Source organism: Bos grunniens, chromosome 13, assembly GCF_055505025.1.
Source record: "Bos grunniens cultivar Pamir isolate PY7600 chromosome 13, Bosgru_T2T1.0, whole genome shotgun sequence".
Lineage (NCBI taxonomy): Eukaryota > Metazoa > Chordata > Mammalia > Artiodactyla > Bovidae > Bos > Bos grunniens.
In genome coordinates this window covers 49,997,618-50,141,796 of record NC_141177.1, presented here as the reverse complement: position 1 = coordinate 50,141,796, position 144,179 = coordinate 49,997,618, and the positions used below count along the sequence as shown (strand labels likewise).

Genomic DNA, 144,179 nt, shown 5'->3' with positions numbered 1-144,179 from the left:
CACTATAGATGACCAAAAATAAACAAAAAACCCTACTATATTTCACAGACTCTAAGGAGAATCTGGACAGGATGGGGGTACAACTAGGTTCAGAAAGACCTGGAACCAGAACCTAAAATCCTGATGATTTCTCTCCAGATTATACCTCTGTACCTCCCACCCCCCACCACACCCCCCATTATCCATTTCATATCTCCTTTTGATGTGGACTAAATTCTTCTGCTTCTCAGTTTACCTGGTGGGAAACAATAAAGATTTCCATTTTCCCTGCTTTAGTCATGCAGAGTGAGACTGACCTGATTCTTTCTGGGTTTTCAATTCAAAACCCTAGAGAAGAAAGTCATTGACCTGGCCATGGTCAAAGTGCCCACCCATCAACCGATCAACTTTGGCCCTACATGTATGTGTATGTAACTCGAAGTTGTCCTGTAGTTCACTGATGCTCTGGTCATTCTGCTTCAACCTTTTTTCTCCGTTTGTTTCATTTTGGAAAGTTCCTATTACTATGCATTATACTCTATTTATTTGGCCACACTGGGTCTTAGTTGTGGCCAGTGGGACCTTTTTTTTTAGTTGCGGCATGCAGGCTCTTAGCTGTGGCACGTGGGATCTAGTTCCACCACCAGGGATTGACCCTGGGGCCCCTGCTTGGGAGCTTGGTGTCTTAGGCACTGGACCACCAGGGAAATCTCTGCATCACTACTCTTTTCTTTAGTTGTGTCTTATCTGCAGCTATTCACATCCAGTATGTTTTTCACTGTAGACATTATATTTTTTGTACCTATTATGTTTTTTAAATTTTATTCCATTTTGTTACTTCAAGTGCTTACTCTTTTGTTTAGATTCTTAAACATATGGAATATATAATCACATATAATTATTAACATAACAACTGTTGTAATGTCTTTGCCACTAATTTTATCTTTGTCTAATGTCCATGTCATTTCTGGGTCTGTTTCTATGGATTGCTTTTTCTCCTCATGATTCATGGTATTTTTCTGCTTGTTTGCATGCCTGGTCATTTTTCACTGGATGCCAGACATTGTGAATTTTACCTTCTTAGGTGCCAGATATTTTTCTATTCCTATGAAAGTTTTCTTGAGCTTTGTTCTGAGAAGCAGTTAAATTACTTGGAAAGAGTTCAATCCTTTCCATAGTTCTGCTAAGCTTTGCCAGGCGGGCTGAGAATGGCCTTCATTCTGGAGCACATCTTGCCACTCCTCTGAGGCAGTGCTCTTTTGCATGCTCCACCTGATGCCCTGGGAATGATAAGGTTCTTCATTCCAGGATGAGTCCCTCTGGTCCTACCTTTGAGTAGTTTCCCCACACTCAGGGGCTGACCAGTCCTCAACTGAAGGCCCTTGGGGACCCTCCGCTGGTCTCTGGAGCTATTTCCTTGGGTGGCACTCCCATCGCTGCCACTGGACTGCTCAAGGACACAATGTCACAGCCTCCCTGGACACCAGGTCCACCGGGGTTCCCACTGTCTGAGCTGCCGCTGCAAAACTCTCCAGGCAGTAGGCTGAGACAACCACAGTGCTCACCTCACTTGTCTCCACTCTCTCAGGGATTGTTGTCCTGGGGTGCAGTGTCTGAAAACACTCATTTCCTGTATTTTCCTGTCTTTCAAAATTGTTTCAGAAAGGAGAAAGGTAAATCCAGTTGTTGCTGTCACGCCATCTGGGCCGGAAGTAGAAGTCCAATCTTTTGAAACTAATTGCAGTTTTTTTTTTTAAACTTTAATCTCATGAGATTTCCCTGGCAGTGCAGTGCTTAAGACTCCTGGCTTCCATTGCAGGTGGCACAGGTTTGATCCTTGGTGGCGAGGGGCCTAAGATCCCACATGCTGTGCATTGGAGCCAAAAAAATCAATAAAATGTGTGCACAGATCAGAGCGTCTTCATCTTTGCATCTTGGAATTTAACACAGCAAGCGCTCAACATATGTTTAGTGAAAGGAACTGAAAACTGTGTATAATTACACCCAAACAGAGACCAATCTTCACTGTTTATTCCACAGCGTTTTTAAAGCTGTTACCTGCAAACGTGGGCTATAATTTAAACATTCCTATATTCTGGACTTGACTACATGTGTTTAAATCAAGTATGTCATTAGCAAAATTCTCAGCCATCAAAGGCGATTCTCAACAAAAGTGGTTTAGTTAGAAGTGTATTTCTGAAGCCCTCCTACTGATGAGGGTGGCAGACGGTTGGCATATGTCTTCTGTGCATTTGGTTTACTGCTTATGTTGAATATGAGATCTTCTAAGTGTGTCACAGATTTTTGAAAAAGGGCTTGTGTATTTACAGCTCATGTTGAGCAGAGTGCAACTGCAAATTCCAAGCAAACAACCTCATCATTTGCTTCCTCGTGTAGTGAAACCCTTCCCTGACCGAAAAGGAAGTCAGACCACAATTTCCAACAGTGCATTCAACCCTGTGGAGGTGAAATGGTTGCTCAGCAGTAATAGATGCTACCGTTTGATATTAGGCTTTTCAAGAGTCAGACCTCTGAGATTCTGTCATAGGTCCGTCCTGGACTGCACGTTTTCTCATATGATTAAGTCCATCCACAGCCCCTTCTCAAACCTCTGGGATACTTTGTGTAGTTTGAGCTTAAACCTACTTGAGGGCTCAGTGCTTTCTTTTCTAACCTAAATAAAAAATATCCCAAGAAATAAGTGACAACGAATTCCCTAAGTCCAGTGCTTAGAGCTCCATAATTCCACTGCAGGGGGCACGGGTTCTATCCCTGATCTAGGAACCAAGATTCTGCATGCCATGTGATGCGGCCAAAATATTAATTAATTAATTTAAAAAAACCTCTTCATATGCAGTAGTGTGGATGGACTTACAGATTGTCATATGAGTGAATAAGTCAGACAGAAAGAGGAATACCATATGATATGTCTTATATGTGGAATCTAAAAATAGGGTACAAATGAACTTATTTACAAAATGGAAAACAGACCCACAGACATGGAAAACAAACTTATGGTTACCAAAGGGGAAAGGTGGGGGAGATGGATAAATTAAGAATTCATGATTAGCATATACGCACTGTGTGTGCCCAGTCGCTCAGTCATGTCCGACTCTGCAGTCTCATGGACTGTAGCCCACAAGGCTCCTCTGTCCATGGGAGTTTCCAGGCAAGAGTACTGGAGTGGGGTGCCACTTCCTACTCCAGGGAATATTCCCAACCCGGGGATCAAACCCACATCTCTTGCATCTCCTGCGTTGGCAGGTGGATTGTTTATCACTAGTGCCACCTGGGAAGCCATATATATACACTACTATCTGTAAGATAGACAATCAACAGTAACCTACTGTATAACACAGGGAACTCTGCCCAATACTCTGTAATAACCTAAATGAGAAAATAATTTGAAAAAGAATAGATATATGTATATGTACAATTGAATCATTTTTCTGTATACCTGAAACTAATACAACATTGTAAATCAACTATATTCCAATTAAAAAAAAACTCTTAAAGACAAAATGCCCAACCCAAAGGAAACTCTCAAGTGCTAGAGTTTCAGGCGTAATGGGGATAAATATTTTGAGTACTTTTAAGTTGCTCATCTTACCCATACATAAGGCCAGCCCTGCCAGAGTATGGATGACAATCGCTCTATCACTAAATAGGAAGAGGGGTACTAGAAGAGACCATTTTAAAAAATTCCAGATGTACTGTTCCACTGCATCCTAAGAAACGGCTGCTTTTACTAACAGCAATGATATAAGTGAAACCTTATTCCCTAAAGGAAAAGATAAAAGAAAAATCAGTGGTTTGGAAACTTTAGTCTTTTCCAGCAACCTACTCAAGCCAACAATGACCAGTTCCATTGATTTTGTTTATTTTAATCTAATTAAAGTATCCAACAGCCACTTTCCTTCCCTCTTATTGTTTTGGGAAAATATCATGCTTTGAAGTAGTCTAATCTAGGCTGATAAAAACAATCAATGTTCAGATTTCTTTACGAAGATACACTAAATTCCATGATGACAGAAATGATGCTCACCTTTATTCTGTCCATTGATTGCTCTGTCTCATTTTGTGCCAATGGCATGTTGTTTTGATTCCTGTAGCTTTGTAGTATTGTCTGAAGTCTGGGAGGATTATGCTGTCTGCCTTGTTCTTTTTCTTCAGTACTGCTTTGTCACTGCTGGGTATTTTATGATTTCATATACATTTTAGGATTATTTGTTCTAGTTCTGTGAAAAATGTCATGGGTAATTTGATAGTGTTAGTTGCCCAGTTGTGTCTGACTCTTTGTGACCCCATGGACTGCAGCTCACCAGGCTCCTCTGTTCATGGAATTCTCCAGGCAAGAATACTGCAGTGAGTATCCATTCCCTTCTCCAGGGGATTTTCCTGACCCAAGGATCAAACCTGGTTCTCCTACATTGCAGGTATCTAAGCCACCAGGGAAGCAGATTAAATTTATAGATTTCTTTGGGTGGTATGGTCATCTTAGCAATATTAATTCTTCCAATCCAACAGCATGAGATATCTTTCCATTTCTTTGAATCCTCTTCAGTTGCCTTTATTAATGCTTTGTAGTTCTCAGCATATAAGTCTTTCACCCCTTGGTAAGGTTTATTCCTAAGTGTTTTATTTTTTTGATAGAATTTTAAAAGGGATTGTTGGTACTTCCAAGGTGGTTCAGTGGCTAAGACTCTGAACTCCTAATGCTGGTGACTTGGGTTTGATCCCTGGTCAGGGAACTAAATCCCACATGCCACAACTAAGAGTTTGCATACCACAACTAAAGATCTTGCATGCTGCAACTGAGACCTGGCACAGTCAAGTAAATACGTAAATATTTTAGAACATAAAAAGTAAAATGGATTGTGTACATTCCCTTTCTGGTATTCATTGTTAGTGTAAAGAAATGCAACCAATTTCCGTATATTTATCTTGTATCCTGCTAACTTGCTAAATTCTTTTATCAGTTTGAATAGTTTTTGTGTGGAGTCTTTAAGATTTTTTTACATATCAAGTTCACTAATCTTTTCTTCTGTATCTGCTGTTAATCCCATCTAGTGTCTTTTTTGTGTGTTTTCCATATTTAAAAGTCCAGTGTGGAAATGTGGATTACATCTTTTCTTTTTCTTTTGGCCATACTGCATAGCTTGTGGGATTTTACTTCCCAACCAAGGATCAAGTCTGTATCCCCTGCAATGGAAGTGTGGAGTCCTAACCGTTGGACTGCCAGGTAATTCCCAGATTACATCTCCAAGTATCCCTTTGTCATGCTTCTTTAACACATGCAGTATAACAACTGTTTTAATGTTCCCATCCACCAATTCTATCATAAGTTCCATATTGAGGTCTATTTCTATTGATTGATTTTTTTTCTCACTGTGGGTTGTGTTTTCCTGCTTCTTTTTGTTCTGTCATTTTGTGCAGACACTAGACTGTGAATTTTATATTGTTGGATGTAGGATTATTATTATATTCCTATAAGTATCTTTTGAGCTTTATCCTGATTTGCAGTTAAACAACTTGAAAACCATTTGATCTTTTCAAGGTTCACTTTTACATTTTGTGAGGTGGAGCCCAAGCAGCCTTCCTTCTAATCTGGCCCCTCTCCTGAGGACATATTCTTTTTAGTGTTTGACTTAATGTGTGGTAGTGAAGAGGTTTTTGTTCTGGCAGAGGTTTGGCCTGTAAGGAGTGTTCAGCCTCCTCCTCACAGGTGGTAGTACTTTCTCTAGCCTCGGGCTCTTTCCTCACAGGAATGTTCTGATCGCAGCTCAGCTGAGGACTTGAGGGAACCCTCTGAAGTTCTCCAAGGCTCTCTCTCAGAGGGTTCTCTGCTCTCCTGTGCTCTGCCCTGCAAGTTATAACCGCTTTCACTTCAGTTCTGTCATTTTCATGGTTCTTCAGCTCAGAGATTCCCTTGGGCACCATTTGCGTTTCTCCTTCCTGGAGCCGGAGAAGACTCTTGAGATTCCCTTGGACTGCAAGGAGATCCAACCAGTCAATCCTAAAGGAAATCAATCCTGAATATTCATCGGAAGGACCAATGCTAAAGCTGAAGTCCCAATACTTTGGCCACCCGACGTGAAGAGCTGACTCATTGGAAAAGACCCTGATGTTAGGAAAGACTGAGGGCAAGAGGAGAAGGGGGCGACAGAAGATGAGATGGTTGGATGGCATCACCGACTCAACGGACATGAGTTTGAGCAAACTTTGGGAGATAGTGAAGGACAGGAAAGCCTGGTGTGCTGCAGTTCATGGGGTCGCAAACAGCTGGACTTGACTGAGTGACTGAACAACTACAACTCCTTGAGCTACAGCCTGGAAAGTGTGGATGGTGAGCTGGGACCCCTCAGGGGTTTCCTTATCTGAGGGAACACTGTCTTCTTCTTTGGCTATGCCATGTGGCTTGTGGGATCTTAGTTTCCCAACCAGAGATTGAGACCAGGCCTTTAGCAGTGAAAGCACTGAGTCCTAACCACTGAAAAGTGAAAGTGAAAGTTGCTCAGTCGTGTCCAACTCTTTGCAACCCAATGGACCACAGGGTCCATGGAATTCTCTAGGCCAGAATATTGGAGTGGTTAGCCTTTCCCTTCTCTAGGGGATCTTCCCAACCCAGGGATCAAACCCAGGTCTCCTGCATTGCAGGTAGATTCTTTTACCAGCTGAGCCACAAGGGAAGCTCCCTAACCACTGAACTGCCAGGAAATTCCCAGGAACACTGTCTTAAGCTTTTTTTGGGGTCCATATCTGTGAGCCAGTGTTTTATATTTCCAATTTCTTAATTAAGGTAAGAGGGTAAATCCAATACCTACTACATCATGGCTGGAAGCATAACCCACCTGATGTTTTTGATCCCACTAAGTGACCTTATTCATGGTATTACATCTGGTAACAAGACTAACAGGCCCAAGGAATTGCTAGGTGGAACAGTGGTTAGGACTTGGTACTTTCACTGCTGAGGGCCTGGGTTCAATCCCTGGTTGGGGAGTAAGATCCCATAAGCCACATGACACAGTGAAACAAAACAAAGCAAAAAATAAGACTAACAGGCCTGTAACTGGAATGATACACTCCAGTGAATGATATACTTACTCAATAATGACATTTGTATCATAGGCTGACAAAGAAGTTCTCTTTAAAGTTTTTTTTAAAGACTAGTTGTTTGTTTGTTTTTTTGGCCTCATGGTATATGGCATCTTAGTTCCCTGACCAGGGATCGAACCCCACTGCCTACAGTGGAAGCTTGGAGTCTTAGCAATTAGACTGCCACTGAAGTCCCCCAATTTTTTATTTAAAAAAATTGAAGCCTATGGAAACTTGAAAAAATTAAACAATGGAAATCATAAGCCCTTCTGCTAGATTCACAAATTATTATTTTGCTACATATACTTCATTTCTCTATATATACTTTTCAACCAATTAAAAGTAAGTTTTACACCTAAATATTTATTCTGCATCTTCCAAGAAAAAGACATTCTCTTATATAACAAGAGCATTATCTTCTCTAAGAAATTTAACACTCTTACAATAATATTTGCTATTATATAGCCTGTATTCAAATTTCCTCTAGTTGTATTTTTCTCTTTCCAGAATCACAGTCCAATCAAGAATCACTCACTGTCTTTGGTGCTTATGTCTCATAAAGCTCTTTTTCTCTGCCATCTTTGTCTTTTATAATGTTGACAGTTTTGAGGTGTTCAGACCTGATATCTTGTTGAATTTAGATTTTTATAAACTGTAATAGTGTTAGTAAATTTTATGACAACTTGGGAAAAAGAAACGCCTCATTGTTTTGGAATCATATTCATCCTGTCACTTTGAATACTATTAAATTTTGACTATGAATGAATCTTATGTTAAGAACTAATATATCTGAAAATTGCTCAGTGACTCAACTGTGCTATTACAAAACTTAGAAGTAGAAGCAATCTAATACTGTATTTCTCCCTGGTGAAGGGAAAGGCAATTGAGAAACTTTAGCTGTTTTGTTTTGTCATTTTTCTGTCTTAAGATCATAGGGTTGCTTAAAAACATAGTGAAACTTCTTTGCAAGCACAGTTCTTATAATCAAAATAGAAAGTCAACACTTTCATGTTGACTCTTAAGCAGCTGAACTTGCATACCCCTTCCTCCTCCAAGTGAAATGGAATAGAAAAATACTTATTCTATTTTTTTTAAACTTTTTATTTTTATTGGAGTATGGGTTCAATCCCTGGCTCAGGACGATCACCTGGAGAAGGAAATGGCAACCTATTCCAGTATTCTTGCCTGGGAAATCCCAGGGACGGAGGAGCTTGGTGGGCTACAGTCCATGGGGTCACAAAGAGCTGGACACAACTTAGTGACTAAATAACAACAGTTGATTTACAATGTTGTGTTAGTTTCAGTTGTATAGCAAAGTGAGTCAGTTATACATATCCATGTATCTATTCTTTTTCCAAATTCTTTTCCCAATTAGGTTGTTACATAATACTGAGCAGAGTTTCCTGTGCTACATGGTAGGTGCTTGTTGGTTATCCATGTTAAATACAGCAGCGTGTACGTGTCCATCACTTGTCGTATTCAGATTCCCAGGAATATGCATGAGAGAAAGAAATGCATTTTTCTCCTGATGAAAACAACTTCATTTTACTTTCAGAAATTTCAAAACTACCATCTGGTAGTCAACCCTGTTTTTCCACCAGATGGCAATAATCCATAATGGCTGAGCACGATGAATGGAATGTACACAAGGGTGTGAGCATTAAAAGGGCTGTGAGTGCTCAACATGTAATGTAGGAAAAATGATAAGTCCCAGGAGAAGAGGATAAACAGTGGGTTGCTAAGCCTGACCCTCTGGGGGCCAACAACAACCGTCATAAAAGGGATCACGTCACTCATCTTTATTATTGTGGAATCACAGAAGGAAACGATCTGCACCGTTTCTTTTCTTTTCTTTTGTTTTTGTTTCTTGAATCATAGTAAAAAAACCCAGAAGATAAGGTGGAGACGGTGTTGATATGTAAGTATCAACCACGTTTTTTGGCCACATTCATGGCCAAAAAGATGTTGCATGGTTCCTAATAGGAGACACAAATTCAGGAAGGGTATTTTAAGAAAAAGGAGGAAGAAAGAAGTTGCAGAAACTGCTGACGAAATCTGAAGTTTGTGTCTCTGTCCTGCCGACACCAATTTGCTGGTCTTTCAAAATCTGTTTAGTTAGTGTATCTACTTGGTTTTGATTTTAGACGGCATCACAAATATCCAAGCCAACAGTGGACCATCTGGCCCACATGATGCCTGGTGCTCGATAGTCCAAACTCAAGGTGCAGGTCTTTCCACGACAGGCTCAGGGGACAGGACTTCCGCCTCCCGCTGAATAGCTGTCGTTTTCTCCTCCTCTGGGTTCTTTGTTTCCGAGTACTGGATAGTTCTCTGATAAAGGCCAGGCTGTTCTTTTTGAAGACTAAATAATACTGACTTTTATCATTGTTTTCAGCATTTTCCTTTTTGAAAAGTAACAATAGAGTCACAAAGAAGTTTTAAAAAGAAGTTCTGGCTTGTGAGTGAGATGACACTTCTAGAGTTCGCAGTGAACTGGAAAGAATGGAAACGAAGCTGTGTTTTAGGGCACATTCATATGAAATTTCCAAGGAGACTGTTAGGAATATTTCTTTTTGTTTTAGTTAATAGATCAAGTGGTCTATTTAATATAGGTGAGGATAGTATAGAAATCAAAAAGAAAAAATAATAGTTATGAGAGATGTGATCCAGGGAATTCAGTTTTTCCTTCAGACAAAATTGTTAAAGGAGATGGTCACGTTTAGTCGCTAAGTCATGTCCAACTCTTGCGATCCCATGTACTGCAGCCCTCCAGGCTCCTCTGTCCATGGGATTCTCCAGGCGAGAATACTGGAGTGGGTTGCCATTTCCTTCTCCAGAGGATCTTCCCGTTCCAGGAATTGAAGAACGGGGTCTCCTGCATTGAAAGCAAATTCTTTACCAACTGAGCTATGAGGGAAGCCCCTTTTAAAGGAGGCTATAATGAAAAATGTTAAGCTTTTATCTTTTTAATTTATTTTTTAGTCATGTTGTGTAGTATTCAGGGTCTTAGTTCCCTAACCAGGGGTCAAATCCATGCCCCCTGCATTGGGAACTTGGAGTCTTAACCACTGAATGTGCCAGGAAAGTCCAACCTTTTATCTTTTTCAAAAAATATTTTTATCACTATAAAAAATCCTAAATGATCAATATAAAACTATTGAAGAATGCAGAAAAATAAAAAAGAAGAGTTACCAATCTGAAGACAACTCCTATTAACATTTTAGCAATTTCTTTCATTGTTTTCTTTCTTCTAGAAATAAGTTTTTTTTTTTTAATCTTTACGCAAAACTGTTTGTTTTCATGGCTTTTCTGACCTAATTTCCACATTATATAATAACATATCTGTTTTCTTATGAGATTAGAATGACTTAATTTTAATTGTTTCACAACGTTTTGGTAAGGATGAGTCATACCTAACTAAGCCATTATTGGACAATTATTTAGTGTCTCCTTTTTGGTTTAACAAACAACCCTATGATGAACACATCAATGTGTACAAAATGGTTTCCATACTTAGACTTTCTTAGAATAGATTCCCAAGAGTGGAATTACTAGCTCACTGGTGGTCCAGTGGTTTAGAATCCACCTTGCAATGCAAGGAACAGTGGTTTGATCCCTGGTCTGGGAAGATCCCTCATGCCTCAGAACAACTAAGCCCCACAACTGCGCCATAACTACTGAGTCCACACGCTGCAAGTCCTGAAACCTGCATGCCTAGAGCCCATTCTCTGCAACAAGAGAAACCACTGCACTGAGAAGCCAGAGCTCTCCAATGAGGAGAAGCCACCACTTACAGCAACTGGGGGCTTCCCTGATAGCTCAGTTGGTAAAGAATCCGCCTGCAATGGGGGAGACTCTGGTTCAGTTCCTGGGTTGGGAAGATCCCCTGGAGAAGGGAAAGGCTATCCACTCCAGTATTCTGGCCTGGAAAATTCCATGGACAGTTCATGGGGTTGCAAAAAGTTGGATGTGGCTGAGCAACTTTCACTTCACTTTCACTTTCACAGAAACTAGAAAAAGCAGAGTGCAGCAAGACCCACCACAGGCAAATTTTTTTTTAATGAAAACATAAATAAATCTTTAACAAAACATGAAAAAAGCATGAAATATTTTAATGCTTTAGTTCTGATTTTTATCATTGCCAATTTTCTTTTTTGCAGAGCTGCTGGTTTCCCCTAGCAATGGGCAAGAAAGCAGCTTTCACACTGATGCCAATATTATCATAAACAACAAACAACAAACCACTTCCCTAAATGGTCTCTCATTAGTATTTTAATTTGCATGTCTTTGATTATGAGTGAGATGGAACCTTTTACCACTGTTTGCCAAAGACCTGAATTTCCTCTTTTGTGAATTGTTTACTTATGTCCTTTGTCTGTTCATCTCTTGGGGTCTTTGTTATCCCTACTTACAAAGAGAACTAACAAGCACTGTCCAGAGAAAGGCCTTCTGTCTGCAACGCTGTGAATTCCTCCTCTTTATGTCATTCCAGACTCAGCATCCGAACAGCAGAGTCAAGGGGAAACTGGGAAGAATAGGAAAGACAAGTGATACATTTCTCTCTGTTATAGAAGGGAAATGAAAGGTCATGCTACTGAGATAAAAGGCTCTGTTCTTTCACTAAACCCTGTTCTCATTTTAATACTGCTTTCTACACATTTTCAAATATCATATTATGTATATTATGTATCATGAGGCATATATCTCAGCATGAGCCACTGTGAAGCCATGGTGGCTTCACAAAGTGTCCATTCCAGGGAGATTTGTCAATGACTTAATTAGATGTTATTTAATTTGGAGTGGCATCCTTAATTTTGTAACCACTTCCTGAAAGGCAGGCACTTCCACGTATTTTTCTTCCCTGGATGCAATAAGAGCACGTACAAGACAAGATGGGGGTATAAATACAGACTCCCCTGCTTTGCAGTGATGGGTCAGGAGCTAAATAACCTATTTGTTCTTACCTTGAGCTGGTGACTATGGAGAAAGTGAAAGTCGCCCAGTCATGTCCGACTCTTTGTGACCCCATGGATTATACAATCCATGGAATTCTCCAGGCCAGAATACTGGAGTGGGCAGCCTTACCCTTCTCCAGGGGATCTTCCCAGCCCAGGGATCGAATCCAGGTATCCCGCATTGCAGGTGAGCCACAAGGGAAGCCCTTGTGACTATGGAGAACTAGCCTCAAAAAAGGGCAGACCAGTAACAGGAACTCAAATGCTAATAATGACTCTGCAACTGCTTAGTCGCTCAGTCGTGTCTGACTCTTTGTGACCCCATGGACTGCAGCCCACCAGGCTCCTCTGTCCATGGGGATTCTCCAGGCAAGAATACTGGAGTGGGTTGCCATGCCCTCCTCCAGGGGATCTTCCCAACCCAGGGATCGAACCCAGGTCTTCTGCATTGCAGGTGGATTCTTTACCGTCTGAGCCACCAGGGAAGTCCAATAATGACTCTGAACTCCCCAAATTTCTGCGTCTGGAAAATGGGGATAATAGTTCCTCATCTTATCCAAGGGGTATTTGAAAGATTACATTATACAAGAAAAATATTTTGTGGGTGAAAGGAAGAGCATTAAGTGTGATTACACTGCAGTGTTAGTTTTAAAAGTTAAGGGACTTCTCTGGTGGCACGGTGATAATGGGTCCACCCTGCAATGCAGGAGACGTGGGTTCGCTCCCTGGTCCCCGCATGGATAACATCCAGCATGACACAACGAAGCTTCTGTGTGCCGCAACTAAGACACGATGCAGTTCAATAAATAAATAAATAAGGTTTAAAAAATTAAGACCCCAGAACGACTTCCTTTGTCAAATATCTTGAGGTGATACAGAGAATCAAGGAACACTGGGGATGAATAGGATCTCATCCCAGCCAGCTCTCTCGATTCACTGGCGGAGGAACTGAAGCTGTGAGAGGAAGTACCCAAGATGATACTTGTTTAAGATGACACTGCTAATTAATGACAGAAATGGACTGTTAATCTAGGAGTCTGAATTCCCTCCAGAAGTCTTTCTACTGCCTTCCTCTCTCCCCACACGGTCCAGTGAGTTGAAAGTTACTAAGCACCATCAAGTTAAAGAACTCAATTTGATTTTCTTACAATCTTTTCTTTTTCAGCGGGGGCCGGTGGCATGCGGAACTTCCCTGACCAGGGATCGAACTGGTGCCCCTGCACTGAAAGCCCAGGCTCTTAACCTCTGAACAGCCAGTGAAGTCCATTTTCCTTATCATCTTTGACAGAAACTGTTTCCAGCCCCATTTGTATTCTATGAAAGCTAAAAAATGTTTGTATCTATTTATTTGGTTGTACTGGGTCCCAGTTATGGCATGTGGGATCTAGCTCCCTGACTAGGGATCGAGCCTGGGCCCCCTATATTGGGAGCACGGAGTCCCAGCCACTGGACCACCAGGAAAGTCTCTAAATTTTTGTTGCTAGTAAAAATAATTACTTCACATAGGCTAAACTATGGGTGTAAAAATGTTCGACAACAGCACGTGAATTTATGTAAATGTAAAACGCTATACGTCTAAATGTTTAAGAAACAAGGGTCAAAGGGCAGACTTCAATCAAACGGACTCTTTTGGGACTCTGGCGTGCAAGGCACTAGCTCACTTTCTCTATTAGCCTAAGCAGGACTGTAAACACCCAGAAGAATGAAGGTCACCAAAATGAAGCAGAACCAGTTTGGCAGTGGGTGTGCGATCTCACTTCACTAGATGGACTAGGACGAAAAGAAATAAATCTGCTAGCCACTCAGAAAGAGGGCCCTGAGATCTTTTTCTTTTTTAAAACAAATATTTATTCATTCGACTGTGCCGAGTCTTAGCTGGGGCACGCAGGATCTTCAGTCTTCATTGTGGCACGTGGGATCTTTAGCTGTGGCATGTGAGATCTAGTTCCCTGACCAGGGATTGAACCTGGGGACCCTGCATTGAGAGTGTTGCATCTCAGTCACTGGACTACCAGGGAAGTCCTGGCTCTGAAATCTTTATGGTTTAAGAAAATAGCTCTTTCTTTTCAGTTCATTGTTTAAGGAAAAGTGTGTGAACTCCAGCAATGATGTGGACTGCCTTAAGACAACTGAATGTCAGTACACGGGAGAATCTTCTTTATCAGAGACTGAGTGAACAAGCAACATGTTGGTTTATTTGCGTGAAGCTATGGGAAGTTGTATTAGTAGATACATTCAAATGGTCAAGAGTTCAAACACGTGAATTACAAGTGGGGCCAGAGAAGCCACGTGCTCAGATGGAGAGCTGAGATCATCTGTCAAACCAAGGGAGAGAGTTTTTTCTTTTTCCTCCCCATTTCTTTAACTATTAAAGAACTCTTAAATCTTATTTTTATTTTTTGTTGTAGTTGATTTACAATGTTGTATTAATTTCTGCTGTACAGCCAAGTGATTCAGTTATACATGTATAGATATATTCTTTTTTATATTCTTTTCCATTATGGTTTATCCCAGGAGGTTGGATATACAGTAGGACCTTGTTGTTTATCTGTTCTAAATGTAATAGTCTGGGGGCTTCCCTGGTGGGCTAGTGGTTAGGACTCCACGCTTTCACTGCAGAGGGAACAGGTTCAATCCCTGGTAGGGGAGCTAAGATCCCTCATGCTGCCTGCCCCTCAAAGGTAATAGTCTGCATCTGCTAACCCCAAACTCCCAGCGCATCCTTCCCTGCCCCTGCCCTGCCTCCTCCCTGGCAACTACTCGTCTGTTCTCTGCGTCTGTGCGTCTGTTTCTGTTTTGTAGACAGGTTCACTTGCGCCATGTTTTAGATTCCACATGTAAGTGACATTATATAATATTTGTCTTTCTGCCTTCCTTTACTTAGTATGATCACCTCTAGGTCTCTCCAACTACAAAAGAACTTTCATATTCTATCACATGCTTTCTCCGTCCTAGTTAGGATTTAATGTCTTCTTAGATGTACAAAATCCTCTCTTTCCTGGCTCTGTGCAGGCCCATGCACATGTGCAAAGAGTATGAGCGTGTCAATCAAACTGAAAAACAATGGCAAGAAAGTCCTATGTGGCAAGAACTTTTCTGGTGATTTTTCAAAGTAGCCACATTATCTGCCTCATTTTATTCCGTATGTTAAACGGAATCTTTTCAATTTTGCACACTGTGCAAAATCCTCAGTGTTGCAGAGCCATTAGATGGCTCACTCAGACCTCACAGACCTTTCAGAATTCTATACAAAGCACAGAGGCTTTACCACAACCCTGGATTTGAATTGGATAGCTCTGACCATTTTAGATTCTGCAGCTGTTATACCATGGAATGAAGATTAAAAAAAATACCTCATTTTAGCCATTAGTTTCAATCTTATCTTTTACTTTCAAACCAAACTGGTAAGGCAGCAAAAAGAACTGTTTTACTCTCCCAGTGACCTTGCACCCAAAAGGATGACAGTGAAGAATAAGTTGCAAATATGATAATATGTTGTGTTTTTTTTTTTTTTTCAAAAGGGGCAGAGGAAGGAATTTCCTGGCAGTCCAGTGGTTAGAACTCGGTGTTTTCACTGCTGAGGCCTGGGTTCAATCCATGGCTGGGAAACTAAGATCCTGCAAGCCAAGAGGTGTGGCCAGAAACAAACAAATAACCACAGAAAACATACCGGCAGCATGTTATTTAAAATACATACTAATATATATGTTTGCCTATGGATGGCATCACTGACTCGATGGACGTGAGTCTGAGTGAACTCCGGGAGTTGGTGATGGACAGGGAGGCCTGGTATGCTGTGATTCATGAAGTCGCAACGAGTTGGACACGACTGAGCAACTGAACTGAACTGAACTGAAAAGACAAAAAGGAAAGTAAAACCTGCCCACAGCACAAAGTAAAAGTTGGTCTCAAAATCAATGAAAATAGATTTTACAGGACTGTGTAATGAAGCCCCTGTGGCCAGTGTCACAGATCACAGAGTGGCTGCATTTTATGTCTCATATAAGGTACCCTGACAACGCTGAGTGGGAGCTTTGGTATTTTCCTGACTCACAAGGAAGGGAGCGTGCCATCGGCTGAATCATCCTCCTCGCTTCCTGGGGTGCCTGGTTGTTCCAAGACGCTAATGGAGGATTAAATTCTGGTTACCATGACAGCTACGTAAATGCTGTCATGATCTTATCAACAGATGTCGTACAGTGCTCCCTGGAATTTGAATTTTTTTCCCTGTCAAAAATTCAATTTCAACATAAATTCTTCAATAACTAGGCACAGTGGGTCTAAAGAATTGGTGATATCCTTCCTTTTCTTAACTAGCTGTATTAAGATACAACTCATCTTTTACTTAAAATGTATTCCTTCTAGTGAATGGTGTTTGTCTTATGATGTTGCTTATTGTGCTTTTAGAAATTAAAATGAATAGTATGAATAGAAATAAAAATGAAAAGTATAATCAATTCTCTTAGACTTACAGAAACTCAAATTTGAGAAAACAAATCTGAATACCTAGAGCATTAGCTGGCATCTAGTGGCAATGGGTTGGTTTTATCTGTAACGGCGCTAATGTAAACTGTTTTGTGTAAGGACCTGATGGTGGAGACTGTGTTTTTGGTAGATGTTCTGTCCCTTTCCTTTCTCCATTCCAATGGTTAGAGTCATCCCTGAGAGGCAGAGTAGCAGCCACAGAGGTTCCTGAAACTCTTAGTTCCTCAGTCGTGTCCGACTCTCTGCAACCCCATGGACTGTAGCCTACCAGGCTCCTCTGTTCAAAGAATTCTCCAGGCCTAGTGAAACCTGCATTTTTATTTTAAAAACTTTTCTTTGGGGAGGTTTACAGGTGCTTCCCAGGTGGCTCAGTGGTAAAGAACCCGCTTGCCAATGCAGGAGATGTGGGTTTGATCCCTGGGTTGGGAAGATGCTCTGGAGAAGGAAGTGGCAACCCACTCCAGTATTCTTGCCTGGGAAATCCCCTGGACAGAGGAGCCTGGCGGGCTACAGTCCATAGGTTGCAGAAAGCTGGACACAACTGAGCGACTAAACGACAACTTTTAGGATGATTGCCGCCAAGCTTCAAGGACTAGAAACACTTAAAAGTCTTCCAAACCAACATCATAAAAAAAGGTCAGTGACCTTCAGAGTTCTTGAAAAGCCTTTACTAAATGTGTTCAAAACAGCTCTGAGCACTAGTTGCTTTTTGTCTTTTCCCTGCTTTTTATATAGTATTTTCTCATTTCACTTGCCTTCAGATGTTGGTCATTATTATTTTTGCTGAAGTATTCCTTGGAATCCTTCTAATTTCAGTGGCACAAAAAAATTGCCAAGGGCCTGTTATATTTCTTTGTGTTTTGGTCTGCTTTACATGGCTTGAGGATCCCAGTTCCCCAACTAGGGCTTGAGCCCTGGAGTGAAAGCGCAGAATCCTAACTACCAGGCCACCAGGGAACTCCCAGGCCTGTTATATTTCTAATCTGTTCCTGGTTAGGAAGTCAGTTAACCAAATGTATCAGCCAGGGTCCCATCAGGAAAAGGTCCAGCTAAGTGAATTTAATGGAGGTGCTGGAACTATTCTCGGAAGTGGGGGTAGGGAAAAGGAACAGATAAAGGAGTGAGGTTTGCAGCCAGAAGCCATCCTCAGGCCTGGCCTCTGGGTACAGGAGGAAATACCAGGGTCCCAGAGCCTGGAGAGAGCGCAAACCATGCAGAAGGGCTTCCTCAGGGAAATGCATTTGGGGTGGTGAGCAGCTGTCTTTCCACCAGAACTTTCGAGGCACAGAATGGAGGGAAGTGGATACCCTGGCCTTTCTCTCTGTCCACCCTCTAACCTCTGTCAGCGCCTTCCAACCAAGAGCTGCAGGGCAAGGGAGACTGGCTGTGATGAAATCGCAAGGGGTTAGCCTCCAGAGCATGAAGCAGGGCAGAGAAGGCTGGAGAAGGCATCTGGGGATGGTGGTTGGGATGGAGAATAACCAGCCTGATGAATTCAGAATTTTGGATCCAGTAAAAGTTCTGTGCATGAACTCTGTTCCGCCTCAGCGCCAACAACATGCCTTGCCCTTTTTTCTTTTTTCGGTTCTCAGCTATTTGGATAGTCTATATTGCCAAGATATCTGATTTATAGTTGATCTGACTTAGAGTTTTGTAGTATCATCACATTTGGATTTATGCTGGGAATTGATATGGTTATACTTCAGTGTAGCAATAAAGAGGACAACATGCATTTTAATATTCTAATATTTTAAATATAATTTGGATTGTACAAAAACATGTTTCTTTTTTGAAATTTATTAAAATTTTTATTTTATGTTGGAGTATAGTTGATTTACAATGTTGTGTTATTTTCTGTTGTATAGCAAAATGACTTGGTTATTCATATAGCTAATATTTATTCTTTATCAGATTCTTCCCTCATAGATTATTAAAGAGTTTTGAGTAGAGTTCCCTATGTTATACAGTAGGTCCTTGTTGATTATCTATTTTATGCATAGCAGTGTGTATATGTTAATCCAACCTCCTAATTTACTCCTCCCCCAAAATGTGACTTCTGAAGTGTGGAACTGAGACAATTCTCCAGGACTGATTCCTCAATCAAATGTTAGTGATGATTATTAGGGTGAATTGAAAGTACAAAGGCTGCAGACAATGTAAATTTTACAGGCTCAACTAAAAGTGGCCTAGGCTCCTGCTGTCGTGGAGCTGGAGGACTCATGGAGCATATTTGGGAAAATGCAGTTGTGCTGGCCAGCCCCATCTGCACATGTGTTTCAAAAATCCCACGAAATAAAGTTTGTATTTGAGCTTAGAGCCACTCAGTTGTATTTGAAAATAAAAGAGAGGTTATTATTTCTTGGCTCTTAGAATCTGCATAGTGGGATTAACCGCCAAGTGCCTGCAGGCTGGATTCAGCACCCTGGAGTGACTGCCTTCTTCCCCATCTCACTTCCTCACCCCTAACACTGGTCCTTCCATCACCTTCAGTCTTCCTGCACTTTAATCCTTGCCTCAGGTCTTACTGGAGGAACCCAACCGAAGAAAGAGGTATACTTTCTTCTTCTACCTGTGTAAATCTGTACACTTTATAACAATTTTATAACAAATTACTCTTTTACTAAGAGTTGAAAAAAACTCTACAGAAGTTCAATTTTATCAATTACTGACTACCTGCCCAATGTTGGTCGTTTAGTCCCAAAGTCGTATCCGACTCTTGTGATTCCATGGACCGTAGCCTGCCAGGCTCCTCTGTCCATGGGATTTCCCAGGAAAGAATATTGGAGTGGGTTGCCATTTCCTTCTCCTGGGGATCTTCCCAATGTTAGGTGGCAGGAAAAGGGACTAGATGCTTTTATCTCATTTAATCCTCTGACCCAGCCTGATGTACTTTTAGTAACATGATTTGTTTGGATGGTTGGTAGCTCAGCTGGTAAAGAATCCACCTGCAATGCAGGAGACCCTGGTTTGATTCCTGGGCAGGGAAGATCCCCTGGAGAAGGGACAGGCTACCCATTCCAGTATTTTTGGGCTTCCCTGGTGGCTCAGCTGGTAAAGAATCTGCCTGCAATGTGGGAGACCTGGGTTTGATCCTTGGGTTGGGAAGATCCCCTGGAGAAGGGAACAGCTACCCACTCCAGTATTCTGGCCTGGAGAATTCTGGGACTGTATAGTCCATGGGGTTTCAAAGAGTCGGACACGACTGAGCAACTTTCACTTTCATCGATACCAAATTACATACGTTTACATAAAGTGTTATTTGCACATTTACTTATCACCAGTTACTTGCTAAGAAACACTGACACAATGTTGACCAAAAGTGGTGAAAGCAGATATCCTTGCCTTGTTTCTAGTTAGGGGAGTAGCTTTATTTTTAAATCAAGAAATAGTATTTCTACCTTAACTATGTTTCACGTGGAAACACTGCACTACTGTCTAGTTTTGGTAAACATTAAGGCAATGGCACCCCACTCCAGTACTGTTGCCCGGAAAATCCCATGGATGGAGGAGCCTGGTGGGCTGCAGTCCATGGGGTGGCTAAGAGTTGGACACGACTGAGCGAGTTCACTTTCACTTTTCACTTTCATGCATTGGAGAAGGAAATGACAACCCACTCCAGTGTTCTTGCCTGGAGAATCCCAGGGACAGGGGAGCCTGGTGGGCTGCAGTCCATGGGGTCGCAGAGTCGGACACAACTGAAGCGACTTAGTAGTAGTAGTAAACATTGTTCATGCAGTGTGAAAGGCTTAAATGATGAATTATGGATTATTGATTTTTAGGATCATTTCCTTACTGCCTTTTTTAAATGTTGGAGATAAATACAAAAGTGAAATGAATGCATATTTTATTTGGAGGCTATAGGCAGAAAATATTATCAATACAAACATATTTGATTGGCTGATAATAGTCTAAATTTTACTAATTTTCAGCATTGGTCAGTTTTCATTCCAATCCCAAAGAAAGTCAATGCCATAGAATGTTCATATTACTATACAATTGCACTCATTTCACATGATAGCAAGATTATGCTCAAAATCCTTCAAGCTAGGCTTCAGCAGTAAATGAACCGAGAACTTCCAGATGTACAAGCTGGATTTAGAAAAGGCCAGAGATCAAACTACCAACATACACTGGATCATAGAAGAAGCAAGGGAATTCCAAAAAACATCCACTTCTGTTTCATTGACTATGCCAAAGCCCTTTGACTGTGTGGATTACAACTATCTGTGGAATGTTCTTAAAGAGATAGAAATACCAGACCACATTATCTGCCTCCTGAGAAACTTGTATGCAGGACAAGAAGCAACAATTAGAACCGGACATAGAACAACGGACTAGTTCAAAATTGGGAAAGGAGTACGTCAAGGTTTATTTAATTTATATGACGAATACACCATACAAAATGCTGCACTGGATAACTCACAAGCTGGAATCAGGATTTCTGGGAGAAATAACCTCAGATATGCACATGATACCACTTTAATGGCAGAAAGTGAAGAGGAACTACAGAGCCTCTTGTTGAAGGTGAAAGACGAGAGTGAAAAAGCTGGCTTAAAAGTCAACATTCACAAAACGAAGATCATGGTGTCCAGTCTTACCACTTCATGGCAAATAGATGGAGAAAAAGTGGAAACAGTAACAGATTTCATTTTCTTGGGCTCCAAAATCAATGTGGACTGCGACTACAGCCATGAAATTAAAAGACACTTGCTCCTTGGAAGAAAAGCTATGACAAACCTAGACAGCATATTAAAAAGCAGAGACATCTCTTTGCTGACAAAGGTCCATATAGTCAAAGCTATGGTTTTTCAGGTAGTCGTGTACAGGTATGAAAGTTGGACCATAAAGAAGGCTGAGCACTGAAGAACTGGTGCTTTCGAACTGTGGTGCTGGAGAAGACTCATTCGAGTCCCTTGGACTGCAAGGAGATCAAACCAGTCAATCCTAAAGGAAATCAACCCTGAATATTCATTGGAAGGACTGGTGCTGAAGCTGAAGCTTCAATACTTCAGCCCTGATGCGAAGAGCTGACTCATTGGAAGATCCTGATTCTGGGAAAGATTGAAGGCAAAAGTAGAAGGGGACGACAGAAGATGAGATGGTTGGATGGCATCATGTCTCAGTGGACATGAGTTTGAGCAAACTCAGGAGATAATGAAGGACAAGGAAGTGTGGCATGCTACAGTTCATAGTGTCAGTTCAAAGAGTTGGACATGACTTAGCAACTGAACAACAACTAATTTTCTTGTTCTAGAAAGCCCTACATATAATTTTTTTTTCCCCCAAACTTGGCTGGACTGCACTACCTGTGGGATCTTAGTTCCTGGACCAGGGATTGAACTGGAGTCTCCTACACTGGAAGCTCAGAGTCTTAACTGCTGGACCGCTGAGGAAGTCCCATCTGCCTATATAATTTTGAAAAGAAGTTCCAGGTGGCAATTTTCCCTAAGTCGTAATTATTCATGCCTGCACTTGTTTTTAATGGGTGTAAAAAAACTGATCATGTAAATTTATATGGTGAAAATGGTGAGATTTTACAAGACAATATTAACAAAGTTTTTAAAATCCTTAAAGAGATGGTGTTATGTAAATTGGAATGCCATGCCTATAATTATAATTCCCTTTGATATTTCTGGAATTTAAGCCCACAAATAAATACACTCAAATACTGAAACATATTAGGTAATATAATTTCTAGAGCATCTGTGTAACCTGTGGAAACAGGAGGCAGTTGGCATTACAAAGCGGACCAGTGAACAGATACATACAGAAACACATGCCTTCAGTGTTTTTTCTCAACCATAATTAGGAGATGAACAAATGGTCCATAAAATTTTTATTTTAGTATCTAAAATAGAGGATCCAATTCATTAAAACTTAAGTCTCTACTTAAAGAAAAATAAAGCACTCTTGAAAATGTACCTACATGTGATATGATTTATACTAAGCCCTAAATATCGTAATTCTTGGATTGTTAAAGATAGTTGAACTTAATGAAAATAACTCTGAATTTTTAAACCTGATAATGTGTACTAATATACCTGATATTCTCATTCTAACCAGGCGAACTTTGATAAAATAGATGAAACCTGAATGTCTTAATAACAAAATAAAGATACTAGAAAATTTAAAATACTTTTTGTTTGAATAGGTAAATCCTTTTCATGGTTTGAATATCAAAGTTTAAATAGGAATACAGTGAAAAGTCCTTTCTATATCTTCTATCCACAGACTTCTCATAACTCAAGTTACTTTGTCCTACTTTAATATATGTACATGCTAGTACATTATTCTGTTCCATTTTTCTGCTTTTTTCATGGAACAAAAAAATCTTGGAAATCTTTTTTTTTTTTTGGAAATCTTAATTTAAAAAAAAAAGCATTTTTTTTTTTGGCTGTGTTGGGTCTTCATTCCTGTGTGGGCTTTTCTCTGGTTGCAGCAAGCAGGGGTTACTCTCTGGTTGTGGTGTGCAGGCTTCCCACTGCAGTGGCTTCTCTTGTTGCAGAGCATGGGCTCTAAGTCATGGGGGCTTCAGAAGTTGTGGTTCCCATGGTCTGGAGTACAGGCTCAATAGTTGTGGTGCACGGGCTCAGTTGCTTCACAGCATGTAGGATCTTCCCAGAACAGGGATTGAACCTGTGTCTCCTGCATCGGCAGGCAGATTCTTTACCATGCAGCCACCAAGGAAGCCCCAGAAATCTCAATATTAAAACACGAAGAACTTTTTGTTGTTGTTGTTGTTAACAGCTACATAGTGGTCAAATGTATGGTTATATCGTAATTTAGTGTCTTGCTTATGGATATATTTAAGCTGTTTCAAGGATAAGAAATACCTTGTCATTTCTCATGTGTGGAACTACATATGTGGGCTAGATCCCTAGAGGTGAAATTGGAGGTTCAGAGTATGCATACATTTGTAATTTTGATAGACACTGCCAAATTCTTCTTTCTATATATTTCAGCCAAAGCAGTGGGGCCAGATATAATTTTATGCCTTTTTCATTTCATTCAGAAATGCACAAAGTGGGTTACCTATTAAAGAATAAGGAAGAAAGGACAAATTTATTCAGCAATTTAGAGTACGTTTTCACTCAAAAATACATTCAACAGAAATTTACTGTACATCTACTGCATGCCAAGTGCTTTTAGGCTTTTGGAGCTATCTACCTAAACAAATCAGACTCAAATCTCTGCCTCTGTGGAGCTTACATTTTGGAACTCTATGCTATTTCTTAAGACACAAGTTAAATGTCAATATCCTGAAAATGATCTGTTGAGATCCTGGGCACAGGCACCAGACGTATGCTACCAGTGTTATTTAAAACCGACTAGAGGCAATGTTGCATATGATTTCATAGCTTTCCATCAGGTCCTTTTAAACAACACACTTGGGCGAGAGCTCTTTTTATCTGACTCCATCTGCTGTTGGTAGTGATCAGCATACTGTGGGCACTGTTGTAGCATCTGAGATTAGGTTGTGAAATAGGAAGTGGAGTTATGTGCAGATCAGCAAGTGTGTGCAAACTGTTTAGTTCTATCTGAAGCTGAAACCACGGGTGTCCAACTCAGGCTTGGGGAACACGGAAGATAAGGTTATCAGCACATGCCCATCAGGGCACAGTTTTCCTTTTGCTGTCTGTCCCTGTTTTGATTCTATAAAGAGATCCCAGGGGTTTTATGGAAAACAGTGTCAGAAGCATACACCAGCAGTACTCTTGTCTGCTGAACAAGGGCATGCAAAATATTACTTGTTAGGAAGTAAGGGAGACAGAAAGGACAAATGATGCCAAGCAAAGTGGGTGTATTGTCCAGTGGATGGTCAGAGAAAGTATGGCCTCAGGCTTGTGCATGTTTTCTTTTTCCTTTCTTGGCTGTGCTGCAGGCATGTGAGATCTTAGTTCCTGGATCAGGGATTGCTCAGAGTCTTAACCACTGGACCTCCAGGAAGTCCTTTTCTTCCTAAAAGAAGATCTTAAAACTTTAGCTCCCCCATTAGATTTAATTTTATAAGAAGTCAGTAAACTACAGTTGTTAAAAGTCTTGCCAATATCCCACTGGGTTCTTTGCAGTCACTACAGGATAACTGGGAGTTCAGCTTGTGACGGGGAAGTCAGACACAACAGCATCTTCAAGCATGATGTGAAGAATACAAAAGAGCCAGTTCCAGAGACTGGCTCTTGAATCATACCCTGACCTTTTTTCTTTTGCTTGTTTTATTAAAATTTCATCTCTGCACCATAATAGACACAACTGGTTAGTAACCAATGTTTTCTGCAGTCCGAATACATAGCAGTGATTTTTCTGTCCTTGAATCTTAGAAGGAGGCTTTGGACTCGCCAACATGCTCCTTTCACAGTTGAGGTCGAGAAGGGCGAAGTGACAATGGCATGAGCCAGGTCTCTCTCCCGATTCCCAGTTCAGCAGAACTCCCTCCACAGGCTCCCCAGGGAAACCTGTTATGCCTCCGACTTCCAGATTCCGTGCTGTCATCCTGCAAGCGCTGCAAGCTGGGGTGACTTTGGGCAATGACATCGTGGCCCTCACGGGGTTTGCACATGGCAGAAGCCTCCCTGGAGCCGCCCGCCCGCCCGCCCGCGGAGTGTGCGCGCTGTTTTCGCACTCTGCCGGATGGTCTCGGCGAAGGTCCGGGACCGGGTTGTGGACCAGGGTCTCCAGAGTTCCCTTCCGTCAGGTGAGGTCGCGAGGGGACTTCCTCCGATTTCTGGGCCCGGAAAGGCTGACCCTCGCCCGGCAGCGCTCCTAGCCGCACGAGAAAGGGGACAGACGGGCCCACGCCCCCTTCTCCCCTGGGCCCCACTCCTGCCACCCCAGGGCTCGGGCCGTTTTCCTTCTGCCCTTCCCTCGTTTTCCCCACCGGCATCTCCTCAACTTTTCCCACTTGGTGTTTAAAGGCGCCACCGCCCCCCTCCCTCGGCGAGCAGCTCGCGCGCCTGGTGCGATCCTCGGCCCCTCCCCCCGCCTCTCCCCTCCTCCTCCCGGATCCACGCCGCCCGCTCCCCTGGCGCCCGCCCGGCGGTCACGTGCGCCGCGCCCCGCCCCGTCACGTGGCCCCGCCCCGCCCCGCCCCCGCGCCGGCGCGCTCCGACGTGCCCTGGAACTCACCCGCCCCGGGAGAGCCGCCTGCGGGGACGCGCCGGCCGCGGCCGCCGCTGAGTGAGCGCCCTTCAGGTTCGTCTGGGCGCCCCGCCGCCGCCAAGCAGGGCCAGGAGGGAGCCGCCCCCCCGCGAAGCCGCCGGGCCCTCGGTGAGGTTGGTGAGGAGAGGGGAGCCCGGGCGGAGGGCAGGTCGGGGCGGCGCTGCACAAAGGCGCCCGGGGCCGGGGCTGCGGGGCCGGGGGAGGCGTGTGCTGGCGCGCGGCGACGCCGGGGTGCGCGAGGTGCGGCCGGCGGGGTCCGGGCGCCGGGCGGGCGCGGGGCGCCGGGCCGCTGCCTGCCGCTCGGCCGACGTGGGCGACGGGGTTTTAAATGGCTGGAAGTTGTGGCTCCTCTGCCCCCCGGGTTTCCTGACTTCCTGTGAGAGGGCAGTGCCCGCCGCCCCGCCCCGCCCCCAGGAAGGAGGGTGGCGGGCTGTGTGTGTGTGTGTGTGTGTAAAAGGCTGGTGGTGCCGCCCTCCTTTCTGGCCTCCCGCCGGCGGCGAGCCCGCTCCTCAACTGCTGCAGGGGGTGCAACCCCCGCCCGCCCAGCAGCCCCGGGAACCGATCTGGGGCTCCTCGAAGGCTATTGATCCCCCCAGACTGGGCATGGGGACTTCTGAAGCTTCTAGAGGTGCCCCGCCCCTGCTCAGTGGGCATCTGCTTCTTTCTAGCCCTTCTGCGAGGATTCTCCTCCACCGTTCTTAATTTCAGAGCACCCTCTGTGCTCTTCTCAGGTGTGTGTGAGTGTGTGTGTGTGTGGATTGTCTTCTAAGGATGACTGTCCTTGACGTGTGGCGTCTGAAGTTACCGCAGACCCTTTGACACGAAAAGGCCACAGGGTCATTCTCGAGGCGTGGTGATGTTTTCCTCCTGACGGCAGTCGCCGTTTTTCAGGCACTTGGGAAGGCGAGCATGTCCAAAGCATGGCTGTATGAAAGTTCTGATGTGTCTCCAAGTGAAGTATTTGTTCTCGGGACAGGTTGTTAACATTCGTGTTGCTTTTTGGTTAATTAGAACATGGGAGGTAATTAAAAGAAAAGATTTGTTTACGTTATTTTGAGCTGTGCTGGGTCTTCGTTTGCTGTGCGCAGGCTTTTTCTCTAGTTGCCGGAAGCACGGGCAACCGTTCGTTGTGGTGAGTGGTCTTCTCTTTGCTGTGGCTTCTCTTGTGTCCTCTGGGCTCTAGAGTGCGGGCTTTGGTAGTTGGGGCAGGTAGTTGTGTCTCAAGGGCTTAGTTGCTCCGCGGCCTGTAGGATCTTCTGGGACTAGGGATCGAACCCGTGTCACCTGTATTGCAAGGCGGATTCTTACCCACCAGACCTCCAGAGAAGCCCCGGTGGTGGATTTTTTGGAACATTGAGGTATGTGTTCCTAACAGGAGGTGAATACGGGGAGGAAGGAAGGAACTTTGAATGAAGAGTCCACTCGGGTTCTGATTAAGATTCTGCCGCTCAACTTGTGAAGGTGAGACCTTGGAAGACTCTGAATGTTACAGTGAAGGGTGGCTCAAAAACGTCCAGCTCCTGGCCGCGCCTCTTTCATACCCAGACGCTGGGAAATGGTGGCCTGGAGGTGGATCTATATCCAGTGTTCCTTACCTGATCCGCAGGAGGGTGCCTGACAGGACAGGATGTCTTTTGTGTTATCTTTTGGTCGGAGTAGATGGTCTGGCTGCTGGGGCCAGTATTTATCTCTTTCTCTCTGTTTTAGACAATGCCTTGGAAATGTTTCTGAGCAGAGTTTGGCTTGACTCAGCCTCTAAAGATTTGACCCTGAGTGGGGCAACTGGAAGAACCTGAGGAGCTGGGCATGTCGGTGTGACCCCTGGTTGTAGGATGCTCTGCTGCTCTGGAAAGGGACTCTCTGGGGAAAATGAGTTAAATGAAGTCTAATGTACCATATTGCACGTGCATGCCCCAGTATGGGGTGGTAAGTTTCTGTTCCTACTTTATGGAGGACAGAAGTTGGAGAAGATTGCTAACGCACTGATTCTTGTGATGTGATGTGATGCCATCTGTAGAGTGGTTGTCCATATATAGTCAATATTTTACGTATCTTTAGTTTTTTTTTTTTTTACATACTACACTAGTTGTGAGGCACAAGTGAAAATACGTAAATACTGCAGAAAAAACAGTGTATTATTTGTAGTCAACCATTTGGCAGTTCTTTCATTAATAAGAAAGTATCTGCAGAGTGCTTTTTTTACTAGGTTGACAGAAAATGTGTTTTACGAATGTAAAGTGCTTCAAGTGATGCAGTTGACAATTCTGAGAATAAAAGGGTAACAAACAGTTTAAGTTAATTAAGACAGTGACTACGATGCTGTGTAAAATTACTAAGTGGTAGCTTCCCTGATGGCTCAGCTGGTAAAGAATCTGCCTGCAATGTGGGAGACCTGGGTTTGATCCCTGGATTGGGAAGATCCCCTGGAGAAGGGAACGGCTACCCACTCCAGTATTCTGGCCTGGAGAATTCCACGGACTGTGTAGTCCAAAGGGTTGCAAAGAATCAGACGTGACTGAGCGACTTTCACACTCACACACTCATTTTTGCGTATATGAGAAAACTGGTGCTAGGAAAAAGCAGTTTAAGGTAAATCTGCCTAAAGTGGACATTACAGTTTTGTAGTAGTGAGAGAGAAGAGTGAAATTAAACTTTTATCTTATATGGAATAGTTTTAGTTGTACTTGCAAACATGCATTGTTTTGTTGAATGAATCAAAAGTGAAAAGGCACGATGGTACCACATAGCATCATTGTGCTTCAAAATCATGCTCTTTTGAGGAACCAATTGGGCCGCTATCTTTGTGGTTTCTTTAATTGTTAACTGTTCTAATTGTGCCACATCCTCATTTTTGGATGGCTTTGCAGTGATTCAGCCATTTTCCTGTTTTATTGACTTAATATTTTGCAGTTTCAGTGTGCAGTTGACCAGTTTTTTAATTGAACTGAACTACCAGATCATGATCTCTCTAAGCACCTCTTGCCTTGATAATCTAGTGCTTCTCAAATTTTAGTGTTTGTGGGAATCACCTGGACTTCTTAAGCCCCATGTAATACCAGTGCTGCCAGGACCTCACACTAGTGCTGTCACGTGGAAATGTGATGCCAGTCACCTTTGTAATTCTCAAGTGTTTAGTACTCACACAATAAGTAAGGAAGTTACAAAGAAGCCATGAGATAAATCTTATTATCATTTTGTCTGTGTGACAGCTTCAGACTCCCATGTGTGTTTTACACTTAGAGCACGCCTCAGTTTAGGTTAGCCACAAGTTACATGCTCAGTAGGCACATTCGCTTAGCAGTGGCTGCTGTGTTGAACAGTGGTGGTTCTGGAGTCTGCAGTCTAAATCACTGCTGTTCTAAGTGAGCTTTCAGATTGACTGCATCAGCAACCCTTGGGAACTTGTTAGAAATGCACATTTTTGGGCCCCACCTCAAACCTGCTCTCATTGGAATATCTGGGATTTCATTAATCTACAGCATATGACTATAGAATGTGTATGTGGTGTTTTGGATATGATCACATAACAGGAAAAATTCATTAGGGGAAAATTAAGGAATATGGTCATTATTGTCAGTATTGGTTCATGGAGTGTGATGAATATACTGTACTAATGTAAGATGTTTGCAGTCGGGGGAACAGTGTACAGGGTATATGGGAACTCTGTACTATCTTTGCAGTAAATCTGTGAAGCTAAAACTCATCTAAAAGAACGTGTTTTTAGTTGTTGTTGTTTCCACACCGTGTGGCATGTGGAATCTTAGTTCCCAGACCCGGTGTTGAACCCGTGCCCCCTGCAGTGGACGCTCAGAGTCTTAACCACTGGCCCATCAGGGAAGTCCCAAGAATGTTTTTTTTTTAAAGCAGCTCTCCAGGTGATGCCGTCTTTCACTAAAAGTGAGACGCAGTGATCTGGATCACTAATATGACCTGCCCTACTACAGCTTGGGTGGCAGGATGGAGGCTACTATTAGGTCTCCTAGGGTAATAATAGTATTTTAGTATTAAGAACTAAAACTTACAAAGCACTTAACATGTGCTAGGGATTATACCAAGTCCTTTGCGCATATTCACTTGTTTAACTTTCACAATATGTGATATATACTATTAATCAGCTCCCTTTCACAAATGGAAAAAACGCTGAGGCTCAGAGAGGTTGGGTGCCTTGTCTGAGGTTACATAGCTAGCTAGAGGCAGAAACAGGGACATTTGACAAGGTGCTCATTTTAAAAGCAATCAGTTCAGTTGTGAGTGTTCTCTTTGAGTAAGTGCTAATTAATGTGAGTGTTCTGTATCATGCATTCCAGTTTACAAAGTACTTTTTCTCTTTCCATTTTCCTAAGGATCTTTTGAGGTATGTATTGCTTCTTTAGTTTTATAGATAGTTCAGGTGCTGAGGGCCTGTGAGTTGCTAAATGGCAAGCCCTGATTTAAATTTCAGCCCTTCAACCCTGAGTCCTGTGCTCCTTCACCACTGGAGAATTCAAACTGTTAATACGTTTTGAAGTTAGAGCAGTGTCTTTAAAAGTTAAGCTGAAAATTGCCTGTATGTTGCTGTGTATTACTAGTTTGTTTTAAAAAATAGTTTTATTGAGTTAAAATATACATACACTAAAATAAAAGTCAACAATAAAACGGCGTGAGCAGCGACATTGCTTAGCATTGTTCTGAGCAAAACAAGCCAGACATTGATGGTTATATACTGTATATGGTTGGTGCTTTTCTGTCTCCGTTTGGTTTCCTTGAGGAAGCTGTGATTAATGCGATGCTTTTTTATCATGCTTTATAGTTTACTAAGTACTTTTTCATGTTTTCTCTACCCATTCTCACAGGGATCTTCTGAAGTTTGTGTCGTTTCCTGTTTTACAGAAGGTTGAACCACAGTTGGTTTAGGCATTCACCACTTGATAGGCCTCTGGGTCATTTCCAGTTTCTGGCTGTTATGAATAAAGCTGTTACGGATGTTCATGTAAGGCCTTTGCAAGGACTTATGCTTTCATTTTTCTTGGATACATACCTAGAAGAGGAATTTCTAGATCATATATTAAATGTATGTTTAACTAAGAAATTGCCAAAGTGCTTTCCATGGTAGCGGTACTACTCTGCATTACCACCAGCAGTGAATGAGAGTTCCCAGTTGCTGGTATCCTTGTCCTGCAAAATATCCTTAATGTGTATTTAAAGCCATTCTGGTAGGGGCGTAGTGATACCTGGTGTGGTTTTTTTTTCTTAATATTTATTTATTTTTGGCTGCTTCAGTGTTAGTTGTGGCAGGCATGGTCTTTGCTTGTGTTGCACAGGCGCCACAGCCCTGGGCTCAGTAGTTGCCATGCACCGGTCCTCTAGTTGAGGCTCTCAGGCTTAGTTGTCTGGTGGCACGTGGTATCTTAGTTTTCCCACCAGGGATTGAACCCGAGTCCCCTGCATTGGAAAGCAGATTCTTAACTACTTGACCTCCAGGGAAGTCCCTGATATCTGGTGGTTTTAATTTGCCTTATTAGAGTTTTGTTTAACAGCTTTATTGAGGTATAATTGCTGTAAAATAAACTGGACATATTTTAAGTGTGCATTTTGATGAGTTTTGACATAGGAGTAGGCCTGTAAAATCATCACCATTTTCAGGATAGCAGACATACCCATCTCTCACCTCCTAATTTCCTTAAGCCCAAAGGTAATTCATTGCTTTTGTTCCCTGGTAACTATTTCTGTGTGTTTCTGATCTGCTTTCTGTCACTGTTTATTACTTTGTATTTTCTAGAATGTTATGTAGGTGTAATCATAGAGTATGTGCTCTTTCTTGTCTGGATTTTTTTCACTCAACAAAATTATCTTGAGATTCATCCAGTTTGTTGTGTATATCAGCATTTTGTTCCTTTTTATTATTGATTGATATCCCATCGTGTGGATATTACACAGTTACTTTATGTGGTCACCTGTTGGTGGTCATTGGGTTGCTTCCATTTAGGTGCTGTTACAAATAAACCACTGTATACATTCGTGGACAGGTCTTTATATGGACTTGTGTTTTTATCTTCTTTGGTAAATACCAAGGAGTAGAATCCCTGGGTCGTATGGTTGGTGTATATTTCAAGGTTTTAAGAATCTGCCCAACTTTTCCCAAAGTAGTTGTACTGTTCTACATCCCCACCAGCAGTATGTCAGAATTCTGGTTGCTCCACATTCTCAGAAATACTGGTATGGTCAGCCTTTTAATTTTAGTCATTCCAGTAGGTGTGTGATGTTATTTGTGTTTTTAATTTGCATTTTCCTAAGGACTAAAGACTTCGGGCATCTTTTCATGGACTTCTTTACCATCTATAAATCCTCCTCCTTGGATATGAATACTTGTCCATTCCTATCTTTTGCCCCTTTTTTATTGGGTATTTGTCTTCTTGACTTCTACAGTTTTTGTGTATTCTATGTATGAGTTCTTTGTTGGAGATAAGTTTGTGTCTGAGATATTTGTGACTATGTTCATAAGGGATATTGGTCTGTAGTTTTTCTCTTTTATAACTTCTTTTTCTGGTTTTGGCATGAAGACACGCTGACTTCATAGAATGAGTTGGGATGTGTTCTCCGTCTGTTTCAATTTTCTGTAAGAAGTTTGTTTAGAGTTGGTATTGTTTTCCTTACACTTTGGTAAAATTCACCAGTGGAGCCATCTTGGCCAGGAGTTTTCTTTGTGGGAAGATTTTTATAGACAGATTCAGTTTATTTAATAAACATAGAATGATTTAGGTTATCTGTTTCTTAAGCAAGCTTTAGTAATTTGTCAAAGACATGTATCTGGTTCATCTAAATTGATGAATTTATTAGCATAAAGCTGTTTATAATGTTCTCTTATTTTCCTTTTAATGTCTTTAAGATCTATAATTATATCCCTTGTTTCATTCTTAATGCTGGCTATTTGTGTTTTTTCTCTTTAGTCCTTGGTCAATTTGGCTAGAGGATTGTCAGTATTACTGATCTTTTTTGAAGAACCAGCTTCTGGTTTTCATTGATTTCCTCTAACATTTTTCTGTTTTCTCGTTTACTGATTTCTGCTCTGATCTTTATCATGTCCTTTCTTCTGCTTGCTTTGGGTTTAATTTGCTCTTCTTTAGTTTCTTAGAGTGCAAGCTTACATCACTGATGTGAGACATTTTTCTTTTCTGATTGTTGGCATTTGGTATATAAATTTTCTCTGAGCACTGCTATGGCTGCATCCCACAAACTCTGAGATGTCACCTTTTCATTTTCACCCAATTCATATCTCTTATTTGATTTCTTGTTCGACCTGTGGTTTATTTAGAAGTATGTTGTTGTGGAGTTTTCAGAGTATATTATTTATGTTATTCCAGTCCTTACAGATTTATTAAGATTTGTTTCATGGACTAGAATATAGTCAACAGAACATGTGTGTTTATAAGAAACTACTGAACTAGCTGTACCATTTAGCATTCCCACTAGTACTGAATGTGTGTCCAGTTGTTGGTATCTTTGTCAGCCCTTGATATTGTCTTTGTTTTAAAAAAATAACTTTATTCTAATTGGTGGGTAGTATTACCTTGTTTTGATTTTAGTTTGCATAATTGGTTTTCTAAGGTTTTGTAAAACAATTTAAATTTGAATGAGAAGAGTCATGTTTTTTGTTTTTCCTTCCAGTAGAGGACAGGAACTTGGAAGGCAGCAGTCCCTAACCTTTTGGGCATGAGGAGTTGGTTTCATGGAAGACAGCTTTTCCACAGACCTGAGCAGGGTGGTGGGGGCGGTGGTGTTCAGGCAGCAGCCTGAGCGATGGGAGCGGCTGGGCTGCACACCGGCTCCCGTCTGCGGCCTGGGCATTGGCAGCAGCAGCAGTTCATCACTGTCTGTGCTACAGAAGTGCTACTTTTCAGTTTTCTAAAAGGGTGAATGTTTATTTGCCTTTCAGTCTTTACTTTTTAAGAGGATTGAAAGCTGTGTGAGGATTGAAGTGATTTTTATAGTTTTGGGGTAGACTTGTATAAACTGATTTAAATTATATTCTCCATTTTACATTCCCACCAGCAGGGCACATGAATTCCAGTTTCTCCACCTCCTCACCTCCTTATTTCTGTTGTTATTTTTACAGTAGCCACTCTCATGGATGTGGCATGGTGTCTCATTATGGCTTTGATTTGCATTTGATTTGCTTATTGGTCATGTGTGTATTTTCCTTGGAAAAATGTCTATTCAGGTCCTTTGCCTACCTGACTCTGTTTATTGCAATTTATTTTGAAGTAGATTGGCATAATTTAACCTTTATAATGAGTACTTTTTTCTTTTTTTTTTTAAAGTAAGTTATTGATGCCTGACTAGACCTTTGCAATGACCCTACCATAATAATCACTATATTTGTTTTTTTGTTTTGTGAGCTATATGTTTTTGTTTTTTAAACATGGAATTAAGTTGAATGTAAATAGTCATTTCAGAGATTAGGAGGGTAATGTGTATAGTTGCAGAGGAATATCTGAGTTGGTCAGGGTGGGGTGGCAGTTAATGCTTGGGTAACCAGTGGAGTCCTGAAGTGAATGGAGTTTTTCTTCTAAAGTGAATTATTAGAGGATTAGAGGTCTTATAAAACTTAGTAAACACCAAGTTTATGATTTTCTCTTTAATATGTAACAACGATTAGTGACGTGAACTGAGACCCTGGGCAATGAATGGGTGCTCCCCAGAGGGAAATCAAGGTGTTACAACAAGCACAGTGGGTGGGATGCCGCAGAGGCAAGATGAAAATTATGTGAACTGTAAAAATGATAATTTCTTTTTTTTTTTAAGCTAGTTAGTTAATTTGGCTACGTGGTGATTGTGGCTTGCAGGGATTGAGCCCCAGGCCATGGCAGTGAAATCCTGGGATTGTAACCACTAGGCCACTGGGGAACTCCCTTAGCTGATTATTTTAGAAAGTTCTTAGTGAAAAATTAAAATGTGGGACTCAGGTGTTCAGAATCTAGGAGGAAGAATCCATAGACTGGAGTGCATGTAGAAGGGAGTGAGAGCTGAAAAATGTGGAAGCCGAATGTTGATCATAGTTCAGTTCAGCCGCTCAGTCGTGTCTGACTCTGCGACCCCATGAATCGCAGCACGCCAGGCCTCCCTGTCCATCACCAACTCCCGGAGTTCACCCAAACTCATGTCCATTGAGTCGGTGATGCCATCCAACCATCTCATCCTCTGTCGTCCCCTTCTGCCACCCTCAATCTTTCCCAGCATCAGGGTCTTTTCAGAAGAGTCAGCTCTTCGCATGAGGTGGCCAAAGTATTGGAATTTCAGCTTCAACATCAGTCCGTCCAATGAACACCCAGGACTGATCTCCTTTAGGATGGACTGATTGGATCTCCTTGCAGTCCAAGGGACTCTCAAGAGTCTTCTCCAACACCACAGCTCAAAAGCATCAATTCTTCTGTGCTCAGCTTTCTTTATAGTTCAACTCTCACATCCATACATAACCACTGGAAAAACCATAGCCTTGACTAGACGGATCTTTGTTGGTAAAGTAATATCTCTGCTTTTTAATATGCTGTCTAGGCTGGTCATAGAGGAGTGATTTTAAAGGTTCATGGGAAGCTACTATTGTATAGTTAGCGTTTGGTGACATAGACTACGAAGGAAAAGGAAGTTTAACCTGTTGCCTCAAGCAAATATTCCTTTTGTTTTTTAGTCTTTTTAATAATTGAGTTTTTTTACCTTTAGACTATCCCTCGTGGTAGCCTATGTCATCCCATTAAAATTCTTCGTGTGTGAGTGAATCTGAAAGGATTAAAAGCCAGTTTAATGGTTTTTAATATGAAAGGGCTTGATCAGGACTGTTCAGTAGAGTACTGAATTTACAAATTTTTTGGGAATACAGTAGGCTCCTCATTTTCTGCTCTGTCATTTGGGTCAGTATTTATATTTCCATGTATAAGATGAGGTCACTTTAGAGTGGACCCAGAGCTATAACAACCACTGATAATGGAGAACTCGTAGTACCTCTTAAATGTAATTTGTGTTTTGATGAGAAAAGCATTGTATGAAAGTAAACAAGAGATGGAATGTAAGTTTATTTAAAGTGGGGCAGCATAATGTAAGATATGTTCATAGGAATGTCAAGTACGCATGATACCACTTTTAGTTTGAGTTACAGTTTAAGAAGACAGTTCTCTAATGATAGGAAGCATTGAAATCAAGCACATAAAAGCCAGGTTGGGAGAATGTGTCACTACAGGCTCCAAGCTCATCTTGTATATTTCCTGCCCCAGCCCTTGAATCAGTTATTTCTCCAAAAAGCCTTGGTCCTTTTATTTGAAGAATGGTATTAGAGACCTGTGTGTGAGTGCTGTGTGTGCTTGTTGCTGCTAAGGTGTCATTTCTTCTGACAGCAGGATTCATGTGTGGTGTACTAAGCATATAGCCATATATCTGTAATACTTGTTTGTGCAATCTGAATCTGTGGTAAACAAAGTGAGTTCACATTTCTGTTTCCAGGTCTAATCCGTTATCGCAGAATCATTCTAGCTTCCTCCCTTGCGTGTCTATAAATTCCAACATTGGGAAACTTGGTTCCCACCATCTACATTCTCTATACTTAATTTTTCAATTCCAGTGTGTGTATGCGCGTAGCAGTATCAGAATTTTTAGTTCATACTCCCACAGGAGATGTTTATGTGTTAGTTATATGCAGTTCCTTTGTGTTCTTATAAACTTGACTTATTTCCACAGTAAGTGACGTCAGCCTCTGCCGCCATTCCTGCTCTGTTCGGTGAGGTCATTCCATCCGTGTGTAATACTGCTTGACCATCGAGTCACATCTGCTTCCCTGCTGGGATCCCCTCAACCTCCTAAATGATTATTTAGAATTTGAAAACATTGGAGTACATGCTTGTGTTGTAAAGATGAATGGGTTTTGACAAGTGCATAACGTATTGTGTACACCATTACAGCATCATACAGAATAGTTTATTGACCTGAAGGAATCCGCAGTGCTTCACCTGTGGAACCCTCCCTCCCTGCCTCCCACCCCTAGCAATCACCGTCTCTGTGGTTTTGACTTTTCCAGACTGCCACACGATAGAATCATTCTATATGTTGCCTCTTCTGTCTATATATTTTTCTTTCACTTAACAAAATAAATCTGAGACTCACTTCTATCTTCATAGCTCAATAGCTCTTTTCTTTTTATTACTGAATAGTAATGAAAGGTCCATCTAGTCAAGGCTATGGTTTTTCCTGTGGTCATGTATGAATGTGAGAGCTGGACTGTGAAGAAAGCTGAGCGCAGAAGAATTGATGCTTTTGAACTGGGGTGTTGGAGAAGACTCTTGAGAGTCCCTTGGACTGCAAGGAGATCCAACCAGTCCATTCTGAAGGAGATCAGCCGTGTGTGTTCATTGGAAGGACTAATGTTGAAGCTGAAACTCCAATACTTTGGCCACCTCATGCAAAGAGCTGACTCTTCTGAAAAGACCCTGATGCTGGGAAAGATTGAGGGTGGCAGGAGAAGGGGACGACAGAGGATGAGATGGTTGGATGGCATCACCGACTCAATGGACATGAGTTTGGGTGAACTCCGGGAGTTGGTGATGGACAGGGAGGACTGGCGTGCTGTGGTTCATGGGGTCGCAAAGAGTCGGACACAACTGAGCGACTGAACTGACTGACTGAATAGTATTGTTTGGCTGTCTCACAGTCTATCCTTTCACCTTTTGAAAGACATTTTGATTGCTTCCAGTTTTGGGCAGCTGCTCTGAATATTTGCATGCAGGGCTTTTTGTAGAAATAAGATTTCGTATCATCAACCTTGTTGCTAGATTGTATGGTAAGACAACATTCACTTGTGTAGAAACTATTAAATGACTTCCAAACTGCCTCCACCATTTTGCATCCCCACTAGCAGTGAGTGAAAGTTCCCATTGCTCTACATCCTTATCAGCATTTGGTGGTGTCAGTCTTTGGGATTTTAGCCATTCTAATAGTGGTACAGTGATATCTCATTGTTTCAGTTTGTTCCGTTTTCATTCCAGTCCCAAAGAAAGGCAATGCCAAAGAATGCTCAATCTACAGCACAGTTGCACTCATTTCACACGCTAGTAAAGTCATGCTCAAAATTCTCTAAGCCAGGCTTCAGCAATACGTGAACTGTGAACTTCCAGATGTTCAAGCTGGTTTTAGAAAAGGCAGAGGAACCACAGATCAAATTGCCAACATCCCTGGATCATTGAAAAAGCAAGAGAGTTCCAGAAAAACATTTATTTCTGCTTTATTGACTATGCCAAAGCCTTTGACTGTGTGGATCACAATAAACTGTGGAAAATTCTAAAAGAGATGGGAATACCAGACCACCTGACCTGCCTCTTGAGAAACCTATATGCAGGTCAGGAAGCACCAGTTAGAACTGGACATGGAACAACAGACTGGTTCCAAATAGGAAAAGGAGCACGTCAAGGCTGTATATTGTCACCCTGCTTATTTAACTTATATGCAGAGTACATCATGAGAAACGCTGGACTGGAAGAAACACAAGCTGGAATCAAGATTGCTGGGAGAAATATCAATAACCTCAGATATGCAGATAACACCACCCTTATGGCAGAAAGTGAAGAGGAACTAAAAAGCCTCTTGCTGAAAGTGAAAGAGGAGAGTGAAAAAGTTGGCTTAAAGCTCAACATTCAGAAAACGAAGATCATGGCATCTGGTCCCATCACTTCATAGGAAATAGATGGGGAAACAGTGGGAACAGTGTCAGACTTTATTTTTGTGGGCTCCAAAATCACTGCAGATGGTGACTGCAGCCATGAAATTAAAAGACGCTTACTCCTTGGAAGGAAAGTTATGACCAACCTAGATAGCATATTCAAAAGCAGAGACATTACTTTGCCAACAAAGGTCTGTCTAGTCAAGGCTATGGTTTTTCCAGTGGTCATGTATTGATGTGAGAGTTGGACTGTGAAGAAAGCTGAGTGCCGAAGAATTGATGCTTTTGAACTGTGGTGTTGGAGAAGACTCTTGAGAGTCCCTTGGACTGCAAGGAGATCCAACCAGTCCATTCTGAAGGAGATCAGCCCTGGGATTTCTTTGGAAGGAATGATGCTAAAGCTGAAACTCCAGTACTTTGGCCACCTCATGCGAAGAGTTGACTCATTGGAAAAGACTGATGCTGGGAGGGATTGGGGGCAGGAGGAGAAGGGAATGACAGAGGATGAGATGGCTGGATGGCATCACTGACTGGATGGACGTGAGTCTGAGTGAACTCCGGGAGTTGGTGATGGACAGGGAGGCCTGGCGTGCTGCAATTCATGGGGTTGCAAAGAGTCGGACACGACTGAGCGACTGAACTGAACTGAATGACACAAAGTTGAGTATTTTTTCATGTGCTTATATTCTTTCATGATGTGTCTTTTCAGATTGTTTTCCATTAAAAAAGTTGGTTCTTTTGTTGAGTTTTAAGAGTTCTCTGTGTGTTCTGGATAAAAGCCCTTCATCAGACATCTATTTTACAGATATTTTCTCCTTGTCTCTGGTTCATGTTTTCATTTTCTGTATCTTTCACAAAGCAGGAATTTGTAATTTTAAGAAGGTCCTCTTTAATTTTCTCTTTCATGAATTATGCATTTGGAGGTGCATTTGAAAATTCATCATCAAACCCAAGGTCATATTACTTCCTTTTAAAATTGGAATATTTTTGAGACTTCCCTCCTCTTCCAGTGGTTAAGAATCTGCCTTGCAATGCAGGGGTCAGGGGCTCAATTCCTGGTTGGGGAACTGAGATCCCACTTACCACAGAGCAGCCAAACCTGAGCCCTGCAATTTAGAGAGTCCATGCCCAGCAATGGCAAGGTCCTGTATGATGCATCAAAGATCTGTGCTGCAACTACGACCCAAATCAGCCAAATAAATGAATATCTAAAAAATAAATTGGAATATTTTCGCACTCTCATAACAATCCAAGAAAAATTCTTAGGTCCCCCTCTTTTCTGACTAAAGGAGGACTTCCTGGCATAGATCTTTCTGAAATACTACATGCAAGTATCACTTTTATTAAAAGATGCTTGCTTTCTGAAATACTTCTTTTGTTGTTTCCTCTTTTTGTATTTAAATCTGGTTTTGAATTTCCTTTATCAGTTTATGCTTGACTGTGTTTTCTATTGCTTTCCAGTTAACTGATTATTTCCTGTATCCCTCCTATTTTTACTGTTTCTTTTTTTTTTAACTTTTTTTTTTTTTTTTTTTTACTGTTTCTTTATGACCAGAATAGTTTATGACAACGAATCAGTATATTTTGCTTGTCTTCTTTAGGCCTAAAGAAATACCTTATATCCTATACATTTTTATTCTTGGAAAACAGGGATTGCACATTCAGAAGAAACCTTAGTATCCCTATCATGGCCTATAGTTTCTTGTTAAGTGAATGATCTAGAGAACTATTCGGTGAAATACTTTCTTATTCTGGAACTTATGCTGGAGTTGTTTTAAACTTTTTTGTTGTGCTCATTAAGGTCTATTTGATTTCTTTAGTAGAGGCCTATTCAGGGAGTGTTAAACAAGTACTTGTAAAGCTGCTGGAGGACTTCATGTCAAGAATTGGTACTTAAATTGTGATATTTTTAAGTGGATTGATACATATGTGAGGCTGTATTAGGATTTTGTTGTTCATGGTATTAAAATTGTTAAATATTTAGTACATATATGTATCAAACTTAAATTTGGATATTTGGTCTTAAATTTGGTCATTAATTATGGATACATTTGTCACAGTCCTCTTGAGACTTTGTTTACTTGTTTACTTCCTGTTGTACCAGGTAATGATCTCATTCTGTGAGATGTAGTTGATTAAAGCAGATGTCCAGGGGGAGGAAGATAGCATTTGCTGAGCTGTGTAATTTGTGCTCGGAAAGAAATGAGAAAAATTGTAGACAGAAAGGAGGAGGCCATTAAGAGTTTAAAATAGCAAGGTAGAAATGTATCTGATTTGGTGGGGAGCGAAGTAAAAGCTCTAAACAGTTGTGTGTCTGTTCTTATTGAAATAGCAGAAGGTCCATGGGTAAGAAGTGCTTCATGCCGCAAAGAGAAGCAGTGGTTGTTACTGGACAGTAGACATGCAGAGCTCTATCCTAATGGTTGGGTTCTTAGTAGTTGTGTGTGTGTGTGTGATGAAAAAGGGGAGAGGAGTGTGGTGATGGATGTTGAACATATTTCAGTAAGTGGAGTGTTGTGTTTAAGAGGGTGATGGTGTTAAATGAGTAAGGATGCTAACCAAAATACTTGAGAGGTTAAGATAGCAGGATAAACAGTAGTATGTAATAGGGCTTCCCAGGTGGCTCAGTGGAAAGGAATCTGCCTCCGGTGCAGGAGATGGGAGTTCAGTCCCTGGGTCAGGAAGATCCCCTGGAGGAGGAAATGACAGCTCACTCCAGTATTCTTGCCTGGCACATCCCATGGACAGAGGAGCCTGGTGGCCTATAGTCGGTAGGTTGCAAAGAGTTGGACCCAACTTAGGGACTAAACAACAGCAACAAGTAACCTAAAGGGAAAGGAATTTGAAAAAGAATATGTGTGTGTGTGTGTGTAACTGAATCTCTGTGCTGTACACCTGAAACTTGCACTATATTGTAAATCAACTATGATTCAATACAAAATAAAAAAGAATCCATAGTTTGGGGAATAGAGGAAGAAGCAAACCAAAATTAAAACCATAAACATCTGTTTTAATACAGCTTACGTTTTTAAATAAAAATAGGAGCATGAGTTATCCATGTATTTGCAGATCAGTTGCCCTTAGATCTCAGTTTTTAGAGTGTGTGTGTGCTGTGTGGTGGCATACTGTTGTTCAGTGGCAAAGTTGTGTCTGACTCTTTGTGGCCTGCTAGGTCCCTCTGTCCATGGGATTTCCCAGGCAAGAATACTGGAGTGGGTTGCCATTTCCTATTCCAGGGGAAGTATTTTAGAGCCATCCCACAATTTTATTTGTACATATAGTTTTTAATAGGGCTTTTCTCTTCATATTTGTTATGTCCAACTTTTCTTAGACCTTGGATTGCAATATATAATTCCTGCGATATGACTTTCTAGAAGTTTATTATTTTAGTCGTCTCAGGGGCTTCCCACTTCACCCCTCACCCCTATTCCCTTGTAGCTCAGTTGGTAAAAAATCTGCCTGCGGTGCAGGAGACCCAGGTTCAATCCCTGGGTTGGGAAGATCCCCTGGAGGAGGAGATGACAACCCACTCCAGTATCCTTGCCTGGAAAATCTCAGGGACACAGGAGCCTGGTGAGCTGCAGTCCATGGGGTTGCAAAGAGTCCGGCATGACTGAGCAACTAACGCTTGCTTACTTACTGTCTCAGTTCCTGTTATTCGCCTCCTCTCCCTCGCGCCCCCCCGCCCCGTGCCCTCTGGCTCCTGTCACCTGCCTTGTGTCTACCTACCTGTTCTGTCTGCGGTCTTTGAACTGCTTCTCCATCTTCCTCCACCCTGCAGTTCTCATTTCCTTTACAGTAATGAAAGCTTGAGTCTGGGCGTCCCATGCTGAGTGTAGTGAAACTGCCTTATGTTCTCCCTGACTCCTCCTCCTCCTTCTCCTTATCTGTGTGCGGTCAGTGGGGCAGCTGTGGTGGCAGGGCCGCCTCTCACTGCCCCTTGCCCCTCCCCTTGCAGTTTACTCCTTATTCTTTTTGCTTCCTTTGCTCCTTTCCTGCGGATCAGTGTCTGACCAGCTCTGGTTCATCTGGGCGCCCCTAGCCTTCTGTGGATTCCCTTATTTGTTCATTATCTTCAAAGGTGTTTCTTAAATTGTTACTTCCTGGAAAGTAACAAATTGCCTGAGGGTAAGTATTTCAGTGTGGAATTTTGAAAAGCTGTAGTGAAAACCTTTTCTGTAGGTAAAAGGATTAACGCTCCTGGTGACTAATGTTCTGGTAATGCTTGAAAGTAAAGGCGGAATGATTGGAAGCTTAGAATTTCTATTTACCTGTCAGGAAGGACTGGGTGGATTTGGCAAGGTAGTTTCTGGCGGGGTAGATTCTGGATGTGGTGAAGTTTTGGGTGCCTGTTGGAACACCCCAGTGGATCTGGCGGTTGTGTCCTAGTTGTCTTTAATCTAGAAGACTCCCTCATTTCATGAAACTGTTTAAAGCATTCAGGTGCGTTTCTCATAGAATGTCTCACATCCCGGATTTATTCAATTTTTATAAAAGTTGTTTCTCATGTTAACAACTTTTAACATGAGAAACATGTTAAATTTTAAAAAGTCATTTCTGTCAGGATAACAAAGGTGGAAATGAAGTTGAAGCAAAGTGGAAATGAAGTAGGAGGGGCAGTGGTGAAGTATACTTTGTGTTTTTATGTGTTTGGAGGGTGTTGCTGGACACAGCCCTGATGTGCAGAATTGTTGGTGTTCCTTATAGCTGTTGTAAAAACAGTCATGCACTGCCAGTAACATCGCCTTCCTTAGTCTTCTTTCAGCAATCCTGGTTAAAATTAATGAAATTTATTTTTTTTTTATAGGTTTAAATGTAATGCTGGATGTTTAGTTCTTCTAAGGTACGTTTCTTATTTTTACTATTTTTTGAAACAGCATTACTCTATTAAATTCATTATCCAAGTAATTTGTTTCTACAAAGTAAATTTGAGTTGCAGAAATTGTGTGACTAGTTATCACCTGGGCTTTATCTGTTTTGGAGGATGTTGTCCTCAGGGTGTGGTGGTTATGGCACATACGGCGTCAATAATGCCGTGCCCAGTACTTGGGTGCTGAGGAAAATTGGTAGGCCGTTGTGGGACCTTGTGTAAACATTTCTGGTGTAGTCAAGAGTTACTCAGGTTTGCCTGAGAATTCTCGAGTATTGGGCTGAGTGTGTTTTCCTGGGGCTGCTGTATCAAACAAAGTGCTGCAAACTGTGGACTTAAACTACAGAAACTTGGGTCATTTCCTAGGGGTCCAGTGGTGAGGGCTCTGTGCTCCCACTGCAGGGTGTGTGGGTTCAATCCCTGGTCGAGGAACTGAGATCCTGCATGCTGTGTGGCGCGGTCAAAAACACCACCAAAAAAACCGGAAATGTGTCTACTTGTTTTGGAGCCGGAGGACTAAGTACTCCAGGGAGAACGCTTCCTCGCCTGTACCAGCCTCTGGCGCCTGCTGGCAGTCCTTGGTGTTCCTTAACTTGTAGCTGCTTCATCCCCAAGTTCTGCCTCTATCTACACGTGGTCATCTTCCTTTGTGTGTCTCCTCTGCTTATCTCCCCTCTTCCCTCCTTAGAAACACATTGGATTTTAGAAAAAATAGAGAAAGTGAAGTCACTCAGTTGTGTGCAACTCTTTGTGACCCCATGGACCATAGCCTACCAGGGTCCTCCGTCCATGGAATTTTCCAGGCAATAGTACTGGAGCGGGTTGCCATTTCTTTCTCCAGGGGATCTTCCCAACCCAGGGATTGAACCCGGGTCTCCTGCGTTGCAGGCAATCGCTTTACCATCTGAGCAACTGGGGAAGCCCATTGGATTTTGGGCCCACCCTAATCAGCACAACTCATCTGAGATTGACTGTATCTGCCAAGACCCTATGTCCAAGTATAGTCACATTCACAGGTCCTGTGTTAGGACTTAGACGTACCTTCTTGGGAAACCGCCTTCATCCCACAGTGGTTGGGGCCTGACTTGAATTGAGCAAAATCGAGCTCCTGTGATCATTTTGAAGCCTAAATGCTGTGTTTTACAAGGTACTAAAATATTTGAAATTGGTATAGAAATAAAAGTGAATCCTAGATTTCTTAAGCCAGGTTAGGTCTGTTTCTAGTAGATTTTGAGTGGTGTGTATATAATTTATTTTTGACATTTACAACTAAAAAGATTGGATATTTGTTGGAGTTTGTGGAATTCAGCTTAATGAGGATTGTGGTCCTCCTAGGGGAGTTGTAAGAGGAAACAAAAGTAAATTAGCAGTTTATTTTCTCTGTGTATTTTGCCTAAAAATAACTGGTGTTTTTTTCCCATTAGTACTAGGAAATTAAACTTACATATTTGGATCACTTTTTTTTTAAAAGCTCAGTCATACCCTTGATCATTTTAGAAAATAGAGAATTTTCGAGAATTCATTGAATGGCATTGAGGATCATTGAAATTGTAGCTTCAGCTTCAAAGAGGGTTTTAGGTGAGACACACAGTGAACCTGGCTTAATGCCTGGCCCTTGGTCAGTGCCTAACATGTATCATTGTTAGTGAGCCTTTCTGAGAGAGAGAAGGAGGTGTGAGCAGTCAGGAAGAGAAGGAGAGTTCCTCTCACCTCTTATTTTTGATAGTCGTATGTCTGACTGGTTAGCGTATTTGCCATTTCAGTCATTGGTTTGGCTTTGGTCATAAATGATTGAAAAATGTAGATTTCCTTTAGAATGAGAGCATTTTTACTTCAGGGTGGTAAATACAGTATTAGGCACAGGTTTAGTTTCTAGATTTGAGATTTGAAGGTATTGTTCTTTATCATGTGATGCTTGTGAATGAATATTAAAAATCCAGACCAGGTTAACTTTTTTCTGTATTCTCTTCCCCAGTTAAATAAAAACAGCTGCAGTGATCCACAAAGCCACAATGTGGCCAAGCGTCCTTTCTGAGAGGTGAATATTGCTGAGTGAAGATGGCTGACAGAGGCGGGAAGGCTCTTCCAGGGCCAGTGTACATCGAGGTGGAGTATGATTACGAGTACGAAGCGAAGGACAGGAAAATTGTGATAAAGCAAGGGGAGCGGTACCTCCTGGTGAAGAAGACCAATGACGACTGGTGGCAGGTCAAGCCAGACGAGAGTTCCAAAGCGTTCTACGTGCCGGCCCAGTACGTGAAAGAGGTGGGCCGCCGAGCCCTGATGCCACCAGTGAAGCCGGCCGCGGGGCTGCCGAACCACTCTGTGAAGACGGCGCAGAGTCTCCACCTCCAGAGGTCTTCGGAGAATGTGAACAGGTTGCCCGAGCTGTCAAGCTTTGGGAAGACATCCTCGTCTTCTGTTCAAGGAACAGGTCTTGTTCGTGATGCCAATCAGAATTTTGGGCCCACTTACATTCCAGGTCAGACCATCAACCTCAGCCTGGACCTGACCCACAATAATGGAAAACTCACCAGTGACTCACATTCTCCCAAAGTTCCTGGCCAGAATAGGACACGCTTATTTGGTCACTTTCCCGGTCCGGAGTTCTTGGAGGTAGAGAAACCTGGCTTCCCCCAGGAACAGTCTTGTGATTCAGCGGGAGAAGGCTCAGAACGGATCCAACAGGATTCGGAGTCTGGCGATGAGCTGAGCAGCAGCTCCACTGAGCAGATAAGGGTAAGACCGACTGACGGGTGGTGATGGAACACTTGTGCCACCTGCAGAACCATTTGATTATAGGTGTTATTATCTTTACAAATTTACTTTATCAAAGTATGGTGGTGTTAATTTCTGCTGTACAGCCGAGTAATTCATGTATACATATATATTTTTTTTCATATTTTTTCCATTTTGTTTACTACAGGATATTGAATATAGCTCCCAGTGCTATACAGTGCGACCTTGTTTTTTACAAATTCTTTATTATAGGTGTTATTTTAATTAAAATCTTTGTGAGACTTAAGAATTGTTTTGCTTTATGTTCAGAGTACATAGGCTTTTTTTTTAAACTTTATTTTCAGAGTACTTTATTTTTTTTTATTTCAAAGTATTTTTTTTTTACTATATTTTTAAATTTTACTTTATTTTCAGAGTACGTAGGTTTATCCAGAGAGAGAGAGAGAGAGAACATGTGAAATAACTTTTTGGCTGATGGAGGTTCACTTTAAGGTTTCCCTAAGTATTCCTGTTCCTCTGTAGGACTAGAACTGCCCCAAGTTTGGACACTTTTCTTTTACTAGAAAATTTTTGTTTTCTGACTGCACTTACTCTGACTGGTTTTTACTAAGTCTTCAAGTAATAATGAAAGTAAGGGAAAATGTCATAGGAATACTAACTCTTGTTGTTTGAAACTTGTTTATTAATTTGGAATATTTTAAAAATACAAAAATATATATGTATATAGAGAGAGAGAGAGCGAGCTTACACACTTTTATCTGTTCAAGCACTTTCGTGTCTTAAGTGTCTTGGAAAAAATTTTGTATCTATGGTTTGATTCCCCCCCCGTGCCCCGCCCTCTTGTGTGTTGTTTGAGATTAGTTTGTGCCAGTTTGTCAAGTAAAGTGAAGTAATTTTAAAAGCATGCATGAAATTGAAACCTGAATGTATTTAGAAAAGTTTAATATTAAGTGAATTTGATAAGTTTTGGGCCTAAAGCTCTGTTGTAAGATCTCATCAAATTAAGTCAGTGAGTAATTGTGAGGCTGCTCTTCAGTGTGGTCTGATTGTAATAAAACTAGTATGTTCTTTTTCTTTTATAGGCTTTAATTTTTCTCATGACGTTTTGAATGGAGATAGGAAAAAGGGAAGGTTCTCTAGAAAATCTTGTGATGCTTGAGGCCAAGGCAGTTGCATGAAGAGTGCTGCCAGCTTATCATCATTCGCCTTAGTCTTTTCTTCAGTCCTTTTGTGATACTTTGATGTAGAATATACAGCGTGTTCTGAAACTTTTCTGTACATGACTCCTTATTGTACCAGTTGCACTTGGGAAAGGCATGTGTTATCTTCTCCATCTGGCCATCACCACTGTTTCACACTTGAACTTAGGCTTTGTGTGTGGGCACACTAGAAGCCCTCTGTTCTTTTCATTGTGCTCATCTTAAATTCACTGTGTAGGTCATGCCTCCTGATCTCTCATGGACTGTTTGGAAATCCTGTTAGATTTTTCTAGCCAGACCCTGTCCTAACTCTTCATGGCAGTTGTTTCAAATCTTTTCCATTTTATTCAGTTCTCTGATTCACCTGCTTTTCCCTGTTCTCTTACCAGAGAGTCTTTCCTCCTATATCACAGCAGAAATGTAAGCCTTGGAATGGGAACTGCTTCTGTTTGGGAATGCGTGCCCAGCAGTTAATTGAACTGACTTTAGATTTGAATCTGGATCCATCTCTCTCTCTCTCTCTTTTTTTTTAAAAACTTTACAATATTGTATTGGTTTTGCCATACATCAGCATGAATCCGCCATGGGTGTACACGTGTTCCCCATCCTGAACCCCCGTCCCATCTCCTTCCCCATCCCATCCCTCTGGGTCATCCCAGTGCACCAGCCCCGAGCATCCTATATCATGCATCGAACCTGGACTGGCGATTTATTTCACATATGATATTATACATGTTTCAATGCTATTCTCCCAAATCATCCCACCCCCGCCCTCTCCCATAGAGTCTGTAGTCTATAAGACTGTTCTACACATCTGTGTCTCTTTTGCTGTCTTGCATACAGGGTTATCGTTAACCATCTTTCTAAATTCCGTGTATATGCGTTAGTATACTGTATTGGTGTTTTTCTTTCTGGCTTACTTCACTCTGCATATCTCTTACCAGCTGAGTGATGATTGGGGCAAATTGCTTAACTTCTATGTATCTGTTTGCTCCTCTTGATGTGGGGATCACAGGTGAGTTACTTTGTACCTCACATGCTTAGAACTGTGCCTGGCCTGTAAGTAAGTAGGTAGGTCTCTACTGCTGCTTGGTAACTTACTCTCAGATCTCCTGGCTTAAAACAGTAAACATTTATTCTCTCACAGTTTCTGTGGGTCAGTCATTTAGAAGCAGTGTATTTGGCGGTTTTAAAGGCGTAGGGTCTCTCATGAAGTTGCTGTCTCATGAAGGCTTGGCCAGGCAGGGGCAGCTGCCTCTAGGATGGTCACTCACGTGGGGCTGGTTGGGCCTCTCTGCAGATACTTGGATATTGCATCTAGCTTTTCCCTCAGAAGGAGGTGCGTTGTCTTCTTATGGTCTGAAGTTGGAAGTTGCACGCTGTCACATCTGACCACACACCCTGTTCTCTGTGGAGGAGACCCCGCAGGGTGTGAGGGTCAGATGCTGGACGCTGGGGCCGGCTGTCCCAGTGTGCACGCAGTACCACAGAGCTGTCCGCCCTGTTGTTGTCGTTGCTGTCACTGTATTGCCACCATGAAACCTACGAGTGCGTCTGTCCACAGTCATCTCTCCCGGTGCAGGCTGTGCAGGCGTGGCCTCTCCTGTCAGAGAGTGGCCTGTTCATATTTGTTCCTTCTTTTTCAGAAACCTCTTATCAAACATTGTGTAGGGGTATGCTCATGTGGCTTTAAAGTCATTATTTACCAAGTTTGTCCCTTCAGTATGTAAATTTGCTCATTTTTTTCTGTTTTAATAAAGCTTTTCAGTAGTACCTTCCCCTCTGAGCATCACCTTCCCCTCTTTACTGGCAGCTTCTGGGAAGAGTTGCGCGTGTTTACTTCTCTGCATCTGCTCATTTCCTGCTCCTTCCGTAATCTGTTCTCGTATGGCTTCAGCACCCCATGTAAACAGCTTCTGCTGAAAGCTACCCATGGTCTCATTGTTGACCAATTTACAGACAATTAGGATATTTTTATATGTAATCAATACCATGATTACAGTGAACAATATGAATAATCAAAAGGCAGTGTAAAGTAATTTTTCATTGAGGCATATCACGTAATCCATTGTGTGCATTGTACTAATCTTGATGGCTTTGTGCTTCTGCACAGCCGTGAGCCCCCTCTCAGTCAGCAGCCACACCCCTACCCTCCATTTTTCTGCTAGGAGATTTCCGTTTTTCTGACATACTACCATTGATCAGTCTCCTTTAATTAAACTTTGCATTCTGAGAAGATTGTAGCTTCTTAAGCAATTGTAGGAAGTCATTTGGAGGGCTCGCCTGTGCCCTCTGTACCTGCAGTGGTGACATCTTGGATAACACCACAGTTGAAGTGTCGACGTTGGTACAGTCAGATGCTGACCATTTCCATCAACAGGAGGACCCCTTATCACCACACCCGCTACCCCCCCACCCCCGAAGCTACTTAACCCCTCGTGGCCACTAATCGGTTCTTCATTTTTATAATACGGTCATTTCAGGAGTAGTATATAAATGGACTTAAAGCCTGTTTAACCCTTTGGGGTTGACTTTGATTCAGCATAATTCTTGAGAGATTGGTGCAGGTTGTTGCTGTATCAGTGTTCTTTTTGTTGATGACTAGTATTCCGTGGTATGGATGTACTGTGCTTCACCTGGCTATTGCCAACAAAGCTGCTACATGTAAACATTCCTGCACAGATTTTTCTGTGAATTTACCTTTTTATTTCTCTGCCGTAAATGCCCATGAGTATAATTGCTGTGTGCATGTTTGATTTTTCAAGAAACTGCCAAACTATTTTCCAGAGTGGCCATACATCTTAACGTTTATACCATTAATAGCGGTGCTTATGATCCAGGTTCTCTGCGTGCTCAGCAGCAGTTGGTGTTGTCACTTGTTTTTTCTCTTTTTTTGTCTCCACTGGGTTTTTGTTGTGGCACATGGACTTCTCTCTCGTTGTGGGTGGGCTTAGTTGCCCCATCAGGGACCAAACCTGTAACCCCTGAATTGGAAGGTGGATCCTTAACCACTGGTCCACCCAGGAAGCCCCTGTGTCACTTTGGCCATTCTGATAGGTATGTAGTAGTAGGTTGTGGTTTTAATTTGCATTTCCCTATCATTGAACCTCTTTCATGTGCTTATTTGCCATCAGTAGATCCTTTTCATTCAGTGTTTCTTCATGGTTTTGCTTTTTTTTTTTTTATTGTGATGGTGTGGCTTTGTGTGTGTTTTTTGGTATTTTGATATTTGTGTGGGACATGACTGAGCAACTGACACTCTCACTTTCACTTTGGTACTTATCGTGTTTTCAGTTTGGGAAATTTCTATTGACGTATCTTCACGCTCACTGATTCTTTTCCCATCCATGTCCAGTCTACTGATCATCACTTCACAGCCATTTTGTCTGTTACAGCGCTTTAGTTTGTAGCATTTCTTTTTTATTCTGTCTGAGATTTCCCACTCCTCTGCTTGAATTACTCATTTCTTGTAGTATTTTGTCTACTTTTTCTTTCACAGCCCTTAAGATATTAAAAGCAGTTATTTTGAATTGCCTGTCTGACAACCCCAGCATCTGCGCCGTGCCTGAGTTTGGCGCTGTAGTGTGGCTGGCGTTCTCAGTGCCTTGGCTGTGCTTGGAGTTTTTCCTGAGAGCCGCCTGTGTGTTGTTGGGCCTCTATTGTGCAGTGTTAGGTTGCTGCTGCTGCTGCTGCTAAGTTGCTTCATTCGTGTTCCACTCTGTATGACCCCATAGACAGGAGCCCACCAGGCTCCCCCGTCCCTGGGATTCTCCAGGCAAGAACACTGGAGTGGGTTGCCATTTCCTTCTCCAATGCAGGAAAGTGAAAAGTGAAAGTGAAGTCGCTCAGTCGTGTCCGACTCTTCGTGACCCCATGGACTGCAGCCTACCAGGCTCCTCCGTCCATGGGATTTTCCAGGCAAGAGTACTGGAGTGGCTTGCCATTGCCTTCTCCAGTGTTAGGTTAACCTCGCTAAAAATTGTTGTTGTTGTTGTTGAGTTGCTAAGTTGTGTTCGACTCTTGCGATTCTATGGGCTGTAGCCCGCCAGGCTCCTCTGCTCATGGGATTTCTCCAGGCAAGAATACTGGAGTGGGTTGCCATTTCCTTCTCCAGGGGGCCTTCCCAACTCAAGGATGGAACCCGTATCTCCTACATTGGGAGGCAGATTCTTCTTTAACACTGAGCCACCTGGGAAGCCCGGCTAGAAATTGGACTGTTTTTAATGTTTGATGTGGGTATCAGAGGCTTGAACTTCTTTAAGTCCACATGTTTTGGGCCTTCTCATTAGTGAGAGTTCCTCATTAGTGTCTGGTTCCCCAGTAAATCTCTGTGTTGCCTTTTCTGGCTGGGGGTGCTGAAATGCCTCATTGCTTGCCCCACATGGCCCCACTGATCTCCTGCTCAGGAAGGGCTCCTTGCTGCTCGGCACTGGCGGAAGCTCTGATTCCTCACTCAGCCTTCTCTGTTGGGCGTGTGTGTGTGGTGCGGTGGTGGTGAGGGGACGTCTGTGACCATCCGGCAGTGGTCGCCCTGGTTCCTTCCCCTGCCTTCTCTGACGCCACCTTGGTGGGGCTCTGGGGTGTCTGTCACCACTGGTGGTCTGTGGGTGGAATCGTTGGTTTGTTCTGTGGCATTTGGCCGGACTAGAGTGTTAATATCCAAAGCTTTCAGTCTTGCTGGTCTTCCCCTTTCCTGGATCTCTTGCTCCATCTGCAGCAGGGATTTGGTGGGGCTCTTTTGGTCAGTGCCTGTTGGTGTTTCTGGATTTGCTGACTTCCCTCTTCAAACTTGGATGGATGAAGCCACAAGTAAGCTCAGGGAGCTCATCAGCCTGTGGTTCCTTGGGTCCTGAGGTCATAGGAGGTTTATCTTCTCTCTGCCTTTGAGTCGTCTTCTGTTTGTTTTATATGTTTTTATTTATACCTAAGTGAGGGATAGGATAAAGTACCTTTCTTTCCCCCAGAACTGGAAGTGATTGGAAAGTTTTTAATGGTAGTTTTAAAGTGTTTTAAGTGTTCCGTATCTTGATCACCTAACAGTCTTGGTTAGAGGGTGGCCTCTCTGCCGCTCAGCAGTGGCAGGGGAGGGTCTCTCGTCATGAGCTTCCGCTGTGCCCTGTCCTTTTGCTTTGGTGTACTCATCACACTTCTGCTTGTTTTCTTTCTTCTCATGAGTCAGTCTATAGGAGTCTCCAAGGCCAAGCTCCCTACTGTGTCTGGTTCATTTCTGTATTTCCGGTGCCTAGGATAGTACCCGGTACCCTGAAGAGGGAAATGGCAGCCCACTCTAGTATAAGAATACTATGGACAGTATGGATGCCTGGGAAATCCTATGGACAGAGGAGCCTGGTGGGCTACAAAAGATTTGGACACAACTTGGTGACTAAACAACGGCAATGACGTGTAGTAGATGTGCCGGATATAATGAGGATCAGTGTTTAGCTATAGATACATGGAAGGGGAGACCTGGATTAATATCCCGTCAAAGATGCATGTTTCTGTTTGAAGTCATTTTCTGTTTAAAAGTCATCCAAAAGTGCTGTGTGACCTGTGACACAGCATAGGGTTTATGAAGAGTGTTATTAGAGAGATGAAGTTAGAGGCAAAAAGCTGTGATGCAATATAGATATTCCAAAATTTGAGTCAAAGAAAATCATAAAATTGAATTCACCTCCCTGCCCCACCCCCCATTAAAATAGACATATCATACGCAGTGTCTTCATCAGAACAACATTTTTTTTTTGTCGTGCCGTGTGGCATGTGAGATCTTAGTTCCCCAGCTAGGGATGGAAGCCGTGCCCCCTGCAGTGGAAATGCAGAGACCTAACCACTGGACTGCCAGGAAGGTCCCCAGAGCAACAAGTTTTTAGGTCATTTCAGAGTTTATACTAATGGTTGATCTGAGGATGAAACTGAAAAATCAGTGTTAGTTCAGTGCTCCAAGCCTTCGAACAGCTTAAAAAGAGTGCACTTTGCTCCTGATGTCCTATTTTTCTCTCATGATCTCATTAATATTCCTTTAATATATGTCTTACCAGCCTTGAGTGTCAAGTTTCCTGATTCCCTGTAGTTCGAAAATGAGGTCTAAAGCTGGAGAGTCGAGATGGCAGACTTTCATCTGTGAGGCTAACGGGATGCCAGAGGGAGAACGATGACTTTAGGAAGAAGGCCAGAATGCTGTCAAGCTTAGAATCATGTTATTTTAAAAATACAATATGAATATTTATGATGACTGTAAATCTAATAATGTTTAAATTATGTTTATAATAGCTTCTTATGTTGGCAGATATATTTATAGAAAGAATTTCTTCTTTGACAGTGCCAACTCAATGTATTTCTGCCCTTTGAAGTCTAATATTAAATTAATCTGGAAAATTTTATATATGGAGCTGTTCATCAACATTTCAAGATGTTATCATTGTGTACTGGGCTCATAAAATCACCCCTCTAATTTTTATAGATTTAAGCTTTGTTTCTAATTCAAAAATATTTAAGTATTTCCTTTTAGTCTTCATTCCCAAATTATGTGGACTATTTATATAGATGTTTATTGTATTAAAAAATACAAGACTTTAATTATACATGCGTATGCACAGCTGTGTATTTACCAAGTAAGAGTCACACTGTGTGTGCAGTTGCACTCTAGGGAGTATTTAAAAGATACCTATTATACAAACTATTTATTAAACAAAGAAGAATGCTGAGAGATGTAATTTTTCAGGCTAATTGGATTTTTTGGTTGATTCAGGATTAGGTATAAAAGGTTTCAGTGTTTGTTAGAGATTTTCCTAAATCTGTTTCCACAAAGATGGTGCTGAATCTAAAAACAGATATAAATTAGCTTTGTATAGCGCCAGCTAATAATGTCCCCTTTCATCCAAATCCTCGTTTGCCATTGGTAGATCTTTCTGTTAAGTCCTTCCCCTGCCATGCTGCTGGAACCAGGACTTAGCTGTCTTAAAATTTGCTGAAATGCTGCTTTGTCACCTGCTCAGACTCACCACAAACTTCCTGTTTAATTTATTGCTTTACAGCAGTTCGGAAATTAGAAATTTTAGGAGATTTGGGGGCTGATGACTTCTGCTAGATAATGGCTTGACTATGTTTTCGTGAATTTGTCTGAAAACCTAATCTTCAGTATTTACATCATAATTGTCTTTGGTCAAGTGTGAATGAAGTCCAGTGTCTTACTTAGAAAGCAGTTGGAATCGTCTCTTGAGTACTGTTGTTGTTATTATTTTAAAATATTTTCTTGATTGCACTTGAGGGCAAGTGGGCTCTTAGTTCCCTGACCAGGGACTGAACCCATGCCCCCTGCATTGGAAACTTGGAGTCCCAACTACTGGTTTGCTAGGAAAGTCCTCCCGCCTCTCTTGTTTTGGGTATTGTTTATTTTAGTTTTAAAATTTAGGGCAGTGAACTTAGAATAGATGTGGCTTTCGAGATTTGAAACCTGCTGCTGTGTAGTTGTATGTCCACGGGCAGGTTCTGAACTCAGTCTTCTGATCTCTGAAAATGGAGCTGAGAATTGGGCTTCAGCAGCTGCAGCTCGCAGGCTCTGGTTTAGACTCAGGAGTTGAGGCGCATGGGTTCAGTCGGTCCATGGCATGTGGGATCTTCCCAGACCAGGGCTTGTCCCCTGCATTGGCAGGTGGATTCTTAACCACTGGACCACCAGGAAAGTCCCCTCAGTAATTTTCTTATCCTGTTAACCTATCGTGGCAAGTAGTAATGTGGTTTGATTGACATTTCAGTTTCACTCCATTTCTTTGACTGTCCCTTGCTTTGAGCATATAAAGTACTAATGGGTGGTAAGAAGTAAAGGAAAAGGATTCTAATAATCTGCAAAAATGATCACCACCTCCACACAATGGAGAGTTGTTGGTATTAAAATGGAATCATAGTGCAGTAATATTTTAATTAGTGACATTCCTGAGAGTGACAGGATCAGCAGTGTTTTTTTGGGTGGTATTGTTATTTTGACTTTTTCCTCTGTAATCAACCTGATCACAACTGTAAATAAAGAGAGCCACGCTTAGGCAAAATTGTGAGGTTTTTCAGCTGCAGCATCCTTTTGGCTTTGTTTTCTTTATATTCTCCTTCTCTGAGTAGTGTTTGGGAAACACCATCTTCTGTTTCTGCTCTCTGGGATCATCATCTGTCAAACTTTTCTACTAAATCAAAACAGGAAAGAATAAAAGTTTTTTTGTTTGGTTTTATGTGTTTGACTACATACACGTTCATACAGTCCCAGGAGTCTTATTAGAATTTGATGGAAAGTGAACTCCTTTCTCAAGAAATGCACACACATTTACACCAAATTTTGCTCTAATTTCATGGTATCCAGAAACCCAGATTATTAAAGTGAAGATTTTGGACAAAGGAATTATGGAGTGAAAATTGATGAATCTTCTTTAAGGAAGTTTAGGCATGAATGTCTAATTATGTGGAAATTTGGGAGAGAAACTAGATCTGTTTGAAATTACAGATGGGTCAAACCTGAAGGCAAAATTAATTGAGATCTCTTAGGATGACTGCTCTTATTCTCCTTGGCATGCCTTCTATTCTCCAGGAGAAGAGCACCTGCTTCTAACTGTTGGGGGTCTTCACTCAGAAACTGCTGGTATTAGAAAGTAAATGCTTTATTATCTGTCATTAGCTTCCTTCTGGAACAGAGCCTCTTAATTTAGCATTGATCTGCTTACCAGGCCCCTTTCTCTTGTTTGGTTGCGCCCTTTCTGAGCATCTAGTGAAAACCATAGGCCATCTTTCCAATAAAACACCTGCATGTATATTCATGCATGCCCCTGAGCTTAGAGTCCACATAGAACTTCTTACATTCTCCTCCTCTTCACGTCTTTCCTGACCTTTTTTTTTTTTACCTTTTCCTTTTCTAAGACAAGTCGGTCTCTTCTTTCGGTTCAGTTGAGTTCAGTCTCTCGGTCGTGTCCAACTCTTTGCAGCCCCATGGACTGCAGCACGCCAGGCTTCCCTGGTCTCTTCTTTACCTTTCTTCTAACCTTTACCTGTCCTTCTGCCTCATGATTCCTAGATGCATTTTACCTTTTTTCTGCTTTAATTCTTGTCTTTTAGTCAGAGCTTAAGGGTAGAAACCCAGCTGTGTCCTGTTTAAGCAAAAGTGAATTTATTGACTCACATAACCAAATTGCAGGATGGATTTATGTATGTAGGTGTTAAGGGTGATTGGAACTGGGGCCTTTTCACTGTGAGGATTGCTTTTTTTAAAAATATTTTTGGCTGTGCTGGGTCTTTGTCACTATGTACAGGCTTTCTCTAATTGTGGTGAGTAGGGGTCTTCATTGCTGTGCATGGGCTTCTCATTGTGGTGGCTTCTCGTTGCGGAGCATGGACTCTAGGCGCACGGACTCAGTTTTGGCGCATGGGCTTAGTCGCTCCATGTCACGTGGGGTCTGCCTGGACTAGGGATCGAACCTGTGTCAGGGAAGGCCTATCAGGATTCCTTTTATCCTTTTTCTCTCTCATCTCTGATTCTCTCTCCACGATGCCGTCATTCTTCCAAACAGACGTCTTCCCCATGGCTGTAGACAAGTTGCTGCTGGGCACTGGGGTCACATTCTTAGTTTTTCTATCAGAGCATCTGTTTTTCCTCCCGTAATTCTAGTTCAGAAAATCTTGGAGAAGGAATTGACTTGGCTTGCGATATTCTTATGCTTATGACCTGGGCATGGTTGGACCCTACCCAAACTGCATAGATGAAATCTGAGGAAAAGCACTTCCCCTAAAGAAGTGGCAGACATGCTGTTCCCAGAATAAGGGAGAGTGCTGGGCAAGCAGACAATAGCAGGTGACCACATCCTCTTCTGAGGTTCAGTCTTGGGTCTTCCTACTTCATGCCCATTCTGTGCCAGCTCAGTCACCAAGTGCTGTGAAGGCCAGGGGAAGAGCTGGCCACGACGCCGTTACCAGGCTGATTCTAGTCTGGCACAGGACGAGCAACGTGATATTCCCTGTGTACATGTCCTACCCTTCAGATTGTCGTCCTTAAAGCCAAAGATTGTATCCTGCCTATTTCTGCCAGCAAATTTCTGACAAGATATAAGACAGTCAGTAATCTGTGTGGTGAAGGCAATATTGAGTTTTTTTTTTTAATTAAAAGAAATTTAAAAATGTTTTGGCCATGCTGCGTGGCATGTGAGATCTTAATTCCCTGACCAGAAATCCAACCCATGCCTGCTGCAGTGGAAGCGCAGAGTCTTAACCACTGGACTGCCAGGAAAGTCCCAGGGCAATACTGATTTTTTTTTTTAATAGCAACTTAGGGGAATTCCCTGGTGATCCAGTGGTTAAGACTCCTTGCTTTCATTCCTGAGGGGATGGGCTCAATCCCTGGTCTGGAAACTAAGACCGTCAAACTGTGCCATGCAGCCCTTCCCCCCAAAAAAGGTGGGGGGAGCAACTTAAAATGCTTAATGTGATATATCTGTAATTGATAATAGATGAACTTGTGATGGTTAAATTTTGTGTCAGTTTGGTTAGACCATGGTGCCGAGATATTTGGTCAAACATTATTTGACCAAATGGATATTTCTGTGAAGGTATCTTTTGGGATGAGATTAACATGTAAATTGGGAGACTCTGAGTAAAGCGGATTGTCCTCCATTTTGTGGGTGGGCCCCCTCCAGTCAGTTGAAGGTTTTAATAGCACAGAGAACAGAACCTCCCCTTGGTAAGAAGGAATTCTACCAGCAGACTACCTTTGAGCTCAACTGCTGTTCTTGCCTTGGTCTCCCGGCCTGCCTTGCAGGTTTTGGACTGGCCGAACCTTCACAATTTCATGAGCCAGTTCCTGAAAGTAAATCTCTGTGTCTGCCTACCTACCTCCATCCATCCATCCATCCATCTTACATCTTGTATCTCTTTTTGTGGAGAGCTCTAATACACAGGTTACAGCCATGGACTGCTCCAGGCATTTATCATCGCAGTCAGATCCAGAACAAAGGCCTGAAGTTCACGTGTGAAACCCTTTGCAGGGACGTCCCCCCTTAGCTTAATTGTCTTGGACTCATCTACGGATCAATTGCGCTGGTAGGTGGGTTGAGCACTCTTCTACATCAGCCCCTTCACAAAGAAGGTGTGAGGTGTGCAGGTGGTGTAATTGGCATTTCCATCAGAATCTCATCATTTGGTGGAGAGCAGATAATCGAAGAAAGGATGGGGCTGGTGCCTAGGTCCTGGAGGCTTACTCGGTAGTCAGAAGCAATAAATGTTCATATGGTACAATTATTTGCTGTACATTGGAATATATCTATCTTTTGGAATGTGGAATGATTGCATTCTTTATGTTTTAGAATTCCTGGATACTGTGTAAGATCGATTGGATATAAATTTCTTCACATCTGTAGACTGATTCTGATAGTCTTTAATGCATGAATTTTCCAACCTATGATTTTAAAAAGTCTTAGACATTGTTTAAAGATTAAAATCACAGTATCAGTTGACTTGAGATTTTAGAAATTTCTCTGTCTCTTTAGATATATGTATGTATACATACACAGACATAATTTTAGTATGATAGTAGCGAAGCAGTAGAAAAAGATGGTTGAAAAGTTGATATAATTTTAATAGTCATTAAAAAAATGTGTATATTAAAAATGTTCTATGTTTTCACCCTGTTTTCTTTCTCGGAAAGAATTTGTTAACTAGGTGACATAGCAACAAAAACAACAGATGTGGAAACATTTTTGCTTTTTTGTTGAGAAAAATCTCATCTGTATGCATAGAATATCTTTAGCAATTGCTTCAGTAAATGCCAGACAGATGGTGTAAACTCAGAATGACTCCTCAAACAATTTTATCACAACAATTATTTTGAAGCATATTATAACAACACTCGAGCTCAGATTTCTGGGAAATCATGAATGTAACTAGGTACACAAAGAGGGAAAGGACTAGACTTCTAAACCAGAGAAATTTGTGTCTATGAGATGCTTAATTTCTAAAGCCCTCTTTTCATAACCTGTGGTTGAATACTATCTGTTTTTCTGTCTCATAGAGTGGAATTCAGTAACTTAAAAGTGGTTGAAGGTAGGTAAGTGACAGGTTGGCCTTAAAAGAGAAGTAGAAAAATAAAGAGCTAGAGGGAGTTCATGGATATTAATATTATAGTGAAAGAGAATGGTGGAAGGAACCCAGTCATTGTTAGTTGGGCATCTTTGCTGTGTCATGTGCTGGAATAGATGGTTACATGTGTGCTTGCTTCACAGCTCTCTTTTTACATTGAAGAAACAATTGCATATTTTCAGTTTATGAAGTCATGGGAGTATTTATACCCTTAAAATACTTTAAAATAATTATATCAAAATCCTGACTTTGAGCTGTGTGAGTCTAACCAGTTTTTTCATGGAACACCAATTGTATTTGAAAGAATGGCGGACAAACTGCTTCTTCACAGCAGGCGTTTGTTAGACATTCTCTCTCAAAAATGAACAAAGTAAGGCTGTCTCTTAGGGAAAAAAAAAGATTTGTGTTGCAAATGATAAAAATCAAGATTTCAAGTGAAAATTAGAATCTTGAAAACTTGCATCTGCTACCACGAACTTATAGTTTTTCAGTTTTAAGACTTTCCTGATGAAAGTGATGATGTTAAGGATTTTGTGTTCGGTTTTTGTTTTTGATATCATGTAATGAAATGTTTCAACATTCGGAAAATAAGATAAGCCTAACTCAGTAGATTAAAAATTTTCAAGTGATCAATGCATGATGGATACAGGAATCTTTCAAGGACAAGGTAGACCAGTGGATTTTAATTTGACAAAGTACTAATAGTTAATTGGTGTGATTTTATTTAGTTATTAAAAAATTTTTTTAAATGTCTTTTTTTGGCTGTGCTGGGTCTTCACTGCTGCACGGGCATTCTCTAGTTGTGGCAAGTTGGGGCTACTCTCTTGTTCGTAGTATCGAACTTCTCATTGTGGTGATGTCTCTTGTTGAGGAGCACAGACGTGGGCTTCAGTAGTTGTGTGTTCAGGCTTAGTTGCTCCGTGGCATATTGGCTTTTCCTGGACCAGGGATCAAACTCATGTTCCTGGCATTTGGCGAGTGTATTCTTGACCATTGGACCACCAGAGAAGTCCAAATTGATGTGATTGTAGATTCCACATTTCAATGAACCTTTAAGAAACTACTACTCATTGAGTTTTGGAGGAATGTCAAAGAATGTCCACAATTACCTGAAAAGCCTATTAAAATATTTGTCCTTTTATTATCTGCATAAGACCATTTTTTGTTTATGTACTTCAGCTGGAGCAACACATTGCAAAGATTTAATGTGGAAGCACTTTTGAGAATCCAGATAATGAAGAGATTTGTAAATGTAAAATGGTGCTGTTTCCCTCACTAACATTTTTTGGGAGACCATCATTATTTTTCTAAATACATATTCATACTAGCATGTGACAGGTTTATTATTTTGAAATAAATTTAACAATTAATTTAAAAATTTCCTTTTAGTTTTAACTTAAAATACTATACATCAGTAGATATAACCTCCGTGAGCAAAAGCTCTTCTGTATCCCAGGTAATTTTTAAGAGTGTAAAGGGGCTCTCAGACCAAAACTGTTTTTGAGAATGCTATTTTGGTGAAAGGGTGTGCACGTAGCTCAGAAAGCAGTATTTGAGGGAGGCCTTGTAGGATTCTTCTCCTTAGAATCAAATGCCTTTATGTACGGTTCAGGGTATATGTTAGTGGTTCAGGGCTTGATGGTAAGATTTTTTTTGTAAAATGTTTAACAATTAGGCTAGAGACATGTTGGCTAAACTGTATCTCAGACAGATGAATTATATGTTAAAATCTGTTATCAGTAAGTTTGGTAAGCCAGATAGTCAGTGATCTTCTAATCATACATAGAATTAAATTTAACTTTTTGTTGTAAATGTATATGGAGTATTGAGTATTGGAGTCGTGTGCCATTGCCTTCTCTGATTATGAACTATAGTAATATTAAAATGTTGAAAATTTTCTTGCCTTAGAAATGGTTTATACTTACATAAAATATTACTTACAGTGTAAATAAAGAAAGTTCCGTCTCCCCAAGGAGGGCACAGTATGAAAATTCTCAGTTTCAAGATTGGAAAACCTTTAGTATGCAAAAATGAAGTGAGAAGAAGTGAAAGACTTGTGTCTCTATACAGATGGAAAAGAGGAAGGGATGATTTCCCGTAGTCAGACTGTGGAAAGTTTTTTTCTGTGTGTGCTGAAGTTAGAAACTGGAAAGGTTGCCAAACGGATAGTGGGAGGATGAGTCTGCCTGTGTGTCAGTTAGGCTTGGTATGCTGAGCGGGGATGCCTGCCTCAGTGGCAGGACTGTTTTCCCGGACTTTCCTATAAGATGAACTCAACATTGCTCTTCTTTTATCTGTTTAGCTTGTTGAACTAACATTTGAAGCAAGTTTGGATGAGGAGATAATTAACGTGAGTCTTAGGGAGTAAATAAATACGTATTTCTCAATGCACTGAAACCTCAATCAGTTTTTCTGGGGAACAGAAATTTTTGCCTAATTGAATAGCCAGCATCCATGTTTGATTCATCACCGATTAAAGGCTTTCTACATGCTGGAATAGATGCCATGTCTAGTCTGGCTTCTGCTTTTAAGGAGCTCATATTTTAGCATATTTCAGCTCACTCTCCAACAGAAGTAAAAGCATATGAAAGATTACCAGGGCTTTCTTTAAAGAATCAGACTTTTGTAGGCATCATCATTATTACGATTCGTTGCCTTTATAGCAGTATATTTATTAGTTTGTAGTGTCTCCAGGACATACGCAGTGTTACTTTTGAAGAAAAAAATAATCATACTATCATGTGTCATTTGTCTTAATTCTGCTAAAGTGGAAATGTTGAAAAATTCCAGTTAACAGTTTTGATTAGATAGGCTCTGATTACTATAATTTTTTTTAAATGTAAATGTTTACTTTTCTATATGTCTGATTAAAAAAAATTCATCTAAACCAAAAAACTTGTTTCTCCTATTCTGTGATCTGTTTATTTCTGTGTTCACTATTCTGATATTCACTTAAAATCCTACAGATGTGGACTTATTTTGATGACTCTACCTTTTGAATTTTACTTTTTGGCCTCTTAATGAGAGCCCACAGTGTATGTCTGACCTTATTTATCTTCCTGTCTACTAACTTTTCCACAGATGAAGACCACAGTCGTGTTAGTTAGAATCTCAAGGACCCAAGTGCATCATCTAGCAGAAGGTCCTGAGAGGAGGATGCTCGGCCTCCCTGTCTCTTTGAGCAACTAGTTGAGTGTGAGGCTGTCCCATCCCTGGCTTGGGAGAGCAGACAGGTGTGTAGCACTGTAGACAGAAGAGTATGTGAAGCTCATTTTTTTATATAAAACTTATTTATTTTTGACCACAACTTGAGTGGGTCTTCATTGCTGTGTGGGCTTTCCTCAAGTTGTGGTGAGCAGGGGCGACTTTCTAGTTGCAGTGTGTGGATTTCTCATTGCAGTGACTTCTCTTGCTGCAGAGCATGGGCTCCAGGCAAGCGGGCTTCAGTGTCGTGGCCCCCAGGCTCTAGAGCACAGGCTTAATAGTTGTGGTGCACGGGCCTAGTTGCTTCGAGGCATGTGGGAATCTTCCCAGATTAGGGATCAAACCTACGTTTCCTACATTGGCAGGTGAATTCTTCACACCCAGCCAGGGAAGCCCGTGAAGCTCGTATTTGAAAGAAATGGGTAGGTGTGTCTTGGCAGTTATTTTATAGTTTCCAAGTGATTGTGATTTTTTTGTTGTTGTTGCTTCAAAATACTGAAGAACCTTGAAAATGAATCTTGAGAATTCTTTTTTTGCTTAAAACTATCTAGTGCCCCATATTTGTAAATGCTCAGGTGTTGAATTATGTAATCTTTCCTAGTGGAACATACTTTCGGACTGTTAATTATCCTGCTTTTATGTTGCATCACAAAACTTACCAACATTTGGAAGTTGGATTTTTCATAGTGTTATGGTGCAGCACCCATGATGACACATTTGTCCTGACGAGTATAAGTGAGAATATGTTGATGCTTCTGAGAACGAGTGGGAGGTAGTAAATCTGAACTAAGTTGATTGGCTGCCATGCTCACAGAGAGGAAACACAGTATTTAATTAGTTAAAATATTTATTGATTACTTTTGCTGTGTTCAGTTCAGTTCAGTCGCTCAGTCGTGTCTGACTCTTTGTGATTCCATGAACTGCAGCCGCCAGGCCTCCCTGTCCATCACCAACTCCCGGAGCCTACCGAACTCATGCCCATTGAGTCGGTGATGCCATCCAACCATCTCATCCTGTATCGTCCCCTTTCCTCCTGCTCTCAATCTTTACTGTGTTAGGTTATGATTTACAAAAAGTATAAAACAGTATTCTCAAATATTTTACTAAAAGATAGGCAAAATGAAATTAAAGTGAAATAACTTAGCACTTAATATTTCTTAGTGTTTTTCTGTTTGTAACTTTAGGGAGAGAGAATGTGCCCGTTATTAAATTTCAAAATATTTTACACTGTAGTAACAAAAGTATTCATTAAGCACAGCTCTAAGAAATTGGTTGGGACAGTATAGGTAGTGAGTAATAGCCTGGACTTTGAAATCAAACAGACCTAGTTTTAAATCGTAGTTCAGCAACTTCCTCATGAGGAGCAATTATGAAACTCCTGGGTGCTGAGAACAGTAATGAGATGAGTAAGTCAAGTGCCTCAGACAGAGTATATCCTTAGTAAATATTCATGTCTGTGTATTTTTGTTGTTGTTATTGCGAAAGGAAAATTTTATTGAGAAAGACAGTTCAAAACTCTGGATTTCTATTTGATAATCTTCAAAAAGGATTTTCTAACTTCTAAGGAGGCATGCCTGTTTTTTTAAAAAACACATGGTTGGCACATTGGTTTAGAATCTCTTTGAATGTGCTTTGTGTATTTTGTATACTGTATTGGGCCTCTTACATGTATCTGTGGGCCCAGGACATCTATTCCTGTGACGGTAATGTGATTGTCTTAGGCACATTTTTATTTTATTTTTTTTCTCAAGGACAGGAACTCCTTTCTGTCCTGTCAGTCAGGATGTATTGAACATTTCTTGAATGAATAAGCAAATGAAGGACAGCATGAAAGACCAGTTAAATCAAAAGACATTCATTCCCTGGTGGCTCAGATGGTAAAGAATCTGCCTGCAGTGCAGGAGACCTGGGTTGGATCCCTGGGTAGCGAAGATCCCCTGGAGACGGGAATGGCTACCCACCCCATTGTTCTTGCCTGGAGAACTCCATGGACAGAGGAGCCTGGCAGGCTACAGTCCATAGAGTGGCAGAGTCAGACACGACTGAGCGACTAACACTAAGTCAATGGAGGAGAGCCTGAAAGACTAGTTAAATCAAAAGACATGAAAAACTATGACTTCTCAATTCTGTTTCATAATTAACATGTGTGTTGTCAAACAGAGATCTTATTCACGGGCCAAAGTCTTATTCTTGTTTTTCCAATTTTAGCCTGTAATATACTTCCAAAGGCTAGTTTTTGTGTGCTTGCAGTACACAAGTTTTTTATAGCTTGTAACTGTTAACCTTTTCTGAAAATTCATTATTATATTTATAACTTTAATAAAATTTTTACCCATTAATGAAGGAGAGAGGCAGTATAGGATAAGACAGGCAAAGAGCCAGGTTGCCTGCGCTCAGTGTTCAGGTTGATCACATTTTGGTTGTCTAAACCTGGACAAGTACTTGAATTTTTCTGGAAGTATTTCCCCCTCTGTAAAATGGGACTTACCATAATACCTCTGTCACGGGGTTTTTATGAAGATTAGTTGAATTTATATAAGTTCTTAGAGTACTGGCTGGTCCACAAACTATGTAAGTCCTTTCTTAGGTGTACTCCTAGTACTAGATAGAACTATATATTTTTGACTTTTTAATTAAAAAATAGAAAAATAACAAAAGCCTAGTTTTATTATGCAAGATATAAAATTTATTTAGCAAGTGAATGAATGAATACAAATCATAGAAATACAATTATCTGATCAAAATATTAAAGGTGGAACTTAAATACTGAGGTAATTTGATGTAGATACTTACATGTATATGTCTACATTTGATTATTTTCTATTAAGTGATGTAAGGCTATGTTTTCTAGATAAGTATTTTTCTGAGACCATAACAAGGCAGAATATTGAAAACAGAATCTGCAGTGTCTTCCCTGTAGTTCAGAGAAGTTTGGACACATCAAATTAAGCAGTAATTTTTTTCTTTTCCAATTGTATCAAGATATATTTGACATACAGTACTGTGTAAGTTTGATGAAATATAGCATGATGAAATGATTACATACATAATGAAATGAGTGATCACAATACATTTAGTGAATATCCATCATCTTATGTAGATACAAGGTTAAAGAAAAAAAAATGAGTTTGATGAGAACTTTTAGGATTTACTCTTAACTTTCATATATAACATACAGCAGCATTAATTATATTGATTAATCATGTTGTACATTACATTCCTACTGCTTATTTATCTTATAACTAGGTTTGTACCTTTTGACCACCTTATCCAGTTCATCTTCCCCGCCAACATTCCCCTTCTGCCTTTGGTAACCACAAACCTGATCTCTTTTCCCATGAGTCTGTGTTTTGAAGTATGATTGACCTACAATACTATGTTAGTTCCTTGTGCACAACATAGAGACACTTTACAGGATGATCACCACTAAACAATAGTTTTTTGATACCCACTGAGAACAATTGACTTTTAATAGAACTATTAGATTTTTTTTGTACATATTTGTTAAATATTTTAATCATTTTTTTAATTTGGAAAGGAAAACACTGATGGAAAAGAATAAAATAGGAATCATGACTTTAGATTTACTGGAATAATATAGTCATACGTGCATTCCTTAAATATTTGTTGAGCACCAGCTGTGTATCTTGTATTGTACAAGGTTGTGGGTATTTGATGGTGAGCACACAGCATATCTTTTCATAGAACTCTACTTTTGAATGAATACTGGAAACCTGTGTAGAATGGTAGATCATCTCTATTGCTTCCCTCTTCCTTCCCTGACCTCCAGGCATTGCTGAAGGAGAGACCTGCGGGAAACCTTGCAGCAGCGTGTGGGAGCCATTGCTGTGGCATGTGGGAGCCATGGAGGAGACTGTAGCATGACTCTGGTAGTGTAGGTGGCTGCGATTTTAGTTGAGGAAATTATGTGATACAAAAACTGCCAGCCTCCTGTCAGTCTGTTAGTCTCTGTTGACTTTTGTTTAAGCTGGAGCCAAATGTAAGCATGTTAGGTGATTTGTGGGGATGCTAGTAGGATAAGGCAACGAACTGAGTGATACAAGATAGGAGGTCAAAGGAAAAGTTTGTAGGGAAGGATACGTTAGATAAGTTAGACAATAAGTAAGAAAGCTAGAAATTCTGCACTTAATTTTTGTGACTGTTTGACTTAGGCTAGGTTCTAATAAAGTTAAATGTTTTAAATAAGATTTTCCTTTCTTTAAAGGAAACCACTGAAGTTCTTTGTGATAACTGTATTTTCGTAGTTAAGCAAGGGAAATTTTCTTGTCTTTGAAATAGTTGTTAAAATTACCATATAAATTAAAAAAATGAGTTGACGCTCACTGTTAACAGGAAGGTGACACTTACATAGCTGAAGATTGCATTTTCTCTTCATCCTTTCTGAGGTCTTTATGGAAGGAGAATGTCAACCTTGAAGGAATATAAATTTTGTAGTTATTTGAAGTAATTACTTGGGAATAATGCAGTATAGTGCATATTCATCGAAGTTTTGTGTACTTGGTTTTAATAAAATCTAGCTTACAGTGGGGGAGGGTGTTGACACAGGAGTTGGCAGCTTTCTCTGAAAAGCCAGATAGCAAATACTTTGGGTTTTGTGAGCTGTATGGCCTTAGTCACAAGCATTCAACTCTACTGTTGTGAAATAAAGCAGCCAGAGACATTGGGGACAAAGGAGCATGGCTGTGCTTCAGTCAAGCTTCATTTACAAAAACAAGCAGCAGACTGGGTTTGTTCCATAGTTTGCCTGTCCCCGTACCATAAGGAGATACGGAAAAGCTGCAGTATTTTTTTTTCGTTTTTCGTATTTCATTTTAAAAGGTGTAAAATACAATAAAATATTCAAATACAAAACTACAGAAACATTGTTACACAGATAACATTTGAGACTTCTGAAACAGAATTGTTATTTAATTGCTCAAAAAGTTCATCAGCTGGCATAAGACAGTTGAGATTTTTATGTATTGAAGGAAACAGGATTTTCATTTTGAAATTATGGAAGTGCAGGATGTTTAAAAATTAAACATTTTAAGCAAAAGTTCACAGCATGCACCTGTTATAGTTACAGCTTCATTGGGAACATCAACTGATTATACTTGAATCAATTTTTTGGAGGTTTTTTCTTTTTAATTATTTTCTCCATTTTCCAGTTTTTTAAAAAAGGGAGGTAGATTTCTTGTGCAGCTTATTAATGTGTTACTTTTCTGGCCAGCAAAGTGTGGTTTTAAAATTTTATCATTTACGGGACTTCTCTGACAGTCCAGTGGTTAAGACGCTGTGCGTCCACTGTAGGGAGCATGGGTTCCATTCCTGGTTGGGGAATAAGGTCTTGCATGTGTGTGGTGTGGCCATAAATAAATAAATATATATATATTTATCAGTTATCTGCTAAATATCTCCCTTGAGTATGTCGATTTTCTTTTATCTTGTTTCTATGTCATGTGGATGTTATTGCTAAATATTCAAGTAATGTAACATATGTAGAGATAAAAACTTTTTATAGAAAAACCATCTCTTTCATGTTTCAGTTAAAGTAATTTTTCTCATTGATGGTTTTGGTACTGTAATTTAAATGAGACTATGGAGAAAAATGATGTTTTTTCATCAGTTACAGTAACTTTTAATGTGTATGTACTCAGTCACTCAGTCATGTCCTGACTCTTTGAGACCCCATTGACTGTAGCCCATGAGACTTCTCTGTCCGTGGAATTTTCCAGGCAAGAATACTGGAATGGGTTGGCATTCCTTCTCTAGTGGATTTTCCTGACCCAGGAATCAATCCCGAGTCTGTTGCAGCTCCTGCATTGGCAGGAGATAACACCGCCTGGGAAGCCCGCAATAACTTAACAGCGGGCTGTTAACTCTTGATACAGTCAAGTGGGGGGAATGTGGGCTTTTTATCTTTTCAGCTACGGCTTTAAAGATTTAAGTAGGAATTAATAAATCTCAGTGTTCCCCTAAAAACAAAATGTACTGTAATAAGAAAAGTGGTATCAGTTCAGTTCAGTTGCTCAGTCGTGTCCGACTCTGTGACCCCATGAACTGCAGCACGCCTGGCCTCCCTGTCCATCACCAACTCCTGGAGTCCACCCAAACCCATGTCCATTGAGTCTATGATGCCATCCAACCATCTCATCCTCTGTCATCCCCTTCTCCTCCTGCTCTCAATCTTGCCCAGCATCAGGGTCTTTTCAAATGAGTCAGCTCTTGGCATCAGGTAGCCAAAGTAATTGGAGTTTCAGCTTCAGCATCAGTCCTTCCAATGAACACCCAGGACTGATCTCCTTTAGGATGGACTGGTTAGATCTCCTTGCAGTCCAAGGGACTCTCAAGAGTCTTCTCCAACACCACAGTTCAAAAGCATCAATTCTTCGGCGCTCAGCTTTCTTTATAGTCCAACTCTCACATCCATACATGACCACTGGAAAAACCATAGCCTTGACTAGATGGACCTTTGTTGACAAAGTAATGTTTTTGCTTTTTAATATGCTGTCTAGATTGGTCATAACTTTCCTTCAAGGATAAGCATCTTTTAATTTCATGGCTGCAGTCACCATCTGCAGTGATCTTTGAGCCCCCCAAAATAAAGTCAGCCACTGTTTCCACTGTTTCCCCATCTATTTGCCATGAAGTGCTGGGACTGGATGCCATGATCTTAGTTTTCTGAATGTTGAGCTTTAAATCAACTTTTTTACTCTCCTCTTTCACTTTCATCAAGAGGCTCTTTAGTTCTTCTTCACTTTCTGCCATACTCTTAATATAGTTACTTGCTCTGATAACATACGTGCCATAGATTTTATGTTAGTCCATTCACCAAAATAGAATATGGAGCCTGAGAAGACTGTTCCTTCCTATGACTAGCTTTTTATTCTATTAAAAGGAACCAGACATTTTGATGCCACTTTCAATATATCTCATTCTGAAGAGCCAGCAGTGCCCCAAAATGACAGACTAGGCAAGAAGTTGGTAAATTGTAGCTGAATGTAGGTCTCTGCTGCAGATCTTCTTGTTTGTCTGCTTTTATATGGAGAGACTTCCGAATCCTGAATGGAAACCTTTTTATTTGTCCTGTGAATGTTCAGATACCTAATATAAAGGAACAGACATATAGGGAGCCGCTATATCTCACATGAGCCTTCGAACAGAGCAATAATGTCTTTAGATGACGATTGGGGTTAATTTGACTTAAGGGAAATATGTCTTGTATTTAGGAGTCTTCTCTGAAAATTCTGAACTGAGAGCCAGTTTTGATGAAGAGAGGTCAGCAGGGCCCTAAAAGGATACGAAAGATCTTGGAAAACAAGCTGCAGCTTTGAGTAGCATTAACTCTCTGTAGACCTGGAGTACATTTGTTAGGTAGATATTGTTTTCTGCACTTTGAAATATAAGTAGAATGGCTTATTATGTTTTTCTCCCAGGGAATGCAACTGTATGAGGTGGTCGAGAGGAGCAAAAAGAAATTGTTTTTAAACTTAGCTGCTGACTGATTTTCCCTTTCTTTTGAATTAATGTTCTTTAGCTTGTGTGTAAGATGTTGGGAAGCAGAAAACACATGAAGTATCAGTCTTATTTTTTCATAAATGCCCTCTGAGGGTAGCAGTGAGTCTAAAGGAGTTTCAAGAGAAAAGGACTCTGAGTATAAATCTCTACCAGTCAGGGTTCTCCCAAGAGACAAAACCCATAGGGTATATATAGATACATATCAGAGCAGATGTTTTATAGCAATCGGCTCATGCTGTTCTAGAGACTGAGAAGTCCCACAGTCTCATCTGCTGTCTGCAAACTGGAGATCCCGGGAAGCCAGTCTGTGATTCAGTCTGAGTCAGATACGCTGAGACCTGGGTGGAGGGTGGAGGGGGTGGTCCAAGGCCCAAGAACCAGGAGAGCCAAAGTCCTTGGAGCAGGAGATGTGGGCATCTCAGCTCAAGCTGGGAGTAAATTTGCTCTCCCTCTGCCTTTCTGTTCAGCTGAGATCCTGAACTATTGGGTGGTGCTTGACCCCACTGGTGAGGACAGTCTTCTTGACGCAGTCTGCTGATGCAACCCTAATCTCTTCTGAAGATGCCCTTACACACACACACACAAAAGTAATGTTTTACTGTCTATCTGAGCATCTCCTTAGCCCAGTCAAATGAACATATATAGTCAGTCATCACAGGATTTGAAAGCAGGGGCTACAACAGATACTTGTGTGTCTATATTCATAGCATTATTCATGACAGCCAAAAGGTGGAAGCACCCTAAGTTCCATCAACAGATGCATGCATAAGCAAAATGTTGGATGTGCATACATAGAATGGGATGTTATTCAGCCTTAAAAAGAAGTAAATATTGACATATACTAGAGCATGGGTAGAACTTGAGGATGTTATGAAATAGGCCAGTTACAGAAGGACAAGTATTGTATAATTCCACTTATCTGAAGCACCTAGAGTAGTCAGCTTCATAGAAACAGAAAGTGGAATGTTGGTTGCCTGGGGCTGGGGTAGTGGGGGCTGGAGGGTATTGTGTAATGGGTATAGAGTTTCAGTTTTGGAAGATGAAGAGTTCTAGAGATGAATGGTGGTGATGGTTCCTAAGAAAGAAGGACTCAGAATGATTACCTAATGTCTAGACAGGCCTCAACTTGTGAAACTAGGATGAATGGCTCAAAGAAGTGCTAGACTTTTGACCACTGTCATTACAGAACAGTCCCATTCCACCTGCCCTGCTTTATCCATTAGCTACTTGCAGAACTTGATAAAGGGAGCTGTATTCACATTGTGACTTCCTGTGAGGATCGTAATTCCAAGTTCAGTGACTACACTTTTGGTCTAGAATGAACCCAGAATACTTACAATCATGATGAAGCACTTCATTCCTTGCCTGCTCTAGATTTTCTGGGTAACCTTGAAGTTTTGATGGTTGACCTTCATGGATATCATAAATGTTCCTACCTTTGTAGCTTAGGCTACAGAACTTCTTAAATGTCATTCCAGAATGGTTTTGTGGGTTTAAAACTAATGGCCCTTTTTTCCCCCACAGATTTTTAATCTTCAAAATAAATGTGTGCCTTGAAGAATAAATTAGAAAATGTAGATAAACAAAAACAAACAAACAAAACCAGCCATAAGTCCATGAAATAAATTGCAAAAGCTTACATGGTCTTTTGAACGTCTTTTGTACATGTATATGTGTGTGTGAGAGGGTACATATTTTTATATTTATAGACTCATACTGCTACGTATTTAAATACCTATTTTGAGCATTTGTAAAGGAATTCAGGGCTTTAGTATTTCTCGCTAGGCAATCAAAATGGTGGAAAATCATCTATTTTTTATTCACTTTGGATACTTCAGAGGTTTTCAATATAACTTTAAGGAAATAATGCTTCAAAACTTAAAACTAACACTCAGTTTGAAATTAATATAATAATAAATTATCCAAGGAGCTGTATTACACTGTTCTCATGCAGACTTGTTAATGAATTATGACATGTGGTAAGTTAGAAACACATTTATTTAGTTGTATTTATTCAGAGTAACAGTTTATAAATTCTTTTCCTTGGATAATGAAAATTTTTCAAAATATTTTATTTCTGGAATCTTTATTTTTTGAAAAAACATCAAAGAATAGTTTGGTGGGAATGTAAATTGCTAACAGCCACTATGAAGAACAGTATGGTGATTCTTTTAAAAAGTAGGAATGAAACTACCATACAACCCGGTAATCCCACTACTGGACACATACCCTGAGAAGACTAACTGAAAAAGACACATGTACCCCAGTGTTCACTGCAGCACTGTTTACAGTAGCCAGGACATGAAAGCAGCCTAGATGTCCGTCAATAGATGAGTGGTTAGAGAAAATGTGGTACATATATACACTGGAATATTACTCAGCCATAAAAAAGAATGAATTTGAGTCAGTTCTAGTGAGGTGAATGAACCTAGAACCTGTTATACAGAGTGAAGTAAATCAGGAAGAGAAAAACAATTATCTTATATTAAGGCATATGTATGGAATCTAGAAAAACGGTACTGATGAACCTATTTGCAGGGAAGGAATGAGACACATACAGAGAACAGACTTGTGGACACAGGGGAGGAGAGAGTGGAACGAATGGAGAAAGTAGCATGCTAAGTCGCTTCAGTCGTGTCCGACTCTGTGCGACCCCAGAGATGGCAGCCCACCAGGCTCTCCCGTCCCTGGGATTCTCCAGGCAAGAACACTGGAGTGGGTTGCCATTTCTTTCTCTGATGCATGAAAGTGAAAAGTGAAAGTGAAGTCACTCAGTTGTGTCCGACTCTTCGCAACCCCATGGATTGCAGCCCACCAGGCTCCTCCACCCATGGGATTTTCCAGGCAGGAGTACTGGAGTGGGTTGCTATTGCCTTCTCCGAAAGTAGCATAGACCTGTGTAAAATGCTAGCTGGTAAGACGTTGCTATGTAACACAGGGAGCCCAGCCTGGCGTTCTGTTGAGGATCTAGAGGGCTAGGATGGGGGAGGGGAGGGAGGCTCAAGAGGAACATTGTAAAGCAATTTTCCACCAATTAAATTAAAAGAAAAAATCATTTTTCAGAAAATGAGAGAAAAGATAGTGTGTCAACTCTTTAAATGTGTCCCATATTACTATTGATTAATTTTGTATCCTTTTTAAATTATTATATTTTTTATTCTTGCTGGAAACTTCAGCTTCTAAGATTACATTTGTACGTGTGGTGCATACTTTCAATAATTAAACAGAGCATTTTTTTCCCCTTTGTAATTGTACCCTAAACTTTTACCCTCTGGAAATTTCAGCAACAGAGTATTCTTTGGTCATCCCCTGGGTGCTGAGTGTAGAGTTACCATTCATGTCCCCAGGGAGGGAGATTTATAATGTGAATGGCAGCAGACTAGGCGGTTGCACCATGGCTTCATCAGCATAAAATAGTAACTAAGGCTTGTTATTTCAGCAGAATGTCCTTCTGAGGAATTTTGTTTGCTTAACCCACCAAGGGCAAGCATCTCTGGCTGAATACTTTCAACACAGATTAATAATGAGGTTTCATCAATAAATATTAGTTCCTAGTGGCTATCTCCTTTACCTTTCTACCTTAAACCTTCTGTGGACTGGGAAAGCAGAAATCATTAGACTGTTGAGTCAGAACTTCAGGAATCTTCAGTTCTAGACTTTGAAAACCTGTGATAATTAAGACGTGGTCTTGCTCTAAACTCTTCAGGGGCTTACAGTTTACCGGGAGGCAGAATGACCACTGATTACTATGTGATGTGCTGGGGACAGTTAGTACATTTGAGTACGAAGTGCTGCAGCCTGGCAGCCACTGGCCAAGTATGGTTGTTTAACACTTAGAATGTGGCCAGTAAGACGGAGGAACTGAGCTTATTTTAGTTATTCCAAGTTAAAATTTTAAAACTGATACTTGATTCATGTATTGGAAAAGTGTTTAAGATGGTTTAGAATAATTTGAATCTGTGAATCTACTTTTCAACTTTAAATTTTATGAAATCCAAATACATACGCAGTATTTTTGATGAAAGTTTTAAGATCTGAACTGAAAAGTGCTGTATAATACACTCTGGTTTTGAAGACTTAATAAAAAAGAGTTCAATTTTGACATTGATGATACAGTAGAATACTAATATTTTACATACTGGTTTAAACATACATTATTAGAATTCAGTTCACCTCTTTATTTTTACCTTTTTAATGTGGCCATTGGAAAATTTTAAATGATCTGGCTTACATGGTATTTGCGTTAGTGCTGCTCTAGATGCACAGGAAATCTGCAAATTCTGCCCCTGATGAATAGAGGAGCATCTCAAGAGAAAATGCCCTTTGAACCAGCTCTTTATGGTTTGTATGTGGTTCCTGGATTGCGGACAGTTTATCATAGATAGAGGGATAATGTTTTAAAATTTTTAGGAGCCTTAAATTGTGTGCTGTGAAATTTGAACTTCTACAATCATTGAAATGTTTGTTAATTTTATATATATATATAAACTTATGTGTTGCTGGGCTGGGTCTTCGTTGCTGCATGGGCTTTTCTCAAGTTGCGGCAAGCAGGGGCTACTCTCTAGGTGTGGTGCACAGGCTTCTGGTAGCAGTGGCTTTTCGTCGCAGAGCATGGGCTCTAGGCTGTGTGGGCTTCAGTAGTTGTGGCGCGTGGGCTCTGTAGTCGCAGCGCCCAGGCTCTAGAGCACAGGCTCAGTAGTTGTGGTGCACAGGTTAGTTGCTCCTTGGCATGTGGGATCTTCCTGAATCAGGGATTGAAGTGATGTCCCCTGCATCGACAGGTGGATTCTTTACCCCTGAGCCACCAGGGAAGCTCCTTTTTGATGTTTTTAAAGTAGGTAATCAATAAGATCAGATTTGTTTTCGGAGAAGGACTTGTGGGACTGGAGGACCATTTGGAAAAGATGAAGAAATGGGACTTGTACTCATTCAGCCAAATGATGGTGAGAACCCAAACTGAGGCAGTTGTCTCAGGATAAGAGGGGAAGGAATTCAAGTTAGAGTAGGAGAAAGAGTTGGTGGAAGCTCATGGAGGTAGAGAGAAGAGACGGGGTGACTCTGAGATCTCCCTGTGAGGAGCTCCTGATGGTGTCGTGATCGTCTGAGCCACCAGGGAAGTCCTGTGAAGATAGGAGGACAGTATATTATGGGCAGAGGTTGCGGCCGAGGAGGTGATGAGTGTGGGCTTCTGTGGAGGAGCCATGCTGGTTTTAGACACCACGTCTGCCGTCCAGGGGAAGGAGGTGGGTGTTTGAGAGAGAGTTTGGTTTTACTGAAGCAGTGCTGTCAGTTAAGATGTCCCAGGGAGACTGTAAACAGAGGAGTTGGAAATTAACTTCAGTGCATGGGTTTCATGACATCTTCTTTAGTTCCGTCAAAAGGATTTCCCTTCAGGAGCATCCTGAGGGCTTGCCATGTGCGGGTACTGTGCTCAGCGCTGAAGAGGAAGAGAGAAACCGGGCAGACATTTGTGCCTGGAAGGTGATCCAGCTCCAGAGAGAAAGGCACACGTACCCCTGGGATGACAGTGCAGTGTTGTGAGCTCCGCAACAAGCTGCTGACCAGTAAGGCCCAGGGAGGACGCACGTGAGGGCAACAGGAGCTGATGCTGGAGAGGGGCGGGCTTCATTTCCAAGGGGAGATTTGTCATTTGTTCCTTTTTGGCAAATCCCTTACAACCCCCAGCTGTGCACACACCCCCTTGTGACTGTGTATGTGTGGTCCTTGGGACCCCAGGCTCTTCACTGTGGTATCTGTCAGATCCTGTCCACCCCCCGGTAGGTCCAGAGTTGTGAGTCACAGTGATTTTTGTTGGCCGCGGTTCCTGCAGGTTTGGTGGCACAGGAGTGACTCCATCAGTGTGTTTGTGTGGTTCCCAGAAACCAGCGTCCGTAGGCCTCCCGCTTTCCTGCTCAGGACCTGCCTTGTTATGTCTGTCAGGGAGGAGGCGGAGATGACAGACCTGTGATATGTGAAAGGGGTTTCAGGGTGTTGGCACAGTGATCAGAATGGGGGAGGACAGAAGCCAGGTGACACTTCAGTAGATGAGTGTCAGGCAGCAAGTCCTAGAGAAGTTGAGCGGCCTTGAGTTGCAATAGCTGGAGAACCAGTAAGAAAAATAAATTATCTACCATGAAAATAACATCTGCAAAAGCTTTCCACAGCACTGAACTCACTTAGCTACCAGTTATTGGAAGACTGCATTTCCTTTCCTTGGGTTATGTCAGTTTAAAAACATACGACCGTGTGTACTTGGAAGGTCCCTCCCCACTTCATGGAGTCCCCAGCTTCTTCTGCTTTCCTTAAGGATGCAGTTAACATCTGGTGGGAGCCTTTTCCTGACCATGTCGTACCCTCTTCTCTCTGTTCAGTGCTGCGCTCACCTCCTGCCACTGGAGGCCTTGCCTGCCCATCTCTCTCTTCACTCAGCTACTGACCCTGAGAGGCTGCATCATGTTCGCCTCCTGCCTGGCTCACGTTGTTGCTGTTTAGTCGCTAAGTCGTGCCTGACTCCCTGCGACCCCATGGACTGTGACCCGCCAGGCGCCCTAGTCCATGGAGTTTCCCAAGGGAGAAGACTGGAGTGGGTTGCCATTTCCTTCTCCAGGGGATCTTCCTGACCCAGAGATTGAACCTGCATCTCCTGTGTCTCCTACATTGCCAGATAGATTCTTTACCTGCTGAGCCATCTGGCTCATTATTCATTTTTAAGTGATAGTTAAATAAGTGAGTCACAGAAAATATCAGTATACTGTTGAGAGCCTGAGATCTCAATGCTGACATGCTTTCGTCTCTTCAACTTGCAAGTTTTTGTGTTAAAAAATTATTAAAGGGTAATATATTCCTCCCCCCTCCAAATTTGACTTTTAAGGGAGAAGATTGTCTATTGAAAAGTCAGATTTTTCAGTTTAAAATTGATACAAAGTTTTCAGTTGTGAAACTAAAATTTCACTTCTATTTTAACTGAATATTGGCTTGTTGACAATTTTTTTTTTCTTTTTGTCCTCATTCTGCTAACTGGCCCTAATGTTATTAGCAATTATGGTAAAGCAGAGTTTAAACAGGTAAATTACCGAAGGCAGTAAATGTCATTTTCCACATGAATTAAATAGAATTTAAAAAGTAATTAAAATTCTATTTTGGAGTCTGATGCTTTGGTAAATGTATTTTTCCTCCCATAAATCTAAATATAAAGGTATGATTATAGGTTGCAGGGACTTATACTGATTATTCAGTAATATAAATCAGCATTTATGGTAAGGTAGATATAATACTTAATACTGAAGTGTTAGTACAGAGTAGCATAGCTCTTACTAGTTAAGAAACAAGAGGTATAGCTAATATGTATTCTGTTCTCTAAAATTTATTTTACAAGCAGTTATTGAGCTAATGTCAAAGAGGACAACTTTCAGTATTTTTGCTATTAAAGTAAGGATTTAGGCACAATTGAAGTTTAAAGTTACCTTCTTTGTATGTGGTTCCCCAATTTTTCCTTTCTGTGGATAGTGGGAAGACTGTTTTCATCTGTGTATGGATAAAAGTGGAACAGGCCAGATCTTTTTTTAAATACCAAATTGGGTCATGTGCAGAGATACTGGTCCCAGTTCAGTTGTTAATTAATGACAGGTATGACCCATAAAATTAACTTTGTTTCTTTGTTCTCCTTTTGAAGTTTTTTTTTTTTTTTTGTATGAAAAATCCACTTATTTTTGTTGGTGGCAATCCATGAACAGTTCATGTTTGTTCACTTTAATCGTATAATAAGTTATATATTTGAAAACTGATTTTTCATTCATATATTGGAAGTACTTCTTATTTCCTTTGAATTGTATGCTGAGTAAGAAGTGATTGGTGGTATAGACTTTAAGAATTGTCTTTTAACTTTTTATATATATATATATATATATTATATATGCTGCTAAGTCGCTTCAGTCATGTCTGACTCTGTGCGACCCAATAGACGGCAGCCCATGAGGCTTCCCCGTCCCTGGGATTCTCCAGGCAAGAACACTGGAGTGGGTTGCCATTTCCTTCTCCAATGCATGAAAGTGAAAAGTGAAAGTGAAGTCACTCAGTCGTGTCCGACTCTTAGCGACCCCATGGACTACAGCCCACCAGGCCCTCCGTCCATGGGATTTTCCAGGCAAGAGTACTGGAGTGGGGTGCCATTGCCTTCTCCATATATATATTTTGCTGGCCCAGACAGTAAAGAATCTGCCTGCAATGCAGGAGACCCAGGTTTGATCCCTGGGTTGGGAAGATGCCCTGGAGAATGGAATGGCAACCCACTTCAGTATTCTTACCCAGAGAATTCCATGGACAGAGGATCCTGGTGGGCTACCTACAGTCCTTGGGGTCCCAGAGAGTTGGACACAGTTGAGTGACTAACACTTTCACTTTTTTCATAGTTCAAGCATATTGGACCAGGGAACTGGTTTGCCATAAGTCCATTTAGAAAGATTGAGTATCTTCTGAACAATAGTGCACATAAAAATCACAAAGCATACTTAAAATTAGAGATTCTCCCCCCCCCCGCCCCCGCACCCCCCACCCACCCGCCAAACACTTTTTTCCTTTCCCTCCCTTCTTAGTTTTTTCTTTTTCCCGTCACTACCATGTGTTTGGAGCTGATGTGATGAGTCTGTGTATAAACTCACTATAACTTTTTTTTGGCCCTGCTGCACGGCATGTGGGATCTTAGTTCTCTGACTAGAGATAGAATCTGTGCCCCTGCATTGGAAGCATGAAGTCTTAATCCCTGGATTACCAGGGAATTCCCAAGAAAACCAATTTTTTAAAATTGTAACTTTTGAATTTTTTCCTCCAATTTTATTGAGATATTGTTAACATATGGTACTGTATATGTTTAAGGGTATATATTATAATGATTTGGTTTACATACATCATGAGGTGATTATCACAGTAAGTTTAATGAACATCCATCTTCTCATACAGATACAAAATTAAACAAATAGAAGAAAATTGGTTTTTTGTGATGAGAACTTAGAATTTACTCTCTTTCATATAAAACATGCAGCACTATTATATTTATCATGTTGTACAGTGCATTCCTAGTACTTCTTTATCTTACAGCTTTTGACCACCTTCATCCAATTTCCTCTGCCTCTGGCAGCCACAAATCTGATCTCTTTCACTGAGTTTGTTTGTTTGAAGTGTAATTGACCTACAACAATTCATTAGGTCCTGTTACACAACATACTGACTTAGTATTTCTGTCTTTTCTTTCCTTGTGACTTTCTGGCTGTCTTTGTTGCTGTGTTTGAATTCTTTTCTCTTTTCTATGTGTACTATTGTAGATTTTTGGTTTTGTGGTTACCGTGAAGTTTATATCTGTCTGTCTGTAAATGATTATTTCAAGTTGCTGATCTCTAAACACATTTTAACAACCCTGCATTTTTACTCCCCACTCTACCACATTTACTGTTTTTGACATCATATTTTACACCTTTTCCTGTTTTGTATCACTTATTGTGAATATAGATGGTTTTACTACTTTTGTCTTTTAACTTTCCTATGAGGTTGATTTACTTCCTTTCCTGGATATTTGCCTTTACCTTTCATAATTTTCATGTTTCTGGTTGTAACCTTTTTTGCTTAAGAGAAGTCCCTTTAACATTTCTTCTAAAGCTGATTTGGTACTGAACTCTTCCCTTTTGCTTGTCTGTAAAAGTTTCAATCTCTGCATTAGATCTGAGTGAAAGCCTTGTCAGAGACCCATAATGTTTATTAACTTTTTTTTTCTTCATACTTTAAAATTTTAAGTTGGAAGTGAAATGCACATTTCTATTTTGCTTTTCTGATTAACCTCATAAAAATTTTTTTGTCGTATTCAGAAACCATTAACATTTCATTGCTTTTATGGTATTGCCTCGTATGTTAGGTCATTATTTACTTAACCTTCTGTTGTTGGACATTTAGATTGTGTCTCATTTATTTCTGATAAATAACATTGGAATAAACATCTTTGCAGGAAATTTTTTTCTATGTGTAGATTTTTTTATCTCCCCTTTTTCCTGAAAATATTTTTAAAAGCTTTTGAAACATACTGTCAAAATGTTTTCCAGAAGGATTCAGCTGGCTAAAATCACCAGCAATAAACTGGAGTTAACATTCATCTTCACCAGCATTATGTTCATTTAAAAACCCATACCCATAGTTTTGGTTCACCAGGAAAAAATGGTATGTAATTATGGAACCATCCCTTGTTGTAGTCAGTACATGTTTTGTGTACATGTAAGCATAAATTTGGTACTTCATTCTAAGTATTTTTTCTACCAAGAATTTAAATTTTCAAGAGTTCTTGAGGAAACTTGTTAGTGATCAATGAGTGGTAGTTCCCTTGAATTTTTCTGTCGTTTAAACAGTTGGTAATAAACAGGGACAGTGTCTTTTTTGCCACGATCGGAATATTAAAAACACTGAGCCCTCTTCTGTTCTCTTTCTATACATTTTGGAAATTGAAGGTTTAAGTTGATCTTAAGTTTGTACTCAATCGTTCAGTCGTGTCCAACTCTTTGAGACCCTATGGGCTGTAGCCCACCAGGCTCCTCTGTCAGTAGGATTTGCAGGCAAGAGTACTGGAGTGGGTTGTCATTTCCTTCTTCAGGTCTAAGTTTGGAGTTAGTTTGTTAGAAAAACAAAGTTTTTATTTCTGCTGAAACTATTTGTAACAGCAAATGAACGACATTTCAAATGAACATCTGTCCAAACATTTAGTGGTAAATTAGAGTGTGAAATATTGAAGTTTTACCATTTGTCCATTGTCAATAAACCTCTTCTAATTGTGTGATCTACTTAGATTGCTGTTACATCTCTTGATTTCAGACATAACTCTTGTCTCTGTTTCTTGGTTTATCAGGTTTGAAGATTCTCTGATTTAAAAAAATTGGGGTCTATACTTTTCTCCTTTTCCTTTCTCCTCAATGTTTGATATTTATGTATTTTCTTTCTTTCTTTAAAAATATTTATTTTTGTTTAATTATTATTTATTTGGTTGTGCCAGGTCTTAATTTTGACATGTGGGGTCTTTTAGTTGTGGTGTGTAAACTCTTCAGTTGTGGCATGTGGCACCTAGTTCCCTGACCAGGATTTGAACCCAGACCCCCTGCATTGGGAGTGCAGAGTCTTAGCCACTTGAACTACCAGGGAACCCCAATTTATATGTTTTCATTTCTTGTATTATTTCATTTGTTACCTTAAGTGGTAATTGTGAGCCTGTATCTCTGTTGTGTTACTAAGATTCCTAGACTCTTGGTTTCCCCTTGAGTTCTGGAAACTGCCTCCAAGCGGAAGTGCTGGGGGGCGGTTGGTGCTTGTCCTTCGTTTCTTCTCTTAGGGATCGTAGTTCTGAGCTGCTTGTTCTGTGGTATAAGGCCTGAAAATACTCGTTTCCTATATTTTATTTACTTTTCTAGTTGTTCATGGCAGGAACATAATTTTGGATCCTCCTGGCTGGAAGCTGGTGTCTTTTAATGGCTTCTTAACTCCTGAATCTAGTGTTTGCTTCATGGCCCTTGTATTGAAGTCTTCAGAGGGAAGCTAGTTCCTTTTCTTTTTAAATACCATCTTTTCCTGTGAGGCTGCCTATTTCTGACTTTCTGTTTCCTTTACTGGATCCTCCTACTTTGCTTGGTACCTTATTAATTGCATCGGTAATTGTAATATTACCACCAAAAGTCACCTTTGCCAGACCCCATGCTAACTTGATACCTGTGTTTTCATTTTAATTCATAAAGCAACTGCTTAGTATTCTCTAGGGGTCTGTGTTACCCCTTCTTTCCTTCTGTGTATTCTCAAGTTTGGGGCCCCATCTGTTTGCTGATGACTTTTATATTTTTAGCACTGATTTCTGTACTGAGCTCTCAATCTGTCTACCTGATAGTCTGAGCATTTCCACCCAGACTTTTAAAAGGAGTACTGACCTACTGCAGTGTAAGTGGAACTCCTCTGTCTTTCTGTGTCCTATTCTTCATCTCAGTGTTATTTAACCCATGGTTAAACACACACCAAAAAACAAGCTTCCCACAGACAGACATACACTCTGCACGTTAATTTGACTTTCTAATCTCTTCTTGCACCTAGCCCTGCTTCTCCATTCCTGCTCTCCTTGTGTCGTTGCAGTTCTCATCTTCGGTCTGTTACTGACCTCCTAACTCATCGCTGCCTCTAGTTGTGTTCATCTAAAATCTGCAGTATTTCTAAATTTTAAATCAGAATGTGCTTCCTGGCTTAACTTGTCCAGTAATTCCTTAAATGCTGCTGGGCGACATCTGCCTTTGAACACAACACACAAATCTCCTTGTTAGACGTTCGCTTCTCTTACATCTTTCTTGTGTTGTTCCTATCACCTGCCCTCTCAGGCGGCATCCTCCCCGACCACACCATGCTTTTTTTTATATGTTTGTTCTTGCGGCTTCCTGTATCCACAGCTTTGACTTGGCTAATACTTCCGTGTTCATTTTTGAGGCTTATTCCCTTGTTTCCAGGCCTGTTCATTTTTTGCTCCCACACTCTCCCACGTGTAGCTCTAACAGTATGTCTGTTATGCATTTAAAGGATCTTTGTTTCACTTTCTTTTACTATATTAGAGGTCCTAGAAGACAAGACATTTTAAAACTCATATTTGTAACCTTTGCACTGCGGAATGCTTGACTGTCAGTCCACTTTTAGATAGTTCCTGTCTTAAATGACGACATGATTATCCATCCTTTTCCCTAATAGAAATGTGGATGTTTTCCTGGTCACCTATCTTTATCACATGTAACCAGCTCCGAGTTTCTCAGTTCTGCTTTTACTGGGGTATATGTGTTTGCATTCTTTTGTTCACTTGTTTGTTCACTTGTTCATTCAGTAAATTTCCCTCAGGGCTACTGCCTGTAAGACTGTGAACTAACTATAATGCATGCCAAACATTGCATTGAATTTGTAGAATTTATAGATTAATTTTTGGAGGAGTAACATGTAAGTATTAATATAATTTTGGGTACCTGAGGAAAGTTTTATAAGTATTCCTCTTTTTTTTTTTTAAAGCTTACTTGTAAGTGTTTTAACACTTCTCTTAGTGTAGATGAGATTTTAAAAATTCTGTTGTATTTTCTAATTTGTCATTGTTCATCTGTTGGGAACTGACCAAATGATCATCTTATCTGGCCAACTTACTCACCTTCTTGGTACTTTTCATAGGCTTAGGTTTTCAAATATTGGTTACATCAGTGACAAATATCAGGGTTGTTTTCCTTCGAGTACTTAGGAGTTCACTTTTTTTTTTGCATCTTAGTACATTTCCTATCTTAGTACATTTGTTGAATAAAAACAGTGATATTTGGCATCCTGGAATTATTCTGGACTTTAATGAAAATGCTACTTTCTTAGCAGTACCTTGCTGAGTATGATGTTTATTTTGAATAATTTGTAGTCATTTTAAGGAGGCATCACCTGTTCACTTGCTAAGAGTTTTATCCTTAATCCATGTTGAATTTTATCAGTAACTTGGTTGGCATCGGTGGTGATCAAGTCAATATATTAATGTAAAGAATTACAGTAATAGATTTTCTGAAGACAGATCCTCAACATTTCTGCTTTTTCCTGATTTATTTAATGCAGTGCTAGATTTGAATGCTAATGGTTTATTGAGTATATTTTCATTTCCATTTGTAAGTAAGATTGGTTTATACTTTTATTTCACTTAGTTCTCTGCTTTTGTTTCAGAATTATGCTAGCATTATAAACTTTTTAAAGCATTTCACTTTTTTTAGATTGGAAAAACTGAAGTGTCTAAATAGAAGTTAGTTAATTAGTTATTTCTTAAAGCTGTAGTAGCATGTGTTGTAAAATCATTTAGAAAATGGCTATTTCTTGGCATCTTTATTTCCCCAAGTTTAGTAAAGTACCAGGGGCAAAGAGCTTCTTTAACTCTTGTTGAATTCTCTAGGTAAGTTCCTAGGAAATGATTTACTATGTAGAATTGTTTGTTATATTAACAGAGTTTGTTTTAGTCAGAGAAGCATTGTTACCCTGGCTAATTCAACAGGATATGAAATTAGTCTGGAAATGAAATACATGGAAATCTGTCTTCATGGATAGATTTTCTTCATAGAAAGATACTGTTTGGTGATAGTCTAAATTCAGAGCTGACCTTTATAGGAAAATGGTCTCATTAGTATCACTTAATAGAGTATTTGCATAATTACCATGTGTAAAAAGACCAAAGGTAACCATTTTATAAATGTATTCATGTCTTGGGTTATTTTTACTATTTTCTTTTTTTTAAAGCTTATTCTGTGATTTAGAGTCATTATAATTAATTTATAAGTAAATGATATTTTAGAAGTTAAAAAGCTTTAATTTCAATAAAATTGATTTGGTGTATACATTCACATTTCCCCCTTTTAAAAAAATTCAGTGTTTTCAGATATTCATAAAACTCTGGTATATTGTAGAAGTAATGGGACATCTGAGTGGTTCTCAGATTAATATAGCAAAGCAGTGGTTCTCAACCAGGGGCATTGATGTCCCCATAGAACATTTGGCCGCATCTGGAGACTCTTTAATGGTCACGGTGGGAAGAAACCGCTGTCATTGAGTAGGTGGAGGCCGGAGGTGCTAGTGGACATAATGTACTGCACAGGATAGCCCCCTATAAAAAAGGATCTGTCCCCAAATGTTAGTGATGCCAAGGCTGAGAAACTCTGTTGTAAAAAGAAGCTAATATACACAAACACCCAACATAAAAATGTGTTCTTAGATGTGTGCTTATTCTTTCAGCATCTATAACTGTTAGTACAGTTTGCTGCTGCTGCTGCTGCTAAGTTGCTTCAGTCGTGTCCGACTCTGTGCAACCCCATAGATGGCAGCCCACCAGGCTCCCCTGTCCCTGGGATTCTCCAGGCAAGAACACAGGAATGGGTTGCCATTTCCTTTTCCAATGCGTGAAAGTGAAAGTGAAGTCGCTCAGTGTGTCCGACTCTTAGTGACCTCATGGACTACAGCCTACCAGGCTCCTCCATCCATGGGATTTTCCAGGCAAGAGTACTGGAGTGGGGTACCATTGCCTTCTCCGTAGTACAGTTTACAAGGTCCTTATGCAAAGTGTGTGAAGAGTATTCTGCTCTTGACTGACATCTAGTGAGACATTTACAAATAAATGTAAAACTGAAAGTTGAAATTAAATAAGCGTGTAAATCAGAGTTACAGCTAGTTGTTTTTTCTGCTCTTAGGAATTTCACATATAAATAAACTAAGAAGAGAGTAAAGATTTGTTTAGGGCTACTGAGAAACAGGCTTCCCAGGTGGCTCAGTGGTAAAGAATCCGCCTGCCAATGCAGGAGATACAAGAAACGCAGGTTGGATCCCTGAGTTGGGAACATTAGTTGGAAAAAGGAAATAGCAACCCAGTCCAATATTCTTGCCTGAAAAATCCCATGGACAGAGGAACCTTGCAAGCTACAGTCCATAAGGTCAAAAAGAGCCGGGCACAACTGAGCGACTGAGCACACACACGCACACACGCACACACACACACTGAGAAATTATAACTGGGAAGGAGTAGTATGTGGTAAATTCTTGGCTGAAGTACTACTATATCTCCTTTATCTTTTACTTATATTCTTGATTTAATATTAGAGCTTAGGATATAAAATTTTTTTATAGTTTTCTGAGTAAGTGCTGACTTCTGTGTAAGACGTTTTGTATTTTAAAAATTGCTTTAAAATTGTGGAGTTTTAGAGCCAGTGGAGACCTAAGTGGTTTAATCCAATTTCTTCACTTACAGAGATTAAACAGTTCTGTTTCATAGAGATGAAGCGATCTAGTCTGTGGTTTTGCAGCTTGTCAGGCCAGATCTTAAACTGGAGCCCGCCGCTCCCAGCTGCTAGTTGAGTGTGCTCTCAGGGTGAGGGGCAGTAACTAAGTACACTTTGGGTTCTTCTGAAAGCTTTTATGTTTGTTTTTCAAACTATGAATATTAAAACTGTTAAATTCTTATTTTTTCAAACTATGAACGTTAAAACTTAAATTCTCATTTCCTTTAATATATATACACACCTCCATATATGTTTTAAAATGAATTTGCATTTATGTTTATAAATCTCATGTTTTATTTAATTTTTATTTATAAGCATTATACATGTGTAAACATGGGTATTTCAAATCTTTCATAGGCAACGACACCTCCAAATCAAGGGCGACCTGATTCTCCTGTCTACGCTAACCTGCAAGAACTGAAGATATCCCAGTCGGCTCTTCCCCCGCTCCCCGGAAGCCCAGCAATTCAGATTAATGGAGAATGGGAAACTCATAAAGATAGTTCAGGGCGTTGTTATTACTATAACAGAGGTACACAGGAAAGAACTTGGAAACCCCCTCGTTGGACTCGAGATACGAACACAAGCAAAGGAGATTCCCAGAGTCCAGGGGATCAAGAGGTATGAGGAGCTAGGGGGTCAACCAGTGAGTTACGGAGCTTTTTCTCTTTTCGTTCCTCAGAGAAGTAAATAGGTTTGCTTCTAACCTTTGAAATCTCTAAGATACTAAATCTTCTTTCCAAGTTTTATCATATTACTGCTTGTTGCTTCCTAGTGTGTAGATAGTAGACGGCAGCTAGCCCTGTGGCATGCTTACTTGTCTAGAGTTAACTGGATTAATGTTGCCTATTACCCTTGGTTTCCCTCACATGCTAGAAGATACTAATCCAGTCATTGTCATTGCCAAAACAGTTACGATTTTTTAGAAAAAGAAGGGAAGAAAATATGTGATGTGATTTAGCCAAACAAAAACCCAGTTATTTGATGCTTTTCTTTATGATTTGATGGGACTGGCAAGATACTTCTCAGTTTTTGTTAGAGGTACAAGATCACTTTTTATGTCTGTGTAGGGGAAATAAGTATAATACAAGTCCTTTGCTACAGGCTGAACATCCTCTAAGTCTGACAGTTCACTCTAAAAACATTATTTCTTGATTGGCTGGTTGTTTTCTGTTTTTTTGGCCATGCCATGTAGCTTGTGGAATCTTAGTTCCCCTACCAGGGATCGAATCTGTGCGCCTGCAGTGGAAGTGTGGATCTTAACCACTGAACTACCAGGGAAGTCCCTAAAATCGTCATTTTCTCTGACAAGTGTCCATTACCATTTCCCCAACCTTGGTTTCATAGACACACACACAGACACACATACTCAGTGCAACACACACACACACCCCTGGAGGGCGGTGCAACACACACACACACACACACACACACACACACACCTACCCACCCATCCACACACACACACCCACCCCCCCATACACACACACACCCACCCACCCACCCCTCTACACACACACATACCCACACACACCCACACACACCCACACCCCCTCTATCCCCTGATCCCCCCGGGCTGGGACTGCAGATGTGCAGAGAAGCCTGGGTAGGATGGATGGCACGGAGTTACATCCCGCTGTATGGTAGACGGCAGCGCCTGCACACACACAGGACTCCTGCTCTTAGAGCAGCTGACTTGTACAGCAGAAACAGAACTCCAGCTAGGTAGGAGCTGGAGGAATCAGGCAACACATCCTGTGTAAGGCAGAGTCTAAGAGCTTTGTATAGTTAATAACCCCTCCTCTTGTCCTATTTTTCAGTTGGTTATTTATAGCTATGCTTTGGTGGTAGCTTGTATTAATACTTTCAGAGTTGAGGAATGAGGTAGAGGGTTAGTGAGAAATTGTTCATGCGTTACTATAATAAGAAAAGTGTTAGGGAAGTGATTTGAATTTGTGTGTCTAGAAAGATTTGAAAGTAAGTTGTCCTGCGTGTCCATAATAAAGTAAAGTCTTATCATTTGGAAGAATTAGGGAAATGGCTAAATTATAGAATAAAGGGATTTAAAGTATACACGGAAACTTGAATAATAGCCTTTCTTAGGTTTCTGTTACGCTTCAGAGACTAGATGGGAGTGATCTGTAAATTGCAGTCTGAGCTCACACCTCTACTCTCTGCACATATTGTGTAAAAATAGATGTTTCCAGAGTGGCCAGGGCACACCTTCCAGTAACTTCTTGAGAAAGGTTGCATATGGAGGTAAAACAGACCGTGTGTGTGAAAATGTTGACACTGTATTCTCACATTTACTTGAGAGTTTGCCTGAGAGCAGAATTCTAGGTTGGAGATCATTTTTTCTCACAATTGCGAGGCATTTTGAACTTGACTTTATGGTGATCTTGGTCAACTGCATGTTGGATGTCTCCAGTGTTGAAACCATGAGGTCTTCCCTTTCAGACTGACCAGTCTGCAGAAGTCAGAACACTGGCCAGTAAGAGCTGCCCAGGGTGTTGGTAGCAGCATTTATTTCACACACAGCCCATTAGTCTCCCCTCTTTCTGTCTGGTACCCGTGTTCCAGTTGTGCCTGTTGTTTCCCAGCTCAGAATTTCTCTTGAGAGGGAATCAGTCCCTGTGCTTCTGCTGCAGGAACGGAGGGTGCACACTGGTGGCCCGGCATGAGAAGGGGATCCTGGCTATCTCAGTCCTCAGTTTAGTACCTCGGTTCCAGGAGGAACCCGAGCCATTTGAAGACGTTGCTGTGTAAACTTGGTGGATTTCATCTTTCCTCCTCAGTGCCACCCCAACCCCCACCCGTTTAGATTCTGCTTGCTTTGTGGATAATTTAGGTTTTTGTTCATCTGCTTCTCAGCCTCCAGAGTTCTATGGCTCTTGTGTCTTTCTGTGTTCTCCCTGTTCTTGGGGGTTCAGATCTTTTTGAGCTTATTTCAGTACTGTTACCTTATTGGGGTTCAAGTGGGAGCAAGCTTCTCTTTCATTCTAACTCACAAGCTTGTTATTTTAGTGGTTGCCCTAGAACAGTGGTTCTCACCTAGGGCAGTTTTGTCTGCAGGGAACATTAGGCAGTGTCTGGGGATGTTCTGAGTTGTTACAGCTCAGGAAGGGTTACCAGTGTCTCGTGGGTAGAGGCCAGAGAAACTATTGTGCATCCTGTGATTCACAGGACAGCTCCCACCATGAGGAATAATCTGGCCCTGACTGTCTGTGCTGCTGCTGCTAAGAACGCTACCTTAGAAGCTGTAACCAGCGTATGTGTCAGCGTCTACAATTAATCAGCATCTGCTTGCTCCTTGAAACCCTCCAAGAACTCTTTAAGTGCTGTGGGGCTCTTTGTTGTTGTTTATTTCCATTTTCTAGTCCCCTTTGCCCCCCACGACTGTGGTACATTTGTTGTTTAGTGACTAATTCATGTCCAGCTCTTTGGTGATCCCATGGACAGTAGCCCACTAAGCTCCTCTGTCCATGGGTTTTTCTCTCGGCAAGAATACTGGAGTAGGTTGCCATTTCCTTCTTCAGGGGATCTTCCCAGCCCAGGGATTAAACCCATGCCTCCTGCTTGGCAGGTGGGTTCTTTACCACTGAGCCACCAGGGAATCCCCACTGTTGTACATGGGGGCTTAAAATTAATCCTCATATTTACCACTTTCTTTTTGAGATTTCTTAGGCAGATTACATTCTCTTGAATAATTTTTTTACTGCCTTAAGTACATATCCATACCTTTAAGTTTCCTTGGTGAGCCTCCATTAGTGATAGAGTCTTGGTTTTCATTTGCCTGGAAATTTATTTTTCATTATTTTTCAAGACTGTCTTTACTGGTACACATTTCTAAGGTGATTGTTTGCTTTTTGTTTTTTTCCCAGTTCCTTGAGACTTACTCTCATGTTTTCAGGCTTCTGTTATTAATATGCACAATTCAGTCTATAGGTCTCTTCTTGCAGGAGGCTTTGAGGACCTTGTGCCTGTAATTTCACTGTGATGTGATTAGGTGAAGTTATCTTTTTTTATTTCCTGCCCAGGCTTTGTTGGGAATCCCAAATTTAAGGAGTTTCTACCTTTGATTAGCTCTGGAAAATTCCTGTATATCTATATGCATTATCTATATACAGCTCCTGTCTCATTTTCTCTTTCCTCTCATTTTGGGACTTTGATTAGATAAATGTTTAATCTGCTTACTCCGTTAGTCCTGTTTCTGGATTTCCGTTATACTTAACATTTTATTGCTGTCCCTCTCCGTGCTTTGTCTTCAGTCATTTTCAAGTTAGGCTCCTGTTTGCTGTTTCTCTCTTCATCGTGTGTGTTTATGTGATATTAAACCAACCCTTGAACTTAAAAGAAGTGTTATTTTTAATTTGTTTGGGGGAGCTACCCATGTTACTAGTTTGAAAATTGTGAAACATACAGAAAAGTGGAAAGAATAGCACCTTGAGCCCCTGTATACTCGGCACCCTTCATCTGGTGTACAAGTTGTTACCACTTCACCACATTTGCCTGGTTTCTTTCTTCTTTACTGGACTGGGTCTTCGTTGCTTCACACGGGCTTTCTCTAGTTGCGGTGAGCAGGGGCTACTGTCTAGTTGCGGTGTGCAGGCTTCTCACTGCGGTGGCTTCTCTGCGGAGCTTGGACTCTAGGGCGCGTGGACTTCAAGAGTTGCACACATTTCTTTCTACCTCCTTTCACCCTTCTATCTCCACTAATTATTTTAATCTGAATCATTTGTCCAGACAATGTAATGTTTTATTCTCTAAGTATAAGGACTTTTTCCAGTAAAACAAATTGAAAACATTGAAAAATGCATTTATCACATCCAAGAAATTTAATATCTGAATATTATTTAATACAAAGTTAATATTCAGTGTTTCTCACTGGTTAGTTAATATCCTTTATGTTTTTTATTCCTGCAGTAAAGGATCCAGTGAATGATCGTATATTGCATTTATTTGTCATATTTTTCTTGGATCTTATTTTCTACTTTATTTTTGATAATTTCAGTATATAAAGGCTTTAAGAGTCTGAATATGCTGTTTTTCTGCTGACTCTCACTCATGCTGTTTGATTCATGTCGTGTGTGTATGTTTTAATGTGAGATGATAGTTGTTGGAAATCATAGATAACAAATCTTAAATGCTGACTTCGAAAGTTTCCTTCTGAGAGGCTATCCTTGTGTTTCTCTCATGTGCCTGGGGAAACTAGTATCCTATGAACATTTGAAACTAAATTTTCAGTTTTAGTTTCCCTAGGCCACCTAGGTAGTAGTAATTTGAATGCATAAAGACTGGCTTGTTGGATTCTCCCCTGATTTCCCCCAATTATTCCTGTGATTTTCCTAGTATGCAGTAGAGAGACAAGATTTGTTTCTGGTTTACCCTATAATCTGCAGGTATAATTCTTTGGGGTCCCCTGTCTTTATTGTGGGACTCCCTGCCTTACATTGTCCCGAGTCCTGTTCCCCAGCATGTCTGCATGGTCTTGAAAACTAATGTTTTAGCTCAAGGTTTGGCAAATGCCTTCTCAGAGAATGCTGCCTTTTTATTCTCCTTACCGATCTGGATTCATGCTTCCAGTTAGTTTTGTTCCTGAGTGTTTCTTAACCTCTTGCTCCTTGATGGTTTTGGAAAAAATTGTGATGTAATATGATGTGACATTTGTATATATTGCCAAAATGATCACAATAAACCTAGTTAGTATCTGTCACCATACATAGTTGCAGAATTTTTTTTTCTGGGAATGAGAACTTTTAAGATCTACTCTTTTATTAGCAAATTTCAAACGTGCAATGTTGTATTATTAACTCTGTAACCATGCTGTAGACTCCATCCTCAGGACTTAATTTGTTTTGTCACTAGGAGTCTGTACCTTCTGACCCTCTTCGCCCATTGCCCATGTCTCTGTCAACCACCAGTCTGTTCTCTGTGCCTGTGAGCTTGCTTGTTTTGTTTGTTTCCACATTCCACATGTGAGTGAGATTGCTGGGTATTTGTCTTTCTTCTGCAAGTTATTTCATTTAACATACTGGCCTCAAAATCTATCTGTGTTGTCCCAAATAACTAAATTTCTTTTTTTTTTTAATGGCTGAATAATATTCTCCATACAGATTGCCTTTTATTCTGTTTCTAAAAGATTCTTATTGTACCTCTCTGATATTAGCTTATGTTTTAAGTGGTCTCAATTGGATTAAAATAATCCTGATTTTTCAGGATTCAGTTAGGTTTTCCATTTTTTTTAACCACTGCTATTACAGAACATGTACAACTCACTCCATTCAAGACTTCTCTAAAGTTGTCTTTGTCAGTTTTTATGAACATGTTACTGACATTAGGATGTTTGTTACTTGTACACATCTGAGTGTTTCAGACCAAATACGATGGTAGAAAATTTGATCTGTTGAGTAGATGTAATTGTAGAAACTGTTTTACCTGAATGTGACCCTGGAAGGGTCATTTGCAGAATTAGCCCAGTAAATATTACACTGAATTTCTTAATTTTTCGGTGTTATGTTTGAATTCATTCAATTTTTTTTCTTTTAAAGTATAGTTTTGAATAGTTTTTAACAAGCATTTGTGTTGAGTGAGTCAGGAAAACTTTATGATCAATTAGAAAATAAAATACAGAGTTACAGAGCTAGTGTCTTTTCCTCCCCTCTCCCATCCCACACACTTTAAAAAAATTAGCTCAAGATATATTTAGTAAGCACTTTCTATTGGGTGTTTGGCTAGGAACTTGCAATTAATAGGTGAAATGTTCAAGTATCTCAGTCTAATGAAGAGCCCTCACCTCCTACTTTGCTTACATATAAATGTGCATACATACATTTGCTCTGTCCCCATCATTTTTTAACCTGATTTCAGTTGAAAGTAGCACAACGTAGAAGGTAGCATTTTTATCTCTCAGTCTGAAAACATTGTTTTTAGTTTCATTATAGTGAATATTTGTAGGCTTGCATTAATGCAACATAATAACTTATTAATTTCCCCTGCACCACTTACAATGTACCATTAAAAAGACTAAACAATTTGTTTTGAAAATTAAATACTTGAATATATTCAAGATCTTTTAGTATGTATAGCCAAATAAAGTCAATTGCTTAGATTTTCAACTGCTGTATATATATATTCAAAGAAGAACAATCCTTATGTTTCTGACTATTTGTAGCTTTTTTCATCAGAAGAAAACTACCACAGCATTTGTCACAGCCAGTCAGATAGTCAGTGTGGTTCTCCTCCAAGGGGTTGGTCAGAAGAGTTGGATGAACGTGGGCATACCTTATATACCAGTGACTATACTAATGAAAAGGTACATTCTTTTTTTCTCATCTAGTTTTCTTGGCAGATTCCTCTCATAAAATTGTTGTGTACTGAAGCTCTAGTAGTATTTTAAAAACTCATGAAAATATTTTCTTGTAATTCTGTAGTCCTGTCAGCTGACAGTCTGAAAACTCAGTGTAACTACTGATTCATGGTTTTAAACTGCTTCCAGTTATCATAATTTTTGTGGTGTCAACCTGTTTAAGACAGAATCTTTTTAAGAGTTAGACCCGTTGAGTGTCATTCTGTTTATGCCTCTTCAATAAACATATTTCTTTGTGTTTTTCTTGGCAAATAGTTTTTTGGGAATAGTTTTCTCAACATGTCATAATAATCCCCCTCACTTCCTACATTGCTATTTCTTTTATAACCAAGTTATGTAAAACAAAAACCATGAATCTAGTGCTTTATGATTAATTAATTAGTGTGAGAATACTTGCTGTAATTTTATGTGTTTATCATCAGAGAAGGTAATGGTTGGTTGTGCTAGTTTAAAAAATAAAAGCCTTGTGAATAAATGGAGATAGGTTTTTTCACTCCACATTGTTTCTTTAATTATTTAACACTAGAACACATGAAAACAATAATTTTCATTTATTTCACAATCAAGATCATATGTTTTAGTCTTTACTCCTTCATATTTCCGGTATTATATGAAGTTTTGTTGTTGGTGTTACTTAAATTGTATGAATAAGCTGTGTTGGCTATAGCAGGTAATTCTAAGGGTTTGTATGAAGTTTGGATTAAATTGTTTAGTAGTTTCATCCTTAAAGATTGAAGAAAAATTCCCGTTTGTTAATTTCTCAACCTGATTTCAGGGTTGTGTGTCCTTGTGTCCACATACATATATATGTTGTCCGTATATGTATCTTTGTATCTTTATGTTATCCATTTCTTGTTGTGTTGTTAAGTGGTGCTTGGATCACTAGCTTGACACTGGATGAAAGAGAGAAAATAAATTTGCATTTAATATTTAGTTACTTATTTTTATTGAACTTAAAATGCAAGTCTGTTAGTATAAGTTTGTTATATTTCTTTTGGAATGTTTTTGAGCAAATAGAATAAAATTCATAAGAATATCATCTAATACCTATGATTTTATAAGCTTAAGCTCAACTTTGTGTTTAAAATATAACACCTGTTTTGTTTTTATAGTGGCTCAAGCATGTTGACGATCAAGGTAGACAGTATTACTACAGTGCAGATGGATCTCGGTCAGAATGGGAGTTGCCAAAGGTAATAAACCTTAACCCTGAGTTTCTGTGTAAAAATAGCGGATGAAGTAATACCTGAGAATGGTTACAACAGGTTTATTTTAAAATTTTTATTCAGCGCTTAAAAAGCAGCAAGACTAGTTTTTCCATAATTCATTGAGAATCTGTTGCTTTAATTATTCTGTGACATACATTTATAGCTATATAATATTGATAATCCCTATTTAAAAGTTTTTTGACTCAGTTTTCAGTGTTCCTGGATCTAAGATCCCCTTTAAGTGGCAGTAATGCAAAGAGTTCTCTTAAATTTGTTGAGTTTTCTGCAGGAAGTTGGTGTTAAACTTATTTAAAAGAAAAGCAACTCAGTATTCAAGTTTATTCTTGTATGTAGATGTGTATTATAGTTGAGTCAATCATTAGCAGCATGTAGTAATGAGACCTTCCAGGGTCTCACTGCCTTTCTAAAGATAAATGCTCCAGGGCTGAGTTTATCTAAAGCAGTAGGTTTCAAAATGGTTGTGTACTTACCACTGTTAGTATTAAGATATAAATATATATAAATATTAATGATATCTGAGCAACCATTTACATTTTAATTGGTACCTTATTTTAACATTTTAGAAAACACCTATGAGTAGCAGATGTATCTGTAGTGTCAATTATCAGATAGACATTAGTTTCTAAATAAATTTTTCTTTTTCCCAAAGTAAGTCAATTTAAAGAAAAATATTAGTAGTTTAGAGATACATGGATATAGAAAAAAATCATTAAAAAATATAGTGCAATGGATAGAATAAACTATAGTCAGAGGGACAGGAAGATAACAAATATTAAAATATGGTTAAAGGAGATGGAACATGGGTGGAAAGTTTCCTGTATGCACAAATGAGGAATTCTCGAAGAAGAAAATGGAAGAAGTGGTAGATAAATAGTATTTTGGAAATATAATTTCTTGGAATTTTCTGAAACTAAAGGAAAGCATCAGTCTTCAACTGGAGCCTTCAATACTGACAGAACACAGAAAAGTAAATACACCTATTGACAAATTTTACTGAGTCCGTGAAACTTCAGTAGAGGGAGACAGTCTTAATAGCCATCAAAGGCTAAAAAGCAAGATTACCTGTGGTGGCAGTTTGCATCACTTGACCCACTCCTCACCCACTGCCGTATCAGTGCTTTTTGCTGTGTACCTTTGTAGTGACCTCTTGCTGTGAATGGGGGCGTATTGTCCTGCTGTTACCATGACTGAATATAGTCTAGACATGTGACTTGCTTCCACTGATGGGATGTGAGCAAATGTGTCATAAACATGGTATTGAAAAGGGCTTGTACACCAGGGCTTGCTTTTCCACCTCTGCCTCTGCTGTGAGAGGAATATAGGGTCCTAGGTAGAGTAAATAAATACATTTTAGGAAAATGAACAGGCTTAGAGATCTGTGGGACCATACAGAAGACCTAACATTCATTTCATGAGAATTCCAGAAGGAGTGAAGAAAGAGTGTGAGGCTGAAAAATATTTTCAGAAACAATGTTTGAAAACATCTCAGATTTGATAAAAGACAAACCACCAGATTCACGAAGCTGAGTAAATACCAAACAGTATGGACTCGAAGAAACCCACATCCAGACACACTGTAATCAGATTTCTGAAAACTAAAGACTTCGTCTTCCCCCCCGCTCCAAGAAATATCGTGAAAGCAACTCAGTGAAACCACACAGTACTTTGTGGGGGTAATAATGATTTGAATAACAGAGGATGTCTTATTAGAACCCATGAAGCCAGAAGGAAGTGGTGCAACATTTTACAAATGTGGAAAGAAAAAAATTCATGATTGTATATCCAGCAAAAATATCCTTCAGGCATGAAAGTAAAATAAAGACATTTTCAGATTAAAGTAAACCCAGAGATTTATTACCAACAGTCTTGTTCTCAAAGAATTGCTATCAGAAATCCTTAAAACGGAAGAGAAATGATAAATGAAGAAAACTTGGGACGTTAAAAATGAACAGAGTATAATGGGAAGGCTGAATATCTGAAGACACATTTGTCTTGCGTTTTAAAGGGATATAAGAAGACATTACGTGAACTGTGAACTTCCTGATGTTCAAGCTGGTTTTAGAAAAGGCAGAGGAACCACAGATCAAACTGCCAGCATCTGCTGGATCATGGAAAAAGCAAGAGAGTTCCAGAAAAACATCTATTTCTCCTTTATTGACTATGCCAAAGCCTTTGACTGTGTGGATCACAATAAACTGTGGAAAATTCTGAAAGAGATGGGAATACCAGACCACCTGACCTGCCTCTTGAGAAATCTATATGCAGGTCAGGAAGCACCAGTTAGAACTGGACATGGACCAACAGACTGGTTCCAAATAGGAAAAGGAGTACATCAAGGCTGTATATTGTCACCCTGCTTATTTAACTTCTATGCAGAGTACATCATGAGAAACGCTGGGCTGAAAGAAGCACAAGCTGGAATCAAGATTGCCGGGAGAAGTATCAATAACCTAAGATATGCAGATGACACCACCCTTATGGCAGAAAGTGAAGAGGAGCTAAAAAGCCTCTTGATGAAAGTGAAAGAGGAGAGTGAAAAAGTTGGCTTAAAACTCAACATTCAGAAAACGAAGATCATGCATCTGGTCCCATCACTTCATGGGAAATAGATGAGGAAACAGTGGAAACAGTGTCAGACTTTGTTTTTGTGGGCTCCAAGATCACTGCAGATGGTGACTGCAGCCATGAAATTAAAAGACGCTTACTCCTTGGAAGGAAAGTTACGACCAACCTAGATAGCATATTGAAAAGCAGAGACATTACTTTGCCAACAAAGGTCTGTCTAGTCAAGGCTGTGGTTTTTCCAGTGGTCAAGTATTGATGTGAGAGTTGGACTGTGAAGAAGGCTGAGTGCTGAAGAATTGATGTTTTTGACCTGTGGTGTTGGAGAAGACGCTTGAGAGTCCCTTGGACTGCAAGGAGATCCAACCAGTCCATTCTGAAGGAGATCAGCCCTGGGATTTCTTTGGAAGGAATGATGCGAAAGCTGACACTCAAGTACTTTGGCCACCTCATGTGAATTGTTGACTCATTGGAAAAGACTCTGATGCTGGGAGGGATTGAGGGCAGGAGGAGAAGGGGACAAACAGAGGATGAGATGGCTGGTTGGCATCCCTGACTCAATGGACGAGAGTCTGAGTGAACTCCGGGAGTTGGTGATGGACAGGGAGGCCTGGCGTGCTGCGATTCATGGTGTCGCAAAGAGGCGGACACGACTGAGCAACTGAACTGAACTGAAGAAGATATTCTATGCAAATAGAAATCAAAAGAAAGCTGCAATAGCAATATTCATATCAGACAAAATAGGCTTTAAAATAAAGATAGTTATAAGAGACAGTGGATGCTGCATAAAGATCAAACGATCAAGAAAAAGATATAACAATTGTAAATATATACATACACAACATAGGAATATTACAATATATAAGGCAAATGCGAACAGCCATAAAAGGAGAAATCAACAGTAACATAACAGTAGTGGGGGACTTTAACACCCCACTTTGATCAATGGAGAGATCATCCAGACAGAAAATGAATAAGAAAACATAGGCTTTAAATGACACCCAAGGCTGGATGGGCTTAATTGATATTTATAGAGCATTCCATCCAAAAGCAGCAGAGTACACATTCTCAAATGCACGTAGAGCATTCTCCAGGATTGATCACATGCTGGGCCACAAAGTGTGCCTCAGTAAATTCAAGAAAATTGAAATCATGTCAGGCAACTTTTCCAGTCACACTGCTTTGAGATTAGGAATCTAACTGCAAGGAAAAAAACTGTAAAAAACACAAACACGTGGAGATTAAACTATATGCTACTAGACAACCAATTGATCACTTAGGAAATCAAAGAGGAAATCAAAAAAATTATGTTTGACCTTTAAAAAAATTAGAACATTTCTAAGGTGGAGATGGTATCTAGGACAACTGTATTGTGAAGAGGGGAGAGTAGTGTGACATAATTGTTGGTAAGGTTTCTACATTTCACTTGAAATAGTAAAATTCTGATATTGGTAGATTGGGAGGAATTAAATACATAATTTGTAATACCTAGAGTAAGCACTAAAAAACTGTAATGCAAAATAGACTTAAAGAGCTATAGATTAAATTATATTAGTAAAAACTCAGGATAGTCCATAGGAAGACAGGAAAGGAGAAACAGGCATGATAAACAGAATATAAAACAAAGCAACAGACTTAAATCCTAACATATAAATAAATTACATTAAATGTAAATGGTTTAAACAGAGCTATTGAATATTTCTGGAAATGATAAAAACCATGACCCAATTATATGTTTCTACAAAAAGATCACTTCAAATGTAATGATATATTACATCATGCTGAAGATTACTTATATAGTTTATAGTAAGTCTCATACTTCATGGTGCCATTGTAGAAGCTTTGCCATTAGAATTAGGTCTTAGACTATAACTTTCCTGTCAGTGCTTCTATTCAACAATTAAAAAAAAACAAAGAAGAATTAAGAGACGCAGTTGTTCCTTTTATTATTAGAAAATCAGGAGATTTGCCAAACTTAGAACTGTTACTAGTTCAGCAAGTTTGCTGGATATAAAATCAACCTAAAAACTACCCAATTCTCTAGTAAAAAGTTAATTTGAAAATATGATAGGAATAAAGTTCTTTTTTATATTAGCAGCAGCAACAACGCCAAGAAGAATCCTAAGATTATACCTATAGAAAGTTTGTAAGATCTTAAGAAAATTTCAGAGCAGAATTGAGGGACATAAAAGATGACCTGAAATGATGCGATATACCATTATGATCTTGGGTTGGGATGCTTAACATTGTAACAGTGTCCCCATTGATCTGTAAATTCACTGCATTTCCATTTACTATTCCTGTCTCCACCTTTTTTGTTTTTTTGAATTGATGCTAAATTTTACTTGCAAGCAAAAGTCTATGAAGAACCAAAATATTCCTGAGTAGGGAGAATGTCTACTCAAGAATAGGAGAGGGGTGGGGTCCCTGCTTTAGTGATTAAGTTGTAGGCACATGTGCAGAGAAATAGACCAGCAGAATAGAATAGGAACCTCAGATGTAGCATCACAAATCCCTGGGTAAAGCATGGACTGTACAATAAATATTTCGAAGATTATTGGTTATTCCCAGGGGGGAAAATGAAATAAACATAGATCTTGACTTCTCACCTAATGATTAATTCCAGGTAGATGACAGTTGTAAATGTAATAAGCAAAACTTTAAAGGCTATAGAATGCTGGATCAGAGAATGTCTTTGACTTCAGAGTAGGAAGCATTTCTTCAATAAGACTGTGTAAGGAAAAACTATAAAGGAAAAGATGGACAGATGTGACTACCTACAATCCAGCAGCAGAACACCTTTTAATATTAAAGATACCATACACAAAGGGGAAGAGATGAGCTTTGGGCTCAGAAAAGCTACATTCAATTTGCAAAGCTTACAAAGGCTTAGAAACCAAGATGTATAAAGAACTTGCTGGTTCTTTATGTACACACTAGTGAGAGAGAGAACCTAATTGAAGGTAGGCAAAATACATGACTGTCAGGGTAGTGTGTAATTTCCTTGGTTCTGTCTCGTCACAACAAAAATTTGAAGCGACGGACGTTAAAGCCCTAGGTGTGTCACAGTTCTCAGACAGTGTTACAGCTCTGTGTTACAGCTCAGTTTTATTTGGAAAATACATCCTCCAGGCATGAGGGCATGCTGACCCAAAAGCCGCGAAGTAGAGGGGGAGAGAGAGAGAAAGAGAGACAGTGCGCGCGGGAGAGAGACCCCGGGCCCTCTGGCTCCTCTTTTTATATGTTTTTCCTCCCCCTGGGCCTGCCCTATGTAACTTGGGCTAGTCAGGAGTGCTGTTTGTTCTACCTGAGGTCCTCACTGTGGTCCTCAGACCTTCCTTTGTTCTATTTTTGTGGGCTTTTCTCTTCCTTGTCTTTTAGCCACCACCATTCTGGACTCCTTTTTCCTATTCTAACCACCTAACATGACTAAGCCATATGGAGGAAAGGAAATTCATGAAATAAGTATTTGAAAAGAATTTCCATGTCACCAGGAGAATGAAAGCAATGAAGTAACATACATAAGTATATACATTTATTTTCTATACACAAATGCATATAAATTGAACAGTACCAAGTAAGGCAGTGGAGAGTATTATATTCTGCTGGTGGAGTGCTGTCAGTACCCCACCGTTCAGAACGTTAAATTGTGCTGTCTGTGAAACTGCTAGGTGGCGTTTCACTGGGCTCCAGAGAGCTCTGGTCCTTTGTATCTCAGCACAAAAAGAATTCAGCAAGAGGCAAAGTAGTGGATAAGATGTGACTATTAGAGTAAGACACTTGTGGGGCTTACAAGTGGGTGGGTGAGAGAGTGACAAATGCTGAGAACTTACTGGCTTGCAGTTTTATAATCAAAGGAAAAGTAGGGAAGGGCAAAAGACCATCTGTCTCATTCTTGAGTAGACATCATGCTTTCATCATCAGCTCCTCCTCCAGATGGGGCACGGGAGTTTTGTCCCTGCCTGGTCAAGCCAGGGCTGTCATGCTGCTATGGAAAAATTACTTCAGGTCTCAGTACAATGAGGGTCTTTCACTTTGGAGTGTCACCTTTCCATAAATCACTGTTTTCTTTATGCAGGCAGAGAGCATGTCCTAGGTATCGTTAACTTAGTTCACTAGGCAGGATGTGGGTCTCATGCCAGCATTGTTTTATTGTTTGGGAGCATGTCTCAGGCTTCGGTTGCATGGGTTTTGCCGCTAAGCAAGCCTGCTTGGTTTTGTGGTTAAGCAAGCCTGCTTTCTTCAGTGATCATTAACGTATTGTGGTCTTCCAGAGCCCCCTAAAGTTCCTCTCTATCTACACTCCTCAAATGGTATTTCTGAGCTATTTGATTATCCTACTCTACCCCTATCATCCACATACAAGGTAGTGTTATGAGGAAGTGAAGTATAAATGAATTTGAGCTGCAAACTCACCAACATGGATTTAGTTTTTTGTTGTTGTTGTTGTTTTTTAATAAAAAGATTATTGAGTGAAAAACCAAATGGAAGATTGATATGTGTGATATGATTCCGTTTATATAAAATTTAAAAGCCCACAAATAATACGTAGTTATGCTGCTGCTAAGTCACTTCAGTCGTGTCTGACTCTGTGTGACCCCATAGACGGCAGCCCACCAGGCTCCCCCGTCCCTGGGATTCTCCAGGCAAGAATACTGGAGTGGGTTGCCATTTCCTTCTGCAGGGGATCTTCCAGACCCCGGCATCGATCCAAGGTGTCCGGCGTTGCAAGGCAGATTCTTTACTTTCTGAGCCACCAGGGAAGCCCTTGCTGGGGAGGGGAAGAGGAACGGAATCTAAAAAATGTGCTCAGGGTACCCTCATATTTTATTTCTCTATTAATCAGAAAGTTACCTGTCTTAGTTATGTTGGAGCTCAGTGGTGGGTTTTTACTATAGTTGCTATTCTCTTGTATGTTTGAAATTATTCAAATAAAAATGCAATTAAAATTCTTAAAAGAGGTGTTTTTTAAGATTTTTTAAATGTAAAGTTTTAGTCATCTTGTTCAACTAGATGTGTTTGTGTGTGTATTTTAACTGTGGTGTCGTCTTACTTTTCTTTTCTAAAATTACGTGACACTTTATTTTTGTCTTCTGTCTACATTAGATTTTATATCACATTTTATTTATGCTTTATTTGCTTTTATGAACATACGATTGCCTAGTAAAACTGTCAACACCTTTAAAATGGTAATTATTACCCAGTTTAATTTTACATTGTTTTTGTTGCCCTGCTAAAAGGATTTCTAAACAGTTGTGGTAATTATAAAGTTCAAAAGCTAGGGTAGATATCCATTAAAGTTCATACACAAGCTACACACAACTGCACATTTTAATTGTTCCTAACAATGATTGTATTGAAGTGATAATACAACTCTACTTAATAACTGGGTTTCTGCACTTAAGAAATTTATTTCACAGAATTTTTTGGGGGGAAGCCTTTAATCTTCATCTTTGTTCATTCTATAAATGATCCTTTTGTGAACTTGTGTAACAGATTTTAAGATTGCTGTTTGTTAGGCAACAGTGAGTGAAAAACATATACCCATGTGACTGCCTGGCTTTGGCAAATTCTGATGTGAAAAATGAAGTAACAGCTTTGGGAAATAGTTTGGAGGGCCTGCATGGACTCATTTTGGAAAGGGAAGAAATGACATACTGTGGAGAAAGATGTTGGAAGGTTTTTTTAAAATAATAAAAACAGTATAAATTATGTATTATTGAAATTTAATAAGATAAAATAATTTAATTTCACTGAAATTACAAAGAGTCATTAAAATTTAAGATTTACTGGGGTTTTTTGGGAAGTAGGTATTAGGAATACTTTGGTGTCAGGAGAAGAATGTATCCCTTAAAAATAGATGAATTTTCTTTTGTCATTTTATTATAATTTATTATTTATAATATATTAAAACTGCCTGTATGAAACAGCATAACTCTTAAACCTCACATTTCTCAAATGTTTATGCCTGGTGGTCTACTTGACATTTCAAACATTGCAAGACTTAGAATCTTATTAATAATGTGTTCTTAATTTTATATGTAGTTTTTTATTGGCAGTTACTACTTATCCTTTGTGAGGAGGGCATGACGACCCACTGCAGTGGGGAATCCCCGTGGACAGAGGAGCCTGGTGGGCTACAGTCCATGGGGTCGAAAAGTGTGGGACGTAACTGAGCGACTAAGCACAGCACTTATCCTTTGTACACAACTGATATATTCACGATTGGTGTCTGGCACTAGTACGGTCACTACTGTTTGACTTGGTTGCATTTTACCACTTCAGAGAAATAAATAGTAGTGTACTTGGCCTATAAAGGGAAAGTAAAAGTAAAAACAAAAAGCCCTTTAAAATGTGAATATACTATTGTGTGGAGAAGGCAATGGCACCCCACTCCAGTACTCTTGCCTGGAAAATCCCATGGATGGAGGAGCCTGGTGGGCTGCAGTCCATGAGGTCGCTAAGAGTCAGACACAACTGAGCGACTTCACTTTGACTTTTCACTTTCATGCATTGGAGAAGGAAGTGGCAACCCACTCCAGTGTTATTACCTGGAGAATCCCAGGGACGGGGGACCCTGGTGGGCTTCTGTCTATGGGGTCGCACAGAGTCAGACATGACTGAAGCAACTTAGCAGCAGCAGCAGCAACGTACTGTTGTGTATGAAAGCATCATTTTAAAAACATAAGCCAATAACTGAATTCATGTGGATTTTCAGAGTAGAAGGAACTTTAAAAAATTAATTAGTCTGGTGATCTCATTTTACAAATCATAATAACGAATATTTATTGAGACCCTATCAGGGCAACATTTAGCACTTTTTATATGCTATTTAACCCTCTGCTTCTGTTGTATCTGTTTTACAGTGAATGCAATTTAAACTTGGGGATATTAAGTGTTTTGCCAAAAATAACATGAACTCGGTCTCTCCAACACCCAAGTGTGTGAACTTGTGCCAGGTGCTGGTCAGAGATGAGTGAACTCCTTTTAGTGTCACCTGGTGAGCTTTGCCTGATGCCACGTGTCACTCGGAGCCAGCATGTTTAGATTCCACTTTTGTTTCTATTATTTATGAGGTGTAATTTGTTTTCTTTAGTACAACGCTTCATCTCAGCAGCAAAGAGAAATTATTAAAAGTAGGAGTCTGGACAGGCGGCTGCAAGAACCAATAGTATTGTCAAAGTGGAGACATAGCACCATTGTGCTGGACGCCAATGACAAGGTAGGACATTCTGAGAAAATAAATCTGTTGAGAACTCGGGCAAGTTCTTTATGCTTTATTTTCTTCTTTGTTGAGTCTCATACCTTGGTGGTGACTGTTTTATTGCATGCCATATCTGTTTGTCCCAGAGTGGGGATTGGTTTTGAAGTTTTCTGGTTTTTGACTTATGGCATAATGATGTATGTATACCTGATAACATTTGGGCCTGGTGGGTGATAGATTTTTTTCATAATCTCATTTTAAATTCACACATCATTATTGTTTGTCTTCAGTTTCTAAGAGATTTAATGGTAAAGACATTTAATTAACTTTCCCATCCCAGGAAGATTGAAAGCCTGCTCCTCCTGTTTCCCTAACAGCTCTCTGCTCAAAGTGCTTCTGAGAAGTCTTGTTCTCTGTTTGAAATAGGGAGTGGATTTTGATGCAAACATGAGATTGGAAAAGCGGTAGAATTTTTAACTTCCTTGTGAGTTACATCTTTACCTTATGACCTCAAGTCCGGTGATAGAATAGGAACTTACTACAGATTTATAGACATCAGACATACTGATGTTAAAGTGGTGCTGATGAAGTGAGAGTGGCAGTAACACCCTAAAACTGAAATATTTGGCACTGGGGACTCTCTATTTTACCAACAGGATTCTCCTTCGGCATAGTTAATAGGTTTCCTGCATTTGCAGGCACGTTAGTGAAAGCAGGAGGCCCTCTCCTGAGGCATATTTCTCTGTGTTTGGATACTTTCAGTCCTAAATTCATTTTTAAATTGTCTCTATCAGTCAGTCAAATAAGTACTTCTAATTTCTATTTGTAAGGATATTAGGTGGTGGAGTGTAGAGGGCATATTAAAGGAATGAAATTCTGGAGTCTGTGCTATTGAAGGCTTGGAAATATATTAGAATTTAAGTTAACCTATATAGGTAAGAGTCCTAGAGATTTTATTAATAATAGAAAAATTCATTTAACTATAAGAACCAGATTACACTTCATTGTATACAAAAAACTCCTGTACTGTATGTGATGAATGCTCTAATGCCCAAGCTATGGTTGAACCAACTCTATTGCATCATCCAGTGAACTCTAGAATAAAAAGGATGCTTTTTTTGCTGGTGTAGACTTAAAATTTCTTACCTCTTTGTAATCTTTCTTGAGATTCATTTTCAGTATATTATTAGAATAACATGTGGAGTTCTTATTTCATATCCTTTTTTATCTAGTTGTTTCAGAATATGATAACGTGATTTTCTTGAGACTAGACTTATTTTTGTAGAAATGGCTTTTTCCCCTCTACCTTTATAAATGGGAATCTTAGATAATTATTTCATCAGATAAACTCTGTTACTTATCATCATCTTCTAGTATATATGTTTTTAAGATTCAAGATTATAAAAGAGGGACTATACCAGAACAACCTGGTGGACTAATACAAGGGGTAAAATCTGCATAACTTGAAAAGTAATCATAGAAACCTAATACTGTGTGGCAAATGTTGTTACAATGCTATAGGTCCTAATTCAGTTGCCAGACAACCTTGAAGGAAGTAGGTGAGGGTATGTAGTTACCACTCATTTTATTCAGTTACTTATTTTCTAGTTTATGGGTCATCAAATCTTCCCTCTTTTTCTCACACTGTTTTAATATTAAGCACTCTTTAGAAGTCAAGAAGTGGAAAAGCAAAACTTCTGAAGCTGTCGAAAAAAATACTTAAATGAGGCTAAACTGTCATTTGGACATTAAATGTAATTTCTTTTTATAAAGAAATATTTGATATGATTTTAATGTTTTCTCTATTTATATGTAGGCCTTGGATGTTTGCTTTTAAGGTTGTCCCTTCAGGAATTCTTCCTGTAAAATTTCACTGCTGCCTAGTTTCTGTATTTACAAATTGTATAGGTTATGAACCTGAAGACTTTTTTCCAAGTAAATGGATGTTGAATGAACGGTTTTGTATTGTGATTTAATAAAAATTCCCAGGCTCATCACCAGTATTTTATCCAGTTTCATAAGTATAGAAAAGTAGATGATACAGATGTGAAGATGAATGTCCAGAGAAATTATCTGGCTTTATCGGAAAGTTAATAATAGATGTTGGCATATGATTTTCCTAATTCTCTTTTCCTGAAATTATTCAAAGCTTCTAGGAGAACAGAGAACATTTAAATGGAACTTGGCTGTTGGTACCAATAAAATGTTTCTTTGGTCCTATCCTCCATGAATAGTGTTACAAATACCTGAGGTAGAAATCACATACCATTCTAATATTGACAAAGCAGAATTTCTTTGAGAATGCACATTATTGGCTTCCTTCTATTATACTCTTGTAGGCTTAGATTTTAAAATATTCCTTTTTTTTCGGGTGAGTTATTAATCTGTAAATCTGAGGTTTCTTCTTTGCATACTAAAAAAAAATCTTTGTTTATTTCTAATAACTGGGGTTAGCTATGAATTATATTAAATATTAATAGCAGTTTAATTAAATACAAGTTCTCATTCTGGCAGTTGCCAAGTAGTTCCTGTGAGTGTTCTGTGCCAAATCCTACCAGGATTCACACCAAGAGCAAATTAACATGTTGACTGTTAACATTTTTATCCACAAGTGTGCAGATTTTATTTATTTTAAATATGGTTAATTTAAGCTGATGCAGCATCATGATTTTAAGGCAGCATGCCTCATTTCTTTTGAGTAATCCTGTATATGATATTTAAGTTTATAGTAATTGGTACAAAATATGCCATATTTTATAAACTTTATGACATCTGTAGTTTTCACATCTGTACCATATTAGTTTCATAGCTAAATATAGAAGGGAAGTAACTAGGAAAAAATTTTTCTCAGCCTCCCTTATTAAGCTCTCCTTCTATGAGTAGAGGGAGAAATACAATTATATGAAATAGAGTAACATTTTTCATTACTTATTTTTTGTAGGAATCTCCATCTGCCTCAAAACCCTGCTATCCTGAACATGAGTCTTCTCCCTCTTCACCAAAGCACCAAGATACAGTTAGTATGATAGCAGCAAGTAGAAAATATAGTCCAGTTATTTCAATCAGTTTCAGCAAATTAATTTTCTCTTAAGTGTAATGTTTAAATATCTCTTGAGCTTCTATAAAATTTCATTGGTCTCTCAAAAAATAACCAGATAATAGGTTTAAATTAAAAATTAAATTAATTAAATTTTTAATTAATTAAAAATTAATTAAATTTTACTGATTTAAAAATTCTCTGCTTTGTGCAAAATATGGTACCTTCATGATCAACTTGTATACCATATTTATAAGGGATGAATTTATGTTTGGCTTTTGAACATAAATGTTAAAGTCCCTGGAGAATACTATCAAGTTTACACATTACCCTTTCTTCCTCAGGCCAACAGTCCAAAGGTAAGAAGCACCCTCCTCCTTATTAACGAGCTTAGATGCCCTTTTCCCTTCTAAACCGTCAGATGCATCACCCAGCCTATGCCAGGTAATATTGGCAGTACCTAACTCAACCTGAGGTTTCTCCTAAGCTTGGAAAACCGCCGGTGACTTCTCTTCACTCTTAACGATGGAGAAATTCTACTTGACCTCAATGTTTGCAGGACCTCCCTCCCCAAGTCTTCCTGCAATTTGCTGCTCCTCCTCTTCCCCTCCAGTGGCTCCATTTCCTTTCAGAAAGGGGGACTAAACTCTGTGTTGAGGTCTGCAAGGCTGTGCCTGTCCTGGGTCCTCAGCCCCGCTCACTTGTTCTCACTGCCCTCTGGCTCTTCAGCTCCAGGGCCTTCATGTACTGAAACCCGTGTCCCTCATATCTTTGTCCAGTCAACTTCTAGGTCATTCCTTAGAGCTTGGTTCAGACTCCGAATTTTATTCTAATCCTCTAGATTTGGTCAGATTTCCCTGTAGTGGATTTCCCTGGTGGGTCAGTAAAGGATCTGCCTGTAATGCAGGAGATCTGGGTTCAATCGCTGGGTCGGGAAGATCTCCTGGAGAAGGGAATGGCTACCCATTCCAGTAGTCTTGCCTGGGAAATTCCATGGACAGAGCGTGGCGGGCAACAGTCCATGGGGTCACAAAAAGTCGGACAGGACTGAGCCACTATCATTTTCACTTTCATACTTTCCCTGTAGTCCTCTTCATAGCATTTAAGTATATGTTATTTGATTCCATAAAATAGAGCAACTCTTTTCATTTCTTATTTCTTGTAGGAGCTTCCAACCCTTAGTTAATGTCTTCCCCACTAGACAAAGGAAAGCTTTCTTAGAGCAGAACCAGAGTACTCAGTGCAGTAGAGTTTTGCTGTTCCAGGGAGTTTTGCCGAATGAAGAAATAAAATTTGTAAAGTTTTTTAAAAAACAAACTTTCATTGTTATTTCCTTAATTTTAAGGAATAAACTTTATTAGGATACTTCTGATTTCCTAGGGACCCAGATTTTCACAGATGGTGCTTTCCTTTTACAGGCTCTTCCTCCCTTCCCTGAGCAAGTCTGGTCTTTTGATTCGTCTAACATGTTGTCCACCTGTCCTTCTGATGTTGCTCAGAAGGTTTCATTGCCTACCCTGCTCCTTGGCTTCTCTGCACCTACAGTTAATCCTGAGCTGACTTGGAGGAGGACTCTGTAGGTCCTGCCCCCACTAACCTCAGCATAACAGTTCTCTGAGTTGCAAGTCATTGACTGCATCCATGGAGTGAAAGTTACCTTGTGTTCCCCCATCTCCCTGCTGAGAGTTTAAACTGCAAAGGGACTCATAGGGATAGATAGGGGCTGTTTTCTCCTTTTTTCTTTTACATTGTTTAACACAGTCCTGGGTACGTAAACATCAAATAAAGATAAAAGTAAATGTGATTTTAGTGGTTTTGTCAAGAATTATTGTATGAACCTAAGGTACTGTTACTACAGTATCTTAATTTATCCATCTAGCTAGAAAAAGGAAAACCTTTTTAAACTAAAGTATGGGTAATGTATAACTTCTAAGAAGACCTTTTATAAATTATTTATATTTTGGTAAAAGGGAATTTCTAGGTAATCCTAGAAACATGAGTTTATAAATGTCCCACGTAGGTTACAAAGGACTGTTTGCAGCTTTTTCCCGCAGGCAGTTATCCTTTCTCAAGGGTTTGCCAAGCACCCTGACTGTCTGGACTCAGGGTCCCCTCTCATGGCTGTGGCAGGGAACTACCTCATCAGGATTCTGTTTCGTTCTTTATTTGCTTGCATGTGGGAAAAAAAAAAAAACAACTCTGTTAATTCTGCCTAAGGCTATTCTGTTTTCTCATAAGTGTAGAGTGTCCTTCCCCCCATCCCGCAGTTCAGCACCCTCCAACTGCCCCCACGCCCAGAGGCTTCTGTCCCCTGAATATCTTCCTCAGCCTCTGCTCCCTGTCCTCCACTCGTACTGTTTGAACTGAGTCTTTTACCTGTCTTTCCCACTCTTACCCAGTTAATATGAGCAAATATTTTCTTAGTTCTTTGACTTAAAATCTGGTTGGCATAAAGCCTTAGTGGTAAGAAAAAAGAAGCTACAAATGTAGAAATGAAACTGACACTGTTAGTGTTAGTTACTTGGTGTCATCTTTAAATCTCTGCAAATTGCCCAGCTACCTCTCAAATCTCTTTTTTTTTTTTTAATTAAAACTGTATTGAAATATAACTAACATACTGTACCATTCACCCATTTAAACTGTACAGTTTGGTGGTTGTTAGTATTAATATATTCAGATACATGCAACTATTGTTACACTTATTTAGAATATCTTCATCACCTTGAAAAGAAGTACTCATCTGTCATGACCCCTTCTACCTCCACACTCCATCAAGCCCTAAGCAGCCAGTAATTACTTTATATCTCACTAGATTTGCCTGTTCTGGTCCTTTCATATGAATAGAATCATATAATACGTGGTCTTTTTTTACAAGCTTTGTTCACTTGCATATAATGTCTTCATTCCGTCTCTTCTAATCAAAGCAGATTAAAATTTCATCCGTTAATACAAATTTTAAACATGTTCATTTTTTTCTTGTTCTTTCCAGTTTTCAAATACATTGTTTTTCATAGTCACCTGAAGTCCTTTTTAGAAATAGGTAGTCTATACATCTTTTAAAAAATTGATAATATTTCTCTACAGTATGACTAGAGCATGGATTCAGTAGGATTTTGTAGGCTGATCTAAAGACCTAATCTCTATTTGTCCCAATGTACCTATGAGAATATGCATTTTAAAGTTTTCAGTTACTAAATAGTGAATACAATTTTGAATATATAATTTGGAAACAAGCTTTGACCTTATGTTTTCAAATAATGGTATTAAAGTGCTTGATCCACTTTGGAGCAAAGGACATTTCAACACGTTCTTTAACAAGTGTGTTTAGTGGATAGATTGTCTTAATTTTTTTCCATTGAACATGATTTAGACATTAATTTTTTTTAAATAAAACTGGTTCTTTAAACATTTTTTTAATCTAGGTGAAACTCACTTAACATAAAATTAGTCACTAACTATTTTAAAGTTTGTAATTCAGTGGCTTTAGTGTATTTACAATATGTGCCTAGTTTTAGGACGCTTTCATCAGGAGACCCCTACCCATCAAGCAGTCACTGTACATTTCCCTGCCCCTTCTCCCGTCCCCGCAGTAAGCTCTAGTTTGAAGATCTGTATGGATTTACCTGTCCTGGAAGTTTCATTACAGTGGTTCTTTTTTGACATTATATTCTTCCTCTGTGTGGAAAGAATCTTTTTATTACATTATTATAAGATGATTAACTGAAGATAAAAGTTTTCTTGGGAGATATTGATTTTGATATTAACAGTTATTACCCAAAATTGGGAAATGTTTACTTTACTAAATGAATGCAAAATCAGTTACAAATTCTGGAGCCTGCAAAGAGGTTATGAACCTGTGGAAGTTTTCCCAGATTACTCAACGGAACAAATATTTGATTGTTTTCTTGCCTTATTAGGTTAAGACAATCTTATTACAGTCTTTTTGGTTCAACCTTAACCAATTTTACTAGTTCTTAGTAAAACTTTCCTGCTTATTTTCAACTTGAAGTTTCCTTTGGAAACTTTGGAGTATCAGCATATTTAGACTAAGAAATATTTGTGTGTGAGTATGGACAGTTTTTAGAGGGCTAAGAAATATTTGTGTGAGTATGGACAGATTTTAGAGGACCTAACAAAGTTTTTATGAAGTTATTTTAGTAAGCTACACAAACACATTGATGGACTTTGATCCTAAGTGGAGAAAAGTACACCAAATAGTATGAAAAATCTGTCTAAATTCCTTTTTCCAAAGCTCACACCTGGATAGTCAAACCTGTATCCTCCTGCTCATCACTTTTATGTCAGATGCAGAACTTCAGTGTTTAAGAGCTAAAGCTTTATTTTCTCCATCACTGACCTTCTCTTACATTTCTTTTTTTAATGCCTTCTTTTATTATTAAATTTTATTTTTTGGCTGTAGCACACAGCATCCAGGATCTTAACTTCCTGACCAGGGATCAAACCCACACCCCCTGCAGTGGAAGAGAGGAGTTATTTGTTTGTTTTTGGCTGCGCTGGGTCTTTGTTGCTCTGCACAGGCTTTCTCTAGTTGCAGTGCGCAGGAGCTACTCTAGTTGCAGTGCGCCAGCTTCCCACTGTGGTGGCTTCTCTTGTTTTGGGGCACAGGCTCTAGGTGCACGGGCTCCTACTGTTGTGGCATGCAGGATCTGCGTTGTGGCACGCAGGATCTGCATTGCGGCATGTGGGATCTTTCTTTGTTGCTCTGTGGCACGTGGGGGTCTTCCTGAACCAGGAATGTAACCCATGTGCCCTGCGTTGGCAGGTGAATTCTTAACCACTGGACTCAGGGAAGTCCCTCTCTTACATTTCTTAGTAGTGTGATAGCACAGCTACTTTGTTCTTTAATTACTGACCTTCCATCACTGACCTTCTCTTATATTTCTTTTCTTAATGCCCTCTTTTATTTTATTTAATTTTATTTTTTAGCCGCACCACACAGCTACTTTGTGGGTTAATTACTTCAATAAATATATATTGAGCCCCAGGTTGCTGCTAGCCACTGTGCTGGGCGCTGTCATACAGCGATGAGCACAGCAGATCTAGTTCCAGCATACAGCCTGATAGAGGGTGAGTAAATTATATGTAATAGTGCTTTGCATTAAATGCAACACAGGTGAACGAGGGGCCGTAGTCATAGGTGGAGGAGCTCCTACTTGAGGGGTTGGGAAAGCTCCTCTAGAGAATGCCTGGTGGTCCTGTGGTAAGACCCTATGCATCCAATGCAGGAGGGACAGATTCAGTCCCTGGTCGGGGAATTAAAATCCCACATGCTGCTTGTCGCTGCCAAAAAGTGAAAAACAACAACAAAGAGCGTTCTTGACGCTGAGGGACCCCCCTCTACCCAGCTGCTCGAGCTTGGGAGATTCCCAGCTCTTCCCTCTTCCCATCCCTGTCAGCTCTGTCTTCTGAATCATTCTCACATTTGGCCCCTGTTCACTCCTTCACTGGAGAAGGGAATGGCAACCCACTCCAGTATTCTTGCCTGGAGAATTCCATGGACAGAGGAGTCTGATGGGCTACAGTCCACAGGGTCGCAAAGAGTTGGACACGACTGAGCGACTAACACTTTGACTCGCTTACTGCCCTGGTCCAGGCCTGAGCGTCTCTTGTGGTAACTAGGAGTGTTCCGCTTGAGTCCATTGTCACCTGCGTCTGCTTCATTCTCTCCACTGCCTTTGTTTCTTGCTACTTCTCCACCTCAGTACGTGGAGAGAACTTACAGCTCTTGCAGCTGATGCTCCTTTGGCCTCTGTGGCCTCACCGGTTTGTCATCTCCACCCGCTGTGTTTCCATCTAGCTCCTCCTGGTCCTCAGTCTCTAGCAAGCTGCTCTGACCCCCTTCCTTCCTCACAGGGGGAGTTAGGGGTGCCTTTCTCACTGCACTTCTCGTTGGTGTGGTCATTGCTTTGCACCTGTATGCTTTGAATGTGGCAGATTTTGTTCTTACGTTCACGTTGAGTGCTTGCTCCTTAGAGCGTTAGTGCTTGGGTCTTGGTCCCTGTGAGAATTTCCTGGGTACTCTGGGCCCTGCCCTTGAATGATGTCTGCACAGGCACGGTTTTGTGCAGTATCGGTCCATTCACAGCTCAGGTAAGAATCCCTGATCCAGAGTGTTTTTTTCATCCCTCAGGCTCTGGCCATCTGTCGCTGCTGCTGTCCCTTCCGTTTATCTTCCTGTTTTGATGCTGGCATTTCCGTCGTGTCTCTGCTTGTTCACCCACACTGTTCCAGCTTTGGCGTTTTTAGTAGGCTTATTCCTGCTCCTGTGCTTACACAACCAGGGCCCATCCTTTCAGATTAATGTTACTTAGTTTCTGGATCATTGAAAGTTTTTTTTCCCCCCCTTCTCTGCATTCTGAAATAGGGAATGTTCTTAATGTCCTGTGCATGCTTTTAACTATGTAATTGATGTTTTTATTGAGAGGCAATAGAGAGTTCTTACAAAAAGAATCAGACTTGGCATATCTAAGGAGAGCCAACCTTAAGCTTTGTGAAAAAAATTTCAGTAGTGTGGATATTTCCCAAGTTCCCAGTGTACAAAAGTGATTAATAGAACAGTTAGTCAGCTTTGTCTATAGATGTGACTTTTTCTTATCAGACCAGGGAAATATTATCTTTTAGACATTAGTGAGAAAATACTCAATATTTATCTCCTGTACAAGAAAAATTTGGTTGTTTTTCCTAATTAAAGTACATTGAGAACATAGCTGAGGTATGAGTCAAATAGTTAGAAGTAAATTCTGAATTGGGAGTCTTTTTTCCCTGTGTGTGTATATCGTATGTATGTTTCAGTTGAAATAAAATTGACTGCTTTGTCCTGTGTGTACAGTGCTCATTAATGCTGATGATTGCTATAGGCATTAACTCATTTTGATTAAATTGATTTGAATATAGGAGGCGAGAGCAGTGAGAAGCCCTTCTTCAGTCCCACCTGGAAGGATGTTAAGATGATATTTAACTTGAGCACAGCGGCTTTTGCCTTCCTAGGGTGTGATGGTAAAGCTGCGTAACTGGGTTTTACATCCACTGACTAATAGGTGTAGTTAGTCTAGAGCCCAGTTCACCATGTGATCATATGTTTAATGGAGCATGTAGTGAATTCTTTATGCCACATTAAGGCCAATTCTATGCAGAGTACCAGTTACTTTATTAAATACAGTCACTGCATTTGTTCCACCTGGTTATTTTTATATTCTGACAAAGTGGGTATCTTAAATAATTTTCAGACTATAATGTTGTACAGTGACAACAGAATAAATAATTCCTTTTCTTGTGATATTTATCCTTATAGCATTGTATCCCTTGCTTTGAACAGAAAGTCATAAATCACTTTTCCAGTGCTGACTTGTAGCATTCATATGGAAATCTAGTTTGACTTTACCTTATGGCTGCTGTTACTTGAGAAGACCAAGTGCTTAATTATAAAAATAACTGAAAATAATTTTTTTAACTGAAAATAACTTTACAGAAGTATTAGGAAATTGTATTTTTAACATATTATACAACTAAACATATTACTACTGACTAATCTTTTCTTTTAAGCTAATATTAGAGTACCAGATCATTTTGATTCAGTTGTATGTAAGAATTTAGACCTCATTGCCTATATGAATGATGTATAAACAGTAATACCTCTGTTCCATACCATAGGGTCAAGAGAAATATGGATTATTAAATGTAACAAAAATTACTGAAAATGGAAAAAAGGTTCGGTAAGTACACAAATCATTAATGATATTTTTTATCTGATATAAATAAAAACTATATAAATTATATTCTGGTAGAAGTGATTAACAGTTTCAAAGCATTTCAGATGTATTTTCTAATACTATATATATATATAAAAAAGATTGTTAGGAAGTGTAGCAAAAATTTTCTTTATCTTGACACATTTCTTAGGGTAAGGTTAAATTCAGAAATGATAAGGCAGGCGATTCAGAGCAACCATTAGCTTTATTAAAATTCTTTTCAATAAGTAATGAATGCACATGGCAAAACACAAAGGTATACAGAAGAGTCAAATCCAGTTACCAGCCATCAGTTCCCTCCCCAGAGACAACCAGTTAGGTCTAGTGAGATGGACTTTTCCACCAGAGATAGAATGAATATATATATATATATACACACACACACACACACACACACACACACACACAAACACACATAGGTTACTTTTAACAATCTTTTAACAGTTTATCTTGGAGATGGTTCTGTTTCATTGCATGTACAATTGGCACATTGATTTTAACTGCTGCATGTTGATGATGTTGCTCAGTCGTGTCTGACTCTTTTGTGACCCTATGGACTGTAGCCTGCCAGGCTCCTCTGTCCATGGATTTGTCAGGCAAGAATACTGGATTGGGTTGCCCGCCCTACGGATGGAACTCCTGCATTGGCAGGCAGATTCTTTCTTTCCCCAGAGCCACCTGGGAAGCCTATAGTTATATGGCTGTATCATAGTTTATTTAATTGTTCTTTGCAAGTATATGCCTGTCTATTGGTAGACATTTAGGACTTTTACATCTTTTGCTATTACAAACAGTATTACACTCCGTGTCTTGCACAGCTCATTTTGTGAGTATGTAGATATGCCTGTAGAATAAATTTTATAGAAGTGGAGTTGCTAAGCCATATGTAGTGGTCCCATTGATACAATTCCAGATTATACCTCAAGGTCCTCAGTCAGTCCCAACTTCCAGGAGCCTGGGTTTTCTCTGCACCTTTGTCAGTTCATTATGTTGTCAGACTCTTTGATCTTTGCTACTGGAGGTTAGAGAGAAATTGTATTTTATTTGCGTTTCTTTTAGTGGGGTAGAGTGTCACAAACCGTATGTATTTCTTTGTTGTTGTTGTTGAATTATCAGTTTATACTCTGACTTTTTTTCTCTTGGATTGTTGGTTTTTTTTTTAACTAATTAATTCATTTTGGCTGCGCTGGCTCTTTGTTGCTGTGGAGGCTTTCTCCAGCTGCAGCAAGAGGGCACTACTCTGGCTACAGTGAACGCGCTTCTGATGGCAGTGGTTCTCGTGTTGTGGAGCACAGGCTCAGTAGCTGCGGTGCGTGAGCTTAGTTGCCCCACTGCTGTGGAATCTTCCCAGGCCAGGGATCTAACCTGTGTCCTTTGCATTGGCAGGCAGATTTTTATCCATTGCGCCACTGGGGAAGTCCAGGTTGTTGGCTTTTTGGGTAATGAATTTAGGAAATTAACTCTTTTTAAGTTACATTTTCTCTGATTAAAAAAAAAAAAAACTGTTGAAATGCTGTGGTTTTTAGTGTCAATCTGTTTAAGAAACAGTTTAAAATTTACGTGTAGTCGAGGTTTTTAGATTTGCTTTAATTGAACTGTCTTTGTCAGATTTTTGTACTTGGAAGTTTGTCTCTTAAGTACTCTGAAATAACTTTTACAAGTACTGCAGTTGTCTATTCCTTAAGCTGTTCCTTGGTAGAAGTCGGTGAATTGGATCTTTTTTTTTCTTTTGGGAATAAGTAGTGCAAGTAGGTCTTTGGCTACTTTGTTTTCGTTGTTGTTTTTCTCATAATAGTTTTTTGGATTTTCTTCTTCTAGAATACTTTTCCTAAGAGTACATCTATTTCATTATATTCAGATTTATTCACATTTTGTTGTTCAGTCACTCAGTTTTATCTTGACTCTTTGCAACCCCATGGACTGTAGCATGCCCTGTCCATCACCAACTCCCAGAGCTTGCTCAAACTCATGTCCATTGAGTCAGTGATGCCATCCAACCATCTCATTCTCTGTTGTCCCCTTCTTCTGCCTTCAGTCTTTCCCAGCATCAGGGTCTTTTCCAAGGAGTTAGTTCTTTGTATCAGGTGGTCAAAGTATAAGAGTTTCAGCTTCAGCATCAGTCCTTCCAGTGAATATTCAGGACTGATTTCCTTTAGGACTGACTGGTTGGATCTCCTTGCAGTCCAAGGGACTCTCAAGAGTCTTCTCCAACACCTCAGTTCAAAAGCATCAGTTCTTAGGTGATCAGCTTTCTTTATACTCCAACTCTCACATCCATACATGACGACTGGAAAAACCATAGCTTTGACTAGACGGATCTTTGTCAGCAAAGTAATTAATGTCTCTGCTCTTTAACATGTTGCCTAGGTTGGTCATAGCTTTTCTTCCAAGGAGCAGGCGTCTTTTAATTTCATGGCTGCAGTCACCATCTGCAGTCCTTTTGGAGCCCCCAAAATTAAAGTCTCTCACTGTTTCCATTGTTTCTCCATGTAATTGCCATGAAGTGATGGGATTGGATGCCATGATCTTTGTTTTCTGAATGTTGAGTTTTAAGCCAGCTTTTTCACTCTTTCACTTTCATGAAGAGATTCTTTAGTTCTTTGCTTTTTGCCATAAGGCTGGTGTCATCTGCGTATCTGAGGTTATTGATATTTCTCCCAGTAATCTTGATTCCAGCTTGTGCTTCATCCAGCCCGGCATTTGGCATGATATACTCTGCATAGAAGTTAAATAAGCAGGGTGACAGTATACAGCTTTGACATATTCCTTTCCCAATTTGGAACCAGTCTGTTGTTCCATGTCTGGTTCTAACCGTTGCTTCTTGACTTGCATACAGATTTCTCAGGAAGCAAGTCAGGTGGTCTGGTATTCCCATTTCTTTAAGAATTTTCCACAGTTTGGTGTGATCTACACAGTCAAAGGCTTTGGCGTAATCAATAAAACAGAAGTAGATTATTTTTTGGAAGTCTCTTGCTTCTTCAATGATCCAACGGATGTTGGCAATTTGATCTCTGGTTCCTCTGCCTTTTCTAAATCCAGCTTGAACATCTGGAAGTTCATGGTTCATGTACTGTTGAAGCCTGCCTTGGAGAATTTCGAGCATTACTTTGCTAGTGTATGAGATGAGTGCAACTGTGGTGGTAGTTTGAACATTCTTTGGCATTGCCTTTCTTTGGGATTGGAATGAAACTGACCTTTTCCAGTCCTGTGGCCACTGCTGAGTTTTCCAAATTTGTTGGCATATTGAGTGTAGCACTTTAACAGCATACTGTTTCTGTCCTTTATTGTTCCCATCTTTGCATGAAATGTTCCCCTGATGTATCTGATTTTCTTGAAGAGATCTCTAGTCTTTCCCATTCTATTGTTTTCCTCTATTTCTTTGCATTGATCATCTCATCTTTCTCTGCTATTCTTTGGAACTCTACATTCAAGTGGGTATGTCTTTCCTTTTATCCTTTGCCTTTGGCTTCCCTTCTTTTCTCAGCTATTTGTAAGGCCTCCTCAGATGACCATTTTGTATTTTTGCATTTTTTTTATTGGAGATGGTCTTGATCCCTGCCTCCTGTACAGTGTCACAAACCTCCATCCATAGTTCTACAGGCACTCTGTCTATCAGATCTAATCCCTTGAATCTGTCACTTCCACTGTATAATTGTAAGGGATTTGATTTAGGCCATATCTGAATGATCTAGTGGTTTTCCCTACTTCAGTTTAAGTCTGAATTTGGCAATAAGCAGTTCATGATCTGAGCCACAGTTCCCAGTCTTTTTTTTTTTTTTGCTGACTGTATAGAGCTTCTCCATCTTTGGCTGCAAAGAATATAATCAGTCTGATTTTGGTATTGACCATCTGGTGATGTCCATGTGTAGAGTCTTCTCTTGTGTTGTTGGAGGAGGGTGTTTGCTATGACCAGTGCATTCTCTTGGCAAAACTCTGTTAGCCTTTGCCCTGCTTCATTCTGTACTCCAAGGCCAAATTTATCTGTTACTCCAGGTATCTCTTGACTTCCCACTTTTGCATTCCAGTCCCCTATGATGAAAAGAACATCTTTTTTGGGTGTTAGTTCTAGAAGGTCTTGTAGGTCCTCATTGAACCGTTCAGCTTCTTCAGTGTTACTGGTTGGGGCATAGACTCGGATTACTGTGATACTGAATTGTTTGCCTTGGAAATGAACAGAGATCATTCTGTCATTCTTGAGATTGTACCCTGCATTTTGGACTCTTTTGTTGACTTTGATGGCTACTCCATTTCTTCTAAGAAATTCTTATCCAGAGTAATAGATATAATGGTCATCTGAATTAAATTTGCCCATTCCAGTCCATTTTAGTTCAGTGATTCCTAAAATGTCAATGTTCACTCTTGCCATCTCCTGTTTGACCACTTCTAATTTACCTTGATTCATGGACCTAACATTCCTGGTTCCTATGCAGTATTGTTCTTTACAGCTTTGGACTTTACTTCCATCACCAGTCACACCCACAACTGGGCACTGTTTTTGCTTTGGCTCCATCTCGTATTCTTTCTGGAGTTATTTGTCCACTCTTCTCCAGTAGCATATTGGGCACCTACTGACCTGGGGAGTTCCTCTTTCAGTGTTGTATCTTTTTGCCTTTTCATACTGTTCATCGGGTTCTCAAGGCAAGAATACTGAAGTGGTTTGCCATTCCCTTCTCCAGTGGACCATGTTTTGTCAGAACTCTCCACCCTGACCCTTCCGTCTTGGGTGGCCCTACAGAGCATGGCTCATAGTTTCATTGAGTTAGACAAGGCTGTGGTCCATGTGATCAGTGTGGTTAGTTTTCTGTGACTGTGGTTTTCATTCTGTCTGCCCTCTGATGGATAAGGATCAGAGGCTTATGGAAGCTTCCTTTTGGGAGAGACTGACTTTTCATACTCAGTTATGTTAAAATTCATGGGTCTGTGTTGCATTTTGCATGAATCTTTACCTGTGCATAATTTTGTAGCATCTTGTAGGTCATTTGGAATATACCAGTTTATGAAGTTTGCTGAGTTTTCAAATGTTGGCACATTTTATTTTATGATACCAAAGAATCACAAATCAATATTATCATTGTCAGAGTCACTAAGTTTTGAAATATTGTCAACCTTACCGTGGCACAAGTGCTGAGTTTTCCAAAATTCTGCTTTCTGTTTGACAGCTTTAATTTGTTATTGTCAACATATACTATCATTTATTTTCCTTGAAATGACAGGCTCACTTCATCCATTTTTGAGATAATGTCTACCTGCCAAATAGTCAAGTTTAAATAATCACAGTGTATCACAGCCAGTTGTTTTTTTAGGGGAAAAAAAATTGGTTCCATGAAAAAAACGTGACTAATTTCTGCCTGCAACTCAGTCACACAGACCTCAAGGGAACTATCATTCACTCAGTATTCAAATATCCATTATTTATCCTGAGGTATACATTCCACAGTTTTTCTGATTTTGAAAATTAAAGTCAAAAAGCTTATTTAAAGTAGAATTATATTTGAAGTGGAAATATATTTTAGCATTTTTCAGAGAGGCTAGTAAAGTAATGCTCAAAATTCTCCAAGCCAGGCTTCAGCAATACGTGAACCATGAATTTCCAGATGTTCAAGCTGGTTTTAGAAAAGGCAGAGGAACCAGAGACCAAATTGCCAACATCCGCTGGATCATCGAAAAAGCAAGAGAGTTCCAGATAAACATCTATTTCTGCTTTATTGACTATGCCAAAGCTTTTGACTGTGTGGATCACAATAAACTGTGGAAAATTCTGAAAGAGATGGGAATACCAGACCACCTGATGTGCCTCTTGAGAAATTTGTATGCAGGTCAGGAAGCAACAGTTAGAACTGGGCATGGAACAACAGACTGGTTCCAAATAGGAAAAGGAGTACATCAAGGCTGTATATTGTCACCCTGCTTGTTTAACTTCTGTGCAGAGTACATCATGAGAAACGCTGGGCTGGAAGAAGCACAAGCTGGAATCAAGATTGCCAGGAGAAATATCAGTAACCTCAGATATGCAGATGACACCACCCTTATGGCAGAAAGTGAAGAGGAACTATAAAAAGCCTCTTGATGAAGGTGAAAGAGGAGAGTGAAAAAGTTGGCTTAAAACTCAGCATTCAGAAAACGAAGATCATGGCATCTGGTCCCATCACTTCACAGGAAATAGATGGGAAAACAGTGGAAACACTGTCAGACTTTATTTTTTGGGGCTCCAAGATCACTGCAGATGATGACTGCAGCCATGAAATTAAAAGACGCTTACTCCTTGGAAGAAAAGTTATGACCAACCTAGACAGCATATTGAAAAGCAGAGACATTACTTTGCCAACAAAGGTCTGTGTAGTCAAGGCTATGGTTTTTCCAGTGGTCATGTATGGATGTGAGAGTTGGACTGTGAAGAAAGCTGAGCGCCGAAGAATTGATGCTTTTGACCTTTGGTGTTGGAGAAGGCTCTTGAGAGTCCCTTGGACTGCAAGGAGATCCAACCAATCCATTCTAAAGGAGATCGGTCCTGGGTGTTCTTTGGAAGGAATGATGCTGAGGCTGAAACTCCAGTACTTTGGCCACCTCATGCAAAGAGTTGACTCATTGGAAAAGACTCTGATGCTGGGATGGATTGGGGGCAGGAGGAGAAGGGGACGACAGAAGATGAGATGGCTGGATTGCATCCCTGACTCGATGGACGTGAGTCTGAGTGAACTCCGGAAGTTGGTGATGGACAGGGAGGCCTGGTGTGCTGCGATTCATGGGGTCACAAAGAGTTGGACACGACTGAGCGACTGAACTGAACTGAGTAGATACTATCTAGATAAATATAAGATTGAGTATAAAATAAATTTAGAAATGAAAATCCTTCCAAAATATGTTGCTCGTTGAAAGAAAAACGTGCTCAGAGTGAAGCACAAAGCAAAATCCGGCTCAGTCTTAAAAGAGACCTCTAAAAAATGATTTAGAAAAATTAAACACAAAGGCATATCAAAAGAATATGAGAATATCCATTTCCATAGAGAAAGTAGATAGTTTCAACTAAGGGGAATCACTAACATCTTTAAAATGATAAAGCCCTATGGATCAACTCACAGTGAAAACCTAATCATTAGAAATAGTCCAAGTAGGTAGCATAATGACTATTAGCAAAACAGGAAATAAAAGGAAAAATAGAGACCCCCGTAGGAGTAAACTTTATTTTACTTTTCAAGGCAAGTAGATGTAAAAAGTTGTAAAATAATAAAGTAGGTCTAATTGATAGATACTAAATTCTACATTCTGCAAATGGAGAATAAACCTTCTTAGGAATGTCTGTAAAGTTTTCACAAAACATGCCGTATGTTTGGCTGTAAGGCAAGCCTTAAATTCCTATGGAAGATATATTTTATGTTCATTTTAGCCTTCCAGCAAGTAAATCGCCTAAAAGGTAAACATTTTTACCTCTAGAGTAGGGATTGAAAGAGAAGAAACGAGGCCTTTCCTTTATACATTTCTGTGCTCAGCATTTTGATAGAGTATGTGTGTTGATTCTGTAATTTAGAAAAGTTTTTGAATGCCTCATTTTAGCAACCTTAGTGATGATCATTCAGCATGGAATTTAGAATGTACCTGCTGTCTAGTCCTTACCTAGTGCAGCCTCATTAGGGGAAGGACAATAGCTAAGACATATAAAACAATCTACAGTGAATTAGGTAAGATAATCCTGTTTGTCTGCTTTTTGATTGTGAATAAGAATTCTTGCCAAATGTTGCTATCCATTCATATGATTTGGAATTGGTGTCCTTGGTCACAGATGTGTTTGCCAGATTACTCCCATGTGAACATGATTAGATGGGTAGTTATTCTGATAATCTGTATCTCTAATTTACTTCATTTGCTTTGGGGATATAAAATGATTGTAGTTTCCATTTGAATTATATCCCCAATAAAAACAGTAAGAATGTCAGTAATGAGTATAAATCGTGGACCACATTGATATTGGTGAAGTCGATTTTAATTTTTTAAGTTTGGTTGGAAAAACAGGGTATGGAGTTCTCACTGGCCATCTTTTCATTACAGAAAGAACTGGTTGTCTTCTTGGGCCGTTTTGCAGGGTTCATCTTTACTCTTCACTAAAACCCAAGGAAGTAGCACAAGTTGGGTAAGTATTTCTCTTCTTTGGAGGCTTTACACATTTAAATTATGTGGACAGTATTGCACTTGAATTTCATAAGGTAGTCCAGAGTCCTTCTAACTACCCTTCATGTGCAAATAAATGAGGCTTTCTTAGTTAAAGATGCATTTTGACTCAGAAAGAAAAGGGCCATTTAGAAAAGTTGACTCCTATTGTTAAAATTTTGCTCTTTCAGGTATTTAGTTAGAGAATAAGCTGTCATGTAGCAAGCCCCACCTTGATTTGTAACCTGACCCTTGGATACTAGTCAGGTTTCTGTGTCTATATATGATACCAGCCCGCTTTCAGAAGAAAATAAAATGTCACTATTACTTGTGGGACTTTGAAGCTGTTTGTATATTTGAGTGTTTACTACTGTTAATTCTCTGTTATTTATAATACAAATACCAAAAATTATAATTTGTGACATATCATAATAGGTTAACATTTTTTGAATCCTGAAAATGTATGAGATACTGTTCTAAGTATAGAAGATGGTGTGTGTGTATGTGTTGTGTGTGTGTGTGTATGTGTGTATATATATATATCTGTGTTACTCTCTTAACTCTGGGGGAATACTGTTTGTCATCCCCTCTCCTGCTGTTGGAGATGAGAAAATGAGATGTGAAACAGTTCAGTGACTCGCTCAAAGTCTTAGAGCTACGTAAGTGACAGATCTGGGTACCATTTTGGCTCCAGAGTCCATGCTCTGGGTATTTCCAAAAAGATTTAAAAATGAAATTAAGCTAATGTCTTTTGTCTGCTTTATATCCTACCTTAATGAATATTTCTTAAAATTACTGAGTTGCTTTAAAATGACTAGGACCTGTTGGCCTTATCTTTGATAAAAGAGAAATCCATTTGTAAAATCAAAGCAAATCTTAGTCACATACCTTTACAGTTATGTAACATTGTTCAGAGCATGCTAGTCCTCAAATACCATGATGTAGTAACCTCCAAAACTGTTGGGTTGAGTGCAGATAGGAACTTTCTGGAATATTTCTTCTGTTTTGCTTCTCTGATGCTTTGATTTGCTCTCTGATCTGACAGTACAGTGAAACTGACCTGTGATACGCTTATCCACATTAGAAGATTGAAATTTTTATTTGATTTGTCTTAAAGTAAATTGATAATTATTTTTCCTTTGTCACCTGAGGGGAAGCGTATGGTACTTTTTTGTTATATTAATGCATTTCTAGAAGACGATGCATTTATTTATTCTTCCTACTTGTGGCTCAACTTTTATTTGAAATTGAGTGAAGGAAGTGAATGAAAGCAATGGAGAAGCAATTAGAGATTAAAGTAATAAAAAAGTTCCTGAAGAAAGTTGGATAATGATCATTTATTTGATAATTACGAATCCCTAAAGATTGCCAAGTTGTAGTATATACAGATAAAACAAGTACATAGATCACTGTGGTAAGTGAGGCATCATTGAGGTAGGCAAATATGTCCGTGCTGCTAATTTGCTTCAGTCGTATCCAATTCTTTGCAACCCTATGGACTATAGCCCACCAAACTCCTCTGTCCATGGGATTTTCTAGGTGAGAATACTGGAGTGGGTAGCCGTTTCCTTTTCCAAGGGATCTTCCCCACACAGGGATCAAACCCATGTCTCATGTCTCCTGCATTGGCAGGCAGGTTCTTTACCACTGGCACCACTGTGACTTAAAGAAAATGAATTTTTTTTTCTAATTAGGGGATGTTAAGTGAATACCCCAGCACAGAACCATTAGTATAGACTGATGGTTGCATTTTAAGATCTCTTGAAGACTTTACATAAATCAGAACTCATAATTAAAACTAATGCCAGCAGAGGGCGTAGGGCATTTCTGTTCATCATCTCAAGCTGGGTTACTGCATTACCATGTGATAATAGCAGAAACATAGTTTAAAATTCACTGAGCTCACCAATTTTGAAGTTGTGAAATTCTTAATAGCGTTTTAACTTTAGAGATTCACTATTTGAGTTTTTGCCTTTAAATGAAATTTTATTAATATATTGTCAGTAATACATTATGATAATCATTTCAGATTGATATAATTTGATAAAACAGTCACACTGTGTTTTATAGTCTTAAAAACTAAACAGATGTGGGATATGATAAAATGCTTGATTATGCAGTCAATTCTTAATTTTTATTGTATGGCTAACTAAAAAATCTCAAACCACCTTGCTTTTTCTTCCCATATGTAACACATAATAAGGGAATTGAAACTAATTTAAGTGGCCTAAGTAAAAGCAAATAAGATTATTCAAATTAAAAAATGTGTAAGTATATGTAATATATTTTGGTGTATGTAGCACTCATAAATATTAAAAATTGATGAAATATGCAAGATGCTTTTTAATTAACTCTGTAATTAGGATTGTTCACAAAGGATTTGAAAGACTCCTAGCTTTGTTTCTCTACTCACTCACCAGCTAGATCTATCACAAGTAAAATGTGTCCTGTTTATATAGTGAAATCACGTCTTACCTGAGGCTGGCATGTCAGCCAAAAAGACAAGAATCACCTCCAGTGAAAATTTCCTTTGAGTGTAACTTAGGAAGACGCTGTCAGGAGTCAGTCTCTGGCAGAGTCAGTTTTTCCCTTTGCTGTTGGAAGACATTACGTTTCCTTCAGTTGGGCTCAGATGGTTTGTTCCAGGACCGTGTTGGAGATGTATGATTCTTTACAGATTAGTTTCACACTAAGTGCAAAAACCTCTACTGATATCCCCTGGAAGAAATAGCCAATTCAGATCTTACACTCACTCCTGGGCATATATTCATTGATGGGATGCTGAGCCAAACCATCCATACTATTTGAACCTCTGTTTTTAGAAAACCATTCACGCTTTATATTTATTTTTGATTTCATGGGTAGTTAAGATGGAGCAAATGAAATGTGCACATGCTGCCTGTAAGATAATATGACACCAGTGCCGCATCATCCAGAATCCAGCCAGCCTCTCCTTCTCCTTTGGGATGGGTAGACGTCACTTGTTTCCTGGAAAGTATTAGTTGTCCCCTGGGTTGTTAGATCAGTAACTTAAATTATACTTGGCTTTTTCTTACTCCTTTCACCTTGTTTGTTCAGCGGGTCATGGCAACACCCCCACCTCCAGCTCGTCTCCAGACCTCGCCAGGTGTCCTCTGGGTGACAGCCTTGCCTCTGGTGGAGAGCCACAGTCCCTGAGTAAGGGGAAGGCGAGCTGGACGGCAGGGCCTCTCCTCAGAGAGATCTTAGACAGGAACCAGAGTACGTGGCCCCGCCAGCCACAGGGAGGAGGCTCAAGGCTTTGTGAGGAGGGGCTGTATGACTCCTCTTTATTACCCCCCAAGTCTTCCCTTGTGAATATAAGGGAGGACAGGTCTGTTCAAAGTAAGTTGTAAAAAGCATTCATCTTAAAGATAAGCGTGAATTGATAGAATAACAAAGTCAGAAAATACTCTGAGGTAAATTCTAGGGCTTTTGCAAAATATTTTGGAGATGTAGCTTTGCCTGTGTTGTCTGCTTGCAGTTGTATTTTTGTCCTGCCTGGTTCCATTATGGTTTTCTCTTGTATGTCATTTTGCCATTGTGCACTGTAATGACATCGTCATTTTCTTCCCTTTTCCCATCAAGTCATTCTGCCAGCAGGGCTCAGTCTCTGAGCTCCTGCTCTCGCTGCTTTCTTCCTGGAAAATCTCTGTCCGCCGCCGGCCTGCTGTCGCATATGTAAAATCTGATCCTGTTTCCGCTGTCACTGTATGTGTTCTTGTTGCATGTCCCTTGCCACAGTAGTTCTGTTTTCTTTTCCATGAATGCATTGGGGCGATGATTACAGTGGAGAAAAGCAGCACTGGATTTTGAGAAATAATGGATAGCAAACATGAAATTTTGCCGACCACAGTAGAGTATTTTTATAGCATTCCTTGTCATGTCATTGTATTTGGTTACTGTAACTTATTCGGTTGGTTATTTATATCTTAGCTTATAACTATCTACCAACCATGTCATGATGACAAGTTAAACTGTGTTTATCGTTTTGTTAAATGTATCCATTTAAGTTTTATAACTTTTGAAATACATCAGATTTGCTCAGAAAGTTATCTGTGCCCATCATAGCTTTGTGATTTAATTACAGTGATTTTTAAATTACAATGTGAATTAATTTTAATGTTTTTTGAATGACAAAAGGTATAAAGAAGGCAGAGGCTCTGTAGAATTGTTAAAATTTGTTTTGTGATTTTTTAATTGTTCACTAGTTCCATGAAATAGTCTGAATTTTGTTTTGATTCCACTAATAAATCCCATATAATACCTTGAGTTTTGTTTAGTTATGTCAGCTATAGTATTTAAAACCAGCTGAAAAGATGTAGTAAAAGGGAACAGATGAAGTTGAAGCATTTATGAAAAGTGAAATTACAAATGTTGTCATTGACGTTGTGAATAGTGAATAAGTTTTCACAAGGTTGGTGGGTAAGATTCATTTTCGATGACACATAGAATTTGAAAATATTTTAGCAAGTGAGATTTTCTATAAAAAATCTTTATGAACTTGAAGATTACAATTCATCAGCCTGTAAGGATTTTTTAAACCCCCAAATCCTACAGTAACATAGGAATGCTATTTTCTATTCTCAGTTAATAGATGAAACAGAAATTTAAGTTAATGATGGCAATATATAGAGTAGGTCTATATTTAACATACATTTTTCTGCTGCTTACTAACCTTTTCCTTATTTGGTTAACAAAATATAATAGCCAACTAAGTGCTGCTTCTTCTCAAACCACCCATGTTCACTGTCTTCCTGATCAGTTCACCCTTCCTCTTTCAATTGCTGAGGCTTTAGAGCATCTGACTCCAGCTTTTATTTCCAGTAAAGGCTGAATAAAAGAACATGGGGCTCAGGATTTTGTTTTTACAAGTTATTGTTAGTTGTTGACAACATAAAGAGTCAATAAGGAAATAACCTTTGAAAGTACAGAATCCGGTTTAGAGAATGTTTATTTGGTGGAAAAGAACTTGGTTATCTGCCAGATGTTATTTATATGTATATAAGAATATGACCTTTTGAACACGTCATTTTACATAATTATGGATAGTTTAGAATAAATTCAATAAAACAGAATTGCTCAGTCACAGTATACACGTGTTTATAAATTTGAAAATATAGTATTAGCAATTTTTCCTCTCCAGGAATTCTGGTTTATAGCCCACTTGCAAATGAGGGCCTATTACTCTCTAGCCTCACCAATGTCATTTTCCATCAAACTTTTTGTTGTTGTTTTTATACTAATGGGTGAAAAAAGATTTTAGCGTGGCTTTCCTTTGTATTTTTCTTATAATGATGGAGGTTGAGCCATTTTGTTTCCTTTTCAATGAACTGTATGTAATCATGTCTTACAAACATTTTTCAATTTCAAGTAGGAATTGTTATTTTATGATATAAAGAGAGAAGAATTTGAGGTAACCCCCTGTTTTGTTTATTGTTAATAATACAAAATTGGTCTTAATTCTTCTTGGATACATGTATGTACATAAATATAACAAAGGTTTTTCCTTTTTTCCAAAACCAAGTTTGGGAGTAATCAGTCCAAACCGGAGTTCACAGTGGACCTTAAGGGAGCGACCATCGAGATGGCTTCAAAGGATAAATCCAGCAAAAAGAATGTATTTGAGGTAATAAATTATTGTCAAAGTATAATCCTCATTCTTAACCATAGTAATTTTATGTTCTGAATTATTGGGGAAATTGTCTTTCAGTGTGACAAGTTAAGGCAGAGTTAGTCATTAAGTCAGTTTGTATTTGACTTAACTTTTAAGTCAAAAAAGCTGGTGTAAAGATCTAACTTCATTTGCGTAAGTGATTAGATCTCAGACTTTATATTATAAGCCTTTGTTCCAAGTCTTGAATTTCCCCAGCATCAATAAAAGGTGTGGTTCCCTTTATCCACAAGATTGAATATTAAAAAGTAAGTTAAAGCCTTCCCAGTGTCATAAAAAGCTCCCCACAGTAACACATACTGCCTAAGAGACCACCCCAAACTCAGTAGCCCAAGAAAAGACTCACGTCGTTGGCTCAGTTTGGCCTGCCCAGAGCGGAGTGGTGGTTCTGATGCTTAGAGCTGAATGGTGGTTCTGACCTCACCCAGGTCCAGTCACCAGGCTTCAGTCGTCCAGCAGCTTGAATGGGGCTGAACAGTCTAGTTGCCCTCTCCAGGCTCAGTGCTTGCTGCTGGCTGGGCTCCTTCTCACTGGCTGTCTCTTTGTTCAGTGGAGTGACTCCAGGCTTCTTTGCATTCAGGTTTCCCAAAGGGCCAGAGTGGGAGCCCCAGGGCTTCTTGAGATCTGGATGAAGAGTCAAACACCAGTGTGTTCTGCGTCTTAAAGCAAGCCAGGTGGCCGGCCAAAAATTCAGGGTCCCCCTACTGGTGGAGGAGCCGCGGTCACACTGCGTGTGTGGAGAACAGAGGGGTGTTCAGACCAGCTTTGCAAATAGCCTTCCTTTAGAGCCTCCTGTCTCAGGCCTTTCCTCCTGTTGTCCAGGGGTATTGGAAGAGTTGACGTTTCCCAAGTGGAACCTAAGTGTTTCTGTCCTGTTGATTTTTACTCCTGATGAGTCTACCTTCAGTACCAAGGGCTGCTAGTCTCTGCTTGTCAAATGTTTCCTCTGTTACAAGACTCACAATAGAGATGTTGCAAGTTTATGCATTTAAAATAGCACTTGTTTCATGTAGCTGGAGTTAACATCTTCTGTAAATTATTTCCCCACTAGATTATCCAAAAAGAAGAAAAAATTTTCAAGCAGAGACTGCATTTTTTGCTTAATTTTTTTTTAGCATGTATCAAAAACTTTTATTTCATTCATTTTTAAAATTAAATTATTTATTTTAATTGAAGGCTAATTACTTTACAATATTGTAGTGGTTTTTGCCATACAGTCACATGAATCAGCATGGGTGTACATGTGTCCCCCATCCTGAACCCCCCTCCCACCTCCCTCCCAATTCCATCCCTCAGGGTTGTCCCAGTGCGCCCTGAGTGCCCTGTCTCAGGCATCAAAGACTGGTGATCTATTTCACATATGGTAGTATACATGTTTTAACGCTATTCTTATTTTTAAGTGAGAACCTCTAACAGAACAGAGTATCTTACGTGCAGTGAATATTCACTATTGATTGATTGCTTGGCCTGCTCTCTAAGAAGAAATTCAGGGAAGGAAATTACTGTTTCCTGAGGTAGCCTTGTTTCATTCCAGAATGAAGAGGGTCCCATGGCCAAATAAATTGGGGAAATACGGTGTATTTTATTCCTCTGTTAGAAAACCATAGTGCGCCCTGGAGGAACAAAACTCCAAGAAGTCTGGAAGGATAGAGTCTTGTTCAGATCTCCTCAATCCAGTATTTTCTAAATTAACATCACATAATGAATCCTTTGTTTATTTTTTGAGGGGTATCTTTTAAAACATTATTATAGGAGTTATTTGAGGAATATATCTCAGAATGTTGTTTGATAAGCATTGCCATATGTTCCTCTGGGAAAAAAGGAAATCAAACATTCACCAGCCAGAAAATAGAAGGAATGCTCTCTATGGCTAGCTCAAAATCCTCCTTCAGTTGAACCAAGGATGTCATATGTAAATTTGTTACCACATTCATATAGAATCATACATAGTATCCTTACTTTAGTTAGTTCATGGTTTGATAGCTCAGTAATGTTTCTGTCTAAAGGGGATGTGAAAATTATTGTCTGTGCCCTCTCTTTGTACTAGGTCACTATATTTTCATACTAAGTAGGAAATATTGAAAGTCCAACCCTTCTATATTCCCGTCTATATTTATCTTTTTTAACCAGAGAGAAAAAATTTCTCTAGTTCATGTAAAACTATCATAGGATTTATTTCTTTACAAATCATATTTCAATTCTCATTTAAAATGCATAGCCTAGATACTTGAATTTGCTTTTAATGATGACGTATATAAGATTTCAGCAAGTTTTGTGGTGTTTGTGTGATAGTTTGGTATCCTAAATTATTAGCTTTTTTTGAGAATGTATTGTGAGAAAAACGTCATGTTTTGTAAAATAATTCAGCTGGTATTATTTTATACTAAAATAAAGGATAATGGCATCACTGTGGAATCTGTAACCTTGCATCACCATTAATATAATATATGGCATCTCATCTTCTGCTGGTGGTTTAGTAGACTTTGAATTAAATCCATTTACTTGATTGAAAGCACTAACCACATATATATATATATATATATATATTTTTTTTTTTTTTTTCCTTCTTTAAAGCTGAAAACCCGTCAAGGAACTGAATTGCTGATTCAGTCTGACAATGACACTGTTATCAACGATTGGTTTAAAGTTCTCAGTAGTACCATCAGTAATCAGGTATGTGTTTGACTTAGGGTTGTTTTTTTTTTACCTTAGAGCTGTTTAATCTTTCTTCCTTTTTTTTTGGGCTATTTATTGTATATCTAGTTTCCAATTTATGTGTGAAAAAATACTTTTAAAAAAATGCGTATTTGACAGTGATCAATTTAGCAATTCCTAGGGCCTAATGGGGCTTCCCCATTGGCTCAACGGTAAAGAATCTGTTTGCAGTGCAGGAGACATAAGAGATGCGGGTTTGATTGCTGGGTCAGGAAGCTCCCCTGGAGGAGGGCATGGCAAACCCGCTCCAGTGTTCTTGGCATGAAATCCTGTAAACAGAGAAGCCTGATGGGCTACAGTTCGTGGGGTCGCAAAGAGTTGGACATTACTGAGTGACTGAGCCATGAGCACATGAGAGGCTGATGAGTGATTTAACATTCACATTTATAGGATGTTTGCCACCAGTAGATTTCATGTAATTGTCACATGAGGCATTGGTTCAAAAAGAAATTAGCTCCAGAGGCAGGGCCAGCCACTATGCTCTATTGTCATCTTGTCATCAACTGGAAGTGCTGGAAATCATACCGTTTGGTGGAAACTGGTACTGAGCAAAATGGTGAGATGAATGAAGTCGTCTGGTCATTCGCACTTTCTCTTTCCTAGTAACTTTTCTACTTACAGTACCCTTGTGTTCCTGGTAAATTTCTTTTCATATGTATTATACCTAAAAGAACTTCATATTTATATTCTGAAGCTGAGTTAGTAAGAGCAGTATTGAACAACTTGAAGCTGCACTTTCTTAGACTGTATTCCTACCCCCTCAGCATATGGAGACATGGCTCCTGATTAAGGATCATATGTCAGTGACAGAAGTGAAAGGAAAGCGGATACTTAGGAGTATAATTATTTTAAGCTAAATGGAGACAGAAGAAAGTTGGGGAATCACTGGCTTTAGTAGAGATTGAGGTGTCTCTCAGAGACTTTGTTAGTAATGCTTCATTATTCAGGTTTGTGATCATATGCAAGTGTTCTCTTTCTGTGGGTCTCAGTTTTTCTACTAAAAAAAAAAAAATTGGACTGGATTGTCTCCAAGTATCCTTTTATGCTCCCAAATTCTGTGATTCACCCAGTTTAGAACACCCAGATATTAAATCTGAATTTTTTTTTTTAACTCTTCCACCTCCAACTTTTACTCTTCTAGTAAATTATTTACCAGTCTAGATGTGAATTATTCCTTTGCAGTCTGTAATACTGTATGAAATTTCTGAACCTTGTCCTTTTTCATTTATTTCTGAAACCATGGACAGGTCTTTAAATTTTTATACTAAGAGTAAGCCCCGAACAGTTTTCGTTAATTTCACCTTACACCATCCCACACCAATCCATTCTTAGTGCCACTACAGTATAAACTTCCTAAGTCACTTTTATAATCCCCTCCTGCTCAGAAACCTATGATTCGTATTAAAGTTCAACAGCCTGAGCGCAGTCTGTCTATCCAGATGTACCTTTTCCTCTACCCAGAATGGGCTTTCTGCTCTAGTCACAGTAATCCATTCACTATCCTTTGAAAGCAAGGATATTGCTGTTCATTTACCAAACGCGTGAGTGTCTTATGCACTGGGATGTAGCAGCATGCAGCCAGACGCGTAGAGCTTACAGTCAAAGGCAGAAGACTACTGAAGACAGACAGCTGAACAGTTAATATAACGAACGTATAAAGACTCCGATTATGTAGAGGCTAACACTAGTGGAGGGATCAAGGGAGGCCTTGTGGAGAAAGTGGTTTTTTTAAATTAAGGCCTCCAGGTTCAGGGAATAAGCCAACTGAAAAGGGAAGACTATATTATTGATTATAAAAATTTTAAATGTATACTGTTTGCAGAGTAGCAAAAGATACTGAAAGCAAGAGATGGGCAAAACTTCTTCAGGGAAAAATACAAAACTTTATTGAGAGACATTGCCAAATCTTAATTAAATGAGAAGTATATTGTGTTCATGGATTAAAAGATTCAGTTATATAAAGATATAATATTCTTCCAAATGATTTATAAATTTTTAGGTTTGAGGTATTTGGATCTCCTTCAGAATCCCAGTGGGTTTTCTGATAGAACTTGACAAGCTTTTTCTAAAATTCATTTAGAAATGCAAAGGACTAAGGATAGACACCCTTGCAGAAGACTTGCAGTTTCATATGTCAGGCCCTGATAAAGCTACCTATCCATAATGGGAGAGGTACACAGACCCGTGGAACAGAATAAAGAAGCTGGAGACAGACCCACATACCTTTCAGTGTGCCGGGACAGGGTGCGTGCTGGTCAGTTGGAGGCCCAAGGAGAAGCCGGAGCTTTTCCTTACACTGTGCACAGAAATGGATTCTTGGTGGAATAAGGATCTCAGAATGAAAGGCAGAGCAGTGTTTTCAGTTTTGAGAATTCAGTCTGCTTTCTAACTTGTAGAAGTAAACTTAGTTAGGCTTAAATGAGTTCTAGGGTCTGGGAGTAAGGATGAACTGTTTACACAAAGTGCAGCTTTAAAAGACTGTTGCTGTGAAACGGTTACGGTGCCATTGCAGGTAAGCTTTGTCTGTCCTGTTACCAACAGTGTAGCCTCATCCTGATCTGTCACTGCAGGTACATCCTGACCTTCTAACAGTTATCACTGCCACTTGATCAAACGATTATTACTGTCACTTGAGGCAAGATAGTGTCACTATTAGTACAAACCCATTATTCTTGTGAATTATCAGTAATTTTTTTCTTTATTGAAATTCAGAATTAATGCCATCAATGGGGGAGAAAAAGTATTTTTTATAATATTTATCAAATATCTAAATCATGGATTCTGTATACTAAATCGTTCCTTAAAGTCATGTGGAAGAGTTGATCACTGATCATTCTGAGAATTGCATCTAAAGTAATCGTAAAAGTAATATGTGTTTGGAAAATCTCTACCTAACAGACAGTAGAACCCGATGAAGCAATTGAAGAGGAGATACCAGATTCACCAGGAATAGAAAAGCACGATAAAGAAAAGGACCAGAAGGAGCCGAAGAAATTGCGTTGTAAGTTTTTCTTTCCCAGTTTTGCTAGTGGTTTGAGTAAGCTCATTATTCTCTTAGCTCTTCAGAGTGTAAATGCTGAGTGGAGTCACCACTGTTACAAGAGTGTAAGGTTCAGTAGTAGCAGCCTCAGTGTTTCCGTGTTCTCTATCTTCGTTTACTCACTGTAATTTTTCACCCTAATCATATGCACCCCAATGGCAGCATATATTGCATTACCTTTTCAAGAGAAAAAAAAAATGTACACAACAGAATGCACTTATGTTGAGGTCTCTAGGAAGCTGAATTTTATGAACTGAAAAATATGTAATTACTGTTTAAGATCCTTACACATTAAGAAGTCAAAAGTTAGGGGATATGTACTGTAGTTCCAAACTGAACACCAGGCAGCCGCCTCTGACTCACGGATGTCTATGCAGGTAGGTGCATGAATTTAACCTCCAGACGACATTATACATACAGGACCAGAGTGAGCCAGCAGTTTCAGGGATTGCATTTTCTAAAGCAGGCCTCTTGTAAATTACATAGTTTAAACAGGCCATTAGCCATGACTCTGAACTTTGTTAAATCTATTTGAACAGATCCACATTTAACTCGGAACTTTTGGTCTTCACAGTAACTGAAGGAGTAGAAAAATCAGTTCTTTTACATTCTAATTGTTCAGGCCTATTACTGACACTGTCACCGTATAACAGTGTAAACACATGAAAATTGTATTCTTTTAATCCTTTCCTCACATATTGTTTGTGCTCTCAACTTTCTTCACATATAGTTATTTTCAAGAAGTTTACTTTTCAAATTTGTGTTATGGTAATCAAAAAAGAAATCAGGACTACAAGAAATGTAGAACATTTTCCAGGTGATCCCATCCTTAGCTCAGGGTAGGGATACTTATGATGAGTCTGAGTTCAGCTTGAGGCACAAATAATGGTGATGGATATGTATATACATATATGTGTGTACATATGAGTACATCTTAATATATATGTATACATACAACCCCCAGCTCCCAGTTGAGTAAGGATCAGGAAGGGTGGAGGTTTTGTTTATGTTTTATAGGATGGTTTCTTTACTTTTTGCTCTTCATTTTATGCTCTAAAACTGGGGGATAGTCTAAGACTATACATAGCATCATTTATTAAATAATGAGTATATATTAGAATGGAAAAGGAAATGGCAACCCATTCCAGTGTTATTGCCTGGAGAATCCCAGGGACGGGGCAGGAATCTGGTGGTCTTCCGTCTATGGGGTTGCACAGAGTCGGACACGACTGAAGCGACTTAGTATAACTTACAAATGTCTTGGCACACGTACCAAAGAAGGCACTGTTTGTGGCCAGTGTTTTCCATTCTAATATATACTCATTATTTAATGAATGATAGAAATGGAATGTTTTGTGTGGTGTATTACTTTGAAATTGGGTCTGTGTTAATTTAATTCTTCAAGAGTTACTCTTTAAACCATATTAAAGTTAGAATAATTGATTTACTGTGATTTTTATATATGAGATTAATATACTTTGAATGCTAGGTGGAAAATTTTTTATCAAAAAAGCGTTTATCTTATGAAATGCTTAATATCTATCTGTCTTAAGCCGCAAAAGTATCTAGCATAGATTCTTCAGAACAGAAAAAAACCAAGAAAAACTTGAAGAAGTTTCTTACACGACGCCCCACTTTGCAAGCTGTTCGTGAAAAAGGTTATATTAAAGGTAGGTAGAAGTGATGTTTATAGCAATGAACTTTGGCCAGAATCAGAAATAAGACGTTTTACATTTATAGCTGAGTAATTTCGAAACAGTAAAAATGTTTTCATTCCTTATTCATTATCAGTTCAGTGATTGCAATACATTTGAGTAATTAAAATTGATTTTTAAATGCATGTGAGTTTAAAGCATTGAACAGACGTAAATACCAAATTCAGTTTTTAGAAACCCGCACCAGAGGAACTACACAGATGTGATGGGTTGGGTGGCAAACTTTCAGAAGACAATTAAGGTTTTTAGTTTTGAGATACACAGATCAGAAGAAATATTGAATAGTCACTAACAGTAGAAAAAAAAGAAGAAAGATAATGAACAATTTTATTCTTGATTGTTTGCCTTCAATTCTCATTTAAGGTAATTACAAAATTAGTATAAAGTGCTTTTTCCTAACTAATTTTTATATTTTTTTCAAGTGTAAGGGTCACAATTCACTAATAAGATCTTTTAATATTCTTTAAAATTACATGGGCTGTGTATACCTTTAATTCTTAAAAGTGTGTTTAATTTCAAAGGTAGAATTTTCTAATACATAACTCAAAAGACATTTGTTCATCAGTAAAAAATATAATAAAAGGTAGCATAATATATATATTATGCCTGTCTTTTGTCAAGATTCTAACAAAGACTATTGTTGGGACATCTGTTTGCAAAGCATGTAAACTAAAATATAGAAATAAGTTTCAGTAAACACTACTATGTGTAAAATGGGTAACTAAAGAGAACCTACTGTACAGCACGGGGAACTCCACCCAGTGCTCTGTAGTGGCCTATAGGGGAAAAGAATCTAAAAAAGAGTCAATATATGTATGTGTAACTGCATCATTTTGCTGTACACCTGAAATTAACACAACCTTGTAAATCAACTACAGTCCAATGAACATGTTTAAAATAAGCAAAGCATTTGCTGGGGAAAAAAAGAAACGTCTATAAAGATGAGATACAGACAAGGTAACTTAAAATAGTGATGAGTTCCACGAAGAATTGAACACAGTGATAAAATAGAGTGACTAGAGTTGGGTTACCTTAGGTAGCATAGTCAGAGGGTTTTTTTTTTCCCCCCAGTATTTATTTATTTGGCTGCTCTGGGACTTTGTTGTGGCACACGGGATCTTCAGTTGCAACATGTGAACTCTTAGCTGCAGCATGGAAAGTCTTAGTTGCAGGATGTGGGATCTAGTTCCCCAGCCAGGGATTGAACCTGGGCCCCCTGCGTTGGAAGCATGGAGTCTTAGCCACTGGATCACCAGCAAAGTCCCAAAGAAGGTTCGTCTAAGGAGGTGACATATTAGCTGAGACTAGGAGTGATGAGAAGCTCCATCTGGGGTGGGGAGATTGATCCTGTCCTCTGCACGGGATGAGAAAGTAAGAAGGGAGTCAGGGACTTCCCTGATGGTCCAGTTCTTAGGACTTTGTGCTTTCAATTGCCAAGTGCAGGTTCAGTCCTTGGTCAGGGAACTAAGATCCTGAAAGCCGCGAGGTGTGGCCACCAAAAACGAGCAGAGGAGCCAGGCAGGAGTGAGGGAAGGTGTTCTGGAGCTTCATGAAGAAGGAAAACCATGTGGTGAAATACAGTTGGAAGCAGTCAGCAGAGTACAGATCAGAAGGGCATGTGTCGTGGTGAAGTGCACCTTTGCAAGGATGCCTCCTGTTGAGCTCCCAGTGGTTTAGCCACTTTGTGAACTGTTATTTCTTAAAATCTCTTCCAGATCAGGTATTTGGAGCCAATCTTTCTAATCTGTGTCAGAGAGAGAATAGCACAGTGCCAAAATTTGTGAAATTATGCATTGAACATGTCGAGCAATATGGTAAGGAAAAAAAAATTTTTTTTTAAATGTTAAGCACACCAGCCCACTGTTTTGCCATTCAAACCCCTAGGATTTTTGATTTTGAGTGTTGGAACCAGAAGTTCTTTTTAGTTGTAAATTGTCAAGAAAAGCATGTTTTGCAAAAAAAAGAAAAACTTACTCTTTTGTACTGTTTCAAATTAAGAGCTTTGCAGTCATCTGTTGAATGTTCAGTACTTAGGGTTGATTAAGGATATGGTATTCCTTGAAGCCATTTGGAGTTGATATTTGCTTAAAATGAAAGTGGTGATTGTGAAACTGTGTTTAAGAAATGATTGGACAGTATTGGAGATGGTGTTTACTTACCAAGAGAAAGTTTCTTCTGTTTATAATAAAAATGAGATGACCTTCCAAAACTGCTAAGTCAACTATAAAGTGTCCAAATAGACAAATCCTCTTTATATCATTTCTTGTAAAAGAAGACTTAAATTAATTTCTGTTCTGGTTAATTTTAGCATGTTATTTATTAGTGTTATTTATACTAGCTTTTAAAATAACAGTATCTTGACTGCAGTCACATTAACTTACATCAGTATGTCATTAAAAAATTCTTGTGTAATGAAAATGTTTGCATACAATGTAATTACTGCTGCTTACGGATCTCTTGTCTGATCTTTATCAGCCCTACAATAGAGAAGCCATGGTCCTTGCCTTTACTGGAAGTTAAATGAATAATAAGCACATTAGATAATGTTAATATGTGCATCATCATTTATTGAATATTTGAACTTTGGGGGATTTCATTGTGTGAGTTTCAAATGATTCTATTCTACATAATAAATAAAAGAAATTAATAGCTATCTCAAATTATCAGTTCTTCTTTTAGAACCATCATTTTAGTTGCTGGCTTGTATTAAGTCTATTGGGCTTCTCTGGTGGCTCAGATGGTAAAGAATCTGCCAGCAATGCAGGAGACCCAGGTTTGATTCCTGGGTCAGGAAGATCCCCTGGAGAAGGGAATGGCTAGCCACTCCAGTATTCTTGCCTGGAGAATTCCATGAACAGAAGAGCCTCGTGGGTTACAATCTGTGGGGTTCACAAACAGTAGGACATGACTGAGCGAGTAACACTTTCACTTTATATTAAGTTTATTATAAACACTGACTCTTGAGAGTCCCTTGGGCTGCAAGGAGATCAAACCAGTCTAAAGGAAATCAACCCTAAATATTCGTTGGAAGGACTAATGTTGAAGCTCCAATACTTTGGCCACCTGATGTGAAGAGCTACTTGTTGGAAAAGACCGTAATTGCTGGGAGAGGTTGAGGGCAGTAGTGGGAGAGGTTGAGGGCAGTAGTAGAAGAGGAAGGCAGCAGAAGATGAGGTGGTTAGATAGCATCACCGACTCAATGGACATGAATTTGGGCAAATTCTGGGAGACAGTGAAGGACAGGGAAGGCTGGTGTGTTGCAGTCCATGGGGTCACAGAGTTGGACTCGACTTAGCAACTGAACAACAGCAGTAATTTGACAAACATTTTTTAGAGGGTGCCTTAATACGTACATTTACACTATCAAATGATATATGAAGAAATGGGTAGGCTGATTTTATCTACCAGCTTTCTTTACTGTTTGATTTATCCTCAAGTGTTTGTTGAAGTTTATCATAAATTGTTAGTATTTCAAGGTTGAGATGATTTCTGTGAGAGGATCCACAGTCTGCATGATAAAGTAGATTTGTTGCTGTTTACCAAACAGTTCAGAGTGAATCTCCACTCCTCTTTCCCTGCCAAGTAGCTATAAAAAGCCATTGAGAGGAAAAGAGAAATTTTATTTTAGGCTAAATGTTAATAAATAAGAATTCTAAGACATGAAAGCATCTGTAGATGAGACCAACAAGAACTTCAGTCTTGAATTATTGTCATTTGTCTCTTAGGACTGGATGTTGATGGGATTTACAGAGTTAGTGGCAACCTAGCAGTGATCCAGAAGCTGAGATTTGCAGTCAATCACGGTGAGGTCATATTCCCTCTTGTTACATACAGAAGAATCACTCATACTGTTAGATTTGGTTTAAAATAATTTCCAAGAATTTCCTATTCCTTCTGTTTTGCAGATGAGAAATTGGACTTGAAGGATAGTAAATGGGAAGATATTCATGTCATCACTGGAGCCCTCAAAATGTTTTTTCGAGAATTACCGGAACCTCTCTTTACATTTAATCATTTTAATGATTTTGTTAATGCAATTAGTAAGTATGTAGTTGCACTCAGTTTCCCCCCAAATGTTGAAAACCCTCTTTACATACGGATCAAGCTACTGCAATTCCTTTTGATCTTACTTGAAACAAGTTTTTTTCAAAGAATCGCTTCACTCAGAAATTTTAAATGTGACCACCAGGTGTCACTGCGTATCACCAAATACCAGGTTCCAAAACACCCTGTCACGGCTTTCAGTTTCATGCAGACTCTCCACTCTTTTTTTTTTCAGAACAAGAGCCACGACAGCGTGTCTCTGCTGTGAAGGACCTGATCAAACAGTTGCCAAAGCCAAATCAGGACACAATGCAGATTCTGTTCAGACATCTCAAAAGGTAAGAGTTTCACGGCGGGAGAGAAGGAGTACTTGGGGAAAAAGAAGGTCAGAGAAGTGCACAGACATGCTATGTGGTGTGGGACCCCCGGGGCTAGGCGACCAGACCCAGGTTCAGAGCCCAGCTGTGCTGCTCTGCTGTCTTTGTAACATAAGAAAGATAACGTCTCTGAGCCCCAGTTCCTTGTAGGTAACATGGTTTGGTATAAAGAATACATTAAAGTTAATTTTATATGTGAAACTTTTATTAATATATAATGTCTAGCATGTAGTAAGTGTTCAGACATAGTTGCTTAAGTTAATTATTATGGAGATGAGATTGGTTATTAAGAGAGGAATATTCAGTTACCTTAAAGTCGGGGTAATTAGGTCTAAATTACCATATAGTTACTTTAAAACTTCGGATAGGAAGAAGACCAGTTTTCTAAAATAAGTGATCATAGCATGAGATTTTTTTTTTTTAATAGCAAAAATGAGTAAATTTCAAAGTTTATTCTCTGTGCTCTAATGAGATTTCCCTGTCACTTCAGTGGGGGAATCATTGTTATCTGAATTATAGCAGGTGTTCAATTATATCTGTCACCTAAGTTTATCCAAAAGAAAATTTTCCATATTATTCAGAGTGAATTCTGTTTGGTTAAATAGTTTATATGTACCTTAGGGAAACGAGCATTATTTCTCTTTGCTGAATGCAAACTGTTTATAACACTGAAGAATTTCCCCAATTTTTAAATTTTCTCTTTTAACAATTTTATTTTCCTCTTAGAGTTATAGAAAATGGAGAAAAAAACCGAATGACCTATCAGAGCATAGCGATTGTTTTTGGTCCCACTCTGCTCAAGCCAGAGAAGGAGACTGGTAACATAGCGGTCCATACTGTCTACCAGAATCAGATCGTAGAATTAATTCTTCTCGAGATAAATTCCATCTTTGGACGCTGACACTTACTGAAGACAACCTGTGGAATAGAAGCTGGATTTCATCAGATTCCAGATCCTTGTACCTGACGTATCTTATGTTTGGACCAAGCAGTGACTCTTTGATTTTGCACTTTTCTGAGGGATCAGAAGGGAACGGAAGAGTCCAGATGTGTGTTAGGCCCTCATATTTGCTGCTTTGTTGCAAGTTGATAAACCTGTGTGTACCTTTGAATTAATTTTATCCTAAATGTTTGCATTTCACACTCTGAATTTCAGTTAAAAAAAAAAAATCAAAACTTGTGATTCTAACCAGTCATATACACTGGATAATTTGGTAAGAATACATTTTTTTCTCCTTAAACTGGAAAACGTAGAATTTCTTCTCATGATTTGATAGGTTCATTACTTGATAGAACAACGCTTACAATCAGTTATTTTGAAAAAGCTCCTGGGCATTTAAAACAAAGTGAAGTACGTCTGTTTCGAAACCTGTGTATTTCTTTCCAGGGTTTCTGCATGCAGTGGCAGTCTGAGTGCTAGGACTCATTACAACCCAGACAGCATCCCTTGATGAAGGCTGGCTGTCTTCACTGTGTAACACAGCAGCACACTAATAGTACTTAAAACACTGTGATATACTAGAGTTGAATTTAGCATAAGCCAGTTCAGGGTATTTTTGGGGCTGTCTATACTACACTGACTTGTAGCTAACAATCCTAATTCTCTCTAGTGCCATATTGAGTGCTTGGTATGACCCTGTGGAGAAGCCAACTTTCTTTGATGTAAGTTCAGGCTGAAGACTGTCCTTTAGCTCATGTATATAATTGTGTTGTATAGTCTCAGAGTGCATTCTAACCCCTTGTTTCTAATCACGATACTGATCATTCTTCTCTGTGAATATTAGGTTTCCTCCAGAAACAGGCCGTTATTTGAGGAAGTTAACTGTGTGCACTTTTAGATTTTAATTACATTTACAGCAAATCACTGTAATGCAAATGGTACTGGAAAAATGCTGAATAGACTTGCTAAATGGTAAATGCACTACAAGAGGAACCTTTTAGATTATTTAATATGTACAGAATACATTAGAAAAAAATTTATTACAGAATTCTAACTCTGCAGTATGAATAGTGGAAACCCATATGTAAATTAGATAGAGGTCAGATCGAAAATGACATTGCTAAATCTGAGAATTTCTTTTTACATTACTAATGTAGATCGATCGGTTTGTATAATAAAACAGGGTTTGGAAGGTTTTGTTACAGAGAGCATGGTCTGCTGAAGATTTTTTTAAAATGTATTTTTCTAGATTAACTGCTGTAAATGAAATGTCTAATCCGAATAAAGAAAACTATAAGAGGTTTAGAGATTTTTTCCATTGGAAATGTGCATTTTGGTTTTTAATTTTGTTTTGTTTTTGCATTTACTGGCACACTTTTTATAATACCTCATTTTAAAAAAAATCCAGTGAATCCGGTATTTCCTGTGGCAAATACGTCTCCCTCATTTCACGCCTTTCCTGCTCCCCACCACACTAGTGCCCTCTCCACCCGCCCCGCCCCTGCCCTCTGTTTCTTCATCAGTATTTGAAAGTGAATGATTTGTAACCAAGACTCTTTTTCTTAGGATCACATTTACAATTTACAGATTTGTTTTCTTGGGAACAAATATTTTTTGTATGACCTGTCTAAAACCCCTCGCCTGAGTTTTGTGGTAAAAGTATTGTTTGTGGTTGTGATCTTATTAAATTGATAACAAACTAAGCTATTTGACAGCAGTGGGAAAGCAGATTGTCTTGGGCAGGGAGAAAAATCCCCCAGATAAGAATGTTTATATTTGCCTAAAGATGTCCATAACCGTATACAGTATGCCCTAGGCCTGGCCTGTGTAGTGATTGTATGCCAGGAAAACAATTAGATGCAAATCAGTGATGTTCTTTCTCTTGGTAGTTACAGCATATCAAAGAATAAAATTGTCCTGTGTTTCTTGTTTCAAAGTACACGTGTGTATGTGAAGTCTTAAATGTTTTAATAGTCCATGGCTAATCAGCTTATTGTAATATTGTATGTACAATGAGATCAATGTCTTGTGTTTTCTTCCTCTGTGAATTAAAAATTCTCACTTGTTTTGTCATAACAAAACCAGTAATTTTTCCTGTCTTGATAGCTTGATTTTTAGTAGAAAATATATTAAAAGCTGAAATAAATTGTCAGTGAAATTTCATTTACTAATAGACTTTCCTTCAGAGTGTCATTTTTAAAAAAAAGTTGGAAATGGAAAGAAAAAAGTATATTCAAGTATGTTCTATTTCAATACAAGAAAATACGATTTATTTTTTTATTTTATTTTATTTTTTAAATTTTATTTTATTTTTAAACTTTACAGAATTGTATTAGTTTTGCCAAATACTGCCGTAAGAAATTTTGCCTTTTACTTTAGAAAAAGCTAGTTAAGAAAAAAGCATTGTTACCTTTTAGGTAGAGGCAAACCTATAGATTTTTTTTCTCTTATGTGCAAAGCACAAATGGAATAATTCAGCCAAACTTTGGGCACAGACAGTTGTGTTATGTATGCATACACACGTGTATGTGTATGTGTATAGACAGTT

The 144,179-nt window shown here is 39.6% G+C and overlaps 1 protein-coding gene across 48 annotated transcripts; it reads left to right on the top strand.

The window, feature by feature from the left end:
• Positions 1-25,635: 25,635 nt before the first annotated feature.
• ARHGAP12 (Rho GTPase activating protein 12) lies at positions 25,636-143,802 on the top strand. Of its 48 annotated transcripts, none has more exons than XM_086334053.1 (21): positions 25,636-25,703; positions 43,154-43,189; positions 45,192-45,955; positions 86,157-86,420; positions 92,971-93,111; positions 94,278-94,358; positions 104,053-104,178; positions 107,102-107,176; positions 107,542-107,556; positions 114,869-114,930; positions 123,010-123,091; positions 126,715-126,837; positions 128,654-128,755; positions 131,375-131,473; positions 134,414-134,516; positions 136,109-136,225; positions 137,986-138,084; positions 139,996-140,073; positions 140,176-140,310; positions 140,550-140,652; positions 141,418-143,802. In XM_086334053.1, the coding sequence occupies exons 3-21, from the start codon at positions 45,275-45,277 to the stop codon at positions 141,590-141,592; spliced, it is 2,661 nt and encodes an 886-aa protein (XP_086190179.1). In that variant the 5' UTR covers positions 25,636-25,703; positions 43,154-43,189; positions 45,192-45,274; the 3' UTR covers positions 141,593-143,802. The 48 variants fall into 48 exon arrangements, with proteins under 48 accessions (XP_086190179.1, XP_086190177.1, XP_086190178.1 ...); XM_086334051.1 differs by having other exon boundaries at positions 25,636-25,778; XM_086334052.1 differs by having other exon boundaries at positions 25,636-25,783.
• The last annotated feature ends 377 nt before the right edge of the window (positions 143,803-144,179 follow it).

Excerpts from the sequence above, each read along its gene's own strand:
- ARHGAP12 (XM_086334053.1), top strand. The coding sequence starts at position 45,275 with ATGGCTGACAGAGGCGGGAAGGCTCTTCCAGGGCCAGTGTACATCGAG. Across the intron at positions 86,421-92,970 it reads AGAGTCCAGGGGATCAAGAG|CTTTTTTCATCAGAAGAAAA; the intron begins GTATGAGGAGCT and ends GACTATTTGTAG. Across the intron at positions 104,179-107,101 it reads TGCTGGACGCCAATGACAAG|GAATCTCCATCTGCCTCAAA; the intron begins GTAGGACATTCT and ends TATTTTTTGTAG.